The sequence below is a fragment of the Hemicordylus capensis genome, chromosome 2, assembly GCF_027244095.1.
Source record: "Hemicordylus capensis ecotype Gifberg chromosome 2, rHemCap1.1.pri, whole genome shotgun sequence".
NCBI classification, from domain to species: Eukaryota; Metazoa; Chordata; class Lepidosauria; order Squamata; family Cordylidae; genus Hemicordylus; species Hemicordylus capensis.
The window spans coordinates 22,000,720-22,144,898 of NC_069658.1; the positions used below are offsets into that span (position 1 = coordinate 22,000,720).

A 144,179-nucleotide genomic window follows, 5' to 3' on the forward strand; every position below is an offset into this window, starting at 1 on the left:
TGTGGTGGACAGCTCACTGAAAGTGTTGACTCAGTGCACGTGGCAGCAGTGAAAACGGCTAATTCCACGCTAGTGATCATTAGGAAGGGGATTAACAAAACTGAACATGTCAGGTTCTCTGGTTGAGTCCAGTTTTGACTCGAATCGAACTGGGCAAACCGGTTTTTTGCACACCCCTCTGCCCCAACAGTGCTGCACCCATTCTCACTTTGCATGTGACACCTAAGAATGTGAGAGGTTCAGGGCTGAGCCCAAGGCAGCAGCCACTAGATGGTACAAGGCTAGAATCCAGGACCAAGAGAGCCAGGCAAGGAGCTGGGATCCAGGGATCAAAACTGTAGCTGAAAGTCAATAATACACCAGAGGTTAAGCGGAGCAGACGACTCAAGGAAGCAAGCAAGAACAAAGAAAACGCCAATAGCGAAAAGACCTTAAAAGTGAGGCTGGGTCTGCTTCAGACAAGAAGCTTCTTATACTGTAGTCTCCTTGTCTGCAGGGAAGCCAATAACAGGCCTCAGAGGGTGACACCATCATGGAGCTTGGAAGCAATGCAGCAGATCACCACAAGGGGCTGTGATAAGTAGAGTCTCGGCTTCAGGGAACAGTGACAGAACATGTTCTTGGTTTGCACACCCATCATCTTTCAGAGGCACAGAGAGTGTCTTCCCTAGGAGTCCCTCAAGTCCTGGAGCCTGCAATTGGTGATCTTGGGCCAGCAGAGGCTCTCCAACCCAACCAACACTGCAGGGTTGTTGTGAGGATAAAATGGGACCATCCCATATACATATCTGCCTTGCGCTCATTGGGATACTGGGATACAAATGTGACAAAAGTTTAAAAAGTGTTGGCCTTCCCCCCTCCACCCCTTGCTATTTTACCATATGAGAATCACCAAAACTTTGGACATCTGAAAATTAAAATGTATGTAACATTGAGTTATTTACAGTTTGTTACTTACAGCTACTGAGATTTTATAAAGTAATACTGTATAAAGCATGGGGAAAATGTACATTCAAGGCTTCTCAGCTGGTTCTGAGTACATTGCATAAGCTTGTAAATAAATAACATGATACTAGTTGGTTTGGGAAAAGGCCTTGAGACAATAATTAAGCTTCTGAAGTCTACTGCTGTTTTAATAAAAGTTTTAAAGATTCCAGATGTAGAAAAGAATTTGACTTCCAGGTAGAAGATGCTTAATTAAAGGTATAATTTTAAACCAGCCCAGTGGACATTGGAGGAAAATATTGTTGTGAAATGAAACAAACATTGAGAAATGGCTGTCTATCCCATACTTATAAATTTACAAGGTATTTTTTAGTTCATTCTATGAAATGAAATGGGAAGTGGCACTAGAGGAGGGATATTTAATACCACGGGTCAACAGACAACATATTTTACTCATCAGCTGGTTTCTTAAGCAATGCTGGTACATTACTTTCACTCGTCTTTTCTTTCTTTTCACTCGTCCTGCATCATATTCTACTTATCATGGACTAGTAGACTAGTGGATTTCTTGAGCCCTGTTTAATGCCTTCCCCCAAATCTAAATCCTGTGCCTTTTGAAATTTCTGTTAGCCACATTGTGGCAGGGGAAACAGAGATCTGTTTTCGACCTGTCTTTCCCCTCTGGCAGGTTGAACAGAAGCTTCCTAATCAATTCTGCTTGAGAAGATGGTGGGGTAGAGGGTTAAACACCTCCCTCCATCAGCACTGTATCTTCCAACTTGCCTATTTACTTTGGACAGTCCTTATTTTCTGGTATTTGGTCCTGGTAAAATCACTGTCTAACACAACACACAGTGTTATGGCTCCATAATGCTGCACCCCAGGGCTGCTGCAGACCTCAAAGGCTGCCCCAATGCTGTTCAGCAGCAGTGGTTGTAGAACCAATGTTTCAACAGCTTTCTCCATTGTTGCAAAATAGGGAAAGCTGTTGAAATGTGGCTTCTACAACTACTGCTTCTGAACAGCATCAGGGCTGCCTCTGAGGTCCACTGCAGCCAAAGGGTACAGTGATATGGAGCTGCAATGCTGCACATCATGTTAGCTACTGTCTCTTTAAGATCATAAGAACAGCCCTGCTGAATCAGGGCCAAAGCCCATCTAGTCTAGAATCTTGTTTTACACAGTGGCTCACCAGATGCTGCTGGACGCCTACAGGCAGGAGTTGAGGGCATGCCCTCTCTCCTGCTGTTACTCCTCTGCAACTGGAACTCAGAGGCATCCTGCCTTTGAAGCTGGAGGTGGCCTATAGCCCTCCGACTAGTAGCCGTTGATAGACCCCCTCTTCCATGAAGTTATCCAAACCCCTCTTAAAGCCATCCAGGTTGTTGGCTGTCACCACATCTTGTGGCACAGAATTCCACAAGTTGATTATGTGTTGTGTGAAAAAGTACCTCCGTTGGTTGGTCCTAAATTTCCTGGCAATAAATTTCATGGGATGACCCCTGGTTCTAGTGTTATGTGAGAGGGAGAATATTTCTCTCTATCCACTTTCTCCACACCATGCATGATTTTGTAGACCTCTATCATGTCTCCCCACAGTCGTCTTTTTTCTAAACTAAAAAGCCCCAGGTGTTGTAGCCTTGCCTCATAAGGAAGGTGTTCTAGGCCCCTGATCATCTTGGTTGCCCTCTTCTGCACCTTTTCCAGTTCTACAATGTCCTTTTTTAGATGTGGTGACCAGAATTGTACACAGTACTCCAAGTGTGGCTGCACCATAGTTTTGTATAAGGGCATTATAATATTAGCAGTTTTATTTTAAATCCTATTCCTAATGATCCCTAGCATTGAATTGGCCTTTTTCACAGCTGCCACACATTGAGTTGACACTTTCAACTAGCTCAGGGATTCTCAACGTTGGGTCCCCAGATGTTATTGGACTTCAACTCCCAGAAATCCCAAACAAAGGCCACTGGGGCTATGGATTATGGGAGCTGAAGTCCAATAACATCTGGGGACCCAACGTTGAGAATCCCTGAACTAGCTGTCCAGCACGACCCCAAGATCCCTCTCCTGGTCAGTCACTAACTACTCAGATCCCATCAGCGTATACCTGAAGTTGGGGTTTTTTGTCCCAATGTGCATCGCTTTACACTAGCCAACATTGAACCGCTTTTGTCATTTTGTCGCCCACTCACCCAGTTTGGAGAGATCCTTTTGGAGCTCCTCACAATCTGTTTTGGATTTCACTACCTGAGAGAGTTTGGTATCATCTGCAAATCTGGCCACCTCGCTGCTTACCTCTACTTCTTGATCATTTATTAATAAATTGAAAAGCACTGGTCCCTGTACAGATCCCTGGGGGCCCCCACTTCATCCCTACCCTCTGTTTCCTGTCTTGCAACCAGTTAGCAATTCACACATGTACTTGTCCCCTTATCCCATGACCGCTAAGTTTTCTCAGGAGTCTTTGATGAGGAACTTTGTCAAAAGCTTTTTGGAAGTCCAGGTATACTATGTCAACTGGATCACCTTGATCCACAAACTGGTTGACACTCTCAAAGAACTCCAAAAGGTTTGTGAGGCAAGATTTACCTTTGCAGAAGCCATGCTGGTTCTCCCCCAGCAGGGCCTGATCTTCTATGTGCTTTACAATTTTATCCTTGAGAATGCTTTCCATCAGTTTGTCTGGAACAGACGTTAAACTAACTGGCCTGTAATTTCCCGGATGGCCCCTGGATCCCTTTTTAAAAATCGGTGTTACATTATGAATGCATCATACAGGAGGCGGTGAAGAGCCTTCAAGAATGGACAGCACCCTAACTAGTACTTCCTTTAATGGAAGATATTCACTCACACACCCATTCCCCCTTTCCTCTGAAGCTCTTTTCTCCTTGAAACTATGTCCCTGAAGGGTGGGGAGACCTCAAGAGCAGATTTTTGGGGAGTCCAAAGGGCAGTAGAGGGGACTGGTGAGAATCAGTCTTCTCCCCTTATGTGAGCAGAACATCTTCCAGTGACTGAACTACTAGTCAGGATGCTTCCCAATGTGCAATACTGGAGAGGATTTGGGGTTATGATCTTTGGTATACCATATTTACTTGAATTGAAGACTACCCTGCATTTTAAGAAGACTCCTTAAAATTGAGGTTTACCCAAAAGGAACAGCACTCTGAATATAAGGTGACCCCTCAGTTTCTAACATCAAATAACTTGGAAAAACCTAGTCTTGGATTCAGGTCAATGCAGTACTAATCCCGGTTTCCATTGATGAAATGTTGCTGTGCTGCACTACTCTTATTCATTCTCACACCCCCACACATCTCTGGGTGCTTTTGGGGGGTGGGAAGTTGGGAAATCTGTCCATGGATATCCCATATAATGTGTACTTTGGCCCTGTGTTTGATCATGCTCAAACTAAACAATCCCAGGGTGAGCAATCCTACCATGAGATACCTTGTGTCATCTGTATCATCCTGGCGAGGATTACCTCACATAAGGGTCAGATATGTGGTAACATGGTTGCACGTATGACTTCCTTGAATTGTCACTTGTGCACTTGATCACAAATCTGGGGAAATAAGACTCTCCACTCGGCAGGAAGTGAACATATAATATGAAGCAGCCCTATGCTAAGTCGGATCATAGGTGCCTCAGGTTCAGTATTGTCTATACTGCCCATAGTGCCTAGGGGTGTGCGAACAGGTTTGACGTCAAACAGGTTCGACATCAAACCGTTTCGGTTAGACAGTTCGGGGTTGAACTGACACCCCCTTGCCCAATGTTCGGGGGGAGGTTGCGGACCATTTTAGTTTTTTTTTTTTTAAAAAAAATCTTATTTCCCCTTGGGGAAGTTCCTGGAGGCGGCGGCGGGGTGTGTGTCTGTGTCCGTGGAGGTTCCCCCTCCACCTGCTAGCCTTCCTCATGCCCCCCTCAGCTGGTTCGGCTGCTCTTCAGCCAGTTTTCGGCCTTTACCCGGCGGCAGTGCACTTGGCCTCTGTGAGGCCCGAGCCATTAAAAAAAAACAAAAATCCCGACTCGAACCGAACTGGGCCAGCCGGTTCCATGCACATCCCTAATAGTGCCCTTGTTGGTGTTTGCCACTTGAGGCAAACAGTAACGAGCTGCCCTACTCCATCTCACTGGCTTCAACTCCTGGGCCCGAGCAGACAGCGATGCCACCCCACCCCCAATGGCCCCATCACTAGCTCACCCCAACACCCAGATGCCACCCTCTTCCCCCTTGTTGCCGGCCTTCTGGAGCTTGCCACTGCTATTTGAATGCTGGTGTGGCACCATGGAGCATGCATCTAGCGGCAGCAACAGCTCCTTCTCTGGCTGGCTTCTCGTCACTGCTGCAATGCCTACACACACACACTCTCTCTCTCAGGCTTGGTGCTGGAGGAGAGACCAAGGGAGGCCAGTGCTGGTGCTATGCACAGCATCGCAGCAGTGACAAGAAGCCAGCCAGAGAAGGAGCTGCTGTTGCTGCTTGCATGCTGGTGGGGCAGTCTGGAGCGTGCATCTCCAGCAGTGGTGGCAGTCCTTTGCTAGCCTCTCATTGCTGCTGTGATGCTGTGCTAGGGTAACTCTGAGTGTGTGGGGCCCTCTGTTAGATGGGTAGTGCGTTGAGTTAACTTTGGCTTTGGTGGGTTGTGGTAGGGAAGTGTCTGTGAGGGGGAGAGTTCTGAGGCAGAAAATTTGTAAGGAAAAGGAGATCTTGAGGAGGAGTGAGATTTAAGGAGGAGAAGAGTTTGGGACAAGAAGAGGAATGGCGAAGACTGAACTGTTGAAAAGGTGTAGAAAAAAACGGCTTTCTGCTCTCTAGCACCATTCACTCAGCCACAGAGCGAGCACCAGGAGCCATGGAGACTGACACCTAAGAGCCGCAAAGAAGCTTGAGAAGCAGCTCTATCCCCGGGGTTCCCAACCTCTGGTGGTACAAGACGTTGCTGAACTACAACCCCCATCATCCCCAACCATAATTGTAGCTGGGGATGGTGGGAGTTTTCATTCAGCAACATCCGGAATGCCACTGGTTGAGAACCTGTGGATCTATCCCATGTAGATTGCAAAGATCTGTGAGATTCCTGGGGTCTGTTTTGTTTGCTTCTTCTCTTCGGTACAACGGATTGGGATTTTTGCGTTAATTACATGTGTGTATTACATGCGCAAAATTTGTTTAAGGTGATTATTTTAAATGATTAAATTTTCCTCTAAATTTATTTCCGTATTGGTCTCCGCTGTGTGGACACTGGGGGAAATCAGAGGGTTACACAAGTACCAGTACTGCACTCTCAATCTCACTCCCCTCTGCAGCACCAGACTTGGAGGTGAGGTGGGGTTGGTGGCCCCAGGCAGGTGGGTGACACTCACAGTGGGGAGCCCGCCCTTGCCGTCCTTTTGTAAACGTGCTGCACAAGGTTTCCACCTCACTTGCCTCATGTAGGGGGGCTGCTTCTGATTCACAGCAGTAGCTCTCTCCGCTGTTTCAAACAGCTGTTTTTCCCAGTCCAATTTGGAGCTGTCAGGGATTGATCTTGCATTGCTGCATAAAATCCTGGGCTCCACCACTGAGCTACAGCTGCTTCCCAAAGGTACAGCTTGGGCTCTCCTCACACAAAGGGATGCCAACAGTCCCGCATGATATGGGATGTCCCTATTTCCAGAGGGGAAATGCTTATCCCGTCCGGGATTCAATTTCTCCTGCATTTTGATTTGGGCCTGGGAGGAGAGTGGTGCGGGGGCAGGGGGCGAGCAGGCTGGTAGGCAGAGCTTCACAGCAAGAGCATGATGGGACAGCCAGTGCCAGCCAGGGAGAGGGCAAAGAGCCTCGTTGGCCAGCCTTTGCGCAAGGATAGAGCCAGCAGCAGCAACAGCTAACACCACCACAGCCTTGCCAGGTAAACGCACCCAGCAGCTGGCGGCCTGAGCCCCACTCACGAGGGCCTGGCTGCACCCTTGCCACTTGCAGGGCAGGATGCTGCTGGGGAGGCTGCCCGACTTGATTGAGGCTGGGAGCTCCCTCCTGTGAGCCCTGAAGGGGGACATGGGCAGGTGAGTGGTGGAGAGAGGGTGCCTCGCTTGCAGCTGGGCCGCAGGTGGCAGAACTCCTCTATATGGAGTTGCTACATGGGGCCAAGTCCCACTCCTAGGTGCCCCCCCGACTCCCCCCCCCTTTGTGTCCCGAATTTGGCCAACATAACATCGGCAACTCTACTCTCATATGAAGGCTAAACTGGCCTACCTTTGACTCTGCTAGTGATGTGTCTAACCAACATAACCCACCCACCTGCAAAGTGAACATTTGCATGGCATGGTCTGAGGGCACAGGATGCAACCACCTTCCTGAAGCTCATCAGGTCTGGCTACCTGGATGTGTGACTGCCTGAGAACTCCATCTATGCCACCTTCAATTTTGTGCTGAAAGAAAGGTGGGCTAATAAATAAATAAATAAATAAATAAATCAACCAACCAGTGACTCGCTTATCAAACTGTTGACTGATACACCAAAGTTGCCACTCGGTAAATAATTGTCTGTAATCACACAGAGAGGCTGTTCACATACCCAACCTAGCCTGGGTTAGGCTGCATGTGTGAAGTGCCGGGATCAAGCCTGATCCCAGCACTGCCCCTGTGCCCAGCCCAAGTTTTAAACCCGTTTAGCCAAGGTTAAGTGAACCTATGGTTCACTTAACCTCCACCAGCGATGGTCTGGGGCTGGGTGATCACAGCCAGGTTAAATGGCTTCCCTATGGCCTGCCGCCATTTCCGGTAGCGAGTCGGGGACAAGGAGCGGCCATGTCGAGCACGGTGGCTACTCTCATCCCGTTCCCACAAATGATATTTCTATGGAGAAGAGAGCTGGTCTTTGGTAGCAAGCATGACTTGTCCCCATAGCTAAGCAGGGCCTGCCCTGGTTGCATATGAATGGGAGACTTGATGTGTGAGCACTGCAAGATCTTCCCCTCAGGGGATGGAGACGCTCTGGGAAGAGCAGAAGGTTCCAACTTCCCTCCCTGGTATCTCCAAGATAGCGCTGAGAGAGACTCCTGCCTGCAACCTTGGAGAAGCCGCTGCCAATCTGTGAAGACAATACTGAGCTAGATAGACCAATGGTCTGACTCAGTATATGGCAGTTTCCTATGTTCCTATGGCCACCACATTCGTAGCCTGGGGCGCCTTGGGATGTGGGAGGAGGAAGACCTCCTGCTCTCTGCTCCTATGGTCGCCATGCTGCTGCTTGTGTGTGGGCGCGTGGCAGTGGGGAGGGCGGCCACTGCTTGTCTGCTGGTGAAGGCAAGCGGGTACGTGCCTTCCAGGCAGTGCATCCAGCAGCAGCCTCAGTACCTCAGCATGTGCATGCATATAAGTGTATATCTTTAACAAAGAATACATACTTGGGGTGCGGGAATAGAACCCAACCATTTTTGCTGTAGCAAAAATTACATTTACAAAATTGACAATGTGGTCCCATAGACCAAGAAGATTTTGACATCTAGGTTAATTGTAAAAGTCCTGAGAAATTGTTGTGATGAATATTGATGGAGACTGCTATATCAAAGCAGTAGAAAGAAGTCGTCTAAAAATGAAGGGTGCTGACCAGAGAAGTGGTCAAGGTGAGGGGAAAAAAGTGAAACTCTCCCCTTGTCTCCATGGAACGGAGCTGCAAAATATCAGCATGCACGGAAAATAATCAATGTTTAAAATGTCTTCTGCTTTATGAAACCACACGAGTCATGCCAAAAACAAAGGGAAACTTATCATATGATTTTAACACCGGCAGCTTTGCTGTATAAAGCTATAAAGGGCTAACCAAGATGAGGCTACAGAAGTATGCTACTGGTCACAACCCTGAACTTGTGCTTTCGGGCAAATTTCAAACCACTGGAACATGAAAAACATAAGTTGTAAATGCATTATCATTTTGCCCTTTCCTCTCAGATTCCCACATTGTTCTGATCATGAACCAAATCAGGTAGGGAAAGAAACACAATGAAAACCGGTCTATTTTTGACCATAACATTTTACTCCCTGTGCCAGATCAGAAAACTGAAGGGGGTGGGAGGAGAATCCTTCAAGAAGAAACACCCAGTCTTATCTGATGTTCTGAAATCTCATCTGTCTATAGATAGGCATAATCTTTATTTTGGTCTTTGACCAGCATAACAGCAAAATAGACAAGAACCATTCAAACACTCTACTCCTACAAAATTCTATCTATCGAATTCCTTCCAGCTGATATCAAATTCTCAATTCTGTTGTGGATATATATTCATTTTAAATGTGCTCCTGTATTAAAAACTCTGTTAATTCAGCTAGTATCCCTATTTCTTAAAGGAGGGGAAGAGAGGGAGAAGAAAGGCCTCTTTTTGTTTATCGTAAATCCAGCGGCCCTCCGGCCTGTTCAATCTGCTTACAGGAGGAGGATTTCAAAACGCCACCAGCATGGCAACCCCTGCAGTGCTTGTTCTGCAGTTCCCATTTCCTGAGCCTCTCTCCTTTCTTCCTCGCCTGTAATTAAAACATGCCAGGGAGAGGATGGCTTTTAACTCCTTTCCCCTTCTCTGCTTTCTCCACAAGAGGGAATCCCTGATTTCTAAAGAAAATGCTTCAGAAGAACCACTAATAAAGGCGGGGGGGGGATCTTTCTCCCCCCACTTCACACTCCAGTGACAAGTTTTAAATTGAATCCACAGGGGAGATTCTCTTCCACCCACCCCATCCATCTATCCATCCATCCCTTTCTCCAAGCCACAGAGGCAGCCCCCACCCCCCACCTTCTCCTCTAGTCCCAGCAAGAGCCTCTCTCTCTCTCTCTCTCTGCCTGCCATTATGTGCAACCATCTTTTAAAGCCAGGCCTCTCTCTGCAGGCTGCTGTGGCAGGGAGAGGGAGCCCGTAAACATGTCTGCCTGAAAGCACCCCTTGCAGGATCAGCCCCTCCCCGGGTTCCAGCACACTGGCCTTTTGCACAAGGCTACCAGCAGCAGCAGGTCTGTTTGCATGGGGGTGAGGCGTTTGCATGCAATGTGGGGGAATCGGGGAAGATGAATCTATCTCTCTATCTCTCTAGATATTTCCCTCCCTCCCTCCCTTCCAGCCTGGTGGGGCCTGGCTGCTGCAGCTCCTCTGACTCTTTAACTGGCGCATACACACAAGAGAAGGACACATAAATATCTTCCAACGTCCCCCACGGATCTTGCTACAGCAGCATGCCCTGCAAAAAAGGGACCGCAGAGCCGCCGCCGCTTCTTCCTCCCCGGAGCTCTCGCTGCAAATGCCCCGGCGCGGCCGCCAAGAAGCGGCAGGCAGGCTGCAAGAGCGGTGGCGGCCTCCGCCCAAAGGGATCGGGGGATATCTAGGAAACGGTCCCAGGTTTCCCAGCCAGCCAGGCCGCTGGAGCTCTCTGCAGCCGGGGAATGCCTGCCGAACGCTCGCCGGCGACGACTAGGCAGCCAAGAGGCAGACGCTGCCGCCGGAGATTAGGCCACCGTGGCAGGCGGTAGAACTGCCCGATCTGGAAGGTTTCAGGGAGCGCGGCTACTAGGTGGAGGTTTGTGGAGGGTGGTGCATCTCCGAGCTACTGCTCTCCAGTTCCCCAGACTTTTGGCTTGCTAAATTTCGGAAGCTTTTGTTTATTTTTAGGGGATGTGTGGAGTCGGACGATAAATCCTAGCGCTCGGGAATCTCTTTGCTCTTGATCTGCAACCCGGCTGGGGCCAAGCGATTTATGGAGGAGAGCTTTTCCCTGCTCTGAATAATAGCCCCCCCCCCGCCCGCCGCCATAGGGTGCCCTCCCTGCAAATATCTATTGAGGCAGGTCCCTTCTGCATCACAGCCCCATCACTGCTGGGCACCCCTTGTTTGTAGAGCCCCGCGGCGGCTCTGTTGCACGCAGATGACTAGCTTAGCCCTAGACAATGGCCTCTTGTGTCTGGCCGACCTCTCCCCGCCTTCCTCAGTGTATCCTTAGCCAGCCCGATCCCAGGGGCGTTTATTCAGAAGTGAACCCCAGCACTCCAGTGAGTTCAGCTTTACTAGTCCCAAGTCTGTATCTGTTCTGGAGACTCTGAGCTTTAAACCCCACTCGCCCGCCCCATGACGTTCCTGGACTGCAACTCCCATCAACCCCAGCATTTGGCTGTTGTGGCTGGGGATTATGGGAATTGGAGCCCAAGAACTTCTTCGGACCCAAGGCTGAGAACCCCTACTCCAGATCATCATCAGGCAGGGCAGCAGCAATGCTTTTTCCAAGGCATGGGCAGAGCTCCAAGGCCATCGCGGCTGGGAATGGTGGGACTTGCCGTCCAGCAACATCTGGAGGCCTCTGGGTAAGATGGCCCGTTAAATTATAACTGAGCTGCAGGAAGAGGTGAGGCAGAGAGCCAGAAGCAGTTTAGGGATTGTTGCTCTAGCATTGAATGGGGCACCCCCACAAAGTCATTTCATTTGGCTTTAGCCAAATGTCCATAATGTCCTTTCGTCAGGGGTGTAGCTAGGGGAGAGGGGGCCTGAGTTCACCCCTCTCCCCAGCGTCCCCTCGGAGTGAGGGAGATAATGAAGAAAATAGGGAGGAGTGGAGCTGGGGGGTGGGGCTGGGTTCTTTGAACCCATCTGCTCAATTATAGCTGCACCCCCCCCTACCTTTAGTGAATATATTGTATTCACAAGGGGATAATGAAAGGATGGATCCTTCTCACTGAATGCACACTTTTGAGCGAAGTGGTGATTCTAATCCATGTCGATGTCATGGTGATGGATTCAGATGACTGTGAGCTGTACTGGAGAGGATTAGAAAATTATTGCATGGCACCTATGGCCTGTGGGGGAAGGTTGCCATCTGCCACCTCAGACCATGTGGTTAGGCTTAGCACATCACCCCTTCTTTGCCTGCTTGCATTTCTGTGGGTCTGCAGAGTGGTCGTCAATGAGAGTTTTAACCACATAATCAGATGAGGTGACCACTTGTCCAGTCTTTTAGCCATGTGGTTTGGGATTGCCGGAATCCATTCTAAAACTCTATGGGGTGGATGGTGTGCTAGACTTGGACCAGGAAGACCTGGGTTCATATCCCCATTCAGCCATGAAGCTCAGCAGGAGATTTTGAGCCAGTCACTCTCACTACTTCCCAGGATTGTTGTGAGGAGAAAATGGAGTGGGAAGACCATGTGTGTTGCCATGAGCTCTTTGGAGGAAGGGTGGGATAAGAAATGTATTTAAGAGGAAATTAATGTGTTACCTTTGTGATGGAGCCGCCGCCGCCAAAACCATCCTTTCACTACCCCCTTGGTGTTTGCATAGTTACTTCTGGAACATGAAGCCTATCCTACCCTGCGGAGATGGTTCTTCAGTGACAGCCATGTTTTTAGGGTAATGTATGAACTGTGGCAACAGCATGGAACTATTGGGCAGTCAGTATTCTGGAGGAACCATGACTAGGGAATGCTCTATTGTGGCCATTTCCAACCTAAGGTCCCCAGATGTTGTTCTGCAACTCCCATGCATACCAGGCTAAGGACACTGTGGCTAGGGATGATGAAATAACACTTGGGGACTTATGGTTGAGACCCCCTGCTGTATTGCGAAGATGGGGTAGTGGCAAGAGATAGAAGGAAAATGTTGGGTGGAAAACTGTAGCAGAGAAAACATGGTCAAGGTCCTCTCTCATTGCTCTGGTGAGAAAGATGAGGAAACTACCTTGGTGAGAAAGTAGGCCCAACACTACATTAACTTTGTGGAATGATTTGCCCCTGCAAAGCTGCTCCTTCTTGGCTGACTCTCATCCTACACTGGAACATGTATATGTTTGTATGAAGGAGACCACAAACTGTAAGTGCAGTAAAATCTCTTTCCCTTTGCGAAACAGTTGTTTTTGGAAAGTTAGTACAATAACCTCACAGGAAATCCCAGGGTCTGAGGGCACATGATATAGCTGCCTTGCTGAAGCTTAGTAGGTTCTAGGTCTGGTCAGTGCTTGGATGGGTGACCAGCTGGAAGGGTGGCCATCTGGAAACCTCATGTATGCCATCTTGAGCTCCATGATGGAAGAAAAGCAGGATATAAATGTAATAAATATCATGAAGGTGGTCCGGATCATTTGGAGAAAAATGGTAGCACAGGAAGCATCTTTATGATCTGATCATCCTGTGTGATGCCAGCCTCCGTACCTTACCAGTATGGCATAGGAGTCAGCCATTGGTGAGAAGCTTTAGGTTGGTAACCTCACGTATGCAAGTAGCCTATCCATCATAGGGAGAACCATTAAAATTGGAAATAGAAGTTTGGGATGAGGGGTTAAGATAATATAGTATTTAGAAGCTGTGTTTGTGCAAGGATGATGGAGATTTCTGATACAGGCAATCAATACTGTATTATTCACCGTAGTGTCTCGTCAACCCAACCTTGGGCTCCAGCGCTGTTTTAAGCCCAGGAACAAGCTGTTAGCAAAGAGAGGCATTCTGTCCCAAAGACTTCACATAGAATGACACTGTTAGCAACCAATCGATTCTAAATTAGTAAATATACTACCCATAATACTAAATTATGGGTACCCCAGGGGTTCTCCAGCTTCAGTCCCCAGATGATGGGAGAGTTGTACTCCAACAATTTCTAGGGACCATTAAATTATGATAAATTATCCCATTACATAGAAGTGAAGGGGAGAGTTATTTATTTTTAAATAGGCCATTTGTAGGAGCATTTTGTGTGATGAGGATTTGAATTATTCGTACATATGAAGGTAGTGCTGAGGATCAAGAACACTAAGAGACATCTTGGTGCACTGAGATGTGGAGAGGTGGATAGATCAAAGGGCCAAATATGTGAAGGAAAGTTGGGTGGAGGACATAGAATCCAGTGAGGACCTCCGGTTAAAAGATTGTCTTTGTATAGGAAGGAGTAGCCACCTAAAGGAGCAGTGGGGAAATGGCTTGACTAGCAAGCCAGAGGTTTCCGGTTCGAATCCCTGCTGGTATGTTTCCCAGACTATGGGAAACACCTATATTGGTGTTTCCTGGTAAATCCCTGCTGGTGTGTTTCCCAGACTATGGGAAACACCTATATTGGGCAGCAGTGATATAGGAAGATGCTGAAAGGCATCATCTCATGCTGCATGGGAGATGGCAATGGTCAGCCCCTCCTGTATTCTACCAAAGACAACCAGAGAGCTCTGTGGTCGCCAGGTGTCGACACCGACTCGACGGCACACTTTAACTTTAGGGCCTGAATAGTTTGAGTTAGGGCAGGTGCTCTCAATCTTGAGTTTCCAGATACCAGATTACAACATCTAGGGACACAAAATTGAGAATCCCAGGGGTAGGGAATTCTGCTTTTAATAGTGTGGGCGCTGGGCGGAGGAATGTCAAAAGATGAGACTTGTCATGGCAGAATGCTTCAGGAATTCCCTTTCCTACACAGTTATTATAGGTGGAGGACGGGCCTTGTATCCAGGGAGGCACATAAAACATAGTTTTGTCTTGCATTTAGGCCATGACATCTTTGTAGAAAGAGTAACTGGGGGCCTCTTTGTGGGGATGACGGCTGATATAGGAGAAGGAAAGGCCTTGCTGTGAAATAATCTTTTCGTGAAAAGGGCTTGCCACAAGACAGTAAACTTGCATATGTGTTGCTAATGGGCAAGGATGGGTAGAAAAGCCCCTTTAATAATTAGCATTAAGGGGAGTGAGAATACAGCCACCCCACATACTGGGAGGATATGCATGCCAGGGTAGGGTTCTGAGCATTTACAGATGGCCAGATACTGTCACTAGGAGAAGGTAGGGTGCTGATTAGAAACATCTCATCCTCTTGGGGAGCAGAGGGGGGGAAGCCTGCTTAGCAGTCACCCTCTTGCTCCTGTGGCCGAGTCTCCTTTGTGCAGCAATAAGGAGATCCTGTGAGGATTTTTTTTTTATTGCAGTCTCTCTTTGTTAGCTACAGACACACACACACACACACACACAGAGCTTTTCAGCCAGGTTCTGGGAGGTAAGTTGGGGAGGAAAAAGGAAAGGGGAATGTTTGTGTGTGGAATGCAGTTGTGAGGAGGGGTGTCTGTGTGTGTGTGTGTGTGTGTGTGTGTGTGAGGGGGCTGTGACTGAAAAACGGGGGACAAGACAGAAATTGCCCTCACATCCGAGCAGAAAACAACCGAGCCCCTCTGATTTTCAGGGACTTGTTGGCAACTCAGCGAGGGTTGCCATAGCTTTTTATGTAGGGTGACCAGAACCGGCTGAAACTGGTTTGAGGCAGATCAGCTCCTGAACACAATGCAGTCACTGAGCTACTACAGTGGGATAGCTTCCTCCCTTCATGGCAGCCAAAAGCAGAGGATCTTGCAGAAAGATACCATCCCCTAACAATATGTGAATGCACACTTTAGACACACAGCACTGGTATGTGGCTAATGTAGTCATAAAGGATTCTGTGTATCTATGTACATATTTGCAGTAACTGCGATTACTTTGGCTGTTCATGCCTCTTTTTAATTTTTGGTTTGGTTTTTCTTTTGCTGAAGGGATGGACAAGAGCTGAGATTTATCACCCTTATTAAAAAAAATATGTTTCCTTTGTTTTGCTAGGACTTCCTTTGCAGTTTTTATTTTTTATTTTAAGCTGAACAAAATAAAAATGGATTTGTGTTTCTACTGATGCTTGTGACTCAGGATTGCTGCTTTTGCATGCTGTTTTATTTACAGGGTGCCTCCTTGCAGGCTTCTTTTCAGGGGGAAAAAGAACATTTAAGTCTGTATGTGTGTGTTTGTCTCTCTGTTAAAGGCCAAGAGCGAAAAAAGTGTTGTTGTAGAATTGTGCATGAAAGCATTTGCAAAAGAGACTATAAAGCCATGCTCTTTTCTTTTTTCCTTGTAGGCCTATTGATTGGGGCTGCCTTTAACCCTTTCAGGTTTGCAGTGGTTATGCATCTGTGGCTTATAGCTGATCCTTGGCATTAAAAAAAAATTGTCACAGGTCAAGGTACACAAGGTGAGCGATGGTATTTTTTGAGTATGGTCACAATAGCGTGGAGATAACATGTGTACAAAACCTGAACGTGATTTGTGATTCCACACCCGGGCACATTAGAGAATAAATAGTGGTCTGAATTAAGGTGCAGAGATGCTATTAACCTCATCCAGGTTTAATAGGATTAAAGCTATTGTTTATAAAGGCTTATTGATAGCCAAGCTAACGATAATGCCTTCCTTTGATATACCTTGTAGGCAGACATTTCCTCTCTACTGTTAAATCATAAAAGAACAGGCCCCTATATGACAATCAAAAATTGTAGACCACATGGCAGAGAGCTGTTTTGCATTATTTGGCCCTTAAATGCTTATAATTTTTCATCTTATCATTAACAAAAGATGGTTTCTTTTGCCTTCTGGCAAAATTAGATAACCTGGTCTTTATTTGTAAGTTAAAGGAATTTTGAGGCGAGCATACATGTTTGTGCCAATAGGGATGTACTGACATGTAAACATACTATGCGTTTTGTTCCTCAACTGTATGGTGTTGAGGGCTTTTGCAGCCCAGTGGAGGGGGATGTATTTTAAGGGTTTTGTAGAACTCCAGTGGATTACTAGTGGCATAAATTACAATACTGAGCATTAATTACATGCAGTAGGAAACCGGATGGACACAGCATCAGCTGGTAAGGAATGTCTCCTCCTGACTCGAAGCTTCAGAGTGTTGGATAATGGATAAGATTTGTTTTCCTTCTCTAAAAAATAAATGTGTGCTTAGATTAGGAAAGGTATTTTGTTCTTATATTGAAGCTAGAGGCTTCAGAGAAAGGGAGCGGTGGGAGGTGGGAGAAAGCAATAATGAATGTGGCAAAGGGAAGAAGAACAAAGACCCGTGGAGATCATATTGGAGCACTAAACATTTTTGCCTTGGGGGATTCTTTGCTAGAAAATGTGACTTCCTAAAACAGGAAATCACCAGCAGCTCTGGAATCTTATGAGCATTATGATGTTACCAAAATTCAGCCTGTCCTAGCTGGCAGCTGATATTATAAATCTGCAATCATAGAAAAAAACAAATAAAGATGGAGGATAAACAGTAGAAAAATGTGTTCTGATCTAGTTTGAAATTTAGGTTGTCCATTGTATTCAAGCAGAATAAAGTAGACAATCTTAAAAGCCTTAGGAGTATTTTGATTGGGTAAGTTTCATGGAGGCTGGTGACAGGCAGGGTTGGCTGCATTTAGAGGGTGACACAAGCATTAAGGAACCTCTTTATTTCCTGATTGTGGAGCAGATGACATAAGGTATTTAAAGCATAAATTGTAGTGTATTGAAAGTAGTATGCAATTTGCTGAGCCTGGAAATATTGTATATAGCTTTTTAAAGCAGGTATAATGTATTGTGCTTCTCAGATCTGACAGGGCATTTAGTAGCTTGCATGAGGGATTCAAGTGTATGCTGTGATTTCATTTTTGTGTTATGTTTAATGTCAGTATACAGAGGTTTTATGTTTGGCTATAGATGTCTGTTTCAGAAGTCACTAATCCATGTTACATGATGGGGAAGAATATAGGTGGCTAGTCTGCACTGGGTCTTCCCCTTCTCCCCTCAGAGGGTCAGCTGAAATCCATAAGGTTACATGAGATCACCTTTATGCTTTTATAGGCTATTCTGAAACTGTAAGTATTAATACTTCATTTTGTGTTAATGCTCTGATTGAATTTAGGTTCTGGAAATAGCATTGTACCCTGTTTGTGTGGCTGTGGCTGTGTGTGTGTTGTAAGCTGCCTTTATCTTCTCTTGCTTTTTGCAAAGGATTTTTTCATTTAAATATTATGATGAGAACTGTTTTCTGTAACATGAGAAACCTGAACAGATATTGTTTATGAATCTTTGGATGTTTCCATGTAATATATTCAGACATCCTGTTCTCCAAGAGATTTTTTGGGAGTTTTTTTCTTTTTCCTTTTGCATGTAGGCCATCCTTTTAAGCTGAAAATGCAGATTAATATTTGAGGGCTGGTCCTCTTATCAAGACCTCATGTTGGAATCTGCCTTCTCTCAGTAGCTGATCCTGAACAGGGGAATAATCATTTAACAGGTTTTTGTTCTTTTCTGAAATGAAAGAATTTGCTTTGTTTCACCTTAAGTAACAGGATATGATAGATGTGGATGTTGATTTGTCTGAGCAAGTGTGAAAACAAGGACCCAGATATTTCCAAGGCCTACTACTTGCCAGTCCTTGGTGTTCTAGCTTTACCTGTGGCTGCCTTGAACAAAGAATTGCTATCCATTTTGCTTCAGCAGAGGAAGTCAACCAATAGGAAGCCAGTAAAGAAAGCTATTAGAATGTTCTTCTTGATTTCTATTGTATCCATAACCCTAGATCCAAGGAGCTTCGTGAGCCTTCCCAACTATTTTGGCACATACAGGGTAGTTTTCCCTCCAGTATCTGTTTACCTTATATTTATTTTTAGACTATGAGCCCTTTGGGGACAGGGAACCATTTTATTTATTTATTATTTATTTTTCTATGTAAACCGCTTTGGAGACTTTGTTGAAAAGTGGTATATAAACAGTATTAGTATTAGTATTAGTTTCTTAATTTCTATTGTATCCATAATCTTAGATCCAAAGAGCTCCATGAGCATCCATGCCCAACCCTTTCGGCACAGCACATACAGGAGAGCTTTCCCTATCTCCACTTCCAACTTCAGTACCTTTCACTGTGTTGGAGTCCGTTCCCAAGGGTCCCTTGACTTTCAGGAAAGGGCTGGCTGAGGTAGGAGGGAGCAGAGGGGCCCGAGAAACTGTGTTGCATGTGCAGAAACCCCAACACAGGGCTTGTTAGATCTTACCCAGGCTTTTTTTTTTAACCTAGTATTGCATGACAGCAGTAGGGTTTATAGTAGAGCAGTGCATAAATCATATGCATACATTTTATTTAAATCCGCAAAAGCCATCTAACGAGGTCTTGAGTGTATGGGACAATTTCCTTCTCAAGGGTGCTGTCACCAGTAGTCCCTCTAACTTTTTTCATCACTGTGCAGAATGAGTTTTGTTCTGGGTGGCAGTATCAAGGCTGTGTGTGCGCACCTACATTCAGAATGGGGCCTTTCTGGTTCAACTTGAGCGGGACCGAAAGTGAACTGAGCAGACATCCAAAAACTTGCACATGTGCACTCCTTAGAGAGGGAACAGTGGCTGTCACACATGTTAATCATGTGATAAGATGCAGTTATCACCAGTGTTCTCTTAGGGGTTTTTTCCAAGTATGGGGAGGGCATCCGTCACATGATGGGTTGTCAAGCTCTGCATGCTCCGAGACAGGGCCAATGAGATTTAAGCACGTCCTCTACTCCCTTTGCTCTGCCCCAGCAGTGTGCATACACGTCCATGCAGAGTGGGGCCTTCCTGATTCAGGCTGAGCATGATCTAAACTTAACTGAGTGGACATCAAAAAACCTGTGGGTACACGCACATGTGCATGCCTGGTGATAACTGCAGTTCTCATGAGGGAACACTGGTTATCACTTGATAACCTGAATGTGTGAAACAGCTGGCATCAGTCACCACAGATTGTTGCCTGGACAACGTATCCCAAATAGGAGGTCATGCTGAGAAGTGATCAGAATATCCACTACTTGGACACTGAACCCTTCCTTTCAATGTATGTTCTTGCCCTTCTTCCACTGCTTGTTTTTTGTACCTGTTTAGGTACCTGATTTACAGAGCAACTTGTTATCTATTCATTTCTACTGATGCTTGGCTAGACTGACCTGCAGATATTTTACAAAGATGTCACTGAATGAGTTTTTAATTACAACTGAAACTAAAGTGGAACAATATTTTTTGTATGGACAAATCCTTACAATATTGGGATAGGTGAAACATTCCAAAGAATCAGTATACTTGAGGGTTGGAATAATTCTGGTGCCCTAGTTACTTGGAAGACTAGGAATTTGATGCTGGTACTTGGCAATAATTTATTTAGCTCTCTGTTCAGGCTGGCTTCTGAAACAACTAAAATGGGTGCTGAGGAACTGGAAACATGTACTGCAACCCAGCACACACTAAAATCTGAATATGGACCTAATCTACAACCCCTACTGCCCTTTTTCTCCCACAGCACCACCCAGGGGCGTAGCAAGGTTGGAGGGGGCCCAGAAACAAGATTTTAAAATGGGCCCCTCGCTGATAAACACACACAAACACACTTCACAATATATAGTGCACTCACACTCACATCCCCATTATGAATACGGTGAATATCCAGTTCACATTGAATCTAGTTTTTTTACTCTCTGCTCCTGCCGATCTCCAAGAGACTCAACATAATTCATAGGGGGTGCAACATGGGCGGGTGGGGAGTCATGTGATGTGCCTCTGGGGGGCCCCTCGAGGCAGTGGGGCCCCAAGACGACTGCCTCCCCTTGCCTAATGGTAGTTACGCCCCTGGCACCACCCCACAGAGTATACTCTTCCTCAAAACACAAGAGCAGCCTTGTTGGATCAGGCAAAAAGCCCACCTAGTGCTGCATTTTCTAATGTGGATAGCCAACTGCTTTTGTGAAGATTATAAGCGAGGTATGGAGGCAAGAGCCCTACCATGTTCTAGCACTCTGGAGCATCTAGTATTCAGAAGCATTATGTCCCTGAATATTGGAATCGGGCTCTGGCTCAGTGGCAAAGCATCTGCTGTGAATGAAGAAGGTCCCAGGTTCAATCCCTGGTACCTTCAGGCTGGAAAAGACTCTCGCCTGAAACCTTGGAGGGCCGTTGCCAGTCAGTATCAATGATACTACATGCACCAATAGTTTGACTCCGTATAAAACAGCTTCTTATGCCCCCCCCCCTTGTTAGGGAGGCATCCTAGCTAGCAGCAGAACACATGTTTTGCATGAAGGTCCTTGGTTCAGTCTCTCCCCAGCACATTTAGGGCTTGGAAAGACCTGTCTCTGAAACATTAGAGAGCCACTGTCAATCAGTGTAGACAGTTCTGTGTTAGATGGACCAATGGTCTGAGTCTGTATAAAGCAGGTTTCATTTAGCTGTCTTGTCTCATAGATGTTGGTAGACCTCGAGGTTGTTCCCATGGCCGGGGGTGGGGGGGCAGGGGGAAGGCTTCACTTTGCTCACCTTCCCCCACAGACGATTGAGAGAATGTTGCTTGGAGCGCTCTCCACGCTCCCAGACGATCAAACTCCAGAGAGCTGGGACAATGCGTCCCTGCCTCCAGATATCCCACAATGCACTGAGCGTGGTGCACTGGGGGATTCTCCCAGGGGATGGACACTCTAGGCGCCTGATGATCTACAGTCATGATCCCGGCAGCTGGGTTAACTTTGGCTACGAGCCCGGTTTCGGTGCTGGGTTTGGTGCCGCGCAACTTCAGGGATCTCTGTGGATCCTGGCAGTTCTCATGAGAACTTGTCAGAACAGCCTCTTATTCTCCTTGAGTTTTTAAAAAGCTTTTTAAAAAGCTGTCTAAGGTGCTCTTTACCTCCCATGGGCCCTCAACTGTATGTTTTTTTAACACCTCTATCCCTAGCCGACACATGACTTGTGATTTCCAGGGACTTTGAAACAGATGATACCACTGCAGTTTCTTCTTGCTTTTGGCAATGGTAGATGATGGTGAAATTTATGAAGGTGACCTCCACTGCATTCGTAGCTCAAGTGCACATTGCAGGCCTTTTCCTTTTAATTGTTTTTTCTGTTCAGTTTGTGGAACTGTCCAGGACTGGTGTCTGAATTCTCTAAGAACCTTGTGCAGCTTGTTAGTCACGATTTAGCCATCCCTGTTGTAACACGTCACTGTGGTTATGCGTGTATGTTGCAGTCAGTTTTATGTCACTGAGTATTGTGTTGCTCTGACACAGGATGTGAGTCAAAGACTGTGAGGCTGGATCAGTGTTGGGGGTCATGATCAGATGCAGGCTTGAACAATCAGGTTAGATGGGAAGCCTGGAAAAATCTTCTTGGACTCCTCCCCTTCTCCAAGTTCCTGCAGTTTCTTAAAGGGCCAGAGACTGAGCTGCTCACCACCTGCTTGGTGGTTTCGTAGTGGCACTCCACTTGTGTACACTCCATTTTGTTGAGTGTAGTGGCAGATGGTAGTGCATCTGCCACTTTCTGGAGGCCATACTAATGGGTTCATCTGGGGCCCTTGGATTTACTTGGTGTATCTGGATCATTCCTCAGTAACTTCAAGTCCTGACTGCAATGGAAACTATAGAAGGGGCTTCAGGACCCGGCTAGGACCCAAGAGACTTTTCTGCTAGGTTACCTCTGGCCTTGGGGCACTCTTGAGCTTCGCCTTGTCTGCTCAGGAGTTAGAGGATCCTATTTTTTTGAAAATGGAGACTGCAGAGTCATCAAGAGGTTATAGGCTGTAATCTGGGTGTTCATTCTGTCCTTTGAAAAGTTACTGAAGAAGCAAGAGAAGAAGTATCCATGGCTTCTTCTTTCCTGGTCCTTCTGTGGTCCTTTTGTCTTCCCCAGCTGCAGGTGTGCAGTGTAGCAAGTAGGAGAGGGGGTGATGGGAGGACTGGGCTGGAGAGGCTGCAAGCGCACAGGCATCTTGTCCATTTTAAAGAGACAGGAGTGGGTGTGTGGGTTTTAGTCTGGCAGCCCTGGGCTGGGGTTGTCAAGGATGATTACAGACTATTGTATCACATCTTGTCCAGTGACTGCAGTTTTCTTAGTGCTGATGGTGAAGGAGAACATGGAGCACTGAATGAGAGAGATTCTCCTTGAGGTCTCCTTGAGGGATTTATTTTATTTATTTATTAGGAACATTTAATATGCCACCCACTCCAGAGACTCCAGGCAGTGCACAAAAACATGCAAACAAGGCAACATTAAAAATTACATTCTAAATTAAAAACTAAAGCAACTAACAAAAAACAAATAAGTAAACTACAGGGCAAAAGCCTGGAAAAAGAAAAGTCTTCAAAAGAGATTTGAAGATCAGTAAGGAAGGGGCTAGACGAACAAGGGGAAGAGTGTTCCAAGGAAGTGGAGCAGCAACCGAAAAGGCCCTTTTGCGGGTCCCAGAGCCCCGAACCTCTTGGAAATCAGGGACCGACAAAAGGGACATCTGAGATGATCTAACCAGACGGGATGTAACTGGATGGGAGAGGCGGGCCTGTTGGTAAACAGGTGCCAAGCCCCACAAGGCTTTGAAGGTCAGAACCAGGACCTTAAATTGAACTCGGAAGCGAATAGGCAACCAGTGCAATGACTGCAGGAGAGGTGTTACCCTGTCATATTTTCTGGCACCCATGAGTAGGCAAGCCGCTGCATTCTGGACCTGTTGTAGCTTCCTGATCGTTCTCAAAGATAACCCTAGATGCTACTTGAGATGCTCCTTGAGGTCTATTATATTTAGCAGGGGGAGAGCAACGGGCCCTATCCAACCCCAACACAGCATCCATTCAGTGGCTGTTGCTGGTCTACCTTATGTTTCTTTTTAGATTGTGAGCCCTTTGGGGACAGGGAACCATCTTATTTATGTATTACTTATTTTTCTTTGTAAACTGCTTTGAGAATTTTGTAGAAGAGCGGTATATAAATATTCGTAGTAGTAGTAGATCTGTAACTGACTTTGCTGGTGGGCCATAGGCCCACCATCAGCTGCAAACAGTGCTTCCCTCACTAGGATGTGCTACACCTTGATCTTGGCTTTCAGGCAAGCAAGATTTTACACGTTCAGCATCTGATCTCCTTGCGCAGCAGTGCCAAAAGCATAGTCTGAGAGCACTGAGAAGAAGATGCCCAAAATAACTGGGTCAAGGAGACGGCCCTTTCCCCCTTCACTCTGCTTTTTATTGCAGCTCTCTTGGACATGGAGCTGTGAAACTGTGCAAGGGTATGCAAACCATTTTTCAAAACAAATGAACCAGGCTGTCAGGGCTGGGCTGCAGGCAACTCCAGCAGGTCTGGATACTTAAGTGGATTGAGTCTTGACAGAGTTGGGGAGAGATGTTACCAGAGACTTCCAGACTGCATTTACTAGGAAAGCAAAATCCATGTCATGGATCGCCATAGGCATTGTGCAGTATGAACTGTTCAGGATAGAGGCATTCACAGGCCAGAGCCAAGGTGTCCCTCTGGTGGGGCTGGACATGGGATGCAGGAAGGAATCAGGTGGAAAAGCAAGTGGAGAGTGAGGCAGGTAAGTGAACGGACGGATTAGAGACAAATGCAAAAGAGAGAGATGGGAGCCAGACAGGCAGGTTGTAAAACATCTAGTTGTTGCCCGGATGAAGATGGAGGCTTAACCTGGAAGTATTTGTAGTCAGGTCAGGCCAGGGAACACCAAATAGACTAAATAACTGGGTCCATGTTGAACTCTGTGGAGTCTACCTCTTTTTCCTCCAGAACAGTATGAGGACATGTGACTGGTCCTCATACAAACTGGAAGGCATTTGAGTCAAGTTTGACTGACTCTAATATAGACACATTTTATGTTGTTGTTGTGTTTGACAGCATGCTTGCTTATAATACAAAAATGGACCCGTAACAAAATGTTGCAGTATATCCCCAGTGTGCAAGTGTTACCTGAGCCTGTGGCTGAGCAGGATGAAAAAACAAAGTTTGCAACAAAGGCTCTGTCAGGGTGGATTTGATTTAAATCACAATTTAAATCACTAGTCAGTAAGACTAGATTTAAATCATGGTTTTTTACATAAAGACTCATTCTTGCTGGTATAATCTTAATATTTACAACCAGATGAAGGTTTCATTTTTGGTCCTCTTCTAGATAGAAATCCCCCCCCCTAATAATCTTACAGAAACCTCTGGAAGAGCATGGCATTGTGAATGGATTAGTGGAATTCATGTACCAAAAAATTTAAATATTGCATATATACAGCCTCATGCTACATAATTAAAAACTAATCCTTATTTCATGATGAATAACCTTTGGACTATAATGTATCTTAAATAGAAAACTATCTTTAGATAGATTTTTTTCCTCAAAAAGCATTTTATTTTAAAAATACGATTTAAATTTAAAAAATCTGATTTTTTTTTAAAAAAATTATTTTTATCCACCCTGGTCCCTGTTCTAACTTGGGTCTTACCAAATATGCAACTTTGTTTCCTGTCTTTTGGGTGTTCGGGGCCGGGTGGGGGTACACTGTGTGTTGGAGGGGGCACACTAGCAGGGCTGTTCTTATATTCACTGGTAAAGTAAAGTTGTGCCATTGAGTCTGTGTCAACTCCTGGCGACCACAGAGCCCTGTGGTTTTCTTTGGTAGAATACAGGAGGGGCTGACGGTTGCCATCTCCCATGCAGTATGAGATGATGCCTTTCAGCATCTTCCTATATCGTTGCTGCCTGATATAGGTGTTTCCTATAATCTGGGAAACATACCAGCGGGGATTCGAACCAGCAACCTCTAGCTTGGTTCAAACCATTTCCCTGCTGAGTCATTGCTAAGCCTCAACTCCTTTTCAACCCCCCACCCCACCCCAGAAACACAAAGCTATGAAATGGCTGGTGAAAAAAGCAAGAGAGTAAAACTCCTTCCCCCTCAGAATTTTGTCAGTTTTCTGGGTGTTTTTGTGGACAGGAGGTACTAGTGCTCAATCCCAGGGCCTTTTCACTCACACCCCTTTCCCCTCAGAAGCACAAAGCTGTGGAGTTTTACACTCCTTTCCCCTGCAGGAGGGTTTGTGGCTATCTTGAAAGAGTGTTCTTCAAACTGATAAATTTCCCACTGTTTGTGTTCGAGCCATCCCCCCCAACTTGCCACGGAATTCCATTATCTCTGCCCACCTGCTTGTCTCTCAACTTCTGAGCTCACAGACATTCCGTCCTGACATTGACTAACGCAGTGGCAGTCTGGGTTTTTATTTGGCTTCTTAGGGTCCCCCCCACCAGATATTTTGTTCACCAGCATACCTACAGGTCACTTTGAGTCTGCTAGTACCTCCCACAGGCTCGCAGGTGCTCTGGTTCTCTGTCCATAAGAATGAAATGATTCAGCACTTTTAGAGATAGTATATAGATTGGTGTCCAATGTTTTAGTTAAGGAGTCTTCTAGACACACTGAATTAACAAAACTTATTCTTTGCTTCAGAGATAAGCAAATGCAAAATGAAGAGGAAAATGATGGTTAAGCTAGCTTTTATCTTATAAAATATGCATGTGTTTGATTTCAGCTTGGGCTGGCTTGTGGTTTTGATGGGGAGCAATAATATTTGTGGCAGTGAAGGGAGATGAGTGCTGCATAGAGTATCTTATTATTATTCCCCCCCCCCCCCCCCCGTAATCATCCTTTGGGCTGATTTCCAACAGCTGCTCTCTATGTCAGGAAGTGGACTGAAGCAGTCCTGGTTGATTTACCAGATTCGGGTAAATCAGTTGCTTGAGTGATTCACCAAGAAATCAAATTATTTGTTCAGGATGACTGGTGAGCCTCTTCCAAGGGGGGCGGGAATCACTTGTTCTAATGTGCACTCAGCAACATCTGTGTTAGTGAGTATTTAAGTATGTATACATTCACTCATTCTGATATTTGTACCCCACTTGATTAGCCTGAAAACGTGTTCTCAGAGTGGTTTGCAGAATAAAAACCCACTAGCTGGCCCGATCACAGAGCATCTGTGCCTCAAAGTTGTCCCTTTTTTCTCCCACCCCCACGCCCCCCGGCCACTGATGCTTTCTCTGCCCCTTCCGGCAGCTTGCTCGTGAACTTTTGCGAGAGCTGCCACACATGGGATTAGCCACGGGTATGTCTTAGCAAATTATATATAGCGACTATTCAATAATAATGATAATACAAATTTAATAAAAACTGTTAAGAGCTATAACCAAAGCAATACAAGCGGAAATCTAGAGGACCAAAGGCCTTCCTCTAGAGTAGGCCTGCACAGCATAAGGCCTGGGGGTCCGGATCAAGCCCACAGGGCCTTTTTGGCTGGCCCCCAGGTAGGCATATCCTGCAGCAAAAACAGGAGCCAGGAAGAGCTCTTGGCTTGTTCCGCAAATGAGCAGCATCAGCTCAGTAAGCTCCTTGAGACCAGATGAAATGTATCTGGCATTTATGGACAGACAAGCAGGTGAGCTATTTGTTGTTTCTTCAGCAGCAATTGATGGAGTGCGTTGGAACAGCAGCAGCACTGGCATCAGGTGGGCATGGGCAAAGCATACCCTAGAAAGGCGTTCTTTCCCCCCTTTTCTCCAAGGGGTGGGGGGGACATCATCTCGAAAAACTGCCTTACAGCCACGCCATCCTGCGCACGTTTACTTGGAAATATGTCCCACGGTGTACCCAGTACAGGAGAACCCTGTTATCTGTGGACCTGACATCTGCGGTTTTGCATATCCACTGTCCCGTAATTGGCACTCAGCCTCGTTATACATGAAAAAACCTGGGCAAAAAAGGGTTAAGACATGTTTATCCACAGGTCGGGGGTGAGCAGAAATTACCGCTGAGGTCATTTCTGCCTGCCATTTTCCTACCTGCCAATTTCTGGCTTGTTTTTGTAAAAAAAACAAAAAAAAACACAACACCACGATTTTTCATGGAAAATACCAAAAATTGGAGCATTTGGGGGCATTGCTGGACAGCTGGGGACAGACAGAGCACAGTATGGCACTCCCTCCCCCCCCCCCCGATTTCCACCACTTTCTGCCCCCTTTTTTGCATGATTTTGCTGGTGAGGGAACCAAATTCCCCGATTCCCATTGCCCTAATGCCCTGTTATCCGTGGTTGCACTCCCCCCCCCAACTGAATGGAACCCTCCTTGTAAAGTTCTTAGCAAGTAAGCATGCCTAAAGATTTCAGCTTGAAAACAGTAGTAGTTTAGGGAGAGGAGAGGACTAGGCCTTTGTTTGGAGCTGGCATGCATTCCAGGGGCCCCACTCACTATTTTCTGGCCTCTATTCTTGGTTAAACTTGTGGGTCCCTTGATAGGGAGAAAAGATCCACAGGCAGCTGATAATTTCTTTCATTAATATTAAGTAATTTAAATGTAATAATTAATATTAGCTTAACCCACACAGAGGATCTGTGCTAGTACTTGATTGCTCCCCTCACCCCCTGCCACATCCCTCTTCACCTCAGAGATCTTTCCACCCTCACCCCCAGAGGAGCAGCAGCAGTGGTTGACCATGCCCTTCCTTGCTGCCGTCGCCGCCATGGCTGCTTGTTCCCCTCAGTCCACTGACAGGCACAGGCCCGTCCCTTGCCTGACTGCCTCCCTCCCTCCGCCTATGGTGGCCCCAAACAGCAGCAGTGGTTGACTGTACTCTTCCTTGCTGCCAATAGGCGCCGCCATGGCCGCTCACTCATCTCAGGCTGCTGACAGGCTCAGGCCCATCCCTCGCCCTTCCTTCTTTTTCTCTCTCCTCCACTCGCTCTTCCCCTCTGTCTTTCTCCCCCCCATCTTCTTTTTTCTTTCCTTCTGTCTCTCTCTCTCCCTTCCTGAGTTAACAGATTGTTTTCATCTTTTCCCCCCATCTAATTCACACAGCGGCAGCCTCCTTCTCCTGAAGCAACTCTTTCCTCCCTCATGTCCCCTCTCTTCACAAACCCTCTCTCTCTCTCTCTCTCTCTCTCTCTCTCTCTCTCTCTCTCTCTCTCTCTATATATATATATATATAGGCTCCTCTCCTCTACAATCAAGAACATTTCACGACCAATAACAGTTGCATTCCAACTGACCTTAACCATCACAGGCTCCTCCTCTCTATCGGCATAGGGAATCCCCACTGCCCAATCTCTATGGTGCTTCTGCTCTCACAGTCTTCCTCCTCCCTATCTGCATATGGAATCTCCACTTCCCAATAACCAGGATGCTTCTGCTTGTGAACTCTCATGAGAGCTGCCACGGACAGGATTAGCCACGGGTACACCTTAGAGAATTATATAGATAGATAGATTCTGAAAATGACCTTGGCCCTCACACACCAAGTCATGGTTGGTTTGGGCCACTGGGCATTTGAGTTGTGCACATCCCTGCTCAACTTTGGCCCTCCAGATGTTTTTGGATTACAGCTCCCATAATCCCCAGCCACAGTGGCTCATAGCCAGGGATTAAGGGAGCTGTAGGCCAATAGCTGCAGGAGGGCTGAAGTTGAGCAGCCCTGCTCTAGATGAAGTCGAAGACCTAGATGATTGCACAGTGGCAATTTCATGGCTTCGTGGAATGCCAGAAACGAGGCCAACCTAAAGCATTTTAATGCCTGAGATAAAAAATCCAAATGGAACCTCAGTCTCAGTAATGAAAGGAGCATGCCCTAGTTTTGCTGCTTATAACTCATTGAAATGAACCAGACCAGCATAGGAGCACTACTGCATTTTTGAGCATTACTGGCTCCACATAAAGATTGCCCTTCTCCACAGCAGAGTTCTGTAAAGAAGGAGTAACTTTGGAAAGCCCTTCCCTGTGTGCACTCTTCCAGTGGTGTGCAGAGTTGGTATGCCAGCATTGCATATGCCCTGGCACTAGTCGTGCTGAAGACACATGTGTTATGCAGCTCTTAAAAGGGCTATCTCTTCCATAGAGCATCACCACAAGGAAGGTAAAGAACACGGGCACAATTTTGGTGTGGAAACAAATGGCATACCTGGAATAAGGCAGTATTAGGGACTGCTGTGGGAGCTTTTACTAGAAGCCCTCAGCACGGGAAAGAATGCAAGGCCTGGAGGCAGGCTAGGGGATCTTGTGCAAGCTTGGTCTTCTGCTGTTAGGGTTGCCATATTCAAGCTTCCCAAATCCGGGTGGCCTAATTTGCAAATTACGCTGCAACTTATTTGCATTTTATTTCTTTGACAGATTTGTATACTTTCCCCTCCTCCTCTGCCCTCCTCTGTGGTCGGATCCAGAGCAAAATCCGGACAATCCGGGCAGTGCATTTGAAATCTGTGTAAATCCGGGTGGAATTTAGCAGCTGGGGGGAGGAGCCAAAATCCGGGGGCTACCCTAAATTCTGGGGGACATGGCAAGGCTATCTGCTGTGCTACAGAGGTAGCTGAGAATCCGTAGATGAGGCAGATGTGGATAACTCGGCAACAGGAGCCCTGAGGAGACCTGGCGGGTTTAGCAGAGTGCTGTGCAGCATATTGTGAGGGGAAAAGACTCCTCAAGAGCTGCCTGCCTGGACAGCAGGATAAGAGCACTCCCTTGGCTTCGGTTTTGCTGCACGTCTTGCACACATTTCGGTGAGGCCCAGTATGGGGGGGAAGGTGGAGAGTCAAGTTTCACACATTGACTTGAACTAGTCAAACAAATCCACCACAAAGGAAAGAGATGTGTGGCCTATACTGTCCTGCAGGGGTTCTCCAACTCGAGTCCCCAGATGTTGGACTACAAATCCCATCATCCCCAGGTGCAATGGCCAGAGGCCATTGTCGTCCAGCAACATCTGGGGACCTAGGTTTGAGAGCCCCTGCTGTACTGGACCCAGATCACTGTAATGTATTTCTAAAACCATACCCCTCCTCTACCTTACTTGTATCTTGCCTTGTGGTGAGGAAACTCACACTTCCCTGCTGCGGGGGAAACCATAATGGGAAGACAGGACTAAACGACTGCTTACAATAAGCCCATCTTTTCTTGACGGGGTTAACACATGAGGTGGACAGCAAGCATCCCTTTTTATTATTTAAAATAGTAATGGGAAGACTGATTGGGCTCAGGACCTCAGTGTATGGGAGAGTAATACCCTTCCCCCCCACACCATTTTCCTGCTAAAGTTCCCACCCCACAAACAGCTCTTTGAAGCAAGTAACTCCTTAGGGGGTGGGGATGAGGTGTTTGGCAGGAAAACAATTCAGGGGAAAGTGTTAGGCGCAGTTCCCTGCATACCTTGGTTCTGAGGTGAATCAGGCGCGCGCCCCCCATTTGGGGCCTTAAAATGCCCCAAACACCTGTTTTCTCAGGCTTTTAATTAAAATTAATTTAAAACTGTTTAATTGTTTTTATCCTGTGAAAATATTTTAAATGTTTCACTCTGTGAATTGCTTTTAATCGTTTTTATTCTGTGAAAGTGTTTTGTTTTTGTTCTTACATTGTAATTCATATTGTGTACACTGCCTAGAGGGGTGTGTGTCTCTGTGTGTGTGTGTGTGTGTGTGTGTGTGTGTGTGTGTGTGTGAGACATATATCAGGCGGTATAGAAATATGGTACATAAAAATAACACAAATAGTAAAATGAAATGTGCATTTTCATTCCACGTCCTGGACTAAGCCCATAAGTTAGTGATGTGCCTAATCGATGTAATATGTACATTTGGCCCTAAGAAACTCCCCTCAGGAAGCAAGTGGTGGGTCTACAGTACTCTTTTTGGAAGAGGCAGGTCTATAGCACCTTCATTGTTCCACTTAACGTTTGCTATTCCACATAAAAGGAGCCTGTTCTTTGGCTGCTCTGCCTACAAACATCTATTTTAAAATACTGTTATTTATTTATTTTTAAATTTGTATCCCTCTCTTCTTCCAAGGAGTCCGGAGCTGTATGTGTGGTTATAGTTATCCTCACAGCAGCCCTGTGAGGTAGGTTGGGCTGAGAGAAAAGTGACTAGCCCAGAGTCACCCAGTGAGTTTCATGGCTGAATGGGGATTTGAACTCTCCAATTGTTGTCTCACACTCTAACCACTACACCACACTGGCTCTTACCTTTCTCATCTATGGTACTTCATACTACCCGTCCCATCCAGCTGAGCTTCTGTGACATCTCCATCTCTCTGGCTGTTTTCCCTGAATCCTGAAGTTCACCTTCTCGCTGGCAATCCCTCTAAATATATAAAAGGATCGTTAACCTCAGTCACCAAAGTCACTCTGTTCAGATTCCTGTTGAGCAGTGTTGCTTAAAATTGTGAGGTTGTTAGCAGTGGCTGACATATTGAGGAAAATTACTCAAAGTTGTCCCGTTGAAATTAAAAGGACAAGTTTTAAAATTCTCAATTTGCGCTTCTAATTTCAATGGGACTACTTTGAGTAATTTTCTGAAGTCTATCAGCCAGTGCCTGGATTGTTTCAGTGCTCTGAGGTATTGAGATATGATGCAGTTTCTGTGTCTCCTGCCCTATTTTTTCCTTTGGTTTTCTCTCACCTACATTCACTATGGTGGAACAATACTGGATTCCTGTTGGTCAAAATCGGACTCTAGTTCAGTGGTAGAGCACCTGCTTTGCATGCAGAAGGTCCCAGGTTCAATCCCTGGCAGCATCTCCAGGTAGGGCTGGGAAAGACATCTCTCAGAATCTTGGAAATCTGCTGCCAGTCAGATAGACTAATAATCTGATTTAGAATGAGACAACTTCATCTATGCATACATATTTATCATCTTCTCTAAAGAACAAGCTCTTGACACCAACTTTCAAGGAGAAATAAGAACATAAGACCAGCCCTGCTGGATCAGGCCCAGTGTCCATCTAGTCCAGCATCCTGTTTCACACAGTGGCCCACCAGATGCCGCTGGAAGCCTACCGGCAGGAGTTGAAGGCATGCCCTCACTCCTGCTGTTACTCCCCTGCAACTGGTATTCAGAGGCAGCCTGCCCTTGAGGCTGGAGGTGGCCTATTGCCCTCCGACTAGTAGCCGATGATAGACCTCTCCTCCATGAAGTTTTCCAAACCCCTCTTAAAGCCATCCAGGTTGTTGGCTGTCACCACATCTTGTGGCATAGAATTCCACAAGTTGATTATGCATTGTGTGAAAAAGTACTTCTCTTTCCCCAAATTTCCTGGCAATCCATTTCATGGGATGACCCCTGGTTCTAGTGTTACGTGAGAGGGAGAAGAATTTCTCTCTATCCACTTTCCCCACACCATGCAGGATTTTACAGACCTCTCTCATGTCTCCCCGCAGTCATCTTTTTTCTAAACTAAACAGCCCCAGGTGCTTGCCTCATAAGGAAAGTGCTCTAGGCCCCTGATCATCTTGGTTGCCTTCTTCAGCACCTTTTCCAGTTCTACAATGTCCTTTTTTGGATGTGACCAGAATTGTACACAGTACTGCAAATGTGGCCACACCATAGTTTTGTATAAAAGCATTATAATATTAGCAGTTTTATTTTCAATCTTCTTCCTAATGATCCTTAGCATGGAACTCCATTACTAAGCTTTGTAGGTCGTTATTCCAGTGGTTTCTTTACTATATTCATGTAGATTATCATGACATTGGAGAATTCAGCTGCAAAGCTCTGCTGAATTTGAAACCTATATTTAAACTGAAGACACACCCTATTCAGATATCATGTTGCGAGAATGACTGTAGCTATGTTCATTCTAAAAGTGAACTTGTGTACATGCCCTTTGAATGCATGATACAGATAGGAAGTGTACTGATGTATGAATAACTACCTGTGTACAGATCTGTACGTCTGTACACTGTACATTAGTATAAGTGTTGAACAGAATGTGTGAATACAATGTGTGAATATGCAATGGCTCTACTCCTACCTCTTGGGCAAATTCCAGATGATGTCCTTTGGAGACTTGCTTTTTATGTGGTGTCCCCCAGTGCTGTGTATTGTCTCCAGTGCTTTTTAACATTTACATGAAACTGCTGGGAGAGATCATGAGGAGATTTGATGCAGGGTGTTATCAGTATGATGATGACACCTAAATCTATTTTTCCATGTCAGCATCATCAGGAGAAAGCATAATCTCCCTAAATGCCTGCCTGGAGGCGGTGATGGGCTGGATGAGGGATAACAAACGGAATCCAGATAAGATGGAGGTACTTATGGGAGAATATTTTGATCTGCCGGTTCTGGATGGGAACAGGTATACCGTCTGGGCGTGCCTCTGGATCGCTAGTGTCCCAGGTTGAGGCAGTGGCCAGAGGTGCTTTCTATCTACTAGCTTCAGCTGATACGCCAGCTCCATTGGTTTCTTGAGATAAACGACCTTAGAACAGTGGTACATATGCTGGTAACCTCCAGACTTGTCTATTGTGATGCGCTCTGTGTGGGGCTGCCAACGTAGTCTGGAAACTGCAGTTGATACAGAATGTGGCAGCCAGGTTGGTCTCTGGGTCATCTTGGAAAGACCATATTACATGTGTTTTGAATAAATTACACTGGCTGCTGATAAGTTTCTGGGCAAAATACAAGGTGCTGGTTATAACCTATAAAGCTATAAACAGCTTAGGTCCTGGGTATTTAAGATAATGTCTTCTTCGCCATGAGCCCCATTGCCCATTTAGATAATCTAGAGAGGTTCATCTACAGTTGCCACCGGCTCATCTGGTGGCTATACAGAGATGGGTCTTCTCTGTTGCTGCCCGAGACTCTGCAATGTGCTCCCTGCTGAAACTCTGCAGTGTGCTTCCTGCTGAAATAAGAGCCTCCCCATCTCTGACAACCTTTTAAAAGTCTCTAAAGACTTATTTTTTCACCCAAGCTTTTTAACTAGATCATTTTGAATCTCTTTTATGTTGTTGTAAACCACCCGGAGACAGAAGTTTGGGGCAGTCTACAAATGTAGAAGGGCGGGGGGACACAAATAAGGTGCTCCAGCCCCCTGATCACCTTGGTTACCTTCTTATGCATCTTTTCAATTTCCACAATGTCCTTAAGATATCGTGACCAGAACTATACGTAATACTCCAAATGTGGCCGCACCATAGTTTGGTATAAGGGCATTATAATACTAGCATTTTTATTTTCAATTCCCTTCCTAATGATCCCTAGCATGTAATTTGCCTCTTTCACAGCAGCACTTTGAGCGAGCTGTCAACCACGACCCCAAGATCTCTCTCCTGGTCAGTAAACGACAGCTCAGACCTCATCAGCATTGATGTGGTTGGGGTTTTTTGCCCCAATATGCATCACTTTACACTTGCTTACATTGAACCACATTTGCCATTTTGTCGTCCACTCGCCCAGTTTGGAGAGATCCTTTCGGAACTCCTCACCATCTGCTTTGAATTTCACTACCCTAAATAGTTTGGTGTCATCTGCGATCTTGGCCACTCCGCTGGTTACAGCAACTTCTAGATCATTTATGAACAAGTTAAAGAGCACTGGTCCCAGTACAGATCCCTGGGGGACCTATGGGTCAGGGAAACAACTCCTTTCTGAACGCCTAGAGAGCTGCTGCTAGTCAATGTTATCAGTGCTGAGTTGGACGAACCAATGGTCTGACTCAGTATATGGCATCTTCCTCTGTTTTCCTATATGTTTTAAGCAGTGGAGAAACTAGGGAACGAAGCATAATATCTGCAGTGTCACTCAGTGCATCAGAGCACTGGAAAATTCCAATACTGTCTTTGGGTAAGAATGCAGTTAACCTCTGTTTACTGCAAAAAGGTACCCTTTAAAGTGGTGATTCTCTTATATTTAGCAGGGGAAAAGCAACTGTCCCTATCCACCCCCAGCATAGCATCTCTTCCGTGGTTGTTGTTGCTGTCTACTTCTACCTTATTTTTAGTTTTAGATTGTGAGTCTTTTTAGGACAGGCAACCATCTTATTTCTTTGTTATGTAAACTGCTTTAAGCACTTTTTTTGTTGAATAGTGGTATATACTTTTTTATTATAATAATAATAACAATAACAACACCAACAACATCTGCAAAAAATACAAGCTACCTGTAGCCAAAGATTGGTGGGACCATAAAACTGAAAAAGTTGTAGAAAATGAAGATGTAAAAATATTATGGGACTTCCGACTACAAACAGACAAACATTTGCCACACAGTACACCAAATATAACTGTAGTCGAGAAGAAAGAAAAACAAGTCAAAATAGAAGAAAAAGAAATAGAAAAAATCACCAAATACAAAGATCTACAAATTGAAATTGAAAGGCTGTGGCAGAAAAAGACCAAAATAATCCCGGTGGTAATTGGCGCCCTGGGTGCAGTTCCAAAAGATCTTGAAGAGCACCTCAACACCATAGGGGCCACAGAAATCACCATCAGCAAGTTACAAAAAGCAACTTCACTGGGAACAGCCTATATTCTGCGACGATATCTATAACAACAGCAAAAACATTGACAATAAAATTCAGCCATCCCAGATCCTTGGGAAGGACTCAATGTCTGGATAAAACAAACCAGTCAATAACACCTGTCTGACTGTGTAAATAAATAAATAAAATAATAAATTAATAATAGTGGTATATAATCTTCGTAATTCCAAGTTCCTTCCCTGGCATCTCCAAGACAGGGCTGAGAGAGATTCCTTCCTGCAACCTCGGAGAAGCCGCTGCCAGTCTGCGTAGACAATACTGAACTAGATGGACCTATAGTCTGACTCAGTATATGGCAGCTTCCTATGAGGGAGAGCTGCTCGTCTGTGGGGAAGGTAAGTATGACCCGCCTTCCCTGCAGACTGCTCTGGTGCCCTTCTCACTAATCGTGAGAAGATGCTCACAGAGTGCTGGGAAGGGTAGCTCTTCCCAGTGCTCTCCTCCTAGAGTTCTCAAGAGAGGGCTCTGTCTCTCGAAAATGTCTCTCCCAGCACTGAGAAAAGCACAATACTGTGCGAGGGTCAGCACAGCAGGATATGTACCTGAAGCCAACGATCAAGCTGGCTATTTCAAAGCAGACCGTGAATTACATTGCAAGGAATTTTGTAGTGGAAGAGAGCCCAAAGTTTGGTAATATATTAGGTAAAATGACCTGATATACACTGATGTAGGAGGGGGAAATATGAAGTAAATTACCTGGAGGAAAAAATAGGAAGTTGGATCAGGTAAATTGCCTGGCAAAGGGACTGAAACATCTACAAAATTAAAAAGGTGTTTAGATATGCATGCCACAGCTAGATCTGTCTGTGCAATTTTATGTTTTATGAAGGAAAATCTGAAAAGAGTTTTACACGACTCTATATTTTTATAAAACAAGGTTAATAATTTGCAAACCTTTATATGCATGTACTTCATAGTACTTTAATAAAGTGCTGAGAAAACCTTTTGTTAGGTAGTATATAAATGTAATAAATAAATGAATGAATAATAATGATGTATTTAGACTCTGGCTGTGGTGCAGTGGGATCTGAGCTTTCCTGCTACCGCAGCTAAGCCAACCAAATGTACATTGATTGTAACATTTAAAATTTTTTATTTATTTAGCTAGCTAGTTAGTTAGTTGTTTATTTACGATCTTAGATCAAACAACAATAGAAACAGAATGTACTCAGTAAAGAGAGAAAACGAAAATGAAAACAAAATCTAAAATGTTATCATATATTTTTATACCACTCAAAACTTACATCTCTGGACGGTTTACAACAATGCATAGAGCCTGCATGCGTAGAATCCAATGCATGTAGGTCTATTTTTATCTGCCTGCATTTCAGGAATGAGGATTGTACAGTGTGGGTCTAGATGCATTGGGCTGTTCATATGGAGACACCATTTAAACGTTACACCCAATGAGTGGACACAACGCTGGTGTGAGGGTCCTAATAAAGTATAGGCTCATTCTTCTCTGTTGCATGTAAACTCGTAAACATTCGTAAATTACATGTGAATAGGCCAGTGGTGTTGTGTTTGGGTGGGGTGGGTGTGTCAGGAAAGCAGTCTATCTAGAGATCAGGAGCCAGAAGCAAACCATCAGGGGCAAGCTAATCCAGACTCCAGAGACACATCAAGCAGGAGAGGAGAGCTGGTCTTGTGGTAGCAAGCATGACTCATCCCCTTAGCTAAGCAGGGTCCGTCCTGGTTGCATATGAATGGGAGACTAGAAGTGTGAGCATTGTAAGCAGGGGCATAACTATAATAGGGCAAGGGGAGACAGTTGTCTGGGGGCCCACTGCCTTGGGGGGCCCCCCAGAGGCAAGTCCCATGACTGACTCCCCCAGCCGCGCACCCGTCCGGGCTTCCTTCAGTTGTATTCATCGTCCGAAACTGATGTGAGTGCTACTAGAACAGCATGTCGTTCTCAAGTACCATTAAATGACTTGCATCGTCCACAATTTACAAAACCTTTAAAAAATAATTTAGGATGATGTTCTATAAAAACCTATATATATATATATATATTTCTCCTGGGTGTGCCCAGGAAAAATGCGTCCCGGCAGCCCAGCTGATTGGCTGGGCTGCGGGGGCACCTGATTGGTCCTGGCGCACCCAGGAGAATTGCCTGGCTGGGTGGCTGTGGAGGCACTCACGGCCCGGCCGGCCACGGCGGCACTCATGGCCCGCCCGTGGCGGCGGCAGCACTCTCGGCCTGACCGCCTGCCTGCAGCGGCGCTCTCGGGAGGTGTGGAGGGAGGAGGAGGCGGTGGCATGGTGGGGGGGTGAGGTGGAGGGAGTCGGCGCCAGCGGCACGGCTGGCTCTGCCCCCAGTCCCCAAGACGACGGGGAATGGCTGTGTCCAGCTAGAGGCGCAGATGCTCTGCGCCCGGGCCCACTAGTTTTACTATGCTTTTTGTTACCACTATTCAGCCTCATTTAAGATTTCTTTACTTCATGAGCTGAGCTTCAGTGGTGGTGGTTGGGGAGTGGATTTTAAAATCTTGTCTCTGGGCCCATTCCACCCTTGCTATGCCCCTGATTGTAAGATATTCCCCTCAGGGGATGGAGCCACTCTGGGAAGAGCAAAGGGTTCCAAGTTTCCTCCCTGGCCTTTCCAAGATAGGGCTGAGAGAGATTCCTGCCTGCAACCTTGGAGAAGCTGCTGCCAGTCGGTGAAGACAATACTGAGCTAGATAGACCAATGGTCTGACTCAGTATATGACAGCTTCCTATGTTCCTATGGGGTGTTAAAAGTCAGGAAATCAGTCCAACAGAAGTGAGCTATGCTGGAGTCAACACAAGCAGGAGGCCAGGAGCCAGGAAACCAAAGAGCAGGAACTATATAGAGCATCCAAGAATGTGGCCTCACCCCGGCCTGGAATATTTCAAACTTTAAAGGGCCTGTGCCCTCTTTCCCAGGCACTGACCATAACAGAGCTGGGTTGGTGCAGGTGGGGTAGTATCATCTTCTGAATCTGAGGATGGGTAGTGGGGTGCTGAGGGGGTCAGAAGGTACAGGAACCGCTCATGTAGGAATTGGAAGGCCCTCGAGCTCTGCCTCATCTTGTGAGTCCTCAGTGTCAGACCCGGATATTACATGGTCCGTCTTGGGATAGAGCTGTTCCCCCCACCCCCCCCACCCCGCATTTTAAAATTTTTATTAGTTTTTACAATATCTTAACAGTCCAATTACATTTAATTAAGTAAATATTGACTTCCTGCTTACCAGTCTGCACAGTTCATATTAGCTATACAAATCTACCATTGCTATAATAATTCAAAACACATATACTCCACATTGCAAACTCAATTTTACCCTACCCAACCTGCCGTTGTTACTAAATTTCAAACCCTGCTGAAAGGTCCATATTGGAAAAATAGTTCTTTAAATAAAGTAAGAATGGCTCCCAATCTTCTTTGAAACATTCCAAGTTTTCATCCCTTATGAGTGCTGTAAGTTTTGCCCTCTCAGCGTATTTCAAAAATTTTATCAACCAATCTTCTTCTGAGGGCATTTTATTATCTTTCCATGGAATAGAGCTTTTTTCTGATAAATGGAACGTATACACGAATCAGTTAAGTGATGAATTCTTGATACTTGCTATTGTAGTGCAGAGTAAAGGATACTGTGGCCCAGGTTGTTCCATGTTGGCATTTAGCCTTTAATTCTCCATTTATGAGATTTGGTATTTTGCCCTTGAATTCTTTTGGGATATGTGGATTGACCCTTTTGGTGGAGCTTGAATTCAATCTCCTGTAGAACTCCAGGAATGGCCAGCATGTGGCTGTTTAAAAGCATTTTATTTAATAGGTTACTTTATCTTTTTGGCATCTTATACCGAATTCGTGCTTCAGCAAATGTAATTATGATAATCAAGCTTTTGCAATAATCTCTGTAGAAAATAAGATACATATCCATTACAGCAACATAGCTAAATGGAATCTTTTTGGTATTTCAAAAGATTAGTGACTTATATCGACATCCAGTTTACCTAATGTAGAGTTGGGAAGGTCCAGACAAAAACAGAAACTTTGGGAGCAAATGCCATTGCTTTTGGAGATCTGCAATGGAAAACTTGGAAATTGCACATAGCGGTACTGGATAAAAAGTGGCCTCCAGTTTGCTGTTAAAAGGACTGAGAAACTCTGGCATTTCATTTTGCCTTATGCAAATGTTGACTTTGAAGCAGTTTGTAGATATGACAGTTTATGATATTAAAATTCTTTAACCACGTACCAAGATTAGATATAAATAAGTGGGTGGGTGAATGAATGAATAAATGAATAGATTTTATTGCAATAACCACAGGTCATAACAATATAGGCAGAAACATACAAAAATAGTGATAACAACTGATCTTACCAAATCATCTGTAAAATTGCATTATACCACTTTAATGAGAAATTGTTTGTATGTATAGTCTTGTCTTCTTTCATTGGTTCAAAGGAGTTTCAGCTGCTGTGTAAAGAGCCCTAGTGTATCCATGTGCTAGAAGTAAACTGGTTTCCATTGGTTCAGAATTGGATCAATGTCCTGGAATAAGGATTAGAACAACGTCCCAGAGATGGCTTCTCACTAGAATTTGGTTTCTTTGTTTTTTCTAGCTCCCCCACTTGTTATATATATAAACCCTCAACTTCCACAGTTGTGTATTCTTTAGACTACTGTAGGTACACTATCATAGTTCTAGTCTAGATATTAAAAAGGGAAAGAAAAGCATACAGTTTTTAAACTCCTCTTCATGATGGTGGTTGAATTTGAAGTTGAGAAGCCCTGAAGATCTTGCCTTCTAAGCTATGATGGCTAGATGGGCAAAGATAAAACTTTCAACCTTGGATTCACAGGTTTTTACTAGAGGTTCCCTCTTTGCAGCATAGGGAGCAGAAACAGGAAAATTTGTCCTCTGTTAGCTCAGTGGTTTCCCTTTTTGTTCTTGGTAGACATTCTCACAGGGAGATGGCATTATACTTTGAGGTTGAAGGCAAGCAAATTTGGGTTGCAGCCCCAAGTGCCCAGAAATAGTATTGTCAACTAATGTGTCGGCCCTTTGGAGGCATCAGAGTGTAGAGAACCTTTGTTGAAGTTGGAATTCCCACTCTGCAGGAGTTCATTGCTTTTGTCCCACTTGCAAGACTACCCATCGAGAAGGAACGACAATGAGAAGATTTGGTTTTTACCAGTGAATCCATTTTTTTCGCCTTCTGTAGGTGGAAAGTCTGACTCTGCATTCATTAATTCCTGCTGTCTTTGCAGGTATAGTTGGAAAGACTGTTAGATTGTGTATCCTTCTGTTCTTAGGGCTGAAAATGGAATTCATTTCAGTTATTCTGTCTCTCAGTTGTTGATAGAGGTTTCCTCTTGAGATTTTTCTGTTTTTCTGCCATACATCTGAGGAACTACAAATGTGACCCATTAAAATTTGCTTGCCTCTTGTCACGCAAATTTTATCTTATCTTATAAGACTATCTACTTAGAAAAGAAGGAGAAAAGAGGTTAACCAGTAAGTATCAAATACTCCCATTAACGGCATTGTAGCATCGGGTTACACCGGGCTTAAACATGCTTAAACAGTAGCAGCAGTGTGCATGGTACTGGGCAAGTGTAGGTATGGCACAATGAAAATGGATTTTGTGTTTTGCTAGAAGTTTCCTAATGTTTTGTTGAAACTCTAAACTAGGTAATGAATGTGGATGAGAGGTTTTAACAGAATTTCATGATATTTTTCTGCTACTCTGTGTTGACTTTCCCCCACCCTACATTCAGCACTGGTTTGGTAGGTCATCACATGTAACTGAAATTCTTCAGGAGCCTTGACAAACATATAGGACAGGCATGCTGTGGGTGTATGCTAAGATAAAGTTTTTTTCTCCAATTATTGAAAACAGAACAAATGTTCCTATGCATTCATTGGTGAAATGGCAGAATTAGATCTGTGTAAATTCTTTATTACATGACTGGGCTTTCGTTTCATAAGAACAGCCCTGCTGGATCACGCCCAAGGCCCATCTAGTCCAGCATCCTGTTTCACACAGTGGCCCACCAGATGCCACTGGGAAGCCCACAGGCAGGAGCTGAGGGCATGCCCTAGGCATCCTGCCTCTGAGGAAATATTCATTGATATGAATATTTTTGTATTAAAATCATAGTACTGATATAAAACATTTCTGTTCATTTTGTAGATTTGCTTCTAAACAATTGATTGTGACCATGGGAGATATGAAGACCCCAGACTTTGACGACCTTCTTGCGGCATTTGACATCCCAGATATGGTTGACCCTAAAGCTGCTATTGAGTCTGGACATGATGACCATGAAAGCCACATAAAACAGAATGTACATCCTGATGATGATTCCCATGCACCTTCATCGTCTGATGTTGGCGTTAGTGTCATTGTGAAAAATGTGCGGACGATTGATTCCTCCGAGGGAGCAGAAAAGGATGGCCACCATTCCACAGGCAATGGTTTGCATAATGGTTTTCTAACTGTATCGGCTCTAGAGGGTTATAATAAAGAGGAAGGTAAATCTCTCAAGGATGAGGGTTTAGTTTCAGAGACTACACTCAAAGAGTCTGCTTTCAATCAATTTAGCCCTATCTCAAGTGCTGAAGAATTTGATGATGATGAAAAAATTGAGGTGGATGATCCTCCGGACAAAGAAGAGATGCGTGGAAACTTCAGAGCAAATGTGTTAACGGGGTCTGTCTCCCAAGAGGAATATGAAAAGCTAAAGGTACTTGGAGGAGAAAACCTGATTAAACCTGGAGTTGCAGGTTCTGGTAATGTGGATAAAAACAAAGCTGCTAAAAGAGACTCTGAAACAAACTCAACATCTTTAGGTATCTATGAACCTTTAAAAGCAAGAAAACTAGATGATAAGATGCTTAAGGAAAATCCTGAAAAACGACTTGAAAACAAGGTACTTGATGGAAAAATAGGAAATGAAAAAGGGGAAACAAACCTTGCCAGCATTTCACAGTCTAAAGCAAAATCATCAGCAAAACTCTCCTCCTGTATTGCTGCAATTGCTGCACTCAGTGCTAAAAAAGCAGCAACGGACACAGGTAAAGATCCACAGTCTAATTCAAGAGAATCTTCTCCATTGCCGAAAGATATGAATGAAAGTCCGAGGGCTCTTGACAAATCACCTGAACCTCAGAGTCTCATTGATTGTGCTAAAAAAACCTCTGTTAAGCAACCTGATAGTCCCAGGAGTGTATCAAGTGAAAACAGCAGCAAAGGGTCTCCACCATCTCCAGCAGGTTCTACACCAGCAATTCCAAAAGTCCGCATAAAAACCATCAAGACGTCATCTGGTGAAATTAAGAGAACCGTTACAAGAGTGTTGCCAGAAGTTGATTTGGACAACGGTAGGAAACCAGAGCAAACAGCTTCCATGGTGGCTTCCATGACTTCACTGCTCACCTCCCCGACTTCTGCTGCGGTTCTTTCTTCTCCCCCTAGGGCACCTCTTCAGTCAACGGTTGTCACCAATGCTGTTGCTTCTGCAGAACTCGCTCCAAAACAGGTCACGATTAAGCCTGTTGCAACTGCATTTCTTCCAGTATCTGCCGTTAAGACAGCAGGATCACAGGTTATCAATCTAAAGCTTGCTAACAACACTACAGTGAAAGCTACAGTAATATCTGCTGCTTCGGTGCAGAGTGCCAGCAGTGCCATTATCAAAGCTGCCAACGCTATACAGCAGCAGACTGTTGTGGTGCCAGCATCAAGCCTTGCCAGTGCAAAACTCGTGCCAAAGACAGTCCATCTTGCCAACCTTAATCTACTGCCTCAAAGTGCTCAGGCCACCTCTGAACTCCGCCAAGTGCTCACAAAACCTCAGCAGCAGATCAAGCAGGCAATAATTTCTGCAGCAACTTCACAGCCTTCGAAAAAAGTATCTCGCGTCCAGGTGGTGTCATCCTTGCAGAGTTCGGTGGTTGAAGCTTTCAACAAGGTGCTCAGCAGTGTTAACCCAGTCCCAGTTTACATCCCGAACCTCTGCCCTCCCGCCAACGCGGGCATCACGTTGCCCGCACGTGGCTACAAGTGTTTGGAGTGTGGCGATTCATTTGCGCTGGAAAAAAGCTTGACTCAACACTATGATCGGCGGAGTGTGCGGATTGAGGTCACCTGCAACCACTGTACAAAAAATCTTGTTTTCTACAACAAATGCAGCCTCCTTTCACATGCTCGTGGACACAAGGAAAAGGGGGTTGTAATGCAGTGTTCCCATTTAATTTTGAAACCAGTTCCCACAGATCAAATGATAGCTTCTCCTACAAGCAATACTCTTGTTACGTCGTCTGTTCTTCAGAGCGCCATTGGAGTGGGCACCCATACTGTAACAAAGATACAATCTGGCATAACTGGGACAGTCATATCAGCTCCAGCAAGTACTCCTGTTCCTCCAGCGATGCCTCTAGATGAAGACTCTTCAAAACTGTGCAGGCATAGCCTGAAGTGTTTGGAGTGTAATGAAGTTTTCCAAGATGAGACATCTCTAGCGACACACTTCCAGCAAGCTGCAGACTCAAGTGGACAAGTACAGTATCTTACATTTACATTCCAATGTTTCTGCAGTATAGGAGATTTCGGTAGTTTTTCTATTTTTGTATTTGTCTATTTTCTTTTACTTAGATTGTTTTTGATTATAACTGTTTTTTTAAAAGAGAGAAATGGCAAAACATTGAAAAACATTCTTAAAATAAGGGGAAGTTGTTCGGAAGCTAAAATGGCACATGTTAGTTATTCTTTTAAAGAACAAAGTGTTCTTAAGAACTCCTGAGTAGCCCTCTAAACTATAGTGAAATGAAACTATTTGGAGGCAACTGTCTACAAGTTTCAATTTTGATCCGGCTTTTTGCTGAAAGCTCACAGCAGGTTATAAATATCTAAAATCTACAGGAAGATCTAGCTCTTAAAACAATAAAATATTAAGGTAGAGAGCTTCCCACAATTCAAAAAATGGAGGTAGCTATGGGACTAATCTGCATGTGGATATTTGGAAGCAGTGTAGTTGTTGACATACACTCTTATTTTATTTAAGATTATTCTAGACCACTTTTCTATTTTAAAGAAAGGTTAGCATCTACAGTGGTACATGTTGGAAGAGTGAGTTAGCTCAAGCAGTTTTCTTAGTCATTTCCTGCTCCCTGCAGCCCCTTGAGCCTCCCCTAAAGCTGTACTCAAGGGTCAAGAGATCCTTAACAATGACATGAGCTGTGGAATGTGGGGAGATGCTCAGAAACGGGCGTTGACCTTCCAATCTGTGAGCAGAAGATGTCTCCACCAGGTTTCCAGGGGCCTTCCTCCTCCAAGAAAAGAATGAGGCAGGAGGAAAATGATGCAGCACCCAAAAGCCAAGACAAAAAGAGTGGCAGCGAGGGTGTGTGTGTGTGTGTGTTGAATCCCAGGGGTGCTAAATGAATGTTGATAAGTGATTTATTCAATATTGCCTGATGCATTTCGAGCATGAAATGCTTTTCTGCAGAGGCAATAGTATGTTCTAATATCTTTCTGGGGATTATATCCCACACCTAAAATGTGATTTGTTTTTACATGCATGAGTAATTGTTTTAAGTGCCACTCTTATCGGCTTAAATTGTACAGTAAAATCTTTTGAATGCCCTTGGTTTGGTTGACATGTATGGATTGGCACAATCTTAGGTTTTGTCTTTCATTAGTTAACAGTTTCCATATAAAGTTTCCTCTGTATTCTGGGCACTTGCCTTTTCAGCTCTGTTAAAATGCAAAGTCCGTGTAAAGACATGGGTGGTATGGTTTGCAGGTCTGTCATAAATTGTAGTGGAAAGTGGTAATTAATAGCTCTTCATTTCCTGCTAAATTGCAGGTTGTATGCTTGGCACTGCTTCTCATGTACCTAATGTCTATGAAACACTATATAAGTGGACTGATTTTCAATCCTCTCCTAATGTTGATTTTAAATTTTTGCCATGGCTACAAAGCTGTAAATGAAATATCAAATTAAAGCACAGACTCTGTTAAAAGAACCCTCCTCTCTTAAAAATAATACCTCATTATTTAAATGTTTCAATAGCTTTGCCAAAAATAATTAAGAAGTTAACAAAACAAAGGAAAAATGCAGGCTGACTATTTATATGTCAGTTTGTAAGCCCTCCTTAGTCATTGGCTGAGCTTCTGTGATGTCATGGAATGTCATCGTGCTAACTGCTCAAGTAAAACTTAGTACAAAGGGTGTAGGGACAGAAGGGTGTAGGTTGTGTACTACTGGACATAAGGGTCCAGAGAATTAAAAGGGGGTGTATATGAATTTTCTGTGTGCCCTCTTGATCCTGTGAATATTAGCATCATTTCCTGGTGACTGATGTTGTGGTGGGGGGGGGGATGAAAAACAGTTCTCATTTGCAGTGTGGATTGGTGAAGAGGGCTTCACTAAGGTTTATTTTGTTTTGTTTATTCTTTCTGCAACATTTTGCAGGTATTCCCTTGTCTTACACTATAAGGTTGCTCTCTGCACAGTGGGGAAATCTGCTGCTTTAAGGGAGCCCTTCCCCTCACTTGAGTCAAGCAAAGCATGTGGGTTTTAGGGATGAGTTTATTCCAGGTAGTATCCTGGGATGCATATTTGTGAATGAGATTATTACTAACTAAACCTTGAAAGCATTTCCCCTCTAAACCACAAGAAGCTTCTAAAACTTTCAGCCTGTTCACACGAGCACCCCTGCCCAGGCTTGGGCAACCCTACCCGGGCAGGGCTGCTCATATGAAGCGTCGGGATTGAGGCCGATCCTAGTGCTGCCTCCCCAGGTAGTCTGGGAATATTACCCACACTTTTACCCAGGTACGGAGTCATGTGAATACTTGGGCTGCACGCAGCCCAAGCAGACACAGAGCCGGGCATCTAGAGCGCCAGACTCATGGGGGAATCCTTCAATGCATCGCACTCGTGCGGTACATTGTGGGATATCTAGGGGCCAGGACACATTTGTCTAGCCTCGAGAATGCTGCGTAGCTCGTGGCTGCTGGCCATGTGGGCATGCGAGCCATACGGCTGGGATCAGTGTTGGATCATCTGGAGGGGAAGGTAGGTACTCTCCTGCCTTCTCCCTGCCCGCCCTTCCCAGCCCAGCCCAACAAAAAGTCACGTGAATGACCTTTTTGCGTTCTTCTTGATGTCTCTTATAAACAACATAATTCCCCTAAAACTTTGTGTAGCTTGCCCTGGGGTTTCTTTCCCAGCCATGTTGCTCCTTTGCCTTCCTCTTTCTTTTTGCAAGTGATGGCACCACTAATGAAACCTACTGGGTCAAAGGAGACGAGGAACAAAGCCCAGGCAATGGCAGCCTGACCTGAAGGATTCACCAGCTGCACAGAAGTAATTGCATATAGCTTTTATAGTGCCGTGGCTAAGAGACTGAGCTGTGAATCAGGACTGCCCTGGTTCAGATGTGGCTTCTGCTAGGAATTCACTAGGTGGCTTGAAGTAAGCTTTCCCAAGTTGCAATATGGAGCTGATAACACTTACCTTAGAGCAGTGATTCTCAAACTTGGGTCCTCAGGTGTTATTGGACTTCAACTCCCATAATCCCCAACCAAAGGCCACTGAGGCTGGGGATTATGGGAGTTGAAGTCCAGTAACACCTGAGGACCCAAGTTTGAGAATCCCTGCCTTAGAGGGTTGCTGTAAGACTTACAGTGGCTTGCCAGGGTTTCAGGAAGGGTTTCCCCACCAGACCAACCTGGGACCTTCTGCATACAAGGCATATATTCTACCACTGAGCTGCAGCCTAAAATGTTTAGTAATCCACAAACCTTCAGTTTAAAATGAGTTAAGCTGCTTTACATTTTCACTTGTGCTCTAAAAATATTGAAATTGCAAATTAAGTTGCCCGCCTTAACTTCAGTGCCATATAAGCTGTAAAGACTTTGTACAGTCTTTCAGATGGACATAGGGCTGGGGAGGGGTGCATTCAGGCAGATATTTAACAGGTGCAGTTTCCCTAATCCTAGAATTTTCCTCTATTTTTCTTTATTATTATTTATCATATTTTTATACCACCTGATATGTACATCTCTAGTGTGTGTACATCTTAGTGTGGGCAGCACTGGGGGCACTATAACTTCAAACATGCTACTGCACAGGCTCTGTTAGCACTAAAAATATTTTTTTTTCTGCCTCTTAGAACCCAACTTTGAGGATCAATTGTAAAATAACAATCAATTGGGTCCCAGGGGGATATACAAAAGGTACTTTTCTGGCATGCAGTCTAAAGGCTGAACCTATGCAAATGGACTACAAAATCATTTAAACAGCATTTCCTCAGACAAAAAAAAAAGTCGCCAACCCTTTAAACCCCTGTTCAAAGGGGGGAAAACCTGCTCTATCTAAGCTATTTTCTGATGCCTCTTTACCAGATTTGCAGGGGAGGAGTCTCTTGTCACCTAGTGAATGTGTGCCAGTGGCCAGACAGATTGGACAAATGGTTATGATTTTATAAGCAATAGAATGTCCAGGGCTTATCATGATGGAACGTTGAGAACACTCTCCAGCTTAACTATACTGGCACAATCATGCCAATGTGATTGACTTCTAGGCAAAGAGTGTAGAAGTCACTTTACTGCCACTGGTAGGTTTTTGAGCTCACTAGACCACAGGCATGCATGGCACACAGAGCAAGGGGTACCACACAGTTTTATTGTGTTACAAAAGCTGACCCAGTGGTGCGAATGTATCACATGGATGCCTTCGTTGCTGATGGCCAGTCAGACATCTGTTCTAAGCAGGAGCATGGCTTAAGGGTTTCCAGAGAATCCCGAGGTGGCAGCTTTAATGAGGCACGGTGCTTGTGCTCTTCCTGATAAGCTCAGTAGCAAGTGCTTTGAAGTTTTGTCATGTGGGCTTTGAATGCCTGCTCCGCATCTTCTTTCTGTACCTTACCTTTAATACCTTTTCAAGCAAAGCACTTACATGCTCCCCATTATTCTGCCTGATGGCAGTACATAAAATTTCAGCAAACTTGCTTGCATAGGGGTTGATCCTTCCCCAAACCTATCCATCACACAGGGCCAGTGTTGGGGTTCTCTGAAGGGCTGGTACCCAAGGCCATCCCTGTGCCCATAAGCTTCTTGTGGTGACGTGGTGATTCTCTCATCGCCCCACCCAGGTGTGAGGGGGCTCACAGAGGGCAGTTTGCTGAGGACCCTTTGAAACATAAAAACCAGGTCAACAAGCTGTTACATAGATGTTGATGTCATCACCAGTTTTCCAAGCAGAATAGCAAATTCAGAAACATGATGATATAGGAAGGCTGCAGAGTCACAACATGTAGATATCACATGTTTGGCAGCTTAATGATCCATATGATAGATCTGGCAAAATGATATAGAGATACCCTGCATTTAGGGGCAGCCCAAGGCATTGCTGAGCCTGAGGCAAGGCACCAAATGTCCCTGGTGGGGACTAGAACAGGCCTTGATACATTTTCTTTGTATCTGGGAAAAAGCCCCAAAATGTAGGAGCCAGAATAATTTTTTAGCCTTCAGGGTTTCAGATGTCTAGTTAGAACAGATGATCTTCCCTCCTTCCCTCTCTCCCTCCTCCATAGTTTTGTGTGTCCTTTAGTTTCATTAGCTCATAGCCATAGCCTGCATTCATTCATATTTTTTCTTTCATTCTTAGGTTTATGTGTATCTTTTATGCCTCCATTAGTTTTGTGTGCATGCCACCATGGTCCCTGGCCAGTTAGCAGTGCCCTCTGCTCCTTGGGGTGGGGGGGTGGGCTTGCCACCAGTAGCACCCTCTGCTTCGTAGGGTGGCGGACTCCCCACCCTTTCCCTCCCTTGCTCCCCTTTCCCCGTGCTCACGCCTGTCCATCGCCTGCCTGCGCCAGGTGATGGATGGATACAACCAGGAGGAGGAGGAGGAGGTAGCAACTGACCTTCATACTTGCATCTGTTCATTGCCTGGCATAGGCACAATGCTCAAATTTCTAGGCACCATAGCATTCTAGCACTTAGGAGTTGTTGAGCCTGGCCCTAAAACAGGGTAGAAAGCCTGTCTCTCTCCCTGGCTGGCTTCAGAATGTTGCTGTGTAACGCTGTTGTGAAAGCCTTCCAAGTGAGGGCAGTGTTTCCTAGGGATAATCTGGGGAGAAAATATAGTAGTGGCTGCCAGCCATTGGGAAGCCCAGAAGCACTGCCGCCCAACCTGACCGAAACCCTGACCAACAAACATGAGTCAGCAGCATGGCTGTTCTTTGACTCTAGTGAAACAATCTGCCTGGTTAATTTTGATAAGGAGCAAGACTATGGCATGCTGATGGGTTGTGTGGCTCTAAGTGAGGAGTTCATATTTTATTTCAATCTTTACTACTATGGTGGAAGATGTATTTTTGCAAGCAACCTTCATCTTGTCCCCTGAGGCAGATTCTGTCTGAATATGAGAGATCTTCATGCTTTTCTCCTTCCCTCCCCTCCCCTCCCCTCCCTTCCCTTCTCTTTGACAAGAGTTGTTTCAGCATCCAGAGCTTATTCATTAAGAGTTTTATTCATATGATTCTCCAGTGGACTGTTTGGATATTTGTATTCTGTTGGAATAGAATATGTATTGTTATATGTACACACATGTTTTGTTCTACAGGGAACTAGTGTTTGCAGATATGCCAATCTCTCTGGAACTGACTGAATATTTTATTTAGTTTTATTTCACATATTTTATTTTTTCACTCACTGGTTTGTATTTTAGATAACTTTTTTGTGCTTTCCTTCTGTTGAGTTTTTCTTGCGGCTGTTCTAGATCTTAATTTAGGGAACATGCACCCTTTCCTAAAACAGCTTTCCTTGTAGAGCCTGTTCTAGGTCAGAACAGATTAGATCCAGGGACTGTTCTTGTTCTGATCATTACATGACCAAACTTTGTCACTGTCCTCTGGGTTGCTAATGTCACCACTAATTGGGATCCAGATCAGAGTTTCCCAACCTTGGGTCCCCAGATGCTGTTGGGCTACAACTCCATCATCCACAACCACAATGGCTTTCAGCCATGTTGGATGGAAATTTTAGGAATTGTAGTTCAGCAACCAGGGGCAGAGTTACTAGTACCACATAAGAAAAGCCCTGCTGGATGAGGCCCAAGGCCCATCTAGTCCAGCATCCTGTTTCACACAGTGGCCCATCAGATGCCTCTGGGAAGCCCACAGGCAAGAGCTTATTGTCTCATCTGTTTTGCTTTACTGCTTAGAAGACGTGCAGCATATGCCAGATGCTGCTTCCAAACTTGTGCAGTTTTGCATCGCACCAGAGAATTCATCAGCATAAATCTCCATACACGTGTCCTGAATGTGGCGCAATCTGCCGATCGGTCCATTTCCAGACCCATGTCACCAAGAACTGCCTACACTACACACGGAGAGTTGGATTCCGGTCAGTACAATAATGCTTTGAAACTGTTGAGAGGTATAACAATCTGTCATAAACACAATTCTTCAAAATATATAATAGATTGAAGTGCATTTTTGTACTGTGCGCGTGTACCTTTGTGATTTGATCCCAAAAACCCAGGTGGAGGTCAGTGTTCCCTTCAATAGGGATTCCTAGATGTTGTTGATTACAGCTCTAATAATCCCCAAGTAAAAGGCACTGCAGCTGGGGATTCTGGAAGTTGTAGTCAACAACATCTGGGAATCCATCTTAGAGGGATTGGAGGTGGTGTTTAAAGGGATGGGTGGTGGAGGTGGGTTTAAAGGCTATTTGGTTTGGCTTCTGCCCTTTCATTGAGCTGATTGCTTTTTATGGATACATTTTCACCGATGTGATTTAGTCCTCTTGTTTATTCATCTGTTATATTTATTGCTTATGTTTTCTATTTTATTTTGTTGTTTCTTGCTTGAAAAATGATTGTAAATATAAGCTTTGAGGGTTTTAAAAAACTTTTAATTTATTTATGGGAAAGAAAAATGAAAATCGATTTTATCCTATAAACATAGGTGGGTGTTTTTTTAAGTGCTTAGGGGATTGGGCTGCTACTCTTTGTTGAAAGTCCTATTTATTTCCCCATAATTGTCCTGCGAAGATGCATGTCCCTAGGGAAGCATTATGGTGAGAACAGTTCAGAGCTTTAGCTTATAACATCTGGCAGATGCTCAGCCTTCCAGTCTGCTTTATCAGTGCAGTGGCTTCCCTGTGTGTCTCCAGTGAATTTTTTTTTAAAAAGACATTCAGGCCAACATTAATACATAACAAGATGCACTCATTTTCCAGCATATTGAGAAAAAAATAATTTGTGGAATGGCCTTGAGAAAGTATTAAGGGAGGGCAGATCCTGTAGTGGGAATCTCCCACCTTCAATTTTGTAGCTATTTTACTTCTGGCAGTTCTGACTGTGTATCACAAGTTAATTGAGTCTCTTTGTTAAAAACAATTACATCTATAATATTGCATTACTAAAGATCCTCATCCTTTCTCTTTGTGCTGGTTTTTCTAACAGTCCCCAGCAAACACACAAAGGAAACACAGCAGTCTGTCTTCCCATAGAACAAGGCTGCACAACTTCAGCACTCTAGCTGTTGTTGGACCAACTCCCATAATCCCTGTTGCCCATTGTGATGGGGATGATGGGAGTTGTAGTCCAACCACAGCTGGAGGGCCAAAGTTGTGAAGCCCTGCTTTGCCCAATCCATTGGCCTAGCCCACATTCCTTTGTCTTCTTTGCAGGACTGAGAATCTTTGAATGAGTCTTATCCAGACCTTTGAGCCTTTCTAAGACCAAGAACAGTGTCCCTCTGTAGTGTCCTTTATTTGCAGCAGTGGGAAATCTTGAGGCTTGCAGATATACTTTGTTTTACTAGAACTCTGAGGTCTACCAGCCAAGCCTGGTGCAAAATGAAGGTTGTGTGGAACAAGGTGCCTCTCAGTACCTCCTCAGCCCAGCGGTGTGTCAGATGTCAGCTGAATGTCAAATGTCAGCTTAACATGTGAACAACTGTACCTGCACACAGATCTGTACTTGTGCACAGTGTACATGCATTGTACCAGTGTTGGATATAACGTGTGAATAGGGCTAGAGAGGGAAGCCTTTTGTTGCTGTTAATTGGTAAATTATTGGGAGTCAGAGTCCCTCATCGATCTATTGCAGGGATTCTCAACGTTGGGCCCCCTGATGTTGTTGGACTTCAGCTCCCATAATCCCCAACCAAAGGCCACTGGAGCTGGGAATTATGGGAGTTGAAGTCCAATGACATCTGGGGACCCAACATTGAGAATCCCTGATCTGTTGGACATTTCAGAAATCTACCTGCAGAAATCTTCCCGATCTACTGCCTGTGTCATGGTAAGCTACTTGGCCTATACACCCTACAGGGTTGTGATGTACGGGGGAGGGGGGAAGAGTGAAAGTAACTCCCCTCTCTCTCTCTCTCTTGCAGCTGTGTCCACTGCAATGTGGTCTACTCTGATGTGGCGGCACTCAAGTCTCACATTCAGGGCTCTCACTGTGAAGTCTTCTACAAGTGTCCCATTTGTCCGATGGCCTTCAAATCGGCTCCCAGCACACATTCCCACGCCTATACACAGCACCCTGGCATCAAGATAGGGGAACCTAAGTAAGCAGTGTTGCTCTTTACTTCTTGCTTGACATTCCTACCTTTTAACAACTAGTGGACAAATTACCGTCAGTATTGTACTTATGATGCTGAGAAAAATGTCCTGCACGTTCTTCTTGAGGGTCTATTCATGTGCTGTTAGAGAAGCAGGAAAAGTTGAAACAAGGGGAATCTGGACTCTTTCCCCCACTTTCCCCACTATATTTGGAACTGGGAGGCAGGAGAGTGGGCTGTCAAATACACAAAAGTGTAATGTGTGAATAAGACAAATATGTGTTTGGGAACATGTACCTACAGCTAGAAGAGATCAGAGTAGTGATGTTGCCAAATCCCATAATGATCTGCTTTGGAAGGTGAGTTAGCCTAGTTCAGATACAATATGAATTGGATGTTATTGCAGATTAGAATGGAAACTGAAGTTTTTCGCATACCAAAAGAGTGCTTTTTAGTACAGGTCCTAGAGAACAGTTATTGCTCAGACAAAGCTAAAAATAACCCACCGCCAAAACTTTGGGATTATTAATGCTCTAGATAACTCTAGGGAAAGCCTAGAATTCTCTGGAACTTCAGAGAAATAAGAACGACACTTACAAGTCAAGCACTGGCAAGCTCCTCAACCCAATCAACCTATGTAGCTTTTGTACGGCTTTTTATACACCTTCTCTTCGCTATCCCCCTAGCCTAGGAGGTCTCAAAGTTGTGTATTCAGATGTTGTTGGACTGCATCCCCACCCACCATTGTGGCTGGAGATGATTGGAATTTATTTTTACATTTATATCCCGCACTTCCTCCAAGGAGCCAGGAGCAGTGTACATGGTTGTGTTTATCCTTGCAACAACTCTGTATTAGACGGCGAGAGAAGTGACTGGCTCAGAGTCACCTAGTGAATTTTATGGCAGAACAGAGATTTGGGAACCCAAATCTGAGAATACTTGCCCCCGCCTATATTCACTTGACCTTTTCATCTTATGGTGAAGCCAGAAATAAGGGCTTTCTTCCCAGAAGCTTCGGTGCTTTAAATGCAAATGAAGAATGTAACAAAAAGTGTAGTGTAATGGTCCTGTTGGCGGATTGTTGAGGTTACCCAGAATTCATATTCCTGCTGTCCCAGAATGTCATGTGAACCTCTGTAGGGAGAAATCACAAGCGGTGCCTAGGACAAGCATGCCCTTCTTCCAGGTACCCCTTTCTGGAGCATTTCTGTGTGACTCTTCAACTTACATTGTTGACTAATGTTAACTGGAGATCAATGAATCACAAACACCCTTTCCCACCTCTTTGGGTATTTTGCAAAATTGAACTGTCTGTGGGGTGATTTACACCAGGCACGGCTCGTGAACTCTCCTTGCTTGCACACAGTCACTTCTACCCAGGTTGTCCTCCTACCTTGCTTGCACACAACTAAAAATTGGGAGCACACAGAGCTCCCAAACCTGGGCAGAACACAGTTTTTGATTTTTTGAGTGACATCTATGTTTGTCTTGAGTGGGGTGGCGGTGGAGCTATGTAAACACTGCCGCTCCTCATTTAATTTTGATTTGCAACTTGAACATTTGTGTTTGGCATTTGAGAGTAAAGAACATTTTGGCTGCTGTGGTAAAACTTGATTAGCACTTACTAAGGCCTTAAAAATATTGTGACATTTTAAAGCGTTGCCATTTTTTCCAAAGATGTCATGCTCCAATATGGCAGATTTTCCACAGCAGTTTTGCTTTCTTTTCCAAGTAGATGCTGTTGCTAACGAACACTGTGTTTCTGGGTGGAATCTGAAAAAATTATGCAGCATTTTTTCCTTAAAAAAATAAAAAATAAAGTCTCAAGTCAAAGAATGTTTTATACTGTGGTTATATATACATGGTAGCCCATATTTCCTTACAGAGAAGTGACTTCTGTGTGAGAGTATCATAGCATCTGAAGCCTCTTTGTTTTCCTTTCCAAGTTTTCCTGAATTCGCCTCAGTATTGCTGAAGACACAGAGGCTCTTTACACTCGCTGCAATTGTGAACTGCCTTAAATGTCATCCCCTTTCCCAAGGAAGCACTGGGAACTGTAGTTCTGTGATTAGGCTAGAGAATGGAATTCTAAGTGCCCTTGCCAAACTACCATTCCCAGGATTCCTTGGGGAAGGCCATGACATAAACAGCCACAAAGCAGATACAAACTTGTAGTACAGGTATACCCATAATGCTGCTTCTCCTTCTTCTTACTGTATTAACCTGAATCCAAGACTAGATTTTCCCCAAGTTCTTTAATTTTAGAAATTGGGGGCCCACACGAATGCCCACACATGGTCGTTTGTGATTCATTGCTCTCCGGTTAACATTAGTCAACAATGTAAGTTGAAGAGTCACACAGAAATGCTCAAGAAAGGGGTACCTGGAAGAAAGGCATGCTTGTCCTAGGCACCGCTTGTGATTTCTCCCTACAGAGGTGCACATGACATTCTGGGGCAGCAGGAATATGAATTCTGGGTAACCTCAACAATCCACCTTAAATTCTTAAATTCAAAGTCTTGTTCCTTTTGGGAAAATAGAGGTACAACCTGTATTTAACCTCTGTTTTTAAGGGGGTCGAATTAAATTCAGGGTTGTCTTCTATTTGGGTAAATACAGTAAGTGGGGATGTGCAAAAGAAATTTTGCTGATCCTAACAAAATAATTTTGCCTGCCTTTAAAATTCCTTTGGATGTTGCAACTGAGGAGGATCTCACTCTTCAGATTTTTGCTTGAGGCAAAACTTCAGTATCAAGGCTTACAGATAAGTGGCCAATCATTCTTCCTTATAAGCAGCAAGTGTCTTCTGTCTGTTTTCATCAAAAGGCACTGAAACCATAAAATGATTTACAGCCCCAAGATGTCATTTGAAAGCTCATCGCATAGAAGCATGACTTGCAATGCTTAATTGTGCAAAAGTTCCTCATGGGCCTTAAAATTAAAAATCTCTTGTTGCCATTGACTGATGCACTCTGTGATGGTGGATTCTGCTGTAACAGTCAGGGTAAACAAGGATATTTTATTTTATTTTATTATTTATATCCCGCACCTACAGTGCAATACTGCTTGGGGAGGCTTACAATAAGAGCAGAACAATGAAACAATAAAAAAAGCACAAAATTAAAAACATAACAGTAAAACAGATAAAACACTAAGCAGTATAAAATTATTAGATCAGCTAAAGCAAACCCAATTAAAGCTGGATTTAAAAAAAATTAAAACCCCAGCAGATACAAGCTGCAGTAAAAGACATTTAAAAGCTTCTCTAATCAGATAAGATCTTTTCAAAAAAGTCCTGAGGGAGGGAGCATGGTGAGGGAGGGCATTCCAGAGCCGAGGGGGCACAACCCAGAAGGCCCTGTCTCTAGTCCCCCCAACCAAATCTCAATTAGTGGTGGGACCGCCAGCAGGGCCTGAGATTCATATGGCAAACATGGTCCTGGTGTCTCGGCCCCAAGCCATGTAGGGTTTTAAATGTCAAAACCAGCACTTTGAACCTAGCCTGGAGATCACTGTATGACCTCTGCTGTCTCACCGCTTTGATCGACCAGCCTTAGGGGCCATGACAATCCCTGTCTACACACAGACCCACTGTGACATTCAAACAGATGAGTAGAGGTCAAGAATTTATGAACCTTCAACTTTGGTTTTTGGAACTGTATTGTTTGAGTGTTGTTGGTTTTTTTCTTTTCATTTTGGAGAATGCTTTCAATGCTCTGGAGTTGTAATAAATTGGTTTGGGGAAGAGAATCTTCAAGAGGCTGAGTCTCCACCAATGTCTAGCATTGCCCTGTAAGATAATTTTTGTGAAGAACAGCACTTTAATGAATGAGTTGCAAGACATCAGTAACCACAATGACTGACATTATTTCCTCAACTTCCTTTTGTTTTTAGAATAATATACAAATGTTCCATGTGCGACACAGTGTTTACCCTGCAGCCTTTGCTGTATCGCCACTTTGACCAACACATCGAAAACCAGAAGGTGTCTGTTTTTAAGTGTCCAGACTGTTCTCTTTTGTATGCACAGAAGCAACTCATGATGGATCATATCAAGGTGTGTGGGCATCAGATTTTGTTGATACATTGCATACAATAATAATTAAAAGTTAGCCAACTGTTGTACATGGAAGCCACCAAAGCAAGCTGGCTCATAAATTCAGAACTTCAAAATAAAGTAATGGACATATGAAGCTGCTTAATACTGAGTCAAACCATTGATTCATCTGGTGCTATCTGCTCTGATTGGTGGTGTCTCTCCGAGAGTCTCGGACAGAGGTCTTTCATAGAAACATAGGAAGCAGCCATATACCAAGTTAGACCATTGGTCCATCTAGCTCAGTATTGTCTAACCAGGGGTTCTCAATGTTGGGTCTCCAGATGTTATTGGACTTCAACTCCCATAATCTCCTGCCCCAGTGGCCTTTGGGAGTTGGAGTCCAATCACATCTGGGAGTCCAATTATGGGAGTCCAATTATGGGAGTTGAAGTCCAATCACATCTGGGGACCCAATGTTGAGAATCCCTGGTCTACGCAGACTGGCAGTGGCATCTCCAAAGTTACAGGCAGGAGTCTCTCTGAGCCATATCTTGGAGATGCCAGGGAGGGAACTTGGAACCTTCTGCATGCAAGCATGCAGGTGCTCTTCCCAAAGCAGCCCCATCCCCTAGGGGAAGATCTTGTAGTGCTCAAATGCAAACCAGGGTGGACTCTGCTTAGCAAAGGGGACAATTCATGATTGTTACCACAAGACCAGCTCTGCTCCTAAAAACTTTCCTAGTCTTGCTTCTCCCCCTCGCCCCCATACCTTTTATTTTTAATGTTTGCAAAAATCTATGAAAGAAAATAAATTACAAAAAGTAAGATAGAGCTCAGCTCAGGAACAAAAACAACATTTCTTCTTATTATTATTATTACTTTATTTAAACCAACCTTTCAAGTGTTATATACATAGGGTTTTTAGGATCTTTTAATGTCAGATACTGAGGACTGAGCTTGGACCTTATGCATGCAAAAACTGTTCTCTGCCTCTGGGTATGGCCCGAAAAACTGCTAACAAAGAGCTAATGATACCTAGCATGTTTTTAAGTAAGTTTTACAATCAGATTCATCTCCCTCCCCCCCGCCCCTAGGACTTTTGCTTTTAACCTATTGGTTTTCCCGCAGTGGTTTCCTAACAGGGGTTCCTCCAACGAATAGCTCTGTGTGCGCACATGTGTGTTGGGTGTGTTCCAGGACTCATGGAGTGAGGCCCAGCAGACCCCATGTGAACTGAGGGTGTGCCCTAACTATGCTCCAGAATTCTCTGCAATGCAGAGGTCTGTGGCAGACAAGTCAATATGGAGAGCTTCTCTTTGGTTTATAAAGTCTGAAAACCACTGATTTACCTCATTGATTATGCCATTGTAAATAATTTCTGTGCTCAACTCTAGGTGCTGGTTCTTACCTGATATACCCCAAGCATCTTAGCTCCAGGCTACTTAAGGGAGTTTCTCCCCTACAAGCTCCTTTGTGCTCCCAAGTTATATGGTATTTGATTTCAGCTGTAATCAGCTATCGATTGGGTGTTAGGCCCCAGAAGTCACAGGCTAGCAGTCAATAGCAGGAGTCAGAAGCCAGAACTTATAAGAGCTGTTGTTGCAAAGGCAAAGTCTCAGCCTGTACAGGAAGCCAATGCCCAGCCTGGGTAGGCAGAGTCACTATGGAGCTCAGGAACTCTTCATTTGGGTTCAGATGTAATGACGGCACAGGAGGTTGCTGCCGCTCTGGGAGTGCACATCCCCCCTCATCCCCATGCGAGACCCTATATCTGTTGTCGCTTCCGATGTTCTGAAATGGGTTGTGTCGAACAAACGCACCGATCTTGGCCTATCCTGCCCTACTTGGGGCACAGAACCAGACATCTGTAACTTAGATTTGAAGAGAGGGACAAATGTCCAGTTCTGTACTGCAAGTAGGCAGGCTAGGCTGAGATGGTGGTTTGTACAACACACTCAATCTTGCCATTTCACAACCAGCGATGGGAGCAGAGGGTTGTGGGGTGGGTGGGCTCCTGGGCGGTGGCAACCTCCAAAGCCACTGTTACATCTGAACCTGGGGAATGCTCCAAGATGCAGCCTCAGTGGCTCATCACACAGGGCAGCATTTCGGAGTTCCATGGGTTCCTGGTCACTGGCGGAGGAAGCCAGCTGGTGGCCTGAGTTCCTCCTGCCATTGGCCCCCACCCCTGTGTCTGATGTCAGATGCAGGGGGTGGGGCTGGGGCGCCAGGTGTGGCCTCTGATTGGTGGCGGCCTGGATTCTTCTGGTTACCCGTCTGCTTAATGGTGGCTCCGCCCCTTTTCTTGGTACTAGCACCAGTAGCTCTTGAAACATAAGAGCAGCCCTACTGGATCAAGCCCAAGGCCTGCCTAGTCCAGCATCCTGTTTCACACAGTGGCCCACCAGGTGCCTCTGAGAAGGCCACATGCAAGAAGTGTGGTAATACCTTTGTTCTTGCTGTTGCTCCCCTGCAACTGGCATTTTACCTCTGAGGCTGGAGGTGGCCTATAGCCACCAGACGAGTGAGTTGCCATTGATAGATCTGTTCTCCATGAATTTGTCTAAGCTCTTTTTAAAGCTATCCAAGCTAGTGGCCATCACCACATCCCATAGATTAATTATGCACTGTGTGAAGAAGTACTTCCTTTTGTTGGTCCTAAATTTCCTCCTTTCATTGACCCCTGGTTTCAGTGTTGTGAGAGAGGGAGACAAATTTATCTCTGTCAACTCTCTCTATTCCATACATAATTTTATACACCTCAATCATGTCTCCCCATAGTCGCCTGTTTTCCAAGGTAAAGAGCCCCAGACAGGGGCGTAACTACCATTAGGCAAGGGGAGGCGGCTGCCTGGGGGCCCCCACGCCTCGAGGAGCCCCCCAGAGGCAAGTCACATGTGAAGTGAGTGTGTGTGTATCAGCGAGGGGCCCATTTTAAAATTTTGTCTCTGGGCCCACTCCAGCCTCATTACGCCCCTGGCCCCAGATGTTGTAGCCTTGCCTCATAAGGAAGGTGCTCCAGGCCCCTGATAATTTTGGTTGTCCTCTTCTGCACCTTTTCCAGTTCTACACTGTCCTCCTTAAGATACAGTGACCAGAACTACACACAGTACTCAAAACTGCCACACCATAGATTTGTACAAGGGCATTATGATATTAGCATTTTTATTTTAAATCCCCTTCCTAATTATTCGTAGCATGGAATTGGCCTTTTTCACACTGCCACACACTGAGTCGACACTTTCAATGAGTAGTGTCCACCATGACCCCAAGATCTCAATCCTGGCCAGTTACTGACAGCTCAGACCCCATCAGTGTATATGTGAAGTTGGGGTTTCTTTCTTACCCCCAATATGCATCACTTTACACTTGCTTACATTGAACTGCATTTGCGTTTTGTTGCCCAGTTTGGAGATATCCTTTTGGAGCTCCTCACAATCCTTCTTGGATTTCACTACCCTAAATAGTTCAATGTCATCTGCAAATTTGGCTACTTCACTGGTTATCCCAACTTCTAGATCATTTATGAACAAGTTAAAGAGCACTATTCACCTTAAGTGGCACAGTGGGGAAATGCTTGACTAACAAGCAGAAGGTTGCCGGTTCGAATCCCCACTGGCATGTTTCCCAGACTATGGGAAACACCTATATCGGGCAGCAGCGATATAGGAAGATGCTGAAAGGCATCATCTCATACTGCAAGGGAGATGGCAATGGTAAACCCCTCCTGTAGTCTACCAAAGACAACCACGGGGCTCTGTGGTCACCAGGAGTCGAAATCGACTTGATGACACACTTTAACTTTAAAGAACACTGATCCCAGTAGAGATCCCTGGGGGACCCCACTTCTTACTTCCCTCCATTTTGAAAACTCTCAATTTATTACTACTCTCTTTCAGATTCCCAGTAGCTCTTGGGGATGGGGCCTTAACTCAGTGGTAGAGCATCTGCTTTTCATGCAGAGGCTCCCAGGTTCAGTCCCTGGCAGCATCTCCAGGTATGGCTGGGGTAAACTCCTGCTTGAAAGCTTGGAAAGCTACCAGTCAGTGTTGAGCTGTATAGACCAGTGGTCTGGCGTTGTATAAGGCAGATTCCTATGTCCAGATGCCCCTTGAGACTGCAAGTTGGGGAACAAATATTTGAATAATCCCCTGCTAACTGAGCCAAGAGGCCCCCTTTAAAAGTGATGATTCTCTTTATTGAGCAGGGGGAGAGCAACTGGCTCTATCCTACCCCAGCACAGCATCCCTCCAGTGGCTGTTGCTGGTGGCTGTCTTAGGGTTTTTTTTTAGATTGTGAGCCTTTGGGGACAGGGAGCCATTTTATTTATTTATTTCTATGTCAACTGTTTTGGGAACTTCTGCTGAAAAGCGGTATATAAATATTCATCGTATTCTTATTCGTAAAAATCCTATACCTGGAATATGAGGGCTAGCCTAGAATTTTTCTTCTTGGCATACCAGTTTTCTGTGCCCAGGAGGTTTTGTTCGTTTGTTTCCTTTTTAATGAGGAAAAGAAACCCGAAACTTGTAATTCGACCACCTGTTATCTGAAGTGGTACAGTCAAGTGTATTGCTTGATTCCACTGGTATGCCTTTGGTCCCGTTGAGTTAATGTCACTCAACTTCCAAACAACTGCATTTAGGCTTTCAACCTTGTCAGGTGATCTATTTTTCCGTCCCACTTTTTAGCTCTTTGCCATCAAATAATTTTAAATAGGACAAAATACATTTTTTTAAAGCCTTAATTCCTTTTGTAAAGCAGACCAAACAGCAGCAAAACAAACGAGAAAAACTAAAAGATCCTCTTCCTTCACTTATCCAGGAAAAAAGCCTGGAGAAAAGTAATAGTTTTTACTAGCCCTCTCGAGGAGGAGCGGGATTTCTTGTGGGCGGGGGAGTTCTGGAATCTGGGTGCAGGTACAGAAAAGGCTCTGTCTTGTGTGAGTTATTAGAAAGGTAGGTTCAGACGCATTTCAAGGTGGCATGCCTGTTCTTCAGAGGAAGAACTTCATAAAGCAGGATGCATACATTCTCAGAAGCTAAGTTATGCATCCTGCTTTTTGAAGTTGTTCCCCTGATACCACCTCGAAACACGTCAGGACCTATCTGTGGACTATTCTTGCTTTCTTCTCTTGTTTCTCTCCTGTGCTCATCAACCATGCCTCTGATGGCATTGGCAGGTGGAGCAGAACTTCCCTGGAAGATCTTAAGAGGCAGACAGAATTATGCAGGGTGGTTCTTAATATACAGTGTTCTCTCTAACGTCACTTATCTCTAACACATATGTCATTTGTGTGTGTCCTCTTTTAAAATCTATATATTTTAGTCTATGCACGGGACACTGAAAAGCGTCGAGGGGCCTCCAAACCTGGGTATCAGCCTGCCACTGAGCACAAAACCCACCACACAGAACTCGGTCAGCCACAACAAAGAAGATCCCAAATCTGTCAACGGAACTGAAAAGACAGAGAAGAAATCCCCCTCCCCTGTGAAGAAAGCAGATCCCAAAAAAGTACCAAATCCAGGCTGGACGTGTTGGGACTGTGATCGGCTGTTTACTCAAAGAGATGTTTACATATCCCACATGAGGAAAGAACACGGAAAGGTAAATTGTAACTTTAGCTGTTGTGTTTAAAGAGAGAACGCTAAGATTAGATCCAGGCTGTTCTCCAGAGGTGGTGGTTACGGCTGTCGGCCGTTGAAAGAATCTGTTGCTATTGATCATCTATCTTTGGACTGAGTTGGAGAGGAAAGTGCTCATGACAGAATGTTCACCTCAGATTTAGATGGCTAGGAATTGTGGGAGTTGTAGTCAACAACATCTGAAATTCCCTGTTAGAGGGAACACTGCTGGGGACCACCTCCCCCCCCCCAGAAGCCCCCTTGAATGAGGTAGTCATTCTATACCATGAGGTAGACATTCTCTGATGAGGGGCTTCTCACTAAAAAAAATAAAATAAAGGAACCCCCCAGTGTTAGAGGTCATCATGTGATGCTGTTCTCGGAGCTTCTGGGGTGGGAGGGAGAGATGGTAGCTGCCAATATGCTATTGGGGTAGTGAGTTTTGCCCAAGCAGCCCGACCACAAATATTGCTCTGTCACCCCTCAACCCCTCTCCCATATACTTTCATAGGTTTCAGATGAGTCTCCAAAAATGAGAAGGGCACATTTGGGGCCGGCACGAAAAGATTTTGCTGAATCATCCTTAAATTTATCATTTACACTTACATATTGCCAGAGTCTCAAGATACTGTGAGGCTATTCTCACAACCAGGAGGCACCGGGCTAAGGGAACCGGGCTAAGGCCTCCTGGTGGTGTGCTGTCATGGGAGCCGCATGGCCCCTGGCAGCAAACCTCACAAAATACCCCTCCTCTTAAACGAGGTTAGCGGAGCGAGCACTCCGCTAATCCCGTCTAGTTGATTGTGTGCCGCTGTGGCGACACACAAGTAGACCCCACAACTGGGAGGCTACAACAAGCCTCCTGGCCTCAGGGGTCTCCCTGGGATGCCCTGCGCACTTGTGTGGGGTATCCTGGGATTTCTGGGGGCCGGGTGGCCCCCGATCCCTGCCGCCCCTACTGGCTCTATGACGGAGCCGGTAGTTGTGTGGGCGGCCGCCCAGGCTGAGCTCCCTGCTCATCTGCTGGTATCCCGTTCTCCCTGCAGAGCCCGGATCGTGTGTAGAGCCTCAGTAAGTGTAAGTTTGAAATACTGAAAGAAGTGTGAGGAGTTTAATCATAAAAGCTGCCAGTTCTTGTTGGAAAATGCTAATGTTCATACTTTCTTTTTCATTCACTCTTAGAATAATATACCAGAACCAAAATAATCTCAAAAACCAGTGTGCTCTGAAATTTGAGCCAGTGAAGATTTCCTCCAGCTCTTTTGTTGATTTGTATCTGCTAATTCAACCAATTAGATTCGTATTGTTGAATGACAATGCACCTAAGAATTGATGAGGTTCTGTGATTGCTTATAATCAGCAGAGTTCTTATACTTCAAGTCCCTCTTTCCTACCTTTTATAATCGGAGTCTCATTTTGGTCTTTCCTCTTCTCATACCCTTTCAAACATTTTTCATTGATGCGTTTTGGTTTAGACATTCTTTAAAATAAAAAAAAAGCATAGGGGATGGGAAGGGGGAGCAAGGAGGTTCTCCAAAAACCCTAAAACTGTTCTAATAGTAAGGAAGTGATATAGTACAGGACAAATCACACCATAGGATTCTTCATGTGGAAATCGGTTCTTAGTCTTTTGTCATGGTTTGCTTTCCTTGCTTACAAATTGTGTTGATCGTTTGGGAATGCGCCATAAGTCCCACTAAAAATTTACCCAGAAAGAGCCACTCCAGCCAGACTGTTGGCTTGCAAGGGCTTGACCAATGATACCATTCTCAGGACTAATGTATGTATCCATTGCATATGACCAACCACCATCGTTTGCAGTGGCAACTCCAAGTGGCGAAACAAATTGTCCAGAAATAAGTTTAGCATGAGAGAGGTGCTTGTCCGCAGCCTGCCAGGAAGGTTTTCATCTGACCTGGAAACTCTGCCGTGTGACCCTCATATCTTAAAAGCTGGCTGTGGTGACTGTAACAGAGAGTATTCTGCACATGCTTAGGTGTACTCTCACCTGTATTGCTAGCTCACATCAGCCAGTATGACCTCTGGCCATTGCAGCTGGGGATTATGGGTTATCCTAGTCAACAACATCTGGGGATCCCTGAACACTGGCTGACATCCTGACTGACAAAGTGTGTGTGTAAGGAGGGCCTGCAGGGATGTGCCGAGAGCCCTCACAGAATGGCCGCAATCCCCCCTCATGTGCATATGCAAGAAAGCCAATGCTTCCAAGTGCTGCTTGCACTCTGAATGTGCTCTGCCCAATAGAAACCAGTTGCAGACCACTTCCTGACTGCTTGGAAGTGTTAGCCCCCATGCGTAACAGTGCGCATGCAGGAGGCCTGGGGCAGTTGTGTAAGGCTCCAGGCGTCTCAGTGCAGACCCTCCTTACACGTGCGCCTTGTTAGGCAGGATGTAAGCTCTGGGCCAAGTTCTAGAAATCCCTGGCTCAGGTTGACTTTGACATCATTAGACAACATATGCCCCAGACCAGCCAATCCCCTGAATTTGTGCAGAATGACATCCACTGGGTGTACACCAATATCAGTCTGTTGTCATAAGGCCTGCATTTGATTCTTTCTGCTGAAGGGCTTTCAGAGTAGTAAAATTAAAAAGGGGGGGGGGGAGAGAGAGAGAAAGCTCATAATTTTTCATTGCTGATATTCGAAACAAACCCCTGGGCATGAGTAAAACTAATAAAAATCATGTCCGTTTTGGTGCCTGAGGTAGGAGCGGGGAGGAAGCAACACACACCAAATGGGAAATATCGTGAAAATGTAATAAGTGTTGGTAGAGACAGGGGGTTGGGAAACACTCGCAACAACCAGGATCTCTTGGGTGATAGATGCTGTAATGAAACACCCATGGAGCAGCTTCCCAAAACAGAAGCTGAATTAAAAGTGGGGCCAGAGTAGGATACATTCATGTAGATGGATTGATGGCTCCAATATTCCCTCTGCATTGCTGCTTCCTGGATTTTTGACAGAATTTGCCAGCAATCCTCAAGCCACTTGCAGCCAGATTCTCAGGGCTGGTTGACATAGATCTTCAAACACCCAGCCTGGTACTGATTCTCTGGCTGCTGTGTATAATTTGTTTTGGGCTCAGCTAAGGCAGCCTTGCAAAGAGGGCTTAAGATTCTTGCTTGATTGCACTTAGCATTTATATAGCGCTTCAGTGCATTTTGTGTGTTATTCTTCAGAATTACACAGTGGCAGACATCCTGACTAATGTTGTCCTTGTGCCACAACGTTGCTCCAGTGCAAGAAGGTGCGAAGTCACGGGGATGCCTGAAGTTTCACTGCGAAACATATGAGGTGGTCATAGGTTGTGTGTCTTGTGCAAGTGCAAACATGCTTGCCAGCAGAACACTAGCCTGGAACACAAGCACCAGATTTAGTGCAGCAGCCTTGCACTAGTACAACATCCTTGTGCAAGCACAAGCCAGTCTGTCGGCCAGGGTTGTCATCCTCCTATTGCTGTTGAGAGCGTGTGGCTTGCCTAAGCCACTGAGTGAGCTCATGGTAGAGGCGAGATATGGACTGGAGACTGTCATGATTCATAAACTCAGTCATTTAGTCACTAGGCTGCCGGTCTCTTCACTCAGTGACTGTGCACTGAGTGACTGTGCACTTTTGCAGTGCACTGAGTCTAGGAAACTCCCAGGTCCAAAGCAAGCAATGGCAGCATTTGACCTCTGCACTTGTCAGCCTCACTAGAGGAGCCTAAACTGGTCCTAAAATAAAACTGCTTCTAAAACAAAAAGTTTTAGGACCAGTTAAGAGCTTGTTTTTTGGGTTTGTTTTACATTTTATATCCCGCTCTTCCTTCAAGGAGCCCAGAGTGGTATACTACATACTTAGGTTTCTCTTCACAACAACCCTGTGAAGTAGGTTAGGCTGAGAGAGAAGTGACTGGCCCGGAGTTACCCAGCAAGTATCAAGGCTGAATGGGGATTTGAACTCGGGTCTCCCCAGTCCTAGTCCAGCACTCTAGCCACAACACCACGCTGGCGGGAGGAGGAGGAGGAGGAGGATGACGACTTCTTCCTTTTCTGGATTAGAACACTCCCCCATCTAGGCTAGCATTCATGTTCAGCCACCAACCTGTCAGAAGCTTCTGGGAATTCCTAAAGCAGGACAGGAAGGTGATAACTTGTCCATTTGTTAATTTTAAGCATCTCATAGTCCAAGGAATTCTGCCTCTGTATGTGGATGTTATCATGGCTAATATACTATCATTACAATATATGATCATGGCTAATAACCATTGTTCCATCCCCTGCTTGCCTAATTATCATGACTAACAGCCCTTACCCATTATCATGGCTAATAGTTATTGCCCTGTCCCTACTTTCCTTGAATATAGGAGATTATTGCTGCAGGTAGACTAGTCCTCTGAGGCAGGCTGGTGCACGAAGTCCAGGGCGGAGGGCTGGTCTACCTGCCGATCCCAATCAGTAGACCAACTTTCCTGTTTTTCTGGGGAGAGCTGGTCTACCAATTAGGTTGTTGTGTAGACCAGCCCTCTGCTCTAGACTCGGTGCATTGGCCTGCTTTGGAGGACCAGTCTACCCACTGACCCCAATTGGTAAACCAGCTGTCCCTGGAAAAATGGGCCTCAAAATGGCGCTTGAAACACTCAAATTGATTTGAGTGATTCAAGGTCGATTTGTCAAAACAGCCGGCTGTTTCAGTGAATCGATTTGACGATTTTGCTATTTGTGTTGAGCTCGAAACAAATTGCAAAAATCCGTTTCGTGCACACCTCTACAAATGAGACAGTTAAATCAGAACTAGTTCCAGGGTAGCCGTTATTCTCATTGCTCTCTAGAAATAATTCTCTGTATACAGCCTTGCTCCCTCTTGTGGACACATTGCTTTGAAACAGTTCTAGGATGTGTCACCTTTGTAACACTGCTGTAGAAAGATAGCGGATGTTTGTAAAATTGTAGATCCTGGCATTACTGTCCAACTTGACTTTCCCCCCCTTAGATCCTAATCCTGTGTTTCCTTTTGTTGCAGCAAATGAAGAAGCATCCTTGTCGGCAATGTGACAAATCTTTCAGTTCGTCACACAGCCTTTGCCGCCACAACCGTATCAAGCACAAAGGCATTAGGAAAGTGTATACTTGCTCGTAAGTTCTACTTTTAAAGGTTTTTCCCCCTTTAAAGTATTGAAGAGAGACAGACTTGTTGGCACTTGAGAATGGAATTTCCTGCTTGTGTTTATTAATGTAATTTTTGTAATGCCCTTCTTCCGGTGAAGTCAGCATGGCATGCAAGGGGGTTATGTATCTGAAATTACTGACAGAGTTGATGGAATCTCCTCTTTAGAGGAGAGGACTTTGGACCTTTTACCCTCTGGGAACTGTTTCCAGTTTTCTCTGTCTGCTGCAGAACCCTTATATGTCTGCCATGGAAACTGCAGAGGATTATGGGGCAGCTTCTAAGGTGCATTATCAGTGTGTGCATAGTGGTGACAGTCAAGCAGAACTGGAAGCATGCCCTAGAACAGGGCAGCACAACTACAACTTCCATCATCTTCAGCCAAAGTGGTCAGGAGTCAGGCATGATGGGAGTTGTAGCCCAGCATCTGCAGAAGAATCCAAGTTGTTCAGCTCGGCCCTAGAATCTGATGGATCACTGTGGGAAACAGGTTGCTGGACTAGATAGCCCTGATCCAGAAAGGCTGTTCTTACGTCCTAATGCACCCATCTCTTCCCTGTGGCTGTTTGTTTGCAGAGGAAGATTGGTAGTGACATTTTATTTTGGAACCTCTGGTTAGCATCCATGGAAAGAGTAATCAGAACACTCTTTGAAAATCTCTACTTTAGAGAATATTCCTAAGACCCATCTGTGAGGAGTCGCTTTGTCTTTCTAGTTGAATGGTTCAGAAAATGCTAGGAGGCTTGTGGAGTCAGACTACAGTCCAGATAATGTCCTGAGAAACTGCACTTCCAAAGACCTCTCTCGTCATGTAGAGCCAAAACAGAAAGAAGGGGGCATTTGCCTAGTATCACAGATTTTGGGAGAGGAAGATCAATTGGAGCTGTAGCTCGGTGGTAGAACTTCTGCTTTTCATGCAGAAGGTCCCAGGTTCAGTCCCTGGCAGCATCTCCAGGTAGAGCGGAGAAAGACTCCTACCTGAAACCTTGGAGAAGCTACTGCCAGCCCATGTAGATAATGCGGAGATAGATGAACCAGTGGTCTGACTCGGTATAAGGCAGCTTCCTGTGTTCCTATGATAAAGGCTTGCTGCTATCGATATTTGCAAGGCCAAGCATTTCAGTAGCTTTTCAAAATAGCCTCTCTCTTCTGTGATCGGCATCTTCTCCCAGCAAAGCTATGTAATTGTAATGCTGACCAGACCTTTTTGGTGCTACTCAGCATCTAGAGTTAATAGTGTACATTGGCATAAAAATTCAACTTCTTTGAAAGAAAGTAGCAAAGGCTATTAGGTGACAGAACATAAGAATAGCCCTGCTGGATCTAGCCTATCTAGTCCAGCATCCTGTTTCATGCAGTGGCCCACCAGATGCTTCTGGGAAGCTCACAGGCAAGATGATAGATACAGAGCAGGTTCAGACACCACACAGAACATGGTTTATTTCATCTGGTCTAAGGAGGAAAGCTGGTCTTGTGGTAGCAAGCATGAATTGTCCCCTTTGCTAAGCAGGGTCCACCCTGGTTTGTATTCAAATGGGAGACTACATGTGAGTACTGTAGGATATTCCCTTTAGGGCAGGCCTGCTCAACTTCGGCCCTCCTGCAGATGTTGGCCTACAATTCCCATAATCCCTGGCTATTGGCTGCTGTGGCTGAGAATTATGGGAGTTGTAGTCCAAAAACAGCTGGGGGGCTTAAGTTGAGCAGGCCTGCTTTAGGGGATGGGGCTGCTCTGGGAAGAGCATCTGAATGCAGAAGGTTCCAAGTTCCCTCCCTGGCATCTCCAAGATAGGGCTGGGAAATACTCCTGCAAACTTGGAGAAGCCGTTGCCAGTCTGTGGTGATAATCCTGAGCTAGAAGGACCAATGGTCTGACTCAGTATATGGCAGCTGCCTATGTTCTTAACCCATGCCAGTCAACTAACCATGGTTTATTTCAAGCAGTCAGTCGTGATATGAACCCAAAGTTCAAAGTTTGTTTGTCCTAACCATGATCTTGCATAATATGGTCTTGCAAGGTAGGAAGATCACCTGGGTAGCTTTTCCTCCTACCTTGCTTCCACACAATCACTTCTACCCAGGTTTTCCTCTTACCTTGCTTCCACACAACCAAAAATTGGGAGCACAAGCAGCTTCCAAACCCAGGTAGAACAGTTTTCGCTTGTTTGAATGACCTCGATGTCAGGTTCCTTCAGTTGTCTGACATCCTCCACCTAACTTCAGGGGTAGGTTACTGTCCGGCGAGGTCAGCTGTCCTTACCTCCGAGGACGGAGTGGTGAGGGGGCCCAAGGCGACAGGGACGGGTGGCAGCCGGGGAGAAGTGGATGAAAGACTGCCAACGGTCAGGGACTCGATTCCAGTGGAAGAGGAGCAGAGCCCTGTAAAGGCCAAAGGGGAGGTGTGTGAGGATGACATCATCAGCACGCCTCCTGAAGGGAGGTGGTCTGAGCAGGAGGAGGGAAAACAGGGAGAGGCATTGGCAGCAGCTGTGAAGGGTAGACAATTACAGGGAATAAAGAGGGGCGTTGGCCCCATAATTGGGGGTGGACGATGCATAGCCTGTGAGGAGGCATATAAGGAGCTGTCCAGGGATGAGAGGCTGGCTGGTGGAGAGTGTCAGGGGCCCCAGAGAGGAGCAGACACAAGGAGCAAGCAGCCTGGGACGGAGGAGGAAAAGGGTGATGCTCAACCCCCTCGCTGTCTGTGCTCTGAGGCCAGACCTGATAAGCCTAGCCGGGCTTGGTAAAGGGGACAGGGATGTGTAGCCAGACAGTTACAAATATCATGCAAATGTCAGGCAGCGGAGGGAACCTGACGTTGTCAAACCGACACTCGTGGCTTCGGATGACACAGAAGAGTGGAATATGCCAGAGGTGTGTGCTTCCTCCTTACTTGCTGCCTTTATGTACGAAGCCACCCAGAGTTAAAACTAACCACAGCTCCACGAGTTCAGACAAAACTAAGATCAGATATTTTCAGTCTGCTCCTCTAGGGCGTGAAGAGACAGTGGGAGCACACAAACGTGTGGTGCTCTAAGGCTTGTTTATTAGAAGGTTGTTTGAACCTACACAATACCTATAACCAGGCTTGAATGCATAATCAGGTTTTGGGAAGGTATTGAAAAATATAATCAGATTAAGGCATATCATGAAAATTGGATTCAGTTTTTAATGTATTGGAATAGATGTCACAAACACACTGTTCCCGAGGAAGCAATGATGATTTGAGACTGTTGTTATAATATTTTATGGTATTTAAAATTTAACAGTATGTTTGCTCCAAAGGAAATTGGGCATGGGTGATATTTTGTAATAGTTATGGCCCTTCTTATTAATTATTGGAGGGACTGTACGGCTGTGTTATGTATATGACCTATGAAATAAGTTTCATTCAATTTTATAAAATTGTAAAACAAAAAGTGTTTTTAAAATGAGGAATGGTGATAGCAATATGGTTTGTATTTGCTGAAAAGATTTATTTTCAATTTTCATTTAATACATTTATTAAATACATTTATGGATCACTTGTAGAAAATTTAAAGACTTTTTTGAATGGCACGCTTGACTACTCCCTCTCTGCAGTTTTCTGCAGTTTGGTGTTGTGGCTGGCCTCGTTCCCCCAGCCTCTTCTAAACAGGCTGCTCTGCTCTCAGTTCATTCTGTCGAGGCGTGGATTAGCAACCAGGCCTGGGATATCACCCCAGCATGTAATCATGCAGTGTAATAAATTTAACAGTGTGTGTGTGTGTGAGAGAGAGAGAGAGAGAGATGCAGGGATTAGCAAGTTTTGGCTGGTCTTGGTGGCCAAACTGACATATGTGGTTGCCAGTAGGGAGGAGCCCAAAGCATTTCAGCACCTCTTTGGAGAGGCGCTGGAACACTTCGGCTCCCTGTCGCCAAGACGTTTCAGCGAGGGGTTCCCTTAAGGGGAGGTGGACCGACACCGCGCAAGGGATGCCAGGGGACACATCCCATTGCCGCGGCGTAGCGTTTTAAAAGGGGAAGCAGGACAAGCTGCAGCTTGCGCGGAAGTATTTCTGCTTCAACCGCACTGCGGTGGGCCAGCGGGGGCTTGGAGGATGGGCAGGTAGGTCCTGCCTGCCTCCCCTTAAGGGAACCCCTCACCGCCCTTGGATGTACGCTGAAGCACCATCCCTAGTTGCCAAGACCTTGCCCCACCCCTGAGATTTGTCCCTGACCTCACACTGTACCCTTGAAAGGTCAGCACAAGGTCAAAGATGTCTTGCTTCCCATCTCAGTTCCAAGCTTTGAGCTGGAGAAGAGGGGGGATTCTTTTCAGCCCTCCTTGGAGCTGGAAGAGATGGCAGGGCTTGTTAATTTGGCCACTGTATTTGTGAGGCCGCACAGGGACACCCAGAGGAACATAGGAAGCTGCCTTATACTGAGTCAGACCCTTGGTCCATCTAGTTCAGTATTGTCTACACTGACTGGCAGCAGCTCTCCAAAGTTTTAGGCAGGAGTCTTCCCCAGCCCTACCAGGAAATGCCAGGGTTTGAATCTGGGACCTTCTACATGAAAAGCAGATTCTCTACCACTGAGGTACAGCCCCATCCCCTCCAGGAACCTGGTTCCTGAGCATTAAGGTTTGCTTGGCACAAAATTTTGATTCCTTTAAGCAGACATTTTTGTTGTTGTTGTTGTTGTACCTGTGTAACTCAAATAGTACCAAGCATTGGACTCGTTATTTGTGTCTGTTTTCCTATACAGGCACTGCCCAGATTCAAGGCGTACTTTTACCAAGCGATTGATGCTAGAAAAACACATTCAATTGATGCATGGCATTAAGGAGCCTGATGTGAAAGAGATGACAGAATCAACCAACATAAGACAAAGTGAAGTCAAAGAAGATGCCAAGGTAAGAGAGATAGGGGTCTCTGTGTGCTACTTTTCTATAAATGTATTTCTTTAGAAGCTTTCTGGAATCTCAGCTGACTGCAATTCTGTAATCTTGCAACAGATCAGAATTGAAAAGAGCAGAGGTTTCTTTTCATACTAAAATTGAGAAAGTGCCTCCAGATGAAACAATTTGATTTTTTGGTTAGAAAGCTGTTTTGCTTAGGGGGAAACCACCATTTGGTGATTTTTAGCAGAAAAACAACACAAAGCGAAATAGTTAACCTACCTGCATGCTGCAATTCATAGTGGAACCGCCCCTCCATGTTATTTAAAAGTTAGGTTATTTAATTATTTGTTATATTTTTATCCCACTCTTCCTCCAAGTTGCTCAGGGCAGCTTATGTTAATTTCTGTCCAGGGGTGGGCCAAGATACTGTGGTGCCTGAGGCAAGGTACCAAATGCTGCCTGCCCCTTGCCCTGGTGGGAGCTGGTTCCCTTTCCAACCTTTGCAAGCCTAAAAAGTGGCATGGAGAGTGGCAAGGAGGGAAGCGTGCCAGCAGTCCAAAAAGCTGCTGCAGTGGGAGGCATCTCACTGCCCTGCTGGTGCCCCAATAATCTGACACTTGAGGCAACGATCCCACCTTGCCTCATGAAAGGGCCTCTCCCTAATACCTACACTTTACCCTTACAGCAATCCTGTGAGGGACCTTAAGCTTTAGACATCCAGACTAAAGGTGGGTTCTTATGACCAGAAGGAAGTTGGAAGATTCAGCAGTCATGCACACTCCTGAAAATCAATCATGTGCGGCATGAAAATCCCAGTCAGAGGAATGGGAAGTTATTGTCTGGGAGGAGCAATCCTAGTTGGCCGATGTGGGCAGCCAACACTGAAAATCTTAGATTTGATCTAGGGTGGAGGCAGTCCGCTGCCCATGCTGACCAACTAGAATTGCCCCTCCAACATCATCGCTTCCTGGTCCTCCGACTGGGATTTTCACGCCACACACGGTCAGTTTTGGGGAGTGCTCATGGCTGCTAAATCCTAGCTGACCACTCCTCCAGCTGATCATGAGAATCCTCCCTTTTCTGGATGTCAGCCAACTTAACTTACCTCAAAGTATTGTTGTGAGGGTAAAGTCAGTAGGAGGGAGCGGGGCAGACCTTTCATGAGGCAAGGCAGGGTGGTTGCCTCAGGTGTCAGATTACTGGGGTGCCAGCAGGGCAGTGAGTTACCCCACACTGCTGCCATTGGAGCAGCTTTTGGGGATCAATCTGACACTTGCAAGCCTTTAAAGAACTGCCCCTCCTTACACTCCTCGCACACGATCAATTTTCAGGAGCATGCTTGGCTGCAGAATCCTTGCTAGCCCCTCCTCCACCTTATTTCTGACCATGAGAACCCATCCCAAGTAACTCAATCGTACTGTTCAGGAATTATTCTAAAGGACCATTTAATTTCAATAGGGCGACTCAGGAGTAATTTAGTTTGCATGTCACCCGCTGAGAGAGTGACTGGCCGAATGGCTGAACGGGCGTTTGAAGCCGGGCCTCTCTAATCCTAGCCCAACTCTAACCCTGATACCGTAATGGTTCTGCTCAGGTTCCCAGTCCGAAACGTAAGTTGGAGGAACCTGTGCTGGAATTCCGGCCCCCACGAGGCGCCATAACGCAGCCGCTGAAGAAATTGAAGATCAACGTTTTCAAAGTCCACAAATGCGCCGTCTGCGGCTTCACAACAGAGAACCTTCTTCAGTTCCACGAACATATCCCCCAGCACAAATCAGACGGTTCTTCCTACCAGTGCAGGGAATGCGGTCTCTGCTATACCTCCCACGTCTCTCTCTCCAGACACCTCTTCATTGTGCATAAGCTGAAGGAACCTCAACCCGTCTCAAAACAGAATGGATCAGGGGAAGACAGTCAACAGGAAAACAAGCCCAGCCAGGAGGAGGAATCAGCTGACAGCACTGCGTCTGACAGGAAGTGCAAAGTTTGTGCAAAGACCTTTGAAACGGAAGCTGCCTTAAATACCCACATGAGGACACATGGGATGGCCTTCATTAAATCCAAACGAATGAGTTCAGCTGAGAAATGACTTGCCCCTCCTCCATATCTCGTGCATATTCCAAAAGTAGGCGGGTGGTGGGGCACGGGAAGCCGCCTCTGCTTCAGAACATAAAGGACGCCCTTTTTTGGTACAGAACGTTTGCCACACAACAGAGTTAGCAGTTCTGCCCAGGCTGTTGCAATAGACTCTATACTTAAATGTATCTTCCTCACTTCATCACCATAGAGATATATAGAGATATATAGAGATATATAAATATAATCTGACCCCCCCAGCCCCACAAAACAGCATTAAATAAAGCAGTATTTGAGTTGAACAGAGTTTGTATATATTTAAACAAATGACTTTTATACTCTTTGTTACATGTTTTTATTGATATTTCCTGGGAAATCCTGGGTTTCTTTGTTTTTGTTATGTCTTTTCTAATAGCAAGTTTGTTTTCAAGCAGAGTTCTTAACTTTGGGGCAGTGCTTTGGATTCTGTTGAACCGCTTCATATGTAGACCCTTTCTGACATTATATGAGCACCACAGGAACTGCTTCTGCGTATGTCCTTCTCATACCACACTGATCCTGTCAGATGCTCCAAGCTGAGTGGGAGGAGCCCCCACCACACCCCGCCCAGCATCACCCCTTTCAGGAATCTGGGTAATGCCAGCATGGGAAGAAACACGGTGGGGTGGAGTTACTGGACTCTTGTGTGATCCAGAGCTTCTGAAATGGTCAGGCTGGTGTTTGGAGGTCCTATGCCCTGGTGGCTCCCTTGCAGCTGAGTTTTAAGTCAGAAAGGGGCATGAGAAATGTTTTCAGGAGGAAAATGTGCTTGACAGAACTGCACCAGAAAGCAAGAATTCAAAAAGAAGAATGAAAGGCAGCTGGTCAGTGTGTATTTTGAACAACCAACAGGACTAATGACCCCAAATAGTTTTGCATATTTGTGCATTCTTATGAGCAGAAAGATTTAGGATCATTTTAAGACAATCTCTTGAATAAAAATTCTAGGTGCTTTTTGAATACCTTCCCTAATAAGCTAAGATATTCTCTTTCCATGTATAAAGATTCTAAACAGCCTGTGTGTGGACATTATGTTGCACAAACACAGCATTGAAACGAAAAGGAGCCATGCAAAAGTATTATTGTTCATTTGAATGAAATTTGTGCAGAAGGGCTTCCCAATGGATTGCCTTCACCCCATGTGTTTTATCTATAAACAGAGGCTTTCCTATATTGAGGGATCCAAGCCGTTAAGAATTTGGGACTGGTTCAGTTTCATCAGTATTTTTCAACTCTATGGTTCCTTTCTGTTTCAGGTACTAACTTTAAAAAGTGATTAAGATCTGTAACCGAGTCAGATGTTTGAACCTACTTAGATACATTACATACAGGTATCAAACTCTTTTGCTTGCAGTATAACTTGGAAAAAATATTTATTCTGTTTTAAAGCTGTTTATTTTTAATGTTGTGAGAAACAAAATGTGAACAGTAAGATTAAAAAAAAGCACAGGAAAATAACACATTGGGGTGGTTCAGACAATGCGCAGAAACTTAGTTAAAACTGGGCTCCATAGGTTGTCTCTGAGCCGCAGGAGCGGATGTTGCTCTCCCCTCCCATCCCTCCGTGAGTGTCTGCTTCTGCTTTAGGTTAAAGTAACCATGATCAGTTGTGATGTCCAACCCCACTGATCTTGGTTTATTCTAACATATTTACTCCAAATAAGCCTATATCAGTAACTTGCTGAAAAACCTTGGGTACACATCTTGACTCATTTCAAATAAGTAGGCTAGAATAAACTGAGATGGGTGGGTTCAGGCATCATAACTAATCTTGGTTTACTTTAATCTACATTTGCACTGAGATGGGAGCGAGGAGTGTATGCTCCTGAGGCTCAGAGATGTCAAACCAGAGCCCAGCTTTAACTGAGGTTCTGTGTGGTAGCTGAACTAGCCCATTCAGGATGCAATTGCAATCTGAGTGCATGCTTATTGAATCACTTCTTTTGAACCAGTTACCAGTTTTTCTGTTTTAGGGACTCAGTTCAGATTACGGATGTACAGAACCGGTTCGATCGCGGTTGCCAAACACCCCTGGTTCAGATTCAAGCCAATCAAGAGATTTTAGGTTCATGTTTGGTTCTGGTTCACTGAAGAAAAAGAAAAGAAATCTGAACCATTTTTTGGCACCTCGTTCTGCTTTGGATTGACTTCCTGCTTATATAGAATGATCTTCAAACAGGTATGGAAGTCTTTCCAGGTATGAAAAACACAGAATCCACCTGGGAATTCTTCTTTGTAAGACATTAAAATGTATAGGAGCTGTGAAAGAGCCCCTGTTCTTTTCAGTGGTTCTAGTGCAGGAGAATATCCGAGGAGGATTATTCTGCTTGCATATTTAAGCATCACACTCCTTAGCTTCTCCATTGCACTTTTGAGAGATGTCATTGGACTCCATATAACATTTTAAAGCCTGTGTTAAAATGTGTTTCAGTATTCGGGTTAGCATTTTCCCACAAAGTGGGATTCAGAATAATCCTAGCTGCTCTGGATGAAAACAAATGTGTGCAATGCTGTGGATCAGTTTACAGTTGAGGAGAGAAGATGGTGTGTCATATAATTTAAACACTACATTGAAACATTCATGGAATGAATGCGTTTCAGTTGGACTCAGAAACACTGTGGTCTTAAGACCTGGTTGCTCGCCTAAGAAGGTATAGAGGTTGAGCCACCGTTTTTGCTAAAGCCAAATGTCCTGAGGCTTAAGTAATGATTATACATCACGTTAATACTGTCAGAAAGTGTGAACATACCAATTTGGTTTCAGTTGGCTGGTTAAATGCACAATCTCAGTTAGGTACCATGATGCACAACCAGGAATATCTTCTCCTTGGAGACCACAGTGGTCACCATATACCCGTCGGCCTTTGAACTTCGTTCCCATAGTGATTCCTGTCAGTTGTGTGATGGGGAAAAGCAGGGCTGAGCCCATTTGGATTGTGAGAACTGGAAGGATTTAAACTGAGCTCTTGTGTATTCTGCAGCTTTGTGTTTGCTTTGTACAAATGTAGAAACTGGTATTGGATAGAGAATCCTGTGTGATTAAAATCATGTGTGTTCACCTATTTTACAGCAAGTTTCTAGCTCTTCATGGACTGCAGAGGATGGTTGTTAAAATCTTACAGGCCAGAAGACAATATGGATAGGGTTTTCAGTGGCATGGGATGGTAGGTTTCAGCATTGCATGGCTGTATTTCCCTTCCCCTGACTAGCAGGAGCAGAATAAATTATGCAAAATAAGCAAAAAATATGTGCAGATTGGCTTAGTTTGCATTATTTATCCAGGTAGCAGAATCCAGTTTTTCTTGGCAAAGAGCTTACATGGTAGATGTACTGTGTATGTACCAACTAAGCCATTGCCTTGGCAATTTTACCCCTTTGAACAAGTGCCAGTGCCACCAGCCATTAATTCATCTTTGTTGTTCTAGTGTCCTGTTTTATTCTAGCTAAGACGAGTGATTGCTTAAAAGGTATTGATTTGGAATCTTGTGATGATGTAACAAGGACCCGTCTTCAAGGCTTGTAATGGCTTGTTTGCATGCTTAGGAACAGTTAAAGATTGTGTTGATTCCATTGGCCACTAGGGTGTTTCCGTTTCACATACCCTTCCTTACAGTCTCTTGGTTGCTCTCTGATTACTGTGCATGGGAGTAGAAGGACAATAGCTCAGTAGTAGAGCACATCCTTTGCATGCGTAATATCCTGGGCTCAACTCTATCATTTCCAGCTAGGGTTGAGAAAGCCCATGTTTGAAAACTTGGGGAGCCCCAGGGAATCTCAAGCTTGTGTCCCCAGATGTTGGACTAAAACCCCCATAATTTTCCAGCCATTGTGGCTGAGGATAATGGGAGTTGTAGTCCAACACTAGATGCCCACATTTGAGAACCCTTGGTGCAGACAGTTCTGGGCAAGGTGGAGCAGTTGAATATAAGCAGCCTCATATGTTTACACTTTGAATTCTGGTCTGCATCACAGTGATGTTTTTATGGTGGTTTATACTTTGCTTAAAACAGAGTCAAGGCAAGTGAGTTGTTTCTTTGCTTTCAGTCGGTTTCAGCATCTTGATTGTGTAAACAAGGCCGGAATTTGTGCAAGTTAAGTGGTTGTTAAAATCTGAACTGAGATGTATATTGCCCAGACATTGGAAGAACAGGCTGTTGCTTTAGAATCAGGGATGTTTTTCAGGAGACTCATTACAGAAAGTGACAGTCATACCGTAATGCAACAAATATGACAAATATTTATATACCGCTTTCCAACAAACAGTTCCCAAAGCAGGTTACATAGAAACAAACAAACAAACAAATAAAATGGCTCCCTGTCCCCAAAGGGCTCACAATCTAAAAAGGAAACATAAGATAGATATCAGCAACAGCCACAGGAGGGATGCTGTGCTGGAGATGGATAGGGCCAGTTGCTCTCCCCCTGCTCAATAAAGAGAATCACCACTTTGTAAAGGTGCCTCTTTGCTCAGTTAGTAGGGGACCATGATGCAGGTATCACAGAAGGATGAATGAGAGAAGGCTTGTGAAGCATGTGAATACTAACAGTGTTGTATAAATGAATATTAATACTACTACTACTACTACTAATGTGCTCATATCTGCTTCTGACATTGCAAAGAAATCATGACTGAAGACAAAAGAAAATCTAGTGAGCAGTTCACATCCCGAAGATTTTTTTTTAAGAATCTAGATAACATTAGCATTGATTAAGTGCTTTAGAATGTTCAAAGCACTTTGCATGCATTATTTCAATAGTCTTTACAACAGTCCTAGCCCTGTTCAGACGTTATGTTGTGCAAGTATACACGTGTACATATTTCTGTGTGAATGGCTGTACCTGTTTTCATTTTAAATGTGAACCTGGGTACAGGTTCCTCAAACGCATGGTACAGATAGGAAATATACTGCTGTATTTGTCTTCAACATAATGTGTGAATAACTGTACTTGTGTACAGATCTGTATCTGTGCACACTGTACATTTGTTGCATGAGTGTTCAATGTAACATGTGAATAGGGCTCCTGTAAGGCAGGTTAGCGTTAACCCTAGGTTGCAGATGAGGCAAGTTGAGTCTGAGAGCTGGTGGCTTGTATAATGAGCTCATGATTGATTTGAAGCTAGGATTTGTTAGCTCTTACCCACTCCGCCACCTCTCATCCAGTTTGGGTTGTGCCCAACGTCACTTGGGCAAATGATTTGGTCCTTTGAAAAAGTATACCCAGTGCCGTTTGTTTTGTGTGGTGCCCAGAATTCCACATACAAATCTGGTATCTGGTGCAGGATTTGGGTTCCTGAAAACTTCTCTCCCCCCATTTTCCTAATGTATAGGCCTCATGGTCATGGCAATAGAAATTGAGGTATAGCAAGGATTATAAGATCAAAACCAGTTTACTACATATTAACCTCTCATATAGACTTAAAGGATGCTATTTAGATTATAATACGCTTCATACCCCAAACAAGGTGCCCTCTACCAGAGATGCCTGAAAATATTGTTAAAAGATTTTGTAAGTTAAAAAAATTTGGAAGAGTGCCAGCAGTTGGCATGATCCAGTGTTTGCTGTGATCAGACAGCTGTTGGTGTACAAGGATTGCCCCCATTTTCTTCTATTTTGGCAAATGGCCTGGTTCATACAGTTCAAATCTAGGTGTAATCTGAGTTACTGACATAAGCGTTGTTGTGTGAACCCATGCCAAGGTGGGGATCTCAGATTCATCTTGGTCCATAAACCACCTTGGTGTGGGTTCACACAACCATGCTAATGTCAGTAACCCACATTATATCTAGATCCAAATGATTGTGTGAACCAGGCCTATATGTGTAATAGGGAATCTTTGCGGTGTGCAAAAAGTGGTTCTTAACTTGTGGAGCAAAATATCCACAAGGCATCCTATGCACTTGGCAGGGTCTCAGTTTACGTCAAAACTTCTGGATTAAGCTAAATAGTTTTGAAAGATTCCTGTTGGGCATGGGGGAGGAAAGGACAGAGCAGAACTGTGCAGCTATTTACCCCATTCTTATGTCATAAATGTATTTGATTCATTTGATTTGCATGTTCTGAGCATTGGCTATGGGTTTCCTTGGTGCAGAATGTGATACTTTCCTTTTTTTTGTTTACACCCCATAGTATGCCTACTATCATTAGTTAATTGTTTTCAGGAAATACAGAAATAGTATCATGTGGTGCCCCATTTACAGTGAGTTCTCTGTGGGTTATTTGTTTGTTTGTTCTGCTTTTATACCACACATATATCCCCTAAATGAATTTTGTACTTTTTTAAAATAAAAAACCCAATGTTTTCTGTATATGTATGTATATACATATAGAAAGAGAGAAAGATATCTGCATGATTATATCGTAATAAACGTTCCATTCTTAAAAACAAAGAAGAGTCTTGGCTGCTCTCCGATGTTATATGCTTTGTCCATAATTATTGTATTAAACACATTTCACATGTAAATAAATCTGGGGCGTCATTTCCCCCCGCCCCCTAAATAATTGTGAGATTCTGTTATTTATTGACCAACTTAATTGATTTTAAACATACGGGAGTAGACCTTCTAACCGTTCTTATAAATATTCTATCGGAAATGAGAGTTCTCGCTGTTGGACATTCCTAGATCTTCGTTTCTCATTGATGACTAGTGAATGCTTGTTGTTCCTCTCCCCTCCCCTTTGTACTCATCAAGTGTTGGGTGGTTATGGAGAACTTCTGGATTCTAAAAACGAGCTGAGTATGCGGGCTCCTGTTCTGCTTCCGCCAGTGATGTGTACTAGCTTATCACTGCCTTTAAAAAACAAACTGTGTACCTCTTTAAACCCTCACGCTTGTTGATGTGCACTTTCTGACTTGTATAACAAATGGGTTGTCACTATATGCAGTGATGGTGTGTTTTTGTACAGAGTGAATGAAATAATAAAGGTTACCTTTTTATTACGAGCATCTTTAATCGTCGTTTCGTGTGCGAGTGTATTGGCATTTCCCTGTGCACCAACTCCGAAGACACCTCGTCAGAGAAGGAGGAGGAGCCCACCCCAGCCCAGACGCCTGATTCCAAGGTCTATCCCCCTCCCCACGATCCTTCAGGGCTGGAGCTGGACATTCCCCCAGAAGAGCACTGGGGCACTGAAGACTCAGTGTCCTGCAGTGGGGCTTCTGCCCTTTCCTCAGAGCCCTCTTCATAGCCCCGAGTCCCCCGGGAGTGGAGGCACCAATGCACCAGGACAAAATTCATTCTGCACCTTGGAAAGCAGAGTGCTCACCTGGCTGCTTGTGGCTTCCTGCCCAATGGAACGATAATGAGAAAGACCAAGATTTAAGATGCTGGAAACTGCAGACAAGCTTCTCTATTGGCGTGCATTGATGTGCCCAACACGTTTCCGCTATAAGCTTTCTTCAGGGGAAAGTCCACAAAAGTGTGTTTCACCTCCAGGATGCCTAATAGTATTGGATAATAATTCAATTTTAGAGCTTCTTTCAAAATTTGTTGATCATTTTTGAAACCTTTTGTGGCCTCAATTCCATCTTAGATATGATTCAATTGATTTCATTAATAAGATTAGTAATGTCAGGACCAATAAGGATGATATTTTGGTTACCATGGATGTAAGATCATTATACCCAAGCATTCCACAGACACAAGCTTTGGATAGGATAAACATCCTCCCACTCATTTTCTTGTAAATTTAGTTGAGATTTAATAAAAATTATTTTAAATGTAATAATCAATTTTATTGGCAAATAAAAGAAGTGGCAATGGGCTGACGCATGGCTCCGGAAATTGCCAATTTATATATGGAGACATGAAAAAACTCACATACATGCTACCACCAATCCTTTCTTACCATATCTCGTCCTATGGTACAGATTTATTGATGTTTTCTGCATTTGGAGGAGTGACGAGGTGGATTTATTATTTTTTGATTGGGTCAGTTTAAGAGATGACAAAATACAATTTGATATTCAGTACATAAAAAGGGAGATTAATTTCCTAGATTTTTAAATTAGAAATGAGAAGGGACAATTAATGACTTCAGATTATAAGAAACCAACTGATAAGAATAACTACCTAAGGTTTGATAGATCACACTCTAGACCTCTCAGAGAAGATTTACTTTATGGGCAATTTCTATGCATAAGATGCAATTGTTCACAGATCAATCATTCCTCTGTGAGTCTAGAGGCCTGAGGGACCAGCTTGTTGAGAGGGGATAACCTAGAGAGGTGATAGGAGTTTCATCTATTCCACAGAAAAATCTTTTACAAACATCAAGAAAGGTATCTACTAATTCCATGAATTGCAGCCTACCATTTAATCATGTCACCAACAAGAGGAATATCAGAAAACACTGGTTCATTTTACAGGATATACCAGGTTGTCAAGACAAACCTGTTATTTCTTTTAAACAAATGCATTATAAAGGATATACTGGTCAGAAGTGAATGCAGAGAAAGTAAGTTTGTTTATCTGCTGAGGGCTACTGCACCACAGGGCCGCCATCCATGTGGCCACTGTATAGTGTCAATACACTTGTAAAATGAACAGCTTTGGAAATCAATTAAACAATATTTATTAAAATCATTCACTACCTGTAGGACACTAAATGTGTATATCATTCAATGTCCGTGCAAGAAATTATATATAGGCAAAACCTCCAGACCCTTGAAGAGGAGGATAGGGGGACATCTGCATAATATAAGCAGAGTAAGTAGGTGCCCCAATGGTGAACCATTTTGTGGGAAAGAGTCATCTAACAGCATCTAGTATCTATTTGGAGCAGTAGAGAAGATTATGATAAAAGTCACATTAAGAAAAGATAATGTGGTGGATCTTGGAGTTAAAAGACTCTGACCCCAAAGGAACTGAACGAAGAGCTAGAATTTCTCCCTTTATTTTAAACACCTTCCTTTTAAATACCATCTTTTAATGGCTTATCCTTTTAAAAGTAAGGAAATTAACTATGAATTCTTGAGAGAACTAAAAGTTAGAGCTGTGCTTTTAAATGGAATTCCCCATGAACCCTTAGCAGCTGCAGAGGTATTAGTTAACAGCTGTGCTTTCTGTCAGAAGACTATTCATTTCCTTTTACATAAGTTTGGTGTAGAGAATGAAGTAAAGAAGTAGTCCTCTCTTAAAATATTTATTTATTTATTTATTTGAATTATACCGTCCTTCCAAAAAAATAGCTCAGGGCAGTTTACATCAAAATAAAACAATTAAAACCAACTAACAAAATCAAAACTAAACCAATTAAACAAAATCATTTAAACATTAAAATCATTTAAAACCAACATTAAAAATTTAAAACCATAAATCTAATTAAAAAACCTGGGTGAATAGAGCACTCTCATAAAAGTATAGGATGTAACTACATCATTATGTTTTATGCAAGGTTTTGGTAAATGTTTTATCTATTCATGTGGTTATCCTTTGAGATTTTACTAAGTGTATTTATATTTATATAAATTTTAGAACTGGGCACATCAATGCATGTCAATAAAGCATGTAGATGTTTGTCTACAGTCTCCAGCATCTTAAGACTTGGTCTTTCTCATTGCCATTGCACTGGGTACTTCCTGTGTTTTTGCCGTCTCCCTCCCAATGGGCCTTCTTGGGAGGAGGAGAGCGTGGATCTGGGGTCTTCTTGAGAGTAGGCTGACTTTAGGTTGATTTTTTAAGTTTAAGAGCCAAACATACTACAGAACAATTTTTCACAGTAGACCAACACATTTCAGAGTTACAGAATTACAGAGCATACTAATACCAATTTTTTTAAAAAAACAAAAACTTAGAAGCCCCTCCCTCCATTCCCTTTCAATATAAATTTACTTACATTAACTTTACATCACATTGTGTTTAATATGTTCTTTTACTAAAGCATTTTACATCAAGCTTAAATTAAAGTAGATGAGATTAAATTTGTACCAAATACCTAATGTATCACATAATGAGTGGTAACATAATCATAATCAGCCCATCTATACGTTGGTGTTTTTTCTCTTTCATATTCAGCTACGTCTCTCAATTTATTACACACAAACAGTACTGACTTCTTAGTATATTACTACTTAGTAATACTTCTCAAGAGAAGGGCTGAACCGAGGAGCCAGAAAGGGACAGAGCTCTCCCTGACAACAAAAGCCATCAGTTCAGAACAACCTTCTGCCAGTTCAACAGCTCCATCAGAGAGCTCATAATCACAGCTGCCTTGCCTGACCCCCATACACACACACAGAGAGAATACTATAATGGCCCTGGGTTCTCAGACATTAAGGAGATCTAACAAGCAAGGCAAGTTCAACAGAATTTATGGGCAAAAAGTAAGCAGATGCAAATTGAATGTGGTCACAAAACCAACATTTAGTACAAAGACAGTTACACAAATAATAGCAGGCCCATTCATACATTATGTCTAACACTCGTATATAAAGGTACAGATCTGTACACAGATTTGCTATGCTGAATGCAGGTGACACTTCCTATCTGTTCCATGCATTTGAAGGGCCTGTATCCAGGTTAACTTTTAAAATGAACACAGGTAGAGCCATTCATACAAATGACTATGAATGTACACTCAGACAGCATAATGTCTGAATCAGGCTAGTTTCCCTCCAGCTCCAGAGTTGCCCCTTGCTCATGGTCCCACAGAACTCTCATGTGGCTTTAGTCAGGCCTGACACTTTAAATGCTGAACTCTGCTGCTCTGGATCCGTTACAGGGACGGTGCCATCAGGTAAGTCTCTCTCTCTTTGAAGTCTCTGCTTCTCCTCTTTGGCTTCTTCTTCAGCCTTCTTCCCCTCCTTCTTCTTTCAAGTTTCTCTCACCAACAGCTCCAGCAACAGTTCAACTATGCTCCTGGTTTCTTAGGTAACCTGTCCCCAATATACAGTATAGCCTTCCTGCTATCTGGGGCCTACTGATTGAATTCAGACACAACAGAAAACTGGAGGTCCCTTCACCTCCGGTTTCCTCACCCACATGTCTGAATTCGGGAAAGTGGAGTTTGCAGCGGAAAGGGACCCACAGTTTCCTTCCCCAAACAGCTTCCGTTCAGAGGAGTTTCGCCACTGCAAACTCTATTTTTGTGGCATCAGTGTACATCTGAATGTTGGCACCACAGTTTCGGCCCCATGGCACCGGAGTTGAGGCTGCTGGAATCTCCTCCCTCACTCTGGCCTGATTGGCTGTGCGGGCTGCCCTTCTGTCAAGAAGGAAGCCCTCTCAGCCAGATCCCCCACCTTTCTGCAGTCTCGCTGACTGTCCGATCGCATGGTGACGCAAATGGTGATAACTGCATGGTCACCAAATAGCAGCCAGCCCGGCCTATCATTTGGGAGGCCAGAGGGGGAGGGGGTTGGAGGAGCCCCCACTGCTGCCTCTGACATCGCCACCACAGCCACCTCCAACATCCCTACCGGCAGGAAAATAATAGTGAAAATTCCCCTTTTGCCGGTCCAGTTCAGCCATCGAGCCAGGCCAAACCAGCTAAGCCAACTCATGCAGGAGGAATTATTGCTGAGTCACCTCCCTCACTGTTACCTGGAACGTTGACTGGGGTTTAAATTTAATAAAAACAAAAAGGAGGGGAATCTTGGTTACAGAAGTCAAATGGAGGTTGGGAACACGCTGAGCAGAGAAACTCAGGAACCAAACTTGGGCAGGTTCAAACATCACACCCACTGGGAGCTCTCAGCTCCCAACATATCCCCCCTACTTACAGGCTTGCTGGCAGTTGTGTGAAGGTGCCCATTGATTAGTTCATCATTCCCCAAATGGTGATGCAAGGGGGGGAAATCCATTAAATAATTAAACCGTGACACACACACACACACAATCCAATTAAAGGCTTTTGTAAGCTCATTGCATTCATCCACAGAGGAAAGTGTCTGCCTGGAAGATTTACTGGTCTGTTCTTCCCCATGAAAGGAAGGGCACCTATAAAAGGGTCCCAATTAAAGATCCTAATAAGAAGATTCATACAGGAGCAGCCAGTCTTTTAGACTATCAGCTCCTAGGCCAGGTAGAGTTTTAAAGCCCTTTTAAGTAAGCCAAAAATAGCATAATTATGCTCAAAAGCAAACAGGGAGTCGCTGGAAATCTTGAAGCATGAGAGAGAAATATGTTCCCTATAAATGAGCCAGTTAATAACCTTTCCGCTTTATTCTAGGACACTTCCAAATAATTGTCAAAGGCAGCCCCACATAAGTGTTATAGCAACGAAGTACAGTTGTTAGCCAAGCATTAATAACTGTGACAAGAGAACTTTTTTCCCACAAGGAGACACAGCTGATGCACCAACTGAACTTGGTGAAACTTGATCCCAATGGTGGCCCCTTCCCTTTCTCCATACCATTAAAGCAATGGGAAAGAGGAAGAGTCTACAATCAGGAGTTAGGGATGTGCGAGCCAGGTTCGCTTCGTGCTGGCCCGGTTCAGGTGGTCTGGGTTTGAACCAGACTGCCTCTGGCTTGTGGGCCAGCTTGGAAGTAGTACTTATAAAGAGGAATCCGGCTAGGATTACCCTTGGCAAGCAAAGGGTAATTTCCTAGCCTATTGGGGGGATTGTGGCAAAAAGGGCATCTTTACCGTTAGTTTTCCTGTTTAAACTTGTTTAATCTATGGACAAGTGAAAATCTGTCTCCAAATCTACCAGCTCGATATTTTCCATAACCATACGTACATACCATGCTGGAAGTGTGTACGTGTAGGATGATTATGCAATTATGACAGGAGTCTTGTCAAAAGGCAAAGAACGGCTGCCTTGATCCACATAACTAATTGCAGCAGGTGGGTAAAAGGACATAAAGGAAATGGCTGAGGTGTCCAAGAAGATAATCCACTGGAGCACAAATACCTTTCCACGCTTGGTACTGTTTCTCCTGCTGCCGCTGTTTTTTGAAATATCACACTGAGCTGTTTTCAGATTACGGTAAGGAAGTTTGTATTGCCTGCTCGCCTAAGGGGAGTGGCTGGAAGCCCTTAAATACAGCAGGGGGCTAAACGAAGAAGCCTAGAAATAAACAAGAGGAGTGGGGTGATGGAGATCTTGATCATCCAGCTCCTGCTGCTGCCTTTGCTACCTTCTGCACTTGCAAGATCTCTCTCTCTAAACTGTTGGGAAGATGTCACGGAATTTCTCTCCGACTTGAATGCAGCAAAACCCAGAGCTTATGCTATAAAGAGTAAGTAGGCTTTTAAAGCTTGGGGGGGGGACCTATCATCGAATTCTAGTATTTTAGATTAGGAAGGGATCTTGACAGTTTTCTAGCCCAACCCCCTACTCAGTGCAATAATCTACAGCATCCCTGACAGACAGCACTGTGGAGTCCATTACTTCATGAGGCAAGGTGTTCCACTGATGGCAGCTCAGACAGGAACTTTTCCTAATGTCTAGTTAAATCTGCTTCCTTGTAATTCCAGCCCCTTGATTCTAGTCTTGCCCTCAGGAGCAACAGGTAAATAAAAAGGGAGTTTGCAACAATCTTCAGCACTTAGGCTATTCATTCATTTAAAGCATTACTAACCCAATACTAACCCGACACTGATAACCAGTCAGGAAGTGAGTTTCTCTCACTGGGCGTAACTTCCTTCTTGAGCTGGCCCCTGATAGTCTCCCCGCAGCTTTATTAGGAAGGAAAATTTGTTTTCAGGTTAAAGGGATTGTGATTGTCCATATTTCAGCATTAGTTCTCTTTTCAGCTTTTGCACATGATGGCCCAACAACCCTATGGTTCTTCCTAACTGTGAATTCCTTACTGCTAGATGGTGCTAACTTTATTATTGAATGGTCACAGAACAAACTTCTGGGCCCTGGACCAGCTATGGCCAGTGGGGTGATGTGGCAGGCAAAAACTGGCCACTGTTTACTAGTCATCACACACCTGAACACAGTGTGGAGACATAGAACACAGGAAGCTGTCTTCTACCGAGTCAGACCCTTGGTCCATATAGCACAGTATTGTCTACCCAGACTGGCAGCGGCTTCTCCAAGGTTACAGGCAGGAGCCTCTCTCAGCTCTATCTTGGAGTTGCCATGGAGGGAACTTGGAATCTCAGATGCTCTTCCCATAGCAGCTCCATGTGAATATCTTACATTTCTCACATATGTAGTCTCCCATTAATATGTAAACCAGGGAAGACCCTGCTTAGCAAAGGGGACAATGCATGCTTGCTACCACAAGACCAGCTCTCCTCCCATAGACCAGCTGCCTCTGCTGTTGCCTTGTGGCACCCACTACTAAGAGTGTTGGGTCCCCCTTGGCTACCATTTGGTAGTGGCCAGCTACTGTGGCCACAATGGCTACAGCTGGTCCAGGGCCTAGAAGTTTGCTCTGTAACCATTTGGCAATGACTTGGGTGGTAGCCTGCCCTGCACCAGACACTGCTTGCCAGTTGGCCATGTGCCCACATGGTGCTGACTCAACAACCACCCCCAGTCTCTACTATCACCCTGTGATGCCTGCTGGTTAGAGCGTGGGTCCCCAGATGATGTCGGACTACAACTCCCATAATCCCTAGTCACAATGGAGATGTTGGGAGCCCAACAGCAGTTGCCAAAGGCCTGTGTGGCTGGGATGATGGGAGCTGTAGCCCAACAACATCGGGAGACTCAAGGTTGGGAACTCCCTGGTTGGAGTATCTCCAGTTGCTGCTTGGTTGGTGGCTAGTTACTCATGCTAAGTGAACTTCCTTCAAAGAAACCTGATAATACATTAATGAATGTGCTAGCATCAGGCTATCAGCGGAATAAACCTGCCATACCCCTCTTAAACCTAGAATTTCAGGCATCTGAACCAATATCTGCAATTTGCTAGATCAGCCCTTTCCTCCTCAAGGATAGATAACAGCCATGTGGACGCAGCATCAAAGAGCGGTGGGGGATAGTTGTCCCAAAGAAGGAGAGAACAAGAGAGATGGGTCAAGGCCAAAAAGAGCTGTAATCCCACATGTGGGAACATTCTGCTGTATCAGCCACTGCTATCCCTGACTACTGTTTAGAGAATGAAGTAGCCACTGAGAACATACCGTATTTTACGGACTATAAGACGCTACGGACTATAAGACGCACCTTAATTTTAATCCAGTTTTTCAGAGTTTTAACATATTAAACTGTTAAAACATATAAGACACTCCTGAATTTTGGCGGATATTTTTCGAGGAAAAAAGTGAGTCTTATAGTCCATAAAATACGGTAGTTGTTATCACCCCTGCTTTCATCAACGGACAATTTTTTTGATGGACAAAGACCTGTTTATTGCCATCTATTTAATGTCTGTCTTTCTATGTAAACTGCTTTGGAAACTTCTCTTGAAAAGTTTTGTAGCAGCAGCAGCAGCAGCGATATTTGTTTAGCTCTTTGCTTTGACATTGCAGTGTATGATTCTGTGGGGAAACCCAGCAGCAATGTTCTTAGTGGGAATACAGACAGACTGGGATCTTATAGTGAATGCGTTTCTGCAGAAGCTCCTTCTGGAAGATTCCGAGGGCAGTACTGCAAACTCCAAGTACAGCAGGTGTGTAACTTATTATGCAACTCATGTCCAGTTCAAATCAGGGCTGCACCGCTTTAGCCCTCCTGCTGTTTTTGGACAGCAACTCCCATCATCCCTAGCCACAGTGGACAGGGATGATGGGAGTTGTAGTCTGACATCTGCAGGAGGGCCGAAGTTGTGCAGCTCTGGTTTCAAGAACTGGAATTTTCATACTCTTGCTTTGAAGCCCACTCTCAGACGGCCGCTAGCACAAAAGGCTCAAGGAAAGAATGGATGCAACATTTGATAAAATTCTAAGGGTGAGGACAGACTTTCTAAAGTCTGGCATTGCACCCTGGAAAGCTATTGGGAGAAATTCTACATGACTGTAGATTTTGTTTAAATTAGAACAATTCTCTCCATATGTATGTATGTATGCATTTGGTGACTGTTTTAATGAAATAATGCTTTTAATATCTGGGAAATCCCTGTTCATTTAGGAAGTGCCATGAATAGCCTTGGCAAGCTATCATCTCTCAGCTTAACCTACTTCATAGGTTAACGTATGAACATAAGAAGCTGCCATATAATGAGTCAGACCACTGGTCTATCTAGCTCAGTATTGTCTTCACAGACTGGCAGCGGCTCCTCCAAGGTTGCAGGCAGGAATCTCTCTCAGCCCTATCTTGGAGATGCTGCCAGGGAAGGAACTTGGGACCTAGATGCTCTTCCCAAAGCGGCTCCATCCCCTAAGAGGAATATCTTTCAGTGCTCGCATATCAAGTCTCTCATTCATATGCAACCAGGGCAGACCCTGTTTAGCTAAGGGGACACATCATGCTTGCTACCACAAGATGAGCTTTCTTCCCTACTAAATCAGGGCTGCACCGTTTCGTTGTGAGTTTCATTGTGAGCACAGAATGGGACAAGCCCTCTGAGCTCAGGATATAAGATGAATAGATACATACATGAAGAGTAGAGTTCTTGCACTTTTTAATAAATGTATGGAAGGGGCAGTTTTCCTGGCAAACCTTTTCATCCCCATCAGAATGATGAGACACCTGTCCTCTATTAAATCTGCTCATCCCATTGACATACATAATCCTGTGATCTTTTAGAAGTTTTGCTTGAATGCTGTTGAAAACAATGCATTTGGGGGATCTGCTTTGTTTGTCTGCTTTGGCCTAGCTCCACTCTGTTTCTCCTTAAATTTATTAAGGCAGTAAGAGAGAACTAAAAAGCCTTATGCCTCCTAGGACAGAATTGATTACTACAATGGAATATGTGTCCCTGATTCCTGCCATGAAGAAGAAGTTACAGCATTAGCCATGCTAGGTAAATGGACTGTGCTATGAATGGCCCTCAGAACTGAACAGCTTGTGGTTTTAAGTATGTGTAAGTGTGTGTCTGCCTTTGATAACAGGGAGGTCAGCCTTTGGTCTCTTTCAAAGCTCTGATTCTTGGTACACTTTAAATGGGGATTGTGCAAGAGCTGTATACCACCATATAGCTTCAATGGGAGCAAAAACTCCCACTGGGGGGAAAATGAAGTGTGCTGCAGTTGTGCAAATCCTACCCTGATTTTGATCATTGTGTGAACAAGCCTTATACCTTTGAATGGAGGGCGTTTACATACCCTGTTTCCCCGAAAGTAAGACCTAGCAGTAATTTCTGATGTACCGCTAATTGCCCTAGTGCATTTTTGGGGGCTAAAATTAATATAAGACACTGTCTTATTTTGGGGGAAACACGGTATTGGCTGAGAGCCATCCTATTGTGGGTAATAAAGTGGCAGGAGATGTACAGACATGTTTGAATAGGCTCCAAGTCTGAAGGTCAACAGAAGTTAAGGACACTGATTTTAAACTTCCTGTTTAGTCTAAGAGACCCAGTCTCCAATAACTGGAGTAACCTCTCTTTGCTGATGTTTAATTTTCCTTGCAAAAGAACAGGGGAGGCCCAAGCAATCGCAGTCCCTGGTGCAAGATGCCAAATGTTGCCTTACTTCACAACTTCGATGCAGACCAGCCCCCTTTAAAAAAACTAACTCTTGCAGGGTTGGTTTTTTAAGGGGGTGGGGAGGAGGGAAGGTTGCCAACAGCTTCCCCATCTCTCCTTGTGTTTCTTGCAAGCTTTGCAAGTAGTGAGGAGAGACTCTCCTGGCAAGGGTCAGATGGGTACCAAAGATCTGCTCTGATGGCGGTGGCAGCAGGGGGCATCTCTACGCCTCGTTGGCACCCCAGTAATTTGCCACCTGAGGCAACTGCCTCATCATGCCTCATGAAAGTATGAAAAAAGTGGAAGAGGCAGCAGGGCAGGTATGAAAAAGATTCTAAAAGGAAAAGACTGCTGGAAGCTTACTATTTGTGGGAAAGGAAATGTGTTTACAGCTAGAATAATAACCCCCCTTGTTGCCAAAGAGAAGCACCTTCTGGAATGTAAAAGAGCAAATGTTTCCATTTACTTCCCTGAACAAGCTGCTAAAATCTGTCACTGCAAAAGGCAGCTTTGTCCTGACTGTGTGATGTTAATGTATTCTTTCTTGACAGACATATTTAAATTCAAGACCATCTCTTTTCTATTGCCTTTCCCATCTCTGTTTACTCTGAATTCAACGGTCTCATTGACGGCTGTGGCCAGATGCTCGAAGGACCTTTTCCCTATTGATGAGTTTGTTGCTGTCTGTTTGTAAGTAGTGAGAAGCTCAGCCCCCAAACCACAGTGCCCTCCAGAAGCGAGGCTCACCCAGTAATGAAATTTTATTTTGCCCAGGTTTGTTAGCATTTTCTTTATCATCTTGCCAATTGCTGGAACGATTTACACTGCTGATGTATGGAGGAAAGCTGAGCACAATGAATCGCCATCAGAGAGTTTGTCATCTGCAAATTATGGGAGCACATCTTCAATTGAAAAGGATAAAGGTAAAACAAACAGAGAGAAGAAATGTAATCATTATGAAATTGTATCAGCGTTGCTTGCTGTATGTGATGATTCAGACAAAGTAGGATCATCATCATCATCATCATCATCATCACCATCATCATCATTATTATTTTATTAATAACAAATGCACAGTCTGGCATCCTCACTACTACTGCATGCATGCTCCTAACATTAGTGGACATGCAGCGGTGTCCCACATGCTAGTGCCTGCACTTCTGAAGTATGGGCGCTCTTCTACAGGAGTGAAAATACTTTTGCAGTACCCTGTGCTCCAGAAGCACAACATATAGTACAAGGGAGCTACTAAAGTATTTGCACTTTTGTGCAAGAGCGCCTGCACTTTGGAAGCATGGGAACTTCATGGGGCTACCGCTGTATGTGTCCAGATGTTAGGGGCACGCATGCAGTGCCAGTAAGGATATTAGCCACAATAGCAGCAACATTGTACATTGTGTATTAAAGAAAAGACCACTCCCTGCCCCAAGGAACTTACAGTCTGCTTTTAGACAGGAAAAAAGAAAATGGAGAAGAATCTGTTTCATGATCAGATCCATGAAACCGATTGCCAAGAAGTTTAGGACCGACAGAAGGGTATGCTTTTTCCACACAATGCATAGTTAGCCTATGGAATTCTCTGCCACAAGATGTGTTGATGGCCAACTCCTGGGTGGTTTTAAGAACGGTTCAGATAAATTCATGGAGGACAGATCTATCTGTGCCTACTAGGCTTGTTGGCTATAGGTCACCTCCAGCCTCAGAAGCAAGTTGCCTCTAAATACCATTTGCAGGGGAGCAACAGTTGCAGAGAGAGCATGCCCTCAATTCTTGCCTGTGGGCTTCCCAGAGGAAACTGCTGGGTCACTGTGTGAATCAGGATGCTGGACAAGATAGGCCCCAGGCCTGATCCAGCAGGGCTGTTCTTATGTTCTTAAGAGCAAAGTGATGGAAGTATTTAATCCTGCAAAGCTACACAGGGTTCCCACTGGCTAAGGGTAGCCGATATCATTTTAGGAGGATAAAAAGCAGTGGGGGGGGGGTGCAGCCTTCCCCCTGCATGCTGAATCGGGCACCTGTGTCCCACACTGCATTCCAGATACCAGTGGCAGCTAAGTCAGTTAAATAAAATATTTCCACTCTCCCCCGCCCAAGCGGCACTTCTAAAGAGAGGGAGCATGCTGTTGCAGCCAGTTTAGGGCGCGCACCACCACTGGCAGGGTTGGGGATCAGAACACAGGTCACCTATGCCTGCACTACGCCACTGTTTGTAGTATCTTTGATTGATGTCTAGAAAACCTCTGTGACTCCAGGTACAGTTCATGAGGTTTGGGATAAAAAGCTTCCTCTTGTAGCTGATTGCCCATTAATGAATCCAACTTATTCCCTGCTAACTTGCCAAAGAGGCACCTTTTAACGTGGCAATTCTCTTTCTTTAGCAGGGGGAGAGTAACTGGCCCTATCCACCCCCAGCACAACATCCCTCCAGTGACTGTTGCTGGTGTCTATCTTATGCTTCTTTTTAGATTGTGAGCCCTTTGGGGACAGGGATTCATCTTATTTATTTATTATTTCTCTGTGTAAACTGCCCTGAGACATTTTTGGAAGGGCGTACAGAAATCAAATAAATAAAATAATAAAATAAAATAATAAAATCTACTGGACTACACTAACTCCATGACAGAGGCCTCTCTCTCCACTTTGCACATGTATATCAGGTACGATAATGAATTAATTAAAATCCCAAGTGGGTGTTTTCTGTTGTTTAACATTCTCAGGAACCTTGGACCACACTCTGAAATGCTTTTCCTTGCAAAAGAACCTTCCGGCCATTTGGCTAATGAAAACTCCTAGAGAAGGCTCCTTGGTTCTAAATGGGATCAGAGCACTGAGTCTATTGTGGATCATTTCTGGACACACTAGTCAAATGACAGCATGGCAGAATTTAGGTATGGGCAAATGCAGATATTGCTCTGATGGAGAGAAAACTCAGTGTTCTCTTTATGTACTCACTTATCAACTCAATTGCTGTTTTATTCCAAGGCTGACATTCAGGATTATGGTTTGTGGGCTGTGATTTGCCAATAAATAGCGTTGGCTCTGTTTTTAAAGTCCATAATCAGTTATGAAGAGGTGGAACAGGACAATGAGAAACTGAAAATGCTATAAATTAGTAAACCTTGATGCTTGAGAGGTCTCACTTTACAACGCAGTTTCCATTTTTTCCTGGATCTTTTTAAAAACAGCCATGGAGGTTCAGCTGCCATTTAACATGAAATGTAGAACTCTGTTCTCAATGTGCACGTCAGCTTCATTCCAGGATCTTCAGGGAAACATAAGATCACATAGGAAGCTGCCTTCTACTGAGTCAGACCCTTGGTTCATCTAGCTCAGTATTATCTACACTGACTGGCAGCAGCTCTCCAAGGTTTCAGGCAGGAGGCTTTCCCAGCTAGGGGCTTTTATGCATAGCAGGTTTTACCGCAGGTTTACGAGGAGGCTTTACTACTGCGAACTTGAAGGTCCCCCAAACCCGACATAAATAGTGTATTTATTTATTTTTACCCCAGATATAATTTGGGCTACACTCTAACACGCAGTTTTAAAAAACCCTGAAGTGTGTGTGAACTGCTCCCTGATAACTCACAGGGACTTCGGGGTAAATCTAGCCGATATGTGAACACACCCAGTTCATTCTAGAGGAGATGTGAGTTAAAGGGCTTCAAAAGGCCTGTGTGAAAAGTTTCCTGGAGATGCTGCCAGGAATTGATCCTGGGACCTTCTGTATGTAAAGCAGATGCTCTGCCAATGAGCTATGGCCCTATTCCCTAAGGAGTATATTTTACAGCAGGCAGTGTTCACATGTACGCACCCATCCAAATGCAAACCAGGGCAGAACCTGATTAGCAAAGGGAACAATTCATGCTCACTAATACAAGACCAGGCCACCTAATGGCGCAGCAGGGAAGTAACTTGCCTAGGGAGCAAGAGGTTGCTGGTTCGAATCCCCGCTGGTATGTTTCCCAGACTATGGGAAACCCCTATAACGGGCAGCAGCGAGGTAGGGAGAAGCTGAAAGGCATCATCTCATACTGTGCAGGAGATGGCAATGGTAAACCCCTCCTGTATTCTACCAAAAAAAAAAAAAAAGCACAGGGCTCTGTGGTCGCCAGGAGTAAACATCGACTCGACAGCATAACTTTACCACAAGACCAGCTCTCCTCCTGACCAGCATTCCTCCATTGAGAAGGGATATTATATTGCATTGCATTTTTGCATCTTTCCACAGTCACCTTTAAAATGGGTGTGGGAGGTCATAGAACTGTGTCCTGAGAATATATACCAACTTTCATTCTTACATGTCAGTCTTCAGTGCACGCTGCAGTACAGGGCGTAGCGAGGTTCCCAGCGGCCGGGGGACAAAGTTATGCAGGAGGTCTCCATCGCGTGCGAGCCCGAAGCCATCCCCCTACGTCTGATGTCAGACACAAGGGGGCAGATCAACCTTACCCCCCCCACAAGCCTCCCCCCACCATTGCTTGAATTCACCATTTGGTGAGTTTTTCGGGAGGGTGGCCACAGCAGCAGCGAATCAGGGCCAGGCGTGGGCCACTGGGGACGCAGTCCTCTGTCCAGGGGTGGCAGTGGATTGGGGCTGGTCAGCCCCTCCTCCAGTGCCTCCTGCATGGCGGCCAGGTCAGGGAGTGGAGCAGCAGTGAGGGGCTGGGAGGAGGTAGCATTGGGGGGAATCTGGGGGGGGCATGGGGAAGTGCTGTGTGCCCCAGCAGTGCCCGGCGGCAGCCATGTGGGTCCCTTGACTCTCCGGGTCGAGGGACATTTGTCCACCTTGTCCAATAGACGGTACTCCCATGCTGCAGTATATTTTACATCTTTGTGCTTGCCCACTTGGGGAAAAAGGGTGAGTGGGACTCTTTGAACTTGAAACATAGAATAGCACCCTGAGTATGCACACCAAATTTCATTGCAGTTTTTCAAAGCTCAAGGAAAGTAGTGGTGGTGGTGGTGGTGATGATTTGGAATACTTTATGTATGGCTTTTCAACAGAAAAAAAAAGTTCACACATCAGTTTACATAAAAAGAAACACACGAAGACCCCAGCAACAGCCACTGAGAGGGATGGTATGCTGGGATGAACAGGAATATCGTGGTAGAAGCGTTCAGGTCGAGAATGCTAGACCAGAGGTGCCACTTTGCTCAGCAAGCCTAGCTATATTGGGGCATGTCGGCATGGCAGTTTGAAAGGGAAAATTCCAACCCCACCAATCCATGGAAGCTCCAGCATATAGTTTTATAGTGGTTTCCCTTATAAATACAAAGCAATCTTAGGTTTGTTTAAGTAAGACGTAATTCCAGAAACAACTCCGTTTTCTCCTTCCCCTTCCCCTCCTTTATCTTTCTGATTACGGCCCCACCCCTTTCTCTACAGAGTCCCCACTGGGACAAACTTCTAATCAACAAAATATAAAGGACTGCTAGACAGAATACAGCACATATGCACTGAGCTTCTGTGTTTGCAGTGGTTGCTTTGGGGGCAATTCTGTCATCAGGTAAACGGAGGTAACAACATCGGCAACACCCCCTCCTGTGTGCTGCTGGTCTGCTGCCCCCTTGCCCGTTCTTCTCTCCACTATCGTGCTGCCCTTCCTGCCTCCTCTTCCCCTCCCCTCCCCTCCCTTTCCTGGCCATGCTCTGCCTGCCCTGCCCCTTTTTCTTCTCCCCAGTTTTCCCTCCCAGGGTGCACGCTACCACCTGCCACCCTCACCACGGTTGCCGCCACAGCTGTCCTGGCTTTGAAGCAGCATCCAGCTTCTTCAGTTGGCTCTGGCCTCGGTGGGTGGGTGGCCTGAGCATGCCCAAGAATGGGAGGAGAGGGAGAGAGGAGGCAGGAAGGGCAGTGCAACAGTGGAGAGACAGTGGAGTGGTGCCAGCAGGCTCAGGCCCAGAGGCGGGACTGGAAAGCGGGGGGCGGGGCCAGTAAGGTGAGGCAGCAAATTGCTCTTTACCATAGGCATTGGCTTTCATTGGATGGCCACCGGGTTTGCACGTTTATGACAGTGGACGGAATTGCTTTGCTTGACACACACAGGTCTGCCTCCTCCGTTGGAATGCATGGCCCACATATGCAGGAAATCCATTTGCACCCCTGAGCAAGTGTCAGTGGCAGAACTGCCACAGGCCATGTCACTTGACTACTGAGGCACTCTGTGTTGGGCTGCCCCTTGGAGAGTATTCAGGAGCTGCAGGCAGCACAAAATGTGGCAGCCAGAGTGTTATTGGTAGCCGCCCAGGTGGAACATATCGATGATCATCCCTATACCAAAAGGAGGACAGTGGCTGCCAGTTTGTTTCCTGGTCCAATTTTAAGGTGCTGCATATAACTTTTGACGACGACGACGACGACTACTACTACTACTTATTATTATTATTATTATTTATTATTATCTTGTTTACACAGTCAGACAGGTGTTATTGACTGGTTTGTTTTATCCAGACATCTAGTCCTTTCCAATTATTATTATTTCTTGTTTACGCAGTCAGACAGGTGTTATTGACTGGTTTGTTTTATCCAGACATCGAGTCCTTCCCAAGGACCTGGGATGCCAGAATTTTATTGTCAATTGTTATAGATATTGTCGCAGAATATAGGCTGTTCCCAGTAAAGCTGCTTTTTGTAATTGGCTGATGGTGATTTCTGTGGCCCCAATGGTGTTGAGGGGCTCTTCAAGGTCTTTTGGAACTGAACCCAGGGTGCCAATTACCACTGGGATTATTTGGGTCTTTTTCTGCCTCAGCCTTTCAATTTCAATTTGTAGATCTTTGTATTTGGTGATTTTTTCTATTTCTTTTTCTTCTATTCTGCTATCCCCTGGTATTGCTATGTCGATTATTTTAACTTGATTTTCTTTCTTCTCGACTACAGTTATATGTGGTGTATTGTGTGGCAGATGTTTGTCTGTTTGTAGTCGGAAGTCCCATAATATATTTCAATCTTCATTTTCTACAACTTTTTCAATTTTATGGTCCCACCAATGTTTGGCTACAGGTAGCTTGTATTTTTTGCAGATGTTCCAGTGTATCATCCCTGCTACTTTGTCATGCCTTTGTTTGTAGTCAGTCTGTGCAATCTTATTACAACAACTGATTAGGTGGTCCACGGTTTCATCTGCTTCTTTACAAAGGCGGCATTTGCTGTTTGTTTTGGATTTTTCGACTTTTGCTCTTATTGCATTTGTTCTTAGTGCCTGTTCTTGTGCAGCCAGTATTAAACCCTCTGTTTCTTTCTTCAAGTTGCCATTCTTAAGCCATTGCCAGGTCTTGGTGATGTCTGATTTTCCACTTATATTGTGCAAATATTGACCATGCAGGGCCTTATTTTTCCATTTTTCTGCTCGGTTCTTGACTTGTTCTTTCTTGAAGGCCTGCTTTGTTTCATTGGTGTTGAATAGTTTCTCATTATTGACCATTTGAAGTGCATCTTCTTCACTGTCCTTGATATATTCTTCAAGGCCTCTTTTCTCCTCCTCTACTGTTTGATGGACTTGCAGCATTCCTCTTCCACCTGAGCTGCGAGGGAGGTATAGCCTATCGACATCACTGTGGGGGTGCAGCACATGATTGATGGTCATGATTTTCCTGGTCTTATGATCTAGCGTCTCTAGCTCTGCCTGGGTCCAGTCTATTATTCCTGCAGTGTATCTGATAACAGGTATAGCCCAGGTGTTTATGGCTTGTATGGTGTTCCCGCCATTGAGTTTGGACTTGAGGATTTTTCTAACTCTCCTGATGTATTCACTTCAAATTTTTCTTTTAACTTCAGTGTGTGCGATGTTATCAGCCTGGAGAATGCCCAGGTATTTGTAATGTTCTTTCTCTTCCAGGTTCTTGATCTTTCTTCCATTGGGCAGTTCTATTCCTTCTGTTTTTGTTATTTTCCCGCTGTTCATTATTAATGCAGCACACTTGTCTAGTCCAAACTCCATTGCTATATCGCTACTGAATATACAGACAGTGTTTAGCAGTGATTCGATTTCTGACTGGGACTTTCCATACAACTTCAGATCATCCATGTACAGCAGATGGTTGATTTTACTTGATGTTTTAGATGTTTGGTATCTGAGGCCTGTTTTGTTTAGTATTTGTGAAAGTGGGGTCATGGCGATTACAAACAACAGAGGGGATAGTGAGTCCCCTTGGAAAATGCCTCTTCTAATGCTAACCTGTCCAAGTGTCTCGCCATTGATTGTTAACTGTGTACTCCACATGCTCATTGCTTTTTTTATAAATATCTGAATGGTTTTGCTGACACCAGTTGTTTCTAAACATTTTAGTATCCATGTGTGAGGCAATGAATCGAAGGCTTTCTTGTGGTCAATCCATGAAACACTTAGATTGGTTTTTCTTCTCTTGCAGTTTTCTAAAATCATTTTGTCAATCAGCAGCTGGTCTTTTGTGCCTCTGGTGTTCGGGCAATTTCCTTTCTGTTCAGCTGGAAGCTGTTTGTTAATTAATAAGTGTTGCATCACTTCATCTGCTATTCTTCCAGTTAATAATTTGAACATGGTTGGCAGGCAGGTTATCGGTCTATAATTACTTGGAACTGCACCTTTTGCTGGGTCTTTCATGATGAGATGAGTTTTCCCAGTTGTTAGCCATTGTTCAATATCACCTGCTTGCAAAATGTGATTGAACTGTTTTGATAGTTGTTTATGAAGGCTTGTTAGGTGTTTAAGCCCAAAGCCATGCAGTTCATCGTCGCCTGGAGCAGTCCAATTTTTAATTTTCTTTGCTCTTTCACTTATTAATTCTGGTGTTATTATTAGATCTTGCATTTGTTGGTTACATTTTTTGACCGCTTTCATCCAGCCTGCTTTTTTATTATAATCTATTGGATTGTCCCATAATTTCCCCCAGAATTGCACTGTTTCTTCTTTATTTGGTGTTTCTAGGTTTCTTGCAGTTGCTCCTTCTATGCTTTGGTAGAAACATCTCTGATTCGACTGGAATTGGAGATTCTGCCTGTGTTGTGTAATTCTGGCTTCATACCTGCTAATCTTCTTTGACACTGCTGTTATTTGCTGCTTTATTATTTCCAGGACTTCTCTAATTTTCCTTGAATCTAGGTGGTATTTTTGGATCAGATACTGTTTGGTGTTTTCATTCTTCAGCTTCTTGTCTTTCATATCTTTCAGTTTACCAGCATCTGATCTAAGCCTGGAAATTTTATTTTCTAATCTAATCTTCCATTTAGGTGATGTACTGCTTTCTTTTTTTTACAGGTCCACTGATCTTATATCTGAGCTCTTGTGTTGTTATTGTTGCTGAACTGTGCATTAGTTAGTTTGTTTCTTGCAAATTCTTGGTTGTTATTTCTGCAAGTGCAGCATTGACATCTTTTAATGCCTGAGCAAGTTGTTTTTTGGCAACTGTTTTTAGAGCGGGAAGTCAAACCCTGGTGGTTGGTTGGTTCATGTGCTCAGTTATTTTTTGCTTTAGTTCTTGTTGCTTTTCTGTTAAATGGCATTTGGGTTTTTGAGGTGAAGGCAAAGGGGAGGTTGCCTGGTTTTGATTTTGAAACAGTTCAGCAACAGTGGCATCCTCGATTTCCAACACCTCCTCCACCTGCGCCTGAGCAACTTCTTCAATTGGTGGTAATTCTTCTTCCATATCTTGAGCCTGTGTTGCTCTTTGCAGTTCTTCCAGCTCAACTCCTGTGAATACTTTATTTCTTATTATGAATCTTCTCTGGTCTGCTAGCCTTTGTTCTATTATTTCTGTATCTGGATGCTTCTCTTTCCAAATTTGGTACATTCTTTTTAAATAACCTCTTCTAGTTGGACTAGACTTGTAATAGCAGATCATTATTTCCTTGTTTCATATATTTTTTTGGTTAAGCGATGTTTCTTCCAGTAACCTTGCAATCTTCAGCCCTGGTTGCTCAACTGAAGATCCTGAGTCCTGTTGCCCACTTGCCACCAGATGTCCAGGGACTCCAGCACCTGGCGCGGTCCTTGTTGACCCGGGCGATGACCGATCCGGTATAGATTTATTAAAGTTACGTCTCACCATATTGTTGATGGGAGAGGCACTCTTTGTCTGGCTCCTCTGGTGAGACCTGTCCAGTATGGTTGGACCTCTGGCATTGCTCTCACCTTCCTCAGAGCACACAAGCCCCACAACCACGCCAAGGTAGTGCCTCACTGGGGTTGTTGTTGTTGTTGTTGTTGTTATTGTTATTATTATTATTATTATTATTATTATTATTATTATTATTATTATTTCTTGTTTACACAGACAGGTGTTATTGACTGGTTTGTTTTATCCAGACATCGAGTCCTTCCCAAGGACTGGGATGGCTGAATTTTATCATCAATACAATTATTATTATTATTATTATTATTATTATTATTATTATTTTATTTATTTATTTTGATTTCTATACTGCCCTTCCAAAAATAGCGAAACAATAAACAAATAAGATGGCTCCCTGTCCCCAAAGGGCTCACATTCTAAAATGAAACATAAGATAGACACCAGCAACAGTCACTGGAAGTACTGTGCTGGGGGTGGATAGGGCCAATTACTCTCCCCCTGCTAAATAAAGGGAATCACCACGGTAAAAGGTGCCTCTTTGCCCAGTTAGCAGGGGTTTAACAGTCTGGGTCCTAGTTACTTAAAGGACATTCCAAGTGAAACTACCTGTCTTACACAAGATTGTTGGAGGGGTGTGTGCTAAGCATGCTGGCGCTTGGAGGGGCCTGGCTGTCATGCCCTCAGAAAAGGGCCTTCTTGGTTACTGCCCCAAGTCTGTGGAATTCCCAGAGGATTTATGGTCTATCTCCTCTCTTTTACCCTAAAGAATGCCCTTTTCAGAGATAGCAGATAGATATTTCACTAGATGAGAAAATCTGTGGCTTGATCAACTAAGATAGCTGTTCACCCAGAGCTTCTGTCTTCACCCTGCTGGTAAGGAAGGAATGCTGGTCTTATGGGAGCGAGCATGAATTGTCCCCTTTGCTAAGCAGGGTCTGCCCTCATTTGTATTTGAATGGGAGACTACATGTGAGCACTGCAAGATATTCCCCATAGGGAATATCCCCTTAGGGGATGGAGCCACTCTGGGAAGAGCACCTGCATGCTTGCATGCAGCAGGTTCCAAATTCCCTCCCTGGCATCTCCAGATAGGGCTGGGAGAGACTCCTGCCTGCATCTTTGGAGAAGCCGCTGCTAGTCTGTGTAGATAATACAGAGCTAGATGGAACCTAGGTGGAACCTTTTTCCTGGTTCCACCTGCTGAGCTTACTGCTCAGCCTATATAGGAAGACTGCCAGTAGCCAAAGCCCCCAGAAGCCTGCTGGAGAAGAGGAGAAGAGGATTCCATCTCCCCCAGGGTGAGAGACTGGGGTGTTTGCCTCTTCTCTTCTGCCCTCCTGGGTTGCCATCTGCTTCTCCCAGGACTGCTTGTGGAGAGGCTTTGCAGGACTGGGGTTGTAAGGGTGAGTGGGCAGTTTTTTTCCTGGTTCCACCTGCTGAGCTTAGTGCTCAGCCTATATAGGAAGACTGCCAGTGGCGGCGGGCCCGCCACCGGCGGGGTCGCCACCGAAGGGGCGACACCAAAGGGGGTCGCCCCTTTGGGGGAGCCACTTCGGGTGAGAAACGAGGGCGAGGGCTGGACACTTTGTCCAACCATTTGTATAGAGGGAAGCTTCTGTTCAATCAGTTTTAGGTTGTGCTGAGGTTGGGCTGAAGTTGTAATGTGTGTGGGTTTGTCTGGAGATGGGGAGCCAGGGAATGCCTTCGTTGAAGGTGGGGCTGCTATTCCTGTGGTGGTGGGGAATAGAAGAAGTAACGCTGGCAGGTCCGCAGGCTGTTCCGGGGGAAGGGTGGTCAGAAATCTAATAGCTCTCCCCCTTTCCGGCTCTCCTGCCAGCTCTTTGATCTCGGGGAGCACTGCCAACATCCCACATAACCTTACCTTGCTTCTCTGCAATGCCAGGTCGGTCCAAAATAAATCAGAACTCATCCATGATTTGATCATGGATGAAGGGGCCGACCTGATGTGTATTACTGAGACTTGGCTGGGGGAGGCTAGTGGTCCAGTTTGGTCCCAGCTTCTCCCGCCAGGATATTCTGTAGAGGAGCAGGTGAGGGGACGTGGGCGGGGAGGTGGAGTGGCTGTGGTCTATAAGGATAACATCTCCCTTACCAGGGTCCCTGTTAGGGTATCGGACCATATCGAATGTGTGTACTTGAGTTTGGGGACCAGGGATAGATTGGGACTTCTGTTGGTGTACCGATCGCCCCGCTGCCCAACGGAATCCCTTACTGAGCTCACGGACTTGGTCGTGGAACTTGCGTTGGAGTCTCCCAGACTTTTGGTGCTGGGGGACTTCAATGTTCATTTTGGGACCAATTTGTCTGGGGCAGCTCAGGAGTTCATAGCGGCCATGACGACTATGGGCCTATCCCAAGCGGTCTCTGGATCGACGCATATTGCAGGTCACACGCTTGATTTGGTCTTTTATTCTGATCAGGGTGGTGCTCCGTGGGTGGGGACTCCTTCGATCTCCCCGTTGTCATGGACGGACCACCATCTGGTTAAGGTTGGACTTACAACCACTTCCCACCTCCGCAGGGGCGAGGGGCCTATTAGAATGGTCCGCCCGAAGAGGTTACTGGATCCGGTAGGATTCCAAGGATCCTTGGAGGGATTTAATGTTGGCTCTGCAGGTGATCCTGTTGATGCCCTGGTTGACAACTGGAACAACTTGCTTACCAGGGCAGTAGACACGATTGCTCCTAAGCGTCCCCTCCGACCTGCTTCAAAATTGGCCCCTTGGTATACAGAAGATCTACGGGGGCTGAAGCGGCAAGGTAGGCGACTGGAGCGCAAGTGGAGAAAAACTCGACTCGAATCCGACAGATTACGACATAGAGCACATTTAAAGATCTATGCTCAGGCGATACGTGCGGCAAAGAAGCGGTTCTTTTCTGCCCGTATTGCCTCTGCGAGTTCACGTCCAGCGGAGTTGTTCAGGGTTGTCAGGGGACTAGTATCTGCTCCCTCTCCCTTGAACCAGAATTTGGAAGCATCAGTTACCCGCTGTGGTGTGTTTAATGAATTTTTCGCAGACAAAATCTCTCGGATTCGGGCCGACCTAGATGGAGACTCCACAATTAATCTGATGTCTGAACTGGAGGTGTCCGACAACCCCTCTTATACGATTCGGCTGGATCAATTTCAGTTTGTGACTCCTGAGGATGTGGACAAGCTGCTTGGAGCGGTGAGGCCTACCTCTTGTCCTCTTGACCCTTGTCCAACATGGCTTGTTCTATCTAGCAGGGAGGCTGTTGTAGGCGGCCTGGTAGAAATCATAAATGCTTCTCTGAGGGAGGGCAGGATGCCTCCTTGTCTTAAGGAGGCAATTATTAGACCTCTTCTAAAGAAGCCTGCGTTAGATCCCTCAGAGTTGAGCAATTATAGGCCTGTTTCCAACCTCCCATGGCTGGGCAAGGTAATTGAGAGGGTGGTGGCCTCTCAGCTCCAGGCAGTCTTGGAGGAAACTGATTATCTAGACCCATTTCAAACTGGTTTTCGGGCGGGCTATGGGGTGGAGACTGCCTTGGTCGGCCTGATGGATGATCTCCAATTGGCAATGGACAGAGGAAGTGTGACTCTGTTGGTCCTCTTGGATCTCTCGGCGGCTTTCGATACTATCGACCATAGTATCCTTCTGGAACGTCTGAGGGGGTTGGGGGTGGGAGGCATTGTTTTTCAGTGGTTCCGCTCCTACCTCTCGGACAGATTCCAGATGGTGTCGATTGGAGATTGTTGCTCTTCAAAATCTGAGCTTAGGTATGGTGTTCCTCAAGGCTCCATACTCTCTCCAATGCTTTTTAACATCTACATGAAACCGCTGGGAGAGATCATCAGGGGATTTGGAGCTGGGTGTTACCAGTATGCTGATGACACTCAGATCTACTTCTCCATGTCAACCTCTTCAGGAGCTGGCATATCCTCCCTAAATGCCTGCCTGGAAGCAGTAATGGGCTGGATGAGGGAGAATAAACTGAAGCTGAATCCAGATAAGACGGAGGTACTTATTGTGCGGGGTCAGAACTCTAGAGACGATTTTGATCTGCCTGTTCTAGACGGGGTCACACTTCCCCAAAAGGAACAGGTTCGCAGTCTGGGAGTACTTCTGGATCAACGTCTCTCCTTGGTTTCTCAGGCTGAGGCGGTGGCCAGGAGTGCCTTCTATCAGCTTCGGTTGATACGCCAGCTGCGCCCGTTTCTCGAGATCAGTGACCTCAAAACAGTGGTACATTTGTTGGTAACCTCCAGACTGGACTTCTGTAATGCGCTCTACGTGGGGCTTCCTTTGTACGTAGTCCGGAAACTTCAGTTGGTCCAGAATGCGGCAGCCAGGTTGGTCTCTGGGTCATCTCGGAGAGACCACATTACTCCTTTGTTGATGGAGTTACACTGGCTGCCAGTAGGTTTCCGGGCAAAATACAAAGTGCTAGTTATTACTTATAAAGCCCTAAACGGCTTAGGCCCCGGGTATCTAAGAGAGCGTCTTCTTCGCTATGAGCCCCACCGGCCACTGAGGTCACTTGAGGAGGTCCGTCTCCAGTTGCCACCAACTCGTTTGGTGGCTACACAGAGACGGGCCTTTTCAGCTGCTGCCCCGAGATTGTGGAATGCACTCCCTGCTGAGATACGATCCTCCCCATCTCTTGCAATTTTCAGAAAACACCTGAAAACACATCTCTTCAGCCAGGCTTTCTCAGCTTTTTAAAAATTTGTTTTTAAATTGTTTGATTGTTTAATTGTAGTTTTATGATGTTTTTAATTGTTAATTATTGTTATGTTTTATAATTTTTATTTTAATTATTAACTGATTTTAAGGTGTTTTAATGTAAACCGCCCTGAGCCTTTTGGAAGGGCGGTATAAAAGTTTTAATAATAATAATAATAATAATAGATGGACAAATGGTCTGACTCAGTATAAGACAGCTTCCTATGTTCCTAAGACCAGGAAACCAAACGAAGAACAAATGACAGAGCTTCCTGCTTTTGATGGGCTGAGACAGAGGAAGCTCCTGCTTCTGGGCAGGGGCATATCTAGGGTGGGGCAGTCAGGGCACGTGCTCCAGGCACCACTTGAAGGGGGCACCATTTTTTAATTTTTTAAAAAATTGCTGCCAAAAACAAAATGGCCACCACACATGCTCAAATGGCCTCTGTGAGGCCTTAGGCCATGCCAGACCTCGCAGAGGCCATATGAGCATGCACAGCGGCAATTTTGTTTTCAGTGGCCATTTTTTTTAAAAAAAATTATTTCAAAAAATGATGACCGCACATGCTCAAAGGGTCCCTGCAAGACCCTAGAGGCCAGCGGGGGGAGGGGGGACCTTTGCAACCCCCCTCCATGACCTTTAGGAAGCCCCCCGAAGGGGCTACAGGTTAAAAAAAGGGGCTACAGGTTAAAAAAAAGGGGCTACAGGTTAAAAAAAATTAATTTAATATAATATAAGTCACTGTACACTTATTCAGATTGGCACTATGTACAGCGAATCAGGGCTTGTGAATACTGAGCTGAAGTATATGAGCTAGGATTGTATTAATCTGCTCTTACTTTGCTTCTTGTGATAAGTGACTTAAATGTGCTGTCTTAATAATATGGCTATTAATGGTGAGTTTGTCTTTGAATCAGTGTGAAATCCTTAGTATTAAGGCCCACTGGGAGTTTATTGCTTTCTTTCTCTCATTTTAACTGTCTTTCTGAAATACTAGAATATATTCCAAGCAGTGACACAGTTTACTCTGCGTATCCTTTAATTATTTTCAGAGTATTTTCAGAGTATTTTCAAAATTTAATTATTTGGGGAAAGTCAAATTCTCCATTTATTTTTTTAAAATTATGTAATTTTGATGCTACAATGCATAGTAGAGAATTAGACAGGCACTTCTGTTTAGTTTTCCAAGTACACCTCCACATAATATTTGGGTATTTCATGAGCCTCAGCATACTGAAATTTGTAGTTTTCCAGCATTTTTTTTGGTCTTGCTACGTCCACTGCTAAATAGTTTTTTAAAAATTAAAAGATTAACGAGCTTGACTTGTATTTTTCAGCTGATATTATGGTAAAGTTATCTGAAAGATGGGTGTCAGATGTTTGGATAGGGGGCGCAATTTCAGTGCTTGCCCTAGGCGCTATTTTCCCTAGATACGCTTCTGCTTCTGGGTAATTCTATAGCAAATAGACTAGAAGCTCTAGACAACTACATAGGCTTGTTGTGAGACCACACAGCAATATATACATAGCATTTCTATTTTGCATGCATCCTGAGCCAATGAGGCCTTCATAGCGACACAATAGAAAAGAAATGTTTCTACAAAGTAAATATCCAAATATCTTCTGGTCCTGCTTTGTTTCTGTTTCTTTGTATAAATTTTCCTTGTGTATTGCTACAGATAACACGTTGGAATGGGAAGCAAAAATGCTGAAAAATCCTATTTACATATATTCCAGAAGTGGACCATTTTATTTAGGTGTTGACACATTTTTCCTGATCAGGTAAGCGAGATGTCCTTAGCAGTCTCCCTTATAGTATATCAAGTGTTTAAATTAGCAATTGTGGAAGTGAACAATTTGGATCATGTAAATTGATTGATTAAGTAATGTCAAGTCAGTATTGACTCTTAGTGACCACACAAGATAGATTCTCTCCAGGATGAACTGTCTACAACTTGGCCTTTAAGGTCTCTCAGTGGTGCATTCATTGCTGTCGTAATTGAGTCCATCCACCTTGCTGCTGGTTGTTCTCTTCTTCTCTTTCTTTCAACTTTCCCCAGCATTGTGGACTTCTCAAGGGAACTGGGTCTTCACATAATGTGTCCGAAGTATGATAGTTTGAGCCTGGTCATTTGTGCCTCGAAACTTCTGGATTGATTTGTTCTATGATCCATTTGTTTGTTTTTCTGGCTGTCCATGGTTTCCTCAAAGGTCTTCTCCAGCACCAAAGTTCAAAAGCGTCAATACTTTTTCTATCTTGCTTCTTCAAAGTCTAGCCTTCGCATCCATAGAGTGATACAGGAAAAACCATTGTCCGAACAATTCTAATCTTTTTAGGTATAGACACGTCATGGCATCTACATACCCTTTCCAAGGCCTTCATTGCATTGTTTATATTCTTTGATGTGTAATGAATCCTCATAGGGATTCATTATGAGGAAACGGTTATTAGACACCAAAGAGCCTAAACACTTGGAAAAAATCCTAGAACATAAGCTGAGTAGTACCCCACTGCCATGCGGGTGGGAGGGGGTGTAGTTGGCACATGGCAGTTGACAGTTGGCACTGTCCAAAGACAGTTAAAATGAATAGAAGAAATGAAGGTGTGTAATGAATCCCCTTAGGGACTCATTGAGGAAAAGTTATTATACACCATAGAATCCAAGCACTTGAAAAATAGTGACCACACATTTTGCGCCATAACTCAACTTCTACAAGGGCTAGAGCTTAGCTTTTTTTTTTTAAAAAAAAATGAAAGCTGGGAATCTGGGGAAATTAATAGGAGGAATCCGAATCTCAAATCAATTCAAATCAAATCTGACACAATTCAATTTGAACCCAAATCTAGCCAATGGACCAGAGGGGCAATTTGTTCTGTCTCCAAATTGCCCAAATTAGCTAGATTCAGGTACAAATCAATTTGTACCCAAATCGATTCACACATCCCTAGTTGCTGTACCTGTTGTCATTAGTTTATTCTTTACATTTAGTCGTAGTCCCATTTTTCACTGTGCTCCTTGACTTTCCTTACTAGAGCTTGCAGATCATTCGCATTCTGAGCTATCAGAGTGGTGTCATCAGTGTAGCTCAGGTTATTAATGTTTCTTCCTCCAACTTTAAAACCATGCTCATCTTCTTCTAATCCAGCTTCTTTCAGTATATGTTCAGCATATAAGTTATTTATTTAATTTATATGCTGAACATATACTGAGAGAAGCTGGACTGGAAGAAGATGAGAGTGGTTTTAAAGTTGGAGGAAGAAACATCAATAGCCTGCGCTAAATAAGGAGAAAGTATACAGTAAAAATAAAGAGAAAGTATACAGCCTTGTCTTTCTCCTTTGCTGATCTGGAACCAATCAGTTTCACCATGTTCCGTCTGGACTGTGGCTTCCTGTCCTGTGCATAGGTGTCTCATGAGAACAATGAGATGTTCTGGGATTCCCCTTTTTCCTAAGGATAGTCCACAACTTGATATGGTTGATGCAATCAAAGGCTTTTCTGTAGTCAATAAAGAACATATTGACTTCTTTTTGGTATTCTTTGGCTTTCTCGATTATGCAGTGTGCATTGGCAATGATGTCTCTTGTTCCTTGGCGTTTTCTGAAACCAGCTTGAACATCTGGCATTTACCTTTCCATGTAGGGCTCTGTGTTGGATGATCCTGAGCATTATTTTGCTAGCATGTGAAATTAAGGATACTAGCTGACCCCGCACAGAGCATCTGTGCGCTCTTTGGGGCCGGCAGTTACCTCTCCCCCCCCCCCATTCTGCTCCAGTCTCTGCTTCCAGGCCCAGCCACCTCTCCTCCCCACTGCCACTTCTGCCCCCCTTTCTTTCCCCCCTCCTGGGCCTTGCCTCTCTGGCCAGGCCAGGCCCGCCACCTCTGGCCTCCATGGCCAGGCTGCTGCCACGGCATCCAATCCTCCTGGGTGTGCCTCAGCCAATCAGGCACATCCACCACCCAGCCAATCAACTGGGCTCTGGGACGCACATTCCAAGGCACACCCAGGAGAATAGATTGTGTGCTTGTGCAATCTGTTAAGTCTCTTTTCTTTGGTATGGGTATGTAGACTGACCTCTTCCAATTTGTTGGCCAATGTGTCGTTCTCCAAATTTGCTGGCCTTGACTGATTCTTCTTCTGTCGCTTTCCATGTTTCTGTATCTATTCCATCCATTCCTGTAGCCTTCCACCTTGGTAATGACTGGTAATGAACCATGTAAATGGTTCAGGGGGAAAGGGTTAACCCGCACCCTCCCGCAGCATCACAGCCATGATTTGAGTTTGGGAGCAGGGGGTGCTGTGGTTATATTTACCCTTGTGTTTAAAAGATGACAGATATGATCAAGAATCTCATGCCCTCTCATCTCCTTGCACCCTCAGTGTTCAAGTGCAGGGTTTGATACAGGAAAAGTATCAAACCTACCCTTCAGGAACTTTCAAGATAATACATTCACTATGTTCGTAATGCTATATAGTTTATAAGTTTATTTTAAACTATAAGTTTATGCTATATAGTGCTCTTGCTAGCTCTGTTCAAGTGGCAATAGTATGATTGTCCAATGAATGGGGGCAGGGAATAGTCTAAGGAGACTCCAGTCTTCCTATGGGGCAGCCATTTTTATGGGGCATACCAATTTAAAAAATAAAGAATCAAACAGGGCATTCTTGATGGGCTGTAGACAAGTGTGTTGATTTTCTAATGTTGACTTTTCACAAGCAATGCATTTATGTGGGATAGATGAATTTAAGAGCAACCTTAAAGAAAGCAGAATACACAGTTACTACCAGTGTTCCCTCTGCAGTGGTTTATTGAGCTCCCGGTCTCTCCTGAACATGCTGGATGGTTCAGAAAAAAACTTCACCTTTCTCATCACACTGAAATATCTGTGCAATCGATTTCTCCGGTAAAGTGTGCAAATGTTTTATCTTAGTTTAAGTTTATTTTATTTCCAAAATGCAATCTATCTCTCATCATCAAAAGAAATCATGATGGCTTATGGCAAAATCATGTCAATCACAAAAGAACAACATAAAAGGAAACAAAACAGAAAAATACTGAAAATAAGTGAATTAATGAATAAGTACATTAAAATAACCAGATTAATTAACCATAATAGGACAGATGAAAGAAAGAGAAACAGCCTCTGTTGCAGCCATAGGGAGAATACAAATAGCAAAAACCTCACCCAGCCTGTGCCTACAAATGAACTTACAGGTTCTATCAATGGGAGATGTAGGCTTCTCTCTCAGCGTTTCTTAAACCTGGGCCCCCAGATGTTGTTGGACTACAACTCCCATCATCCTCAGCCATAAAGGCCATGTCTGGGGATGATGGGAGTTGTAGTTCAACAACATCTGGGGGCCCAAGGTTAAGGAACCCTGTTCTATTTGGGGACCCAAATCTGAAAACTCCTGGCCTATGTCAAAGGCTCATCTACAAAGCCATGTTTTTATTTGACATCTCAAAACACTCAGTTCTGGGCTCGATAGATCTTCCTAGAGAGGGTGTTTTACAAGGCTTGCACCTTTCCTGAGAAGACCTGGTTCCTTGTGGACAGGCACTGCTGTGTCCAGCCAGTGGGAGTATGTGGAACAGAACTTCAGATGTTGAATGAAGCCCTCCAGGTTCATAATAATCACTTGTAAGCTTTGCAATGATCTGTGCAAAGCACCATCGCTTCAATTGGGGGGGCTGCCTTAACAGTTTGGAGGGCCCCCAGTTCAATTCCCTGCTTTGGGAAGGAATCGTCTTTGCTTCTTCAACTTGATTCAAAATGGTCACTTCAATTTGGACTGAAGGTTCAACCTGTCCCATGCCTGTCCCCAATCCCATTGAATAATTACTGGACCTGGCAGGGGGCAAAAGACAGAGCAGCAACTCACGCACAGTTTCCCTTAAAAAAAGCACACCTCTCTCTCTGCATTTTTCTTCTTCTTTATTTCCCCAGGAGTCCTGGGAATGGCACAGGAGCTTCTGGGGATTGCAGTCTTTTGCAGCGATGGCTACTGCCTTGGAAAAGACCACAGTTCCCTGGAGCACCTGCATCATTCCCAAGACTCAAAGGCAAATAAAGGAAAACAATGCTTTTTAAAAAGTGAAACTGTATATAGGTCTCTGCTCCCTCATCATTGGGAGTCTGTCTCCGGACCCCTTCTTGATCCAGCAAATACTTTAAGGGATTGAGGAAGTGATGTGGGGAGGAGAGTGGACCAAATCAAAGCTTTGGCAGCTGACCCAAAACTGCCTTTGAGCCCAGTTTGGGACAAACTGGATGGTGGTTCTGTTCAGAGCTAACTGGGCTGAATCTGAAGAGGCCACTGAAACTTCGCACAGCCCTGGAAATCAGGTGTTTAAAAAATGCTTTGTCCAATCGAAACTCTTCTGCTCTTGTGTTTGCAGACTTCAGCCACTTCATATCTATTCCGTGTGTCTTTTAGTTGGGCTGTATTCCGTTGCTCCTTGGGGGGCATTATGGGAGCCCTCAAAACTTCAGGTGGATAACTGCAGAAGAGTGTGGTGGGCCAACCTATTGCTGATCAATAACTTTATCACTGGATCAGAGTCAGTAAGTCTGCATGATGCAATCTTGGCCAAAGCATTGTGTAACCATATGAGCAGGGGTCCAGTTCATGTGGTCTTCTCCCCCTTTCCTTATTGAGGGGTTGGAATTGTGCAAAGCAGGTTGCCATGTATATGGCTCCATGTGTAACATGTTTAGGTTGCACCTTACAGAGAGTAAGTAGTGGAGGGAAAGGACATGTGCTCATACGTCCGCTGAAGCAGCCCTGTAGCCTAGGGTTGTGCATTTTTGTATTTTTTCTGTTTCGATTTGTACCAAATCCGAATCAACCCCATTTTGTATTTTGTCCGAAATTAAGCCTTCCGAATCACCCAGTTTTGTTTTGTATTTGAATTAATCCGAATCTGAATCCGAATTAATTCAGATTAAAAAATGGGTCACATGGTCAAAAGAGTGGGTGGGGGTTATAGTGCCCAACGAGTGGAAGCTACCACAAAAATTTCAAAGGAATTGGGCAAACTGCTGATTTTTGATTTTGATTTTTGATTTTTGAAGTTTGCGCGTCTTTCAGATTTTCCCCATAGGGTATGATGGAGGTTTCAGGAAAAGTATAGCTTCATGTGGGGTGGGGGGAAGGGGTGGCCCATAGTGGAGTGTGATTGGTGGTAGTGCCCAGTTGGTACAAGGAAGCTACCACAATTTTTTCAGAGGAATTTGGCAAAGGGCTGATTTTTAAAGAATTAACGATGTTATGTGTCTTTCAGATTTTCCTCATAGGGTATAATGGAGGTTTCTGCAGTACCATAGCTCCACTTGAGGGGCACTGGAATGGCCTAGAGCAAGTGGCGGTGTAGTGCACATAGGGTGCCAACCACCCACATGGGTTGCCAACCCATGAAGTACAGGGTTTTGTTGTTCTAGAGGTGTTCTGAGAGTAGATTCTCTAGTAGCATATGAGAGTGGATTCATGGTTCTTCATTCAAAATCTCATTTGCTACCGGAGAATCTAAACTCAACACCTCAGAAACAACAAAGCCCAGTACCCCAATGTGTTAGCAATCCAGGGGGGTGGTTGGCACCCTTTGTGCACTACACCACCACTCGCTTCAGGCCATCCCAGTGCCCCCCAGGTGGAGTTATGGGGCTGCTGAAACCTCCATTATTCCCTATGGGGGGAAATCTTAGAGATTCGTAAACCTCAAAAATTCCTAAGAAACCAGCCCTTTGCCCTATTTGGAATCTGGGTGCACCACCCTTGGGGCACTGCCACCCAACCCACTGTCTAGCCCCTGAAGCCCCACATAAACAAGTTGAAAGAGTGAAGAGAATGATAAACAACAACACTACTTAATTTTTTGGCACAGTTATTTGAGAATTTTGCAGCGGCTGGGAGCCTGTCCCTGTGGCACTAGCACAGCACCACAACCCATTTGTGGATTCAAGCAATCTTTCAATAAAAACACTCCCTCCACAGGTCATTTGAGATAGCAAGATAGACCAATGAGCCAGCGTGGTGTAATGGTTAGAGTGCTGGACTAGGACAGGGAGACCCGAGTTCAAATCCCCATTCAGCCATGATACTACCTGGGTGACTCTGGGCCATTCACTTCTCTCAGCCTAACCTACTTCACAGGGTTGTTGTGAGGAGAAACCTAAGTATGTAGTACACCACTCTGGGATCCTTGGAGGAAGAGTGGGATATAAAATGTAAATAAAATAAAATAAAACTGCCTTGGTACTATGGAACAGCTTCAAATGTTCATTTAACTGAACTGGAGTGAGCCGTAGCCCAAACAAATCAGCCTACTGCGCAGAATTGTTGTGAACCCCTGGTTTAGACATCATGTCCCATCAAATTACATTGTGGCCTAAATTACATTAGACTGCTCAACTTGGGCAACAAAACTTAGACACCACTATAACTCATAAAAATCAGATGAAAAACAAAATAGCTCTTCAAAAGACCCCTGAACAAGTCAAGAGATTCTTTCTAAACCTTTGGAAAGAAACACCTGTGTAATTTCAAAACTTTCCTAACCAGCTTCTCAAAAAGCTTCTCCACACAATTTATACCATGGCTTTTAGCAAGAGCTTTGGAATTGCATTGAGCTCCCAAAGATATTTGGGTATTTCTGTCTCAAAATGCTGTCTTCCAAATCCCTTTGTAAGGTCAGTTTGCATTTCAATCACACTGAATACAACATTTAACTAAACTATTCATGCTCAACAGCTTTTTGCATATCTTATCTTCTGCTAATCACTCAGTGCCTCAGCTGGAGTGGAGAGAGTCAGAGACGTCAATTTGAATTGCAATGCTTTTCCAAAGAACAAAGCATTCTGTATGAAAAACAGTCATTGCGATTTGGAAACAAAAATCTCTGTTTTTAATTCTTGATTTTGTTTTGGTTGCAGAACCTCCGAAATTGCCATTTTCGGGCACAAAACTTTTTGTACCCAAATTGAAATGCACAAGCCTACTGTAGCCAGCCTTCCATGTTAGGTGGGGCTTACTTTCTTTTATTGCCAGTGTACCTCACCGGTCACTTTCCCTGCCCTCATCCCTGGCAGAGGACCTTCCTCCTTGTTTTTAACTACAGTTGTTCCTGTTCTTAAAACAAGGTGGTGTTTTTATAAATGGGGGCTACCATTGTCATGTCACAAATTAAAACTCCAATTAAAAAGAACAACCACCCTAGGAGGGGCAGTGCACACACTAGCTCCATCCTGGCTACAGGACTGCAGTAGGAGTGTGCATTCATTTGCTGAATGAGTGGAATGCACGTCCTTTCTGTTTGTTATTAACGATGCTAAATTAATTCATTCCCTTGCCACAGATTTCCTCTCTATTAGCTGCTCATCTGGTTGGTTCTGGATTTACAGATATATCCAGATCCACATGTTTTGTTTCACTCCATCTGAAAGAATAACTAGAGAGAAGTTTAGCATTGTTCACACATAATAAGAAGGAACAATCCCTTCTGAATGGCAAAAGCAATTCATGGCATACAGTACCACTGCATAGCTCTCAGGGCTTCCTTCCTTCTCACAAGCCTTGTGCTATTACTTCTGGATGGGACAAAGCAATGAAATTCCTGTGTTGCCAATATTCCTGATGATATGCTTGGCTTTGTAGGAAACATGGATTGATTTTATATGTCATTGATTGATTGAGTGATTAAGTGCCATCCAGTTGGTGTCGACTCTTAGCAACCACATAGATAGATTCTCTCCAGGATGATCTGTCTTCAGCTTGGCCTTTAAGGTCTCTCAGTGGTGCATTCATTGCTGTCGTATTTATACACCATACACTGTTTTAAAAGATAATGAGGCAAGTCTCACGATCAGGGAGAGGAGCCGTAAGGGAGTTTGTGGGGAGAGCAGGCTTAGCCCACTCTCCCAGCAGACAATTGGAAGGCATCCCTGGGCAGCCGGATCAGCCGCCCACACAGCTGTCAGCTCCATCACGAAGCTGATGGGGGTTGCGGGGAGCAGAGGCCATGTGGCCCCCAGAAGTTCCAGGATGCCCCACACAAGCGTGCGGGGCATCCTGGAGAGACCCCCGAGCCTGGGAGGCTGCTTGCAGCCTTCCGGTCGGGGGTCTACTTGTGTGTTGCCAAAAAGACGAGGTTAATGGAGTGCTCGCTCAGTTAACCTCGGCTAAGGGGAGGGGTATTTAGGGCGACTAGCTGCTGGGAGCCTGCATGGCTCCCGTTGCAGCACACAATCACCCCAAAGCGGGCTAGGCTCCCTTAGTCCGCTTTGGGCAATCGTGAGAATCGCCTCAATATTTTGCTCACAGGCAGTTACTTACAAGTACTCGTTGAAGGGTAACCTCTTCTAGCAATAACATCTTTAGAGAATGGGTGGGCAACAACCCATTTTAACTTTGAAAAATCCTTTTCAATCTGCCAAAAAAATAAAATAAAAAATAGACACCACAATGATCAAATAGGTGTTTAACCATCATAGGTGTTTCAATGATAGGTTTCATCGTGGAAAGAGTCCAGGTAGCCACTTTCATTAGCAATAAGGACTTAACTTCTTAAAGGTCTATTTCCACGTTGGTGATATTTCATATCGCCTTCTTCCTGAAGCAAAGCAGCAATTTTGGTGTCCCCTACCTATGAGTTCATTGCTTTCTTAAACTGATTGAAAACTGTGCATTTCAAGCCAAGCTATTTCCTGCTAATAAAGCAGCATTGTGATGGTGTTGCCAGCCTGCCTCTCATCCGCTAGGAAAGAAACCAAATGGCTGCTTTCTTTAGCAATAGAGCACTTAGCTCTGTGTAGGTGATGTTAATATCTGAAGGGTTTTGCTTCCTTTTTCTGAAACAATGTAGCAAGTTGTTCCTGACCTTGTATCATTCCTTACCTTGCATCACAATTTTTGTTATGAGTTTATTTTCTTAGACTTGGCGGAATCTATGATTCCTTTTTTTTTTTTAGCTTTTCCAGATGATTCCCAGAATGAATGTGATCTTATTATTGCCCATTTACCTGTAGTTTCCTGTCCAAGTTGATTTATTTCCAGGGTGATGATGCTTCTCCAGGGGCTTTTACGCACAGCAGGTTTTTCCGTGAGTTTATGGGAAGCTTTTACTGTGAAATCGAAGTTGTCCCCCAAACCCAACACAAATAGTGGATTTTTTTTAACCCCAGATATAGACTGGGTTACACTCTAATGCGCAGTGAAAAACCCGAATTATGTGTGAACTGCTGCACCCCCTCCATTCCAGAGGAGATGCGAGTTAAAGGGCTTCAAAAGCCCCACGTGAAAAGCTTCATGGGGCTTTTAAAGCCCTTTAACCTGTTGGAGGGCATAATTACCCATGATGGGTTTTGTGATTGATTAGCAGAGCACTAAAGAAGCTACCCACTCTACTTACGGAGTAGAACACAGAGTTTAGTTGTTGCAGCTATTTATAGACGACACATGGAGATTCTTGTAGAATCTAAATACTAAGTAGATTTATTGGTGAAGTACACTTTGGATAGGAAAGACCTAATCCTACCTATAGGCTACATAATGATAGGTAGGGAGAGAGAGAGATGTCTCCATCTACTCTCTAAGAGGGAAGGAAGGGATTCTGACTCATCACAGGAAATGCCTGAGGAGTCAAGGCAGGGGTCATAGAGTAGAGGTAAAGCAGGGATAGGTAAGGAGACCCTCACTAGCTACCTCTATTCTCACAATGCCCCTAGTGGTCATTAGGATAGTCAGTGCAAAAGGTTGATTCACATATCAGCCAGATTTAGCCTGAAGTCCCTGCGAGTTATCAGGGAGCAGTTCACATGCAATTTGGGTTTTTCACAGTGCATTAGAGTGTAGCCCCTTAAATACAGGGTTAAAAAAAATCCACTGTTTTTTCGGGTTTGGGGGACAACTTTGGGTTCGCGGTAAAACCTCTCTGTAAACCTGCGGTAAAGTAGAGTGTTGGACTAGGAGGACTGGGAAGACCCGAGTTCAAATCCCCATTCGACCCGAGTTCAAATCCCCGAGCTCAAAGACCCGAGTTCAAATCCCCGAGTTCAAATCCCCATGAAACTCACTGGGTGACTGGGCCAGTCATGTATCTCTCAGCCTAACCTACCTCATGGGGGGGAGGGGGAGGGGGAGAAGGAGAAGAAGAAGAAAAGTGCCAAGCAATGTAGTATCTTCCACCCTGCCATCTCTGAAATCAAGCCTTGGTAGAGGTTACTTACAAAGAATTTGGCATTTAGAAATGCTGAAATAATTGCCTCACCTGCTGGATCATTTGGGTACAAACTGCCTCTAGTCATTATAAATTCCTGTTCCTGGCAGCCTTACCACTCATTTGTATATTTAAAAGCAGCACAACTGCTACCCCTGTGAGATGCTGCTGCTTCTTCTTCTCCTGCATCCTTCACCCCACTGAGCTTTAGCCATCACCAAGGAGACAATGAGCACATCATAATAGAGAAGCCACCGGTGATGTCATAATTGCTTCCTGCAAAATGTCATCATTCAGCCCTGGAGAGAGATGTGGCTGGTGGGCCCCTATCTACCCTACAAATATATACATGCTTTTATACTAGTCCTATCCTAGGAGTTTTAGTTTGGAGAGAATGCTGATAATTGCTAGAGTAATTAATCTTTTTGAATTTCCCACTGATCCCTATGGGGAAATTATCTGATCGGACCGATGTTCAGTTCTTGCACACAGGCCCCTTCGGAGCTTGTACACTGTGCTGTTTTTAGAATATATCATATCGGTACAGGAACACAGGAAGCTGCCATATACCAGAGACAGGCTATTAGTCCATCTAGTGCCATATTGTCTGCACTGATTGGCAGCAGCTCTCCAAGGTTTCAGGCAGGAGGCTCTCCCAGCCCTACCTGGAGATGCTGCCAGGGAGTGGAACTTGGACCTTCTGCATGCAAGCAGATGCTCTACCACTGAGCTGTGGCTTCCTCCCCGGGAGGGAATATCTGACAGCAGACAGCACTCCCATTTAGTCACCCATCCAAATGCAAACCATGGCAGACCTTGCTTAGCAAAGGGGACAATTCATGCTTGCTACTGCCAGACCAGCTTTCCTCCCCTACTACCAGTATGTTGGAGGGCTGACATTGCTCTGAATCAAAAGTTCATTTCAGCCCCTGGATTTGATAGAGATAAAATTTTAAGTTATGGGATTTTTGTGTGCAGGACAAAAGCTAGATTCTGACAATAAAAATGTGTTCTCTTCTCCTGTCCCCTCTTTAGTGTAATGGGTGGACATGGTACCTTGCAAGCGACTTCCAGTTTTATTTTACAACCCCTCTGCTGGTCTTTCTCTACAGTAGGTAAGTATTTGTTAGGAAGTCAGATGCTTTCCCACATTTCGGGACTGGATTAACATATTCCTGACCAATTCCCTTTTCCAAGGGACCCTCCTCTGCTTGGTATTCTGCATGTCTCTAAGCAAAGTGAAATCTGGTATCCAGTGCAGAGACGTTAGTCTTGCAATCTTGAGTTTGTTTGAATCAATAAATATTCTTCGTAATCTCTCTGCAGTCTTAGCTATGGAGTGGGCAGGCATGAACAAAAGCCAAAGAATCTCCCAGTAAGTTCAGACAAGGATCAGCAGCAGGAAGCAGGGATTTGTTATTGTTGTTACTATAAATGTTTATATACTGGCGGGCCTATAGAGCAAGGAATAGCAATAGCACTTACAAGGAAGCACCAGTGCAGGCAGAAGAACAGGCTAACAGCTGCACACGGCCTTCCCCTTCTGTATTTTTGGGTGGTATAGAGGGCTTCTTGGGATCCCCAGAAAGCCCACCCAAAATTATGGAAGGAGAGGGCATTGAAATTGTCCCTTGCCTGGTATATCAGTGCAGTTAGTTAGAAAGTGCTGTTAGCCTGCTCCTCTTCCTGCACTGGTGCTTCCTTGCTCTGTAAATCAGCCCCTGCTTTTCAACAAAGAACTTCTCAAAAAATCTTATATAACGAAAGGGAACAAAATGGCTCCTGGGAGGGTGTTACATCCATGAAAGATGTCGGAATGGAATGGAAACTAAACAACCAGAAACCAGAATTCTGTTCCTGACAGAAAATCTGGGACATTAAGATTTATAATCTCCTTGAACTTCAAACTTTTTCTAAAAGTATTGTTTGTAGTGGATTATTATCTTTAATTTTACAATTTGTAATTGGTTTGGCTTCTTTGGCAATTAATTCTAGGGATTTCAGTTAGGGCCTCTTCAAAGATTGGTCAGTGGTTTCCCCTGTATACAGTTACGTAAAAATGCATGAAAGAGGGGATTTGAAGGAGAGGTCTTGCTTAGTTACATAAAGATCAGTGTTTATTCCCTGTGATAATAATTACGAGGCTTGGAATAGGGAGATAGAACTGAGATGTCTTATAGTTATATCCTAAAGATAAACAGTTGTTATTATTTTTATTATTTGCCTGTTTTGAAGGATAGAAATAAATAAGTAATTATTTTATCATGATTAATACATTTTATATTAACCAGATTAACTAGTTTTTAAATTCAAGGAGAACTTTTCAATGAAGGGATTTAATGCAGGAGAATATGGTTCTATACTAGAGGTTAGACCTTTTTACCAGTTTTCAAAGATTATTACCAGGGAGATTGGAGTTTCTAGTTGTATATTTCTACCCCCCCCCCTTTCTGTATGTTGGTTTGTTCATTAAAATTTGGCTTGTAACACATTAGCAATGTTAACATTAATGTGTTACAACACATTAATGCTGATATTATAATAAACAATTATTGGTACTGATAATTGATAATAATTGATAATATTAATTATTGTTATTACAATATATTAATAATATTTTTAAGTTATATTTTTAAACTTTTTGAGAAAGTCTGTTCCATGGGGGCTTGCTGAGTTTTGTTTTGTTCTGTTTCTCCCCCCCCCCCATTTTTTGGTTTCCCTCTTTCTTTCTTTCTTTTTTGATTTGAAGTATATGAAAGGTTATAGATTTATTTATACAATACAAGTAAATCTGCAACTCATTTTTTGAAGAATCTCTAGGGAGAAGTAATATTAGGGAAGAGTATCTATAAATATATGGATTTTTGTTGTTGTTTACAAATGGATCCTTTTGATGTTCTTAGAAGTGTTGCTGTTAGTTTCAGTTCCATCACCACAGAGGCATTACAAAAGTCTCAGCTTGAGGTAGCAAACTCAAATGGTTGCTCCTTTTTAGTTTTACTTCTCAAATGGTTTTGCTTCTCAAATGGTTGCTCCTTTTTGGTTTGCCTTTGGAAATAGGTAACTGCCCAATTAGTAACATACGTTAAAGTTCTGAATATGTTTTGTTTACAGGGAATTTAACCAGAATACAGAATACAGGAAATTGTGGATGTAATTTAAAATAATATTCAAAATAACTGGAACATTTTTATTTTAGTAATATTGGTCTCTATTTTTAAATCATCTGATCTCTTTTCTCTCTCTCTCCTACTTATAGTCAAATTACCATTTCCCCCCAGACAAGATTATTATCTAGGTATTAGTTGACTGACAGGTCCGGTGGGAGTTCAATTATTATTTTCTTTCTTTCTTATAATTTTCTTCTTCATATCAACTAGGTGTGTGTTAGAAAGTTATTGATGGGCAAGATTTAGTTCATTTTTGCACTTGTTCTGTATGTAAACAATTAACTATGATAAGTAAGAACGTACGTAGCACATACATGGGTATGAACTTGTGTTATATCATTTTATGTGTTATTGGACAAGTTGGTGGCTCAGAGGTGTAACCTTTCCCTTACTTTTCTATATAATAAAAAGCATTTTTTAAAAAAGAAAGAAAAAAGAAAGAAAGATGTCGGAATGGGCGCTCTCTCAGCGCACTGCCTTTATTCATCATGTGGGCCAGGGAAGTATTGTCCAAACTGGCCTAAATAGTAATTTCAGTTATATCGGAGAAATAAATGTTCTTCCCTCCTCCCTCCATCCCCAAAGCAAACCCCACGATGCAAACAGTCCATTTGGTTGCTTATGTTTCTCTTGTCTTGGCAGAAGTAAGTATGGACTGATGGTCACAGGGACCTTTCTGTTCCTGGCAACTTTTACGGTCACCTCCTTGTTGTCATCCTTTTACCAGCTTCCTGTAGCAAATCCATATGATATGAGGTAAGGACCTTGAAAGGCTCTCCATCCATAGGTTCACTTGTGTTTTTGGTCTTTAACTCGTGGGTTGGGATACGCAGCCTAAGGTGTTCTGCATCGAGGCATAGCTGCCATTTTCTTTTTAAATGATTTTTTTAAAGAAAGGGGGACACAACAAGGAGGTTGGAGGTGTGAAGGTAGGAATGGTGATAGAGAAAGATAAAAAGAAAGTGGGAGGGAAGAGCATAAGGAGCAGAAAGGCAGACATATGTAGTAAAAAATGAAAAGTGGCTAGCATTAAAGGTGAAAGCAAATGTGTGTGTTTAGGAAAACTTTGTTCTTTTCTCCTTTTTAAAAAATTTGAAGTCACTGTACTTAGGGAAAATTAACTCTGTGCATGCATGCTTGGAGGCCTGCCTAAGGTTCCAAAAGTGTGGAGGACAAAAATTATCAGCCATCAAAGAGAACTGTTTTGCACAGGGATTTCATACAGTTGACTCGTACTTCTCTGACTTGCTTCTCACACCACTGATTTCTATAAAGCAAAATCTGAAAACACTTCCAATCTTCTTGCAGAAAAATGTCTACTGTCATGTATTTCATGGAGTATTATTCCAAACCTTACTGCCGGTATGGTCCATTTCTAGTTGGTATACTTCTAGGGTTATTCATCTACCACCAACAAACACCACTCCTAAGAACAAAGGTAAATGAAGGATGTGCTTAACAAAAAATTGATGCCTCAGCTACATTTCAATTGTATATGGGTTTTATACCAGTTTAACTCTTGGGGCTTCTTCCAAAGAATTGTGGGAGTTGTCGTTTTATGAGGGTACTAACCCTAGAACCGCACCACCAGTAAAGTTGCCAGTGATCTGAGGAGAACAAGTGACCATTAAACCAGTTTAGTGGCTTTAAACCACAGATGTGACCTCCAAATGCATTATTTAGACCTCAGAATGGCTTGTTTCCTTATCCACAGCTTATCACAGCTCTGCTTGATGGAACTGGTGCAGGGGAGAGGGGGTAACCCCTCTTCTCTTCTCCCCCTACATTGTGGCCCTGAATCAAATCAGCCTCCTCCCCACAAATGTTTTTAGCAACTCTATCCACTACGCCACACTGGCTGCTAATGTCACAAAAGGTAGTATGAAAGCAGTAACGGTCTGTAAGGGTGGAGCTGGGGTGGTGGTAAATGAGCTGCAGGTGTGGCTTCTTCCCACTTACTTCTTTCTACCCTGGCTGCCTCGTCTTGCCTCCCCTCCCCTTCTGCTGTGTTAACCCTAGGTAGAGTTGCCACGCCCCCCATAATTCTGGGTTTCACCCAGATTTTAAGCATCTCACCCAGATTGCTTAGCCCACCCAGATTTGCCCAGATTTCAGCTTTCTTTCTTTCTTTCTTTTAAAAAAAGCTAAGCTCTAGCCCTCATAGAAGTGGAATTATGGAGCAAAACATGCAGTCACTATTCTGCTCAAAAATGATTTTCAAGCCAATTTGCATAATATGCAAATTAGGCATCCAGATTTGGAAAACCAGAATATGGCAACCCTACTAGATGCATGGGCTGCTCATTCTCCCAGGTTGGTGAACCGAGCAAATGAGCAGCCCATGTACCTGAGCTTAAATGGCAGCGGGGTGGTGGTAGTGGTGGCAGAACTCGGTAGCCAGGACACGGAGAGGAAAGTGGGAACAAGAAACACCTGCGGCTTGTTTACCACTCTCCTGCTCTGCCTGTATGGGCTGCCACTGGCTACATGGGTGTGAGGGCAGGTCTGTACAGATCTACTTAGTTCCAGGATCCCCAGATGTTATTGGACTACAGCCCCCAGTCCCATCACCCCCAGCCCCAATGGCCAGAGGCTCCATCAGAGGCTCCCATTACCAGTCAAAGGCCATTATGGTTGGGGATGATGATGGGAGTTGAAGTCCAACAACAGGGGAATCTCTTCTAGTCTCCCATTCATATGCAACCAGGGTGGACCCTGCTTAGCTAAGGGGACAAGTCATGCTTGCTACCACAAGACCAGCTCTCCTCCCATAATAAGAAAAAAAAATATGTGGCTTGGATGTGGCACCCTCTCATTCAGAGAGCCGGTCATCAGCAAACACATTTTTAACCACAAATGTACATTTGGATGATCTGTTGCTGGCATCCTGTTGTTGTCCAAACATTTCTTTGAGAAGGCTGAGTGTTATCAGCAGAGCTGAATAGTAGGCTTGTCCCTGATGACGGTTCTTTCCAGGATGAAGCCTGCGATTCAGCTCCGATGATGATGAGACTGTCCTACTTTCCAAAAGAAATGAATAAAAAGAAAAATGAAACATGGAACAAGGAAATAATAAACAAGGAAAGGATGAGTCAAATGTATGCAAGTGGAGAATTCTGCTGGGATGAGCCAGTGGTTAAGGATGCCTGGGGCAACCTGTTTGGCTTGGCAAATGAGGGAGCACCTTTGATTTCAAATATTCATGTGTTCTTGAAGTGATATGCAAAATTTCACATCTGGGGTGTGTTTTGCCTTGAAGTGCTCCCACCCTAACCTTGAGAGAAAGTGAAGTCAGTCTTGATCTGACAAGAGGCGGTTGATGGTGTATTGCAAATTAAGAAGGTTGTGGCAGGGAAAGAGACGGAGGGCATGATTTTAATGCAATGATAGCCTGACAGAGTGGAAAGTTATACATCAAAATGGAACACGTAGGAAGATTCCTGATCTTCAGAGCAGCCTTAGGGGACTCTGGTTATCTCAGATCATTCACACTGTGAGAGGGATGTTTAACCCTTTCCTTTGCTCAGTGGGCCAGTTCTGAGCATCAGGTGCATGCATTCACCCTCCCATCCCTGTGTGATTGTCTACTTCTTATCTCAGTTCAGATAAAGCGAGATTGGTTGTGTCATCTGAACTGACCAATCTCGGTTTATTCTAGCCTACTGGTTTCAAATATGACCCCAAGGTTTGAAGTAAGTTACAGATGAAAGTTTTCTCAGTGCCACCTGCTGGCCTACTGCCAATCTGGACAAAGCATCCATTAGTGTAGGTTTGGAAGCCTGCTGGTGTGTTTGGAAAGCAGATGTAATTAACTCAGCTTGCAAAAGCACTTTTCCAGCACTTTTGCTGCTGCCTGGAGACACCCTTGGTATCTTTCAGCAATACACGACAATCCCCACACCCAACTTTAAGAGACATGGCACATAAGGAAAGGGAAGAGGAAGAAGATCATATGGTGAAGGGGAAAGCAAACCATTGGTTCTTATGATTCTTAAAGATGGTAATGGATGGAGTGAGCTGGATGTCAGGGAGAAGAGCATTTCAGTGATAAGGGGCATCTAAGGACAGTGTGCTCAGTAGGGATGTGGCCAAAGCATGGTTTGAAGTACGGCTTGATCACTTTATGGGAAAGGGGCCCGGGAACTTTAAGAAAAAGGAGAACAGGTCCTTACCTGCTCTCCACCATGCCATGCAGCTTCCTGCTGGGGTAGTGCACATCCCAATAACCCCCCACGCAGTGCCAGCATGCACATGGCATCCACGCATGTGTGGGTACCATTTGCGTGGTCAGCACGGTGCCCACACATGTGCAGATGTGAGGACAGCTGGTCTTGTGATAGCAAGCACGACTTGTCCCCTTGGCTAAGCAGGGTCTGCCCTGGTTGCATATGAAAGGGAGACTCTAAGTGTGAGCACTGCAAGATATTCCCCTCAGGGGATGGAGCCGCTCTGGGAAGAGCAGAAGGTTTCAAGTTCCCTCCTTGGATTCTCCAAGATAGGGCTGAGAGAGACTCCTGCCTGCAACCTTGGAGAAGCCACTGCTTAATCTGTGTAGACAATACTGAGCAAGATGGGCCAATGGTCTGACTCAGTATATGGCAGCTTCCTATGTTCCAGACACCATGTGCATGCTGGCACCATGCGGGTGTTATTGGGATTCACCCACCCCAGCAGGAAGCAGGACCTTCTCTCCTTTTCCTCAAAGTTCCCGGGCCTGTTTCAAAAATAAAATTGCTCAAACAGCACTTTGGGCACATCCCTAGTACTCAGCAGGAGATAGAGGTGGATCTGCTGGGGTTAAAGAAGATCTGTGGTGGGCAAGTGGCAAAGACATGGAAATTGATATTAGCTGGCTGCGCCAGTGTAGGGGGAGAGGGGCAATTTTTGACACTCTCCCCTTCCCCAGGAAGCCCTCTATGCCACCCAAAAATATGTCCCTGAGCGTTGCACAGGCCTCAGGGACATATTTTCGAGTGCCACAGAGGATATCTCCGGGAAGAGGAGGGCATCAAAAATGCCCACTTCCACATTTCACCAGTGCAGTTAGTTGGGAAGTTCTGTTATACCAACTCAGTATAAAGCAGCTTCCTATGTTGCAGGATCATTGTGAAGATCTCTGAGATATTGCATGAGCCAGTACAAGAGGTAATAAAGGGATGCTTAACAAGCAGACAAAAAAAGAAGCAAGCTTATTTACCACAGATATAACTAACTGCAGGACTACAGTCTGATAAACATCACACTGATGCATTAACATGCATGGGAACAAGAGTGTGTTGCTCTCTTGTCTTGACAGGTACAGGCTGCCATTGGGTGGCTTTGTGCGCTCTTTTCCATGTTCATGGTGATTGCTCTGGCCTATGCATTCGAGGACTCCCTCAACATCTATGCTCCTGCTAAAGCCATCTACCAAGCCCTTCACCGAACAGTTTGGGCAGTGGCTGTGGGATGGATCATTTTTGCCTGTGGAGAAGGCTATGGAGGTACAGTACTGGGAGAGAAGCCATGTTACTTACTCCATTAACTGGTGTCACCGGTCTTTTAGAACCAGCTCAGGACTTTTAAAAAGTTGCAGCACTGGCATTTTATTCATTCATTCATACATACATACATACATGCATACATACCACCCTCTGTCTTAAGACTTCAGAGCAGTCAACAACAAGATAAAAACAATAATCAACATTCATTTTTTTTAAAACCCCAGAAATAAATCCAACACAACTACATCTTTAAAAATGAGCATTGGGCATTCATTGGCCAAAAGTCTGGATAAAAAAAAGGCAGTCTTCAGTTTCCTTTGCAAAGCTGGGAGTGAGGGAGCCACGTGGATCTCTGTTATGAGCAAGTTCCACAACCTGGGGGCAACCACTGAGAAGGCCCTGTCCCATGTGCTCAACAAATGAGCTGTAGCTGGTGTCAGCACATGGAGCAGAGTCCTTGCAGCAGGCCTAGTCAGGTAGGTAGATTCAGCTGGGAGCAGGCAGTCCCTCAGGTACCCAGGACCCAAGCCACTGAGGGCTTTAAAGGTAATTATTTCTGTACCCAGAAATAAATTGGCAGCCAGTGCAGTGCTTAGGATGCAGTCAGGTTAGAGCTGCAACTGTGAGAGAAAGGATGCAGTTGCCAAAAATATCTGAGAGTAGCTACCTCAATGCAGCCTCAGCTGGTGGATCAGGCCTGGGGAATCATGGGTACAGCCCCGGATTATGCATGCGGTTCCTTCTCATCCATCCAGGCATGAAAGCCTGCTTTCATGTGCATATCGTAGCCTCTACCTGGATAGATTTCAAATGCTACCTTTGGGCACCACAAACTCAATGAATAGTGCCACGTCTCAATGAAGAGAAAGAGATGGTGCTTGCTCCTTATGGTACGTGATATTTTTCTTCACAGGTTTCATCAGCTCGTTGCTTTCATGGGGCATTTGGGCAGTGGTAGCAAGAATCAGCTATGCCTGCTATTTGGTGCATCCCATGCTAATCCTGTTGTATAATGGACTTCAAGAAACTCTCATGCATTACTCAGACATTAACATGGTGAGTGCTGTTGGGAGGATATAACAGTGCAGTCCTGAGCACAGGAACATAGGAAGCTGCCAGATACTGAGTCAGACCATTGGTCTATCTAGCTCAGTATTGTCTTCACAGACTGGCAGCGGCTTCTCCAAGGTTGCAGGCAGGAATCTCTCTCAGCCCTATCACGGAGAAGCCAGAGAGAGAACTTGGAACCTTCTGCTCTTCCCAGAGCGGCTCCTTCCCTTAAGGGGAATACCTTACAGTGCTCACACTTCTAGTCTCCCATTCATATGCAATCAGGCCAGAGCCTGCTTAGCTAAGGGGACAAGTCATGCTTGCTACCACAAGACCAGCTCTCCTCTCTAAAAAAAGAGGTGGGCAAAAGGCATATTTTCTCAGAAGTCTCAACAAGATTAATGAGGCTTATTCCCCAGTAAGTGTACTTCGGATTGCAACCTGTTTTAAAAACTGTTATGACTCTGGGGAAATGCAGTACAATTTGCCCCCATGTTCATAACCCAAAGTCATTTTCCAGTTTGCACAAAGTGAGGTGGTAGAATTCTAGACTGTACCACTTCAAACTTCAGGAGTCCTACATGTTGTACTATATGGCATATAGAGAGCTTTTTATGGGGGGAGGCATGCAAAAACACAAACCACCACCTGAAGTCAGATCTGAAGTCAGATGTGTACCACAGTTAGAAGTGGTACAGTCCAAAGGTCTACCACTCCAGTTTGCACAAAGCAGGAGTTCCGAACCTTGAGTTTCTAGAGGTTGTTGGACTACAGCTCCCATCATCCCCAGACCACTGTGACTGGGGATGATGGTAACTGTAGTCAAACAACCTCTGTAGATCCAAGATTGGGATCTCTGGCATAATGTATAGAATAGCTCTGAGGTTTTCAATGTCCACCCCCCCTGCCACCCGTTTATATAATTTACATTTCTCCTGTGCTATAATACAAAGATCTTCTTATGTATTCAGACTAGTAATGTGACTACTTGCTATAGTAAAGTTGTGCCATCGAGTCGGTGTTGACTCCTGGTGCCCACAGAGCCCTGTGGTTGTCTTTGGTAGAATACAGGAGAGGTTTCCCATTGCCATCTTCCGCGCAGTATGAGATGATGATGCCTTTCAGCATCTTCCTATGCTGCCCGATATAGGTGTTTCCCATCATCTGGGGGAAAATACCAGCGAGGATTCGAACTGGCAACCTCTTGCTGAAGGGGTAACACTCACACCATGTGCTGCCCACAACCTGAATTGGTATGGTCTGGAAAGGGCTGCACCACTTGCCGTGTCGGTGCATTTGAATCCTGTCCCCTTCCCCTTAGCCGAGCATCTCCTGCTCCACCCATGGCAACATTTGCCTGTGTGAATGTGGCTGCCAAGCATTATGCTGCCATCAGTCGTTTTGCATCCATCTGTGCTGATAAACCTAGAGTTACTCGTACACACAGCTACGTTAAGTGCTCTCCTCTTCATTTGTACTTGCCTTTTCTAGTTCTACCTGTTCCTTGGACATTGCTCGGTGACATTCATTGTTGGGTTGGCCGTGACAGTGATGGTCGAGAGGCCTCTTCAAGAGCTCAAGCCGTCTCTCTCCTGCAGGTGTCGGCCAACGGTTCACTTGTAACAGAGGAAGCAGGAAAGGTTCAACTCACTGCCCGCCTCTTACCCTTTATAGAAGTCTCTTTGTGAGGCCACATGAGCTCCATTTCTTCCAAATCACAAAAAAATGAACGTCGTCATATCTCCCCCAAACCCCACCCAGAGTTTTATACTAGTTGTATGCTGTTTTGGACCTGACCTCAGTCACTCATGCTTTGGTAATATCCAGATTAGACTACCACAATGCGCTTTACCTGGGGCTGTCCTTGAAGACGGTTCAGAAGCTTCAGCTGGTCCAGAATGCTGCTGCAAGGATGCTTTGTGGGTGCAAGTCGCTTCATGAGTGTGTCACACCCACCCTGGAGCAGCTTCATTGGTTACCAATCCACTTCTGGTCTAGATTCAAGGTGCTGGTCTTGATGATTAAAGCTCTACATGGCTTAGTGCTGCCGGGATATCTGTCGGACTACATTCACCCATATGAACCTGCCAGGGCCCTCTGCTCAGCATCTCAAGCCTTGCTCATGGCCCTGCCACTAACAGAGATCCATTTTGCCGGGACAAAAACCAGGGCCTTCTAGGCTGTGGCCCCTCGGCTTTGGAACGCCTTCCCCAAAGAGCTTTGCCATGGTCCCTCCCTCAGTGTTTTAAAAAACAATTTTAAAAATGTCTTTTAAAAGAGGCATTTTAATGTTTTATCTGCTGCTTATATCTGGTAGGTTCTTTAGTCTTTATCATCCTCAGCTTTTTATCAATAATTTTTAATTTGAATTTTTTTTAAAAAAATTATAATTTTACATGTGGTTTTAGTTTGGTCTTTTAACTTGTTGAACTTTATTAATCTTTTATTTTACATTGCATCTATTTTATTAATGTTGTGAGCTGCCCCAAGCAGTAGTGTACTTGAGGGACAGGGGTATAAATATTTAGACAACAACAACAAAATCCTTGGTTTTGTGTCACCTCATTTATGGGTGTAATGGACACCTCAAAATGTGGTTTCCAGGAAATGCTGAAATAAATGGTTTCCTATTCTCTCTTAACCCCATGAGGATTCCCTCAAAACCACTACAAGAGTTTTGTGCGACCGTTTTGTGCTGCCTCTTTTAAGTGTGCAATGCACACCTCAAATTGTGGTTCCCAGGAAATCCTGGGGAGGTGGGGAAAGAATGAAAAATGCTGGGGATGGGGGGAGAGAATCACCCCCCCCTCCTCCTCATCATCCTGCTTCCACCAAATCTCTCTCTACCTGGGCATGTCCATTGCAATGCTTGAGAAACAGTCCTAGCTAATGATAAAGGTCAGGAGTTTGCCCATGGAGACCTCCATGTTTTTGTCAGGCCGAGCTCTCCCTCCCCTTTGGAAGTTCTCTCACCTGCTCTCATTGATTTTGCAAATATGTCACCTGATCCTCTTCTCCAACTTTTCCTTTGTATTTAAACATTTCTTATTTTAGAATAAAGACAATTACAACAGCATCAATGGCATTGCTATGTATTCACTTCTTGTCCCCCTAATCCCTGATATGGGTATTAAGGTCAATCTTTACATCTAGATATTCTCATACTCAGGTTTGGGTGTGGGGGCGGGTGTGGGTGTGGGTGGGGAAGGATTATTTCCAGACAGTGGTTTGTCCCATCATGACCATAGATTCTTATGGGTTATTTTGCAGGAGATCCAGATGATGTTTTGCACGTCGCATAACTTTCTTGCACAATCTTCTTTCCAAGTCATGGAACACCAATGTCTTTTCATTACTACATTTTTTTCCTAACTTGATCTCGCTAGGGGAACATTTTGTGGTAGGAAGGAAAGATGCAGATTGACTATTGTCAAAGATGTCCCTGTAGGGATATGTGAGCCAGCTCAATTAAAGCTGGGCTCGACATCCAACAGGTCCGGTTTGGGCAGTCCGAGTTCGAACTGGACCAGACCCCCAAAGGGGGGTGCTCGTCTGAGTTTGAACTGGACTGGCCCCTGTTCTAAGAACTGGTTCGCAGGCTGGTTTGGGTATACTTGTAAAGGGGCAGGGGTGTAGAGAGAGAGTGGCCTTTGTTGGCCTCTGTACCTTTAAAGAAAGCCGTGGCAGAGACAGCGAAGCATCGGAGACAGTGGGGGGTGGGGGTGTGCTCCTCCAAGCTCCCTGCCAGCCTCCTAAATGACAGCCCACATTTGGGCCATTTTCGTGACCGTGCATGCGCAGAGGCCATTTGCATCACCTGGCTGTCATTTAGGAGTCCGGAGCGGGGCTTGGAGGAGCCCCTGCCACCACCCATCACCACCTCTGATGCTTCTCCGCCACCTCTGCTGCCATCTGCTCTAAAGGTACAGAAGCCGCTTTCTCTCTCCACCCCCGCTCCGCGACTTTAGCATAAGGATTAAGGATGCCCTCTTTACTTATAAAGGGGAATCCTCAAGGATTTCCCCTTTACAAGCATTTCCGAGCCGGCCTGCAAACTGTTTTGGCCTGGTTCAATGGCCAAACCAGACTTGACGCAGTTCGGCCAAGCCCAAAGCCTGGCTGGCTTGGTTCAAATCCAATCCGGATTTGATCTGGACTGGCCAAACCAGTTCCATGCACAATCTCTAGGTCCCTGTGGCAAGGACTCTGCTCCATGCCGCCCCTTGTGGGGCCTTGCTACACTGCAGCAACTTTGGAGCTTCCAAACCCTATGCTGGCCCTGCCTTGTGAGACCCGTTATTGGCTCCCCTGCAGACAGGAAGAATATAAAAGGCTTCCTGTCTGAAGCTACCCCTTGCTTCAGTATCAAGGTTGTTCCGATTTGGTGCACATCTCCTAGCTGTTTCTCCTGACCACTTGGTATGATCCCTGGCCTGCTGTGACTTCTGCCTACCTGTTTGGTAGGGATGCACACAAATTGTTATTCAAAGAATGATTCACAACACATCCCCACCTTTAAAAGGGAGGAGAGCAGGTTCATACCCGCTCCTCCACTGCTTGCTGCCACTTCCTGTTTCAGTGATACTCCCGCCTGGCTATCTTTGCCCCGGTGGTGCAGTAAGAACAGCCCTGCTGGATCAGGCCCAAGGCCCATCTAGTCCAGCATCCTGTTTCACACAGTAGCCCACCAGATGCCTTCGAGAAGCCCACAGGGGGTGGGGGTGAGGGCTTGTCCACTCTCCTGCCATTGCTTCCCTGCAACTGGTATTTAGCAGTGATCACCGTGCTGATGCTGATTCCACCAGGCTCCACTGTACATGCGCGGAGGCCACGTGCGTGCAAGGGCATCTGGGAGAAGCACTGCCGGCATGCAATGGTAGCTGGGGGTAGCGCTGCCGAAACAAGAAGTGGTGGTGGGCAGCAGAGGAGCAGGTATGGACCTGCTCTCCTCCCTTTTAAAGGTGTAGGGGGTTATAAATCGCTGTTCAAATAGCGATTTGTGCACATCCCAACGGTTTGATCCCTCTGGCTTCTGCCTGCTAATCTGGTTTTGATCCCTAGTGTGGCTTTGACTCCTGGCTTCTGTCTTGATCCCCTAACTGGGTGACTACTCAGTTTGACCCTCTGCATGCTCCTGGCTCCTGTCTCAGTCCTTGGCTTTGGTTCTGTTGGGGTTTGTAATTGTTTAGCAAAGCACCAACAAACGAAGCTACCCACTCCAGTTACAGAGTAGCTGCTGCAGCTATTTAAAGAACATGCATGGAGATTGTTGTACACTCCAAATACTAAGTTGATTTATTGGTGAAGTACAATTGAGACAGGAAAGACCTATTCGATCTATCAGTGAAATAATGAATAGGTAGGGAGAGAGATGTTTCCATTTTCTCTCTAGGGAGAAAGGAAGAGGACTGACTCACTACAGGAAGTACCCGAGGAGTCAAGGCAGGAGTCATAGAGTAGAGGCAAGCAGGGACAGGTAAGGAGACCCTCACTAGCTACCTCTGCTCCCAATGCCCCTAGTGGTCATTAGGATAGTTGGTGCAAAAGGTTGATGCACTGAACTCCATCTCCAACAGGTCCCTGATAGATTACTTGGTTTGACTTACCTTTGCTTGGCTCCTGAGTCCTGTTTTGATCCTCCAGACCTGATCCATCTGCTTTGCCAGCCCCATGTTCCTGATGGTCTCAGCCCTGGCTTCTAGACCCACACCTCCAAGTGCTGCTGCCCATGGCCCAGCCAATCCGACAACTATATAGTCAGGGGCGTATCTAGGGGTAGGGCAGGCAGGGCATGTGCCCCGGGCGCCACTTGAAGGGGGCGCCATCTTGTAAAATTAATTTAAAAAAAAAAAAAGGCTGCCAAAAACAAAATGGCCACCGTGCATGCTCAAATGGCCTCTGTGAGGATCTAGGTCATGCCAGGCTTTGCAGAGGCCATTTGAGCATGCGCGGTGGCCATTTTGTTTTCAATGGCCTTTAAAAAAAAAAAAAGATTATTTTTAAAAACGGCCACTGCACATGCTCAAATGGTCCCTGCGAGGCCCTAGAGGCCAGCGGGGTGAGGGGGAATCTTTGCAAACCCTCCCAGCCTTTAGGAAGCCCCCCAAAGGGGCTATGGGTAAAAATAATAATAATAAAAATATAATATAAGACACTGTACACATATTCAGATTGGCACTCTGTACAGAGAATCAGGGCTTGTGAATACTGAGCTGACGCTTAAGAGCTAGGATTTTATTCATTTGCTCTTACTTTGCTTCTTGTGATAAGTGAGTTAAATGTGATGTCTTGCTAATATGGCTATTAATGGTGAGTTTGTCTTTGAATCAGTGTGAAACCCTTAATATTAAGGCCCACTGGGAGTTTCTTGCTCTCTTTCTCTCATTTTAACTGTCTTTCTGAAAGACTAGAATATATTTCAAGCAGTGACACAGTTTACTCTGCATATCCTTTAATTATTTTCAGAGTATCTGGGAAAAGTCAAATTCTCCATTGATTTTTAAAATTTATGTAATGGTGATGCTCCAATGCATAGTAGAGAATTAGACAGGCACTTTTGTTTAGTTTTCCAAGTACATCTCCACATAGTATTTGGGTATTTCATGAGCCCCCACATACTGAAATTTGTAGTTTTCCAGCCTTTTTTGGTCTGGCTAAGTCCACTGCTAAATAGTTTTTGAAATATTAAAAAATTAACGAGCTTGACTTGTATTTTTCAGCTGATATTATGGTAAAGTTATCTGAAAGATGGGTGTCAGATGCTTGGACAGGGGGCGCAATGTCAGTGTTTGCCCTAGGTGCTATTTTCCCTAGATACGCCTCTGTATATAGTGCAGCCTGTAGAAGAGTGGTTATCTCCGTAGGTGGGGTGCTGCATGCAGGGGTGGCCCAAGGTATTGCAGCACCTGAGGCGAGGCACTAAATGCTGCGCTGCCCTGTTACCGTCCTGGTGGCCAGTTCCCTTTCAAAACCAACCTTTTGAGAGCTTTGAAAGTGGCCCGGAGCAGGGAAGGTTGCCAGCAGCCTCCTCTCCTCTCTTTGTGGTTCTTGCAAGCTTTGCAAGGAGTGTGAGGAGAAATGCTCTTTGCAAGCCTTGCAAGGGCCAGCTTGGTCCAAATGAGCTGCTCTGATTTCTGGGGGGGCATCTTACTGCCCCATTGGCGCTCCAATAACCCACTGCCTGAGGCGACTGCTTCACCTTGCCTCGTGAAAGGGCCACCCCTTACTGTGTGGGAGAGTTGGCTCCCAGGGATATACCCCCCCACTTCTGCATCCGAGCACATTTATTTCTGCTTTTTGCAGCCCTTTTTAAACACATGAGGCCAGTTGATTGACACTATGAACTTTCTGCCCTATTATTATTATTATTATTTTATTTTTGTTGTTGACTCCTGCTAACTCCTGCTAACTTGGCAAAGGGGCACCTTTTAACGTGGTGATTCTCTTTATTTAGCAGGGGGAGAGTAACTGGCCCTATATACCCCCAGCACAGTACCTGGAGCCAGCGTGGTATAGTGGTTAGAGTACTGGACTAGGACCGGGGAGACCCGAGTTCAAATCCCCATTCAGCCATGATACTAGCTGGGTGACTCTGGGCCAGTCACTTCTCTCTCACAGCCTAACCTACTTCACAGGGTTGTTGTGAGGAGAAACTCAAGTATGTAGTACACTGCTCTGGGCTCCTTGGAGGAAGAGCGGGATATAAAATGTAAAAAATAAACAAATAAAATAAATAAATACCTCCAGTGACTGTTGCTGGTGTCTATCTTATGTTTCTTTTTAGATTGTGAGCCCTTTGGGGACAGGGGTCCATCTGATTGATTTATTATTTCTCTGTGTAAACCGCCCGGAGCCATTTTTGGAAGGGCGGTATAGAAATCGAATGAATGAATGAATGAATGAATGAATGAATGAATGACTCCCCCCACCCTCACAACTGCACTATTCTTTAGCCTTTAGAGCAAGAAGCTTTCTTCCCCTCTCCCTCCTCAATCAACTGAAGGAGAAGCAACACGCTCCCGCTGCTCAGAGTTGGATGGATCAATGGATCTGATGGATCCTGTTAGGCCTGAGGGTCTCAGTTGGGGTGTGTGCTTCTTTTCCTCCAAGAGGGTCTCCTCTGAGTTGGGGGTCTGGGTGGGTCCTGACACCCTGTCAGGCTCCAGCCGGGTTGAGAGATAAGCAAGGGGTTCAGGTCTGGTTCCAGAGCAGGCAGGGAGGGAAACGAGGGGCTAGAGGTCGATAATAAACTCAGGTCTGGCAAAGGTTAAAGCCCAGCACAGCAAGCAGAGCTCCAGAGGTGGCAGTGGCACAGTGATGTTAGTGGCGGTCTGTGTCTAAATATTTTGGTAGACCACTGCTACTGCCACCTCAGGACACCTCCTGCCCACCTGCCACCAGTTCCCTGCTGCCAGTCTCTGCTCACCACGGTGGTTGCGGCTGGCTGGCTTCCCTTTGCTGGCCATGATGTGGTATAATGACATCACGGGTTTGTGATACTGTATTCTAACTGTGCAGGTGCACCAGAGTGCCTTGCAGGTCTCAGAGGCCACTGAGGCAGATGGTCAGGCTCAGCGGCTGTTCCTGCTCTGCCCACCACCACCATGGTGGGGGGGGGAGGCCTGCTCACCTCACCTCACACACACCCCCACTCCCCAGACATGCACAATGGGCGGCTAGAATATCAGGGAGGAGGGCTCGTGGTTGTGGCAAGAGGCCCCGGGCATTTGGAGGCCTCCCCGGGCCATGGAGGCCACGGACTGGGGCCCCAAGGTCTGGGGGTTAGCGCGCCTCTGATCATGGCTGGCAGAGCAAGCTGGCTATAACCCTGGCAGTGAGCCACAGAGGCTGGCGAGGAGGCAGGAGGATGGTAGTGAATGGTAGGTTAGCATGGCAGCTCCCCTTGGCATCCCTTTGGCTCCTCTTGGCATCCCTGGTGGGGCCCTCGGCATCCTGTATGCAGAGCACAGTGGCACTCAATGGTAGATCTGTCCCGAGGGGTGGGGATTAGACACTCCACACCTGTGGTTCATGGTCAAGGTCAGCAGGTTCCCAAACATGGCAGTTTAAGGGGCAGAAAAGGAGAAGAGGAAGCCTATGTGGCTACTTGTAGTAAGAAATAGCTAAGACTGAGAAACCAAGCCTGAAGCAACGCTTATATATAGCTTGTCAGGCTGCCATTGGCTCCCTAGGTCACCTGGTCTGGCTATGCTGCTGGCCTGCAGTACCCTCTTTGGCCATCATCTGGGTGGCACTGCAGCACAGCATAGATGGCTAATAACTCCCTTCCCTTGAGAGGCACCCTGGTGGTTCAGTGAGTAAGAAGCCTGCTAGAGCTCCTTCCCAACACATACCGATGCTTCAAGATACCATGTACAGGATATATATGTGATATTTGGGGAAAGAGTCTGAAATCAAGCCTTACATTCAACATTGGCTCTCTGCTCTCCCCTCCATCCATGAAATCCATGGCATTCTCTTCTATTCTTGGGAGTGACTCAGCATCTGAAAACTGCAACTTTTAATTAAGACTCAGGAGGGTTGTTTGACATGGGTCGAGATCAGATCAACTCCCCATCTAACACTGAGAAGAATAAACTGTGTAAACATTCCCTCTGGGTCAAGGAATGGATGCTGCTGAGTAGACAAGCCGGTCTGGTTTCCAAGGGCAGAGGGATGGAATTCCTTCTGGGATTTGGTTCTCATTTGCAGTGCAGGTTTGGAATCCCCTGTCTTGCTTTCTGGACAGATACTTTCCTCTTGCCTTATTCACTTTCTGCACATACCAAAACAAAGGAAAGAATTCTATCACTCAGGAAAAATAGAATAGATGACTTCTATACAGAGAGGCAAACCAGACATCACAATGGCAGAATGTAGATTGTGGCAATTTCCTATCAAGCAGGGTGAGGAACAATCAGTGGGCAGAAAGGGTGTACAGAACTGTTTTATAGCTGCTTCTCTCATAAATTCATAGAAATCTTATCTTTAACTAAGATTTATTCCAGGAACATTTTCTCCTCCCCTATCCCTCCCTTTTCTTTCTGACTCCACCCCTCACACGCTACAGGGTCCCCACTGGTACAAAATTATAATCAACAAAACATAAAGGACTACTAGATGGAATACAACAGAGGCGTAACTATAGGGGGGGCAGGGGGGGCACGTGCCTCGGGCACCATCTTTTCTGGCCACGTGGGGGGCGCCGCCATGACCATTTTTTTAAAAAAAATTTTTTAAATTTTTTGTTAATACAAATGTTTTCTGCTCAGTGCAGCAGCGCTGCAGCAGTCAAGGGAGCGCATCAGTGCCCCCTTCCCCACGAGCGGTCCCTTCTGCGCCGCCTGCGCCCCCCCCCCCATTGCTTTGCTGGCACCTGGCGGCCAGTCAGTGGCCTGGCTTGGCGGCGGCGGGTGCTTGTGAGGAAAAACCTAAGTATAATCTAGTATGTTGGGGTGGCGGCGGTGGGGGCGTGGTGGTGGGGGCACCACTTCAGTGCTTGCCCCGGGCGCCGTTTCCCCTAGTTACACCTCTGGAATACAACATGGACCCTTCCCCTTCCTGGGTCCCACTGTCCCCCAAACCTGCTTCTCCCCAGCTGTTTTTTGTTTTTTTCCTGGCAGGGGTGACTCCCAATCTTTTCTTCCGTGGGAGAAAAATGGCTGGAGAGAAGCAGGTTAGAGGGAGACGTGTGGGCAGGGGAGTGATTCAGCACCCTCTTCTTGCCTACCCATTTTTTTGCTTGAAATTGCCCCTCCTCTTGCTTTATAGGAAACCAGTAGGTGAGGTCCGTCTGCTTTCCCAGACAGCAGGCTTTACCTCAGGTTTTCTGCTAGGCTTTACCGCAAGTTTGAAGTTGCCCCCCAAAACAGATGCAAAAAGTGGATTTTTTTAACTCCAGATATAAAACGGACTACAGCCCAATGCGCGATGAAAAACCCAAATTGTGTGTGAAGTGCTTCCTGATAGCTCACATGGACTTCAGGATAAATTTGGCCGATATGTGAATGCACACCTCCATTCCGGAGGAGAAGTGAACTAAAAGCCAACTGTGGAAAACTTCCAGGCAAAGTCATTTTGAATAGATTAGACTTATGAGAAGGTTCAGTAAATTAAATATATGTAATAAAGTTTGTTATTAATGTGCTTGCGAAGAGGAAATAAAAGAACAGGTTGAAACTGTAGGATTTCAAATCCAAACTTTATTCTTTTTATTGAATAATGACCATATATGGTGATTTTGAATTGTAGGAAATTTGAATCCGAGAAAGATATTGTGCTTCTCTTGAACATGATGTCATGTTGGAATTATTGATCTGATTATTGAGTTTTAAAAATTTGTTGAAAACAATAACAGTTAAAATATGACAATATTCAGAATTTTTCCTATCTCTTTTTTTAATCATTTAAACCTTTTGTTGGAGATACAGCTCCAGCAGCATCAGCTCTTAACACCTGTCCTGTTGATTGACCACCAGGGGCATTGGGAATAGACAGAGTAAGCAAGGGTCTCTTTGTTCTCCCACTCTTGTTGTCTTTCTCTCTCTCTCTCTCCTCTGGCTTCTTCTGATTGGTTGATATTCTCATAGGAACATTGGAACATATCACTGCCATATACTGAGTCAGACCACTGGTCTATCTAGCTCAGTATTGTCTTCACAGACTGGCAGTGGCTTCTTCGAGGTTGCAGGCTTGAATCTCAAGGTTGAATCTCTCTCAGCCCTATCTTGGAGAAGCCAGGGAGAGAACTTGGAACCTTCTGCTCTTCCCAGAGTGGATCCATCCCCTGAGGGGAATATCTTACAGTGCTCACACTTCGAGTCTCCCATTCATATGCAACCAGGGTGGACCCTGCTTAGCTAAGGGAACAAGTCATGCTTGTTCCACAAGACCCGCTCTGCTCTCCTGCTCACATCTCACCCTCCTCTTCATACCTGTTTCCTGCATTTCCAACTTCTCTTCTTTGTTCTGCTCTTGCATTATGAAGACTTAAAGCTCAGGAACACAGGCTTTCTATCCAAGTATGAAACTTCCCTAATAAACCTTGACAAGCATTTGGACCTTAAATGTCCGTCTCAAGATACTCCTAACAGGCTTGGTTCTTCTCACACATGCTTGCTCTGCTCTGCTCTAATTGGAGTCATTGAAATCTCTTCCCTACAACACCTTTCAGTGAGCATATGTTGGTGTAAACAGTAGTGCATTCAGCTAATTTCAGTGGAGCATTCAGCTAATTCCACAATCTGTAGGTCATCAGGAAGTATGACTTTATTTTACACAAACAATGTCACAAACAGACACTTCCAGACATATAATAGATTGGTGGTGCCACTGATCCACCAGCTTCCCAGCACACCTAGTTTGGCTCCTAGTGTTCTAAACATCTGGGGAAATGTAATAAATAATAAAATGCATATATGCAAGCCAGCCAAGGAAGAGTCAGATCCCTACACATTCAGCAATTTGACTGTGAGAGATTGAAGGGAGGGGTGAACATTGAAGTATGATAACATACTTTGAGCCAGCATAGCCTAGTGGTTAGAGTGCTGAATTAGGACCAGGAAGACCCAGGTTTGAATCCCCATTCAACCATGAAACTCACTGAGTGACTTTGGGGGCCAGTCATTTTCTCTCAGCCTAACCAACCTACTGCACAGGGTTGTTGTGAGGATAAAAATAAGCATGTACACCGCTCTGAGCAAATCTCAGAGGAAGAGCAGGATATAAATGTTAAATAAATAAATAAATAAATAAATAAATAATAAACTCTAGCAAATCAGTCTAATAGCATTTTACTACTACAGTACTACTACTGCTGCTGCTACTACTCTACGAAGAATATTTATATCCCGCTCTTCAACCAAAGTTCTCAAAGTGGTTTACGTAGACAAATAAATAATACATAAATAAGATGGGCCCCTGTTGCCAAAAGGCTCACAATCTAAAAAGAAATATAAGGCAGATACTAGCAACAGCCACTGGAGGAATGCTGTGCTGGGGTTGGATAGGGCCAGTTGCTCTCCCTCTGTTAAATACAAGAGAATCACCACTGTCTCTTTGCTCAGTTCATTCATTCATTCATTCATTTGATTTCTATACTGTCCTTCCAAAAATGGTTCAGGGCAGTTTACACAGAGAAATAACAAATAAATAAAATGGATCCCAGTCCCCAAAGGGCTCACAATCTAAAAGAAACATAAGATAAACACCAGCAACAGTCCCTGGAGGTACTGTGCTGGGGTGGATAGGGCTAGTTACTCCCCCGCTGCTAAATAAAGAGAATCACCACGTTAAAAGGTGCCTCTTTGCCAAGTTAGCAGGGGTAAACAATATGCCTTTTAACAAGGCATATTAGATCAAAATAGAGATGGTGGCTGACATACTGCACAAAGTTCCACGCACATTTTAATGGAATGTGTGAGTGCACTTCCACAAGACCACTCTTGCACAAAACACATCAACTGAGCAAATGCAGCAAACTGTGTTTGCATAATCTTTTGCATTTTGCACAGGATCATTACTGCGTGCACATTCCGTTAAAGCGCACACGGAACTTTGTGCAGTGTGTCAGCCAGTGATTTACTAGGGACAGGAAGCCGAAAACAGTTGGAGTATATGGGAAAGGTAAATATCCCTTAGTTCTGTTAATCTGAGCCCCAGCTATACTTGATCTTAGCTCCAAGGAGCTCAGCTGAGAAGCCAGCCCCGAGCAGCTGCTTAAACAATGTGGGACTCCTTGAGCTTCTTATTACACAATTGGCCTAGTACTGTTCTCTGAAAGGGACGGTGCATGGAAACAAGTGGAGGGCAGACAGGTGTTTGCTGCCGTTTCCACTTCCTAGCAGAGACTCGTGAAAGCCCACTCGATGTACAGATCACGAAACTGCACATATATGAAAGGGTATTACGATCTACAAGGAGGAACAAAGGCAGAATGAAAGTGGGACACTGGAGAGAACAAAAGGACTTTGCTTAACGCAGTCGGGCCACTTCACACAACAGGGAGCGGCAAAGTAATTGCCACACAGTCACAACAGGTGTTCGGGCTTGGATAGGCATTCAACACTGAGTGTTAACCTCTGGTTGGACCAATAATCTTACTTGCAAAAAGAATGACCTAAAAAAGACAACAGAGCTTCGAGTGTTTGCACTTTTTAGATCGAGAGCCCCTTGGGGATGAGAATTCACTTTTTTGGTGGGGGAGGCTGTTCTGAGCCCATAGGGTAGAGCAGGGCATACATCAAATAAATGCATAAAAGGCAGGTTCACACAATAGTGGCTGGTGAGCATTGCTCCGAGGGTGGGGGTGGTGAGGGTGGGAAAATATCACTGTAACCGGCAGCAAACATATCCACTGCCGGCACACAGAATACTATGCAGGGTGGAGGCACCTGACCCAGCATCCCGCAAGGAGGCTACCCCGCCCCCCATGGCTCAGTTGGCCTCTGTACATGCGCAAGGCAGGCTGGGATACCGTCCAGGGCAGGCCTGCTCAACCTAGGCCCGACTGTTCCCTCTAAGGCATGCGCATGTGCGTGTACTCACACGTTTTCTGATGTCTGCTCCGTTCATTTTAGATCCTACTCAGGTTGAATTAGGAAGGCCCCACTCTGAATGCAGGGGAGCACACACTGCCTTCATACTGCTGCCCAGAACAAAACTCATTCCGCACACAGATGGAAAAAATCTGAGGGACCACTGCTAAGCACCCCTCCCAGCTGTTTTTGGACTACAACTCCCATAATCGCCAGCCACGGTGGCCAATAGCCAGGGATTGATTATTTATTTGTTTGTTTGTTTAT

The 144,179-nt window shown here is 44.7% G+C and overlaps 2 protein-coding genes across 15 annotated transcripts; both read left to right on the forward strand.

The window, feature by feature from the left end:
• The first annotated feature begins 9,777 nt into the window (after window positions 1-9,777).
• ZNF532 (zinc finger protein 532) lies at window positions 9,778-82,167 on the forward strand. Of its 14 annotated transcripts, none has more exons than XM_053295985.1 (10): window positions 9,778-9,938; window positions 15,814-15,927; window positions 42,019-44,386; window positions 51,065-51,246; window positions 53,247-53,423; window positions 57,312-57,474; window positions 62,785-63,063; window positions 68,102-68,214; window positions 72,974-73,121; window positions 74,704-82,167. In XM_053295985.1, the coding sequence occupies exons 3-10, from the start codon at window positions 42,047-42,049 to the stop codon at window positions 75,196-75,198; spliced, it is 3,897 nt and encodes a 1,298-aa protein (XP_053151960.1). In that variant the 5' UTR covers window positions 9,778-9,938; window positions 15,814-15,927; window positions 42,019-42,046; the 3' UTR covers window positions 75,199-82,167. The 14 variants fall into 14 exon arrangements, with proteins under 14 accessions (XP_053151960.1, XP_053151962.1, XP_053151967.1 ...); XM_053295984.1 differs by lacking the exon at window positions 9,778-9,938 and adding an exon at window positions 11,334-12,315; XM_053295983.1 differs by lacking the exon at window positions 9,778-9,938 and adding an exon at window positions 12,908-15,338.
• Window positions 82,168-119,993: 37,826 nt separating this feature from the next.
• On the forward strand, window positions 119,994-132,436 carry LOC128342509 (O-acyltransferase like protein-like). The gene is made up of 7 exons (XM_053289851.1): window positions 119,994-120,087; window positions 120,711-120,790; window positions 123,488-123,601; window positions 124,154-124,283; window positions 128,142-128,328; window positions 129,242-129,384; window positions 130,870-132,436. Exons 1-7 carry the CDS (start codon window positions 120,070-120,072, stop codon window positions 130,999-131,001), a joined length of 804 nt encoding a protein of 267 aa, XP_053145826.1. The 5' UTR covers window positions 119,994-120,069; the 3' UTR covers window positions 131,002-132,436.
• Window positions 132,437-144,179: the final 11,743 nt, after the last annotated feature.

Coding starts and splice junctions, on each gene's coding strand:
- ZNF532 (XM_053295981.1), top strand. CDS start 11,044: ATGACGTTCCTGGACTGCAACTCCCATCAACCCCAGCATTTGGCTGTT. Junction 53,424..57,311: donor ATCAAGATAGGGGAACCTAA/GTAAGCAGTGTT, acceptor TTTTGTTTTTAG/AATAATATACAAATGTTCCA. Junction 73,122..74,703: donor AAGTCAAAGAAGATGCCAAG/GTAAGAGAGATA, acceptor GGTTCTGCTCAG/GTTCCCAGTCCGAAACGTAA.
- LOC128342509 (XM_053289851.1), top strand. Junction 123,602..124,153: donor GCAAATCCATATGATATGAG/GTAAGGACCTTG, acceptor ATCTTCTTGCAG/AAAAATGTCTACTGTCATGT. Junction 129,385..130,869: donor ATTACTCAGACATTAACATG/GTGAGTGCTGTT, acceptor TGCCTTTTCTAG/TTCTACCTGTTCCTTGGACA.